General features: G+C 43.1%; 5 protein-coding genes across 6 annotated transcripts in view; 2 read left to right on the top strand and 3 right to left on the bottom strand.

Moving 5' to 3' along the window:
• Positions 1–12,799: 12,799 nt before the first annotated feature.
• Positions 12,800–17,904, bottom strand: LOC129815729 (ankyrin repeat domain-containing protein 60-like). Its single transcript, XM_055869796.1, has 4 exons — positions 17,358–17,904; positions 16,954–17,084; positions 16,299–16,464; positions 12,800–14,092 (listed from the first exon to the last, which is right to left on the bottom strand). The coding sequence occupies exons 1-4, from the start codon at positions 17,662–17,664 to the stop codon at positions 13,647–13,649; spliced, it is 1,050 nt and encodes a 349-aa protein (XP_055725771.1). The 5' UTR covers positions 17,665–17,904; the 3' UTR covers positions 12,800–13,646.
• Positions 17,905–24,206: 6,302 nt separating this feature from the next.
• On the bottom strand, positions 24,207–55,670 carry LOC129815727 (serine/threonine-protein phosphatase 4 regulatory subunit 1-like). 2 transcript variants are annotated; one of them, XM_055869795.1, is made up of 20 exons: positions 55,513–55,670; positions 50,153–50,197; positions 48,512–48,641; positions 47,811–47,917; positions 47,400–47,542; positions 46,945–47,091; positions 44,735–44,839; positions 44,184–44,249; positions 43,271–43,429; positions 42,921–43,045; positions 40,126–40,574; positions 39,511–39,812; positions 36,533–36,586; positions 35,447–35,632; positions 32,746–32,907; positions 31,504–31,604; positions 30,646–30,766; positions 28,586–28,720; positions 28,128–28,269; positions 24,207–26,641 (listed from the first exon to the last, which is right to left on the bottom strand). In XM_055869795.1, the coding sequence occupies exons 1-20, from the start codon at positions 55,517–55,519 to the stop codon at positions 26,496–26,498; spliced, it is 2,832 nt and encodes a 943-aa protein (XP_055725770.1). In that variant the 5' UTR covers positions 55,520–55,670; the 3' UTR covers positions 24,207–26,495. The 2 variants fall into 2 exon arrangements, with proteins under 2 accessions (XP_055725770.1, XP_055725769.1); XM_055869794.1 differs by having other exon boundaries at positions 36,506–36,586; positions 55,513–55,667.
• A 1,388-nt stretch (positions 55,671–57,058) lies between these two features.
• Positions 57,059–75,137, top strand: LOC129815726 (ras-related protein Rab-22A-like). Its single transcript, XM_055869793.1, has 7 exons — positions 57,059–57,384; positions 57,892–57,971; positions 60,246–60,327; positions 64,766–64,837; positions 65,429–65,535; positions 67,163–67,272; positions 67,516–75,137. Exons 1-7 carry the CDS (start codon positions 57,349–57,351, stop codon positions 67,614–67,616), a joined length of 588 nt encoding a protein of 195 aa, XP_055725768.1. The 5' UTR covers positions 57,059–57,348; the 3' UTR covers positions 67,617–75,137.
• Positions 75,138–75,971: 834 nt separating this feature from the next.
• On the top strand, positions 75,972–104,982 carry LOC129815724 (vesicle-associated membrane protein-associated protein B-like). Its single transcript, XM_055869792.1, has 6 exons — positions 75,972–76,244; positions 85,856–86,008; positions 95,821–95,924; positions 98,282–98,362; positions 100,645–100,827; positions 102,030–104,982. The coding sequence occupies exons 1-6, from the start codon at positions 76,187–76,189 to the stop codon at positions 102,186–102,188; spliced, it is 738 nt and encodes a 245-aa protein (XP_055725767.1). The 5' UTR covers positions 75,972–76,186; the 3' UTR covers positions 102,189–104,982.
• A 6,846-nt stretch (positions 104,983–111,828) lies between these two features.
• LOC129815723 (protein APCDD1-like) overlaps positions 111,829–117,941 on the bottom strand; it is a 24,801-nt gene continuing 18,688 nt past the window's right edge. Inside the window, exons 3-4 of the mRNA XM_055869791.1 lie at positions 113,895–114,414; positions 111,829–113,319 (exon numbers count right to left, since the gene is read on the bottom strand). Of these exons, the coding sequence (XP_055725766.1) occupies positions 112,537–113,319; positions 113,895–114,414 (1,303 nt within the window). The 3' untranslated portion in view covers positions 111,829–112,536. The remainder of the gene's footprint in view (positions 113,320–113,894; positions 114,415–117,941) is intronic.

The raw sequence follows: 117,941 nt of genomic DNA, 5'->3' as shown, positions 1-117,941 counted from the left end.
GGACAACCTACCTTTGTGAACAAATTTTCTCAGTGATGAATATCAATAAAACAAAAATGCGTTCAAGGCTCACAAACAAGCACTTAAATGACATTCTGAAAGTGACAGCTAGTCAGGACATGACACCTGGTGTTGATGCACTTGTACAGGCCAAAAGATGCCAAGTTTCAGGAACAAATACAAGTCCAGACTAGACTAACACCTTTAAAATGCTGCCTTAGATACTGTTTGCATTGAAAGAATACAGCTCTGTGAAGATGAATCCTTACTGTGGTGATTTAAAAAATGTGCACTTTAATGTTAGTCAGCAGCTTCAAAACAAAAGTTGTGTGATGGAATTCTACTGTTCATACAACTCCATAAATTTTCAGTATGTATTGTATGTGTATGTATGTTTCATGTATGAAGTTTACAGATTTACAGGACAGGCGAACACTTTCTTCATTACACATTTAAAATCACTCTCCTTAGTTTGTAAGGTGTACGCAGGGATTACATTTAGATTTTATATGCGTATGTGTAAGTGGTTTAAAAATTCCTTTCTTTAAAAGTCTCATTTAATCTTAAAGTGCATTACTATATTTTTCAGTACCAATTAAAGTTTTGTGCCTTTGTACAATCAGTGGGATCAGTTGCAATGCATATTTGTGAATGATAAAAGTAAATTGCACATTTGTCTAAGGAAATATGAGGTGTTTCATGAAATGTTTTGTAAAAGGATAGTTCATTAAATTTCAATATTTTCCTAATGTTCTTGTGCTTCTTTACACCAAAACAAAGGAAAGACATGATATTTTGGTTATTTATAGCAGAGTATGGTATAATTTTAATGGTCCGGCCCACTTGACATCTCCCTAGGCCGTATGTGGCCCACGATGCGAAATGAGTTTGACACCCCTGGTCTAACCACTAGGCTACCTGCCTAGGGGCTCGGCTACCTACCTAGGGGCTAAGCTACCTGCCTAGTGGCTAGGCTACCTGCCTAGTGGCTAGGCTACCTACCTAGTTGCCTCGTGGCTAGGCTACCTGCCTAGTTGCCGAGTGGCTAGGCTAGCTGCCTAGTGGCTAGAGCTAGAACATTCAAGCCCCTTTGGGTGCTGCCATAGATTTACAGTAGAAGTGCCCTTCCAAGAAGGCTGAAGGTCATTGGCCACAGATAAAATTACGTCAAATCACGTTTTTTCTACCTTAGCTTTGATTGGACTGATCATGTCAACATCATACTTTCAAAATCTTAGCAAGCAAGCTAGACAAGCAGTCGTCATCATGAATCACGTTAACAATCTACTGGCAAATCCTTTTCCATCCTTATCATATGAAGAGAAATTAGAGATAAAACGTCTCTGTGCTCATTTGCCATAAATATTACACAACAAAGCGGAACTCACAAATTCAACTATGAGTGGTTTGGAAGGAAGCAGTGGCTAACTGCAAGCATCTCAAAGTAATCACTATTTGCTTCCTTTGCCTGCTATTCAGTGGAGAGGGTGTGTGGTCCAAGTCTGGGTTTAAGGACTTAAAACATCTGTCTGAAAGGGTATCAAAATTGAATTGTGCATCACATATAGACAATACTATTAAACTCGGACTCCTGGGGAAATCAAACGTTTTGGCTCAGCTAGACACCTTATATATACGAGCCATCGACCTTTACAGCAAACAAATGGAAGAAAGTAGGTACGTGCTTGACAGAATTATAGCATGCATTAAATAGTGTGGCAATTGTGAGATACACTGCAGGGCCTGTTTTTACAACTGTTCTGACTTGGTGGTCTATGTGATCTAAGTGCCCCACACACCAAAGTAATAAGGTTGATATATATACTGAACACAAATATAAAACGCAACATGCAACAACTTAATTTTTTTTGCTAAGTTACAGTTCATATAAGGGAATCAGTCAATTGAAATAAATTCATTAGGCCCTAATCTATGGATTTCACATGACTGGGCAGGGGCGCAGCCATGGGTGGGTCTGGGAGGGCATAGGCCCACCAACTTGGGAGCCAGGCCGACCCACTAGGGAGCCAGACCCAGCCAATCAGAATTAGTTTTTCCCCACAAAAAGGCTTTATTACAAAGATAAATACTCTTCAACCCCTCTGACGATCACGCAGGTAAAGAAGCCGGATGTGGAGGTCCTGGGTTGGCGTGGTGACACGTCTGCGGATGTGAGGCCGCAGACAACATATGGTAGAGAAATGAACATGAAATGAACAGCTCTGGTTGACATTCCTGCATGGCAATTGCACGCTCCCTCAAAACTTGAGACATCTGTGGCATTCTGTTGTGTGACAAAACTGGATTAATTATCTTGAGAAAGGATAAAATGCTCACTAACAGGGATGTAAATAAAAATGTGCACAATATTTGAGAGAAATAAGCTTTTTGTGCGTATGAAACATTTCTGGAATCTTTTATTTCAGCTCATAAAACATGAGACCAGCACTTCACATGTGTTTATATTTTTGTTCAGTGTAGTAGTCTGTCGATAGTATTCAGAACACAGATTTTACTGACTATATTTCACCGCTTCACTTTACGTTTTAAACTTCAAGTATCACACAAATACGTTAAAAAAATGCAAGTAACAATTCTTCTTCATGGAAAATCACCTAGCTGAGTTTTATATTAATCAAAAATTTGTGTTGCAGGTGTTCTGAACCTTTGTGACAATGATATGAATCTCATTTGCACAATTCATTTGTTGGTTATACAAGGTAGTTTGGAGTCAGGCTACACATTACAAATGTCTTGATTTTTCTGATTTAAATTATACATTTAATTACATAAAACAAAAAATAACAATACATAAAACATATTTTAAAAGAAACCATCGAATATTACAAAGGTTGTGAATTGCCAAGTTAATTTCATAAAATGCATATATATTAACAGTTCTACCATAAAAAAACAAGATGGGGAAAATTGCTGACAGATGAGATGCATTAGGTAGTCTACAGCAGTGAACATTTCCATAAAATGGAAGACAGACTTGAGATGCACGCCACACCGCAATCAGTTTAGGATTTCAAGTCGTGTCTATGGTCAAAAATGGGTTGCCATGTGAACAGGTGAAAAAAAAAAGAGATTAAAAAGACTACAAAAGTGACTTGGTGACAGCTCCCGTTATATCCACACTCATGTCTCTACAGAAAACCCTAAATCTGGCCTTGGATCCCCTGGCTATATAGGTTAAGCTATACAACTCTCGCCAATGTTCGGAAGTTATTTATTCTCCAACATACTTATTTCACTACTAATGAGATTTAATAGTCAGAGCGTCTTGGAACACAACCATTCCTATACTGTACAATTGATTGTGGTCAGTGCAGTGGTCTGACTGACCGAAAAGCCAAAATGGGATTGGAATCCACAATGCTGAAGTGGATTTACATTTTTTTAAATGTATTTAACCTTTATTTAACTAGCCAAGTCAGTTAAGAAGGGTTGGGGGGTTGAGGGGGGGCACACAATGCAAATAGTCAGGGTAGCCATTTGATTACCTGTTCAGGAGTCTTATGGCTTGGGGGTAAAAACTGTTGAGAAGCCATTGTGTCCTAGACTTGGCACTTCGGTACCGCTTGCCATGCGGTAGTAGAGGCACCAGTGCGTGGCGGTTCTCAGAGCTGTCATGCCCTCGGCATCCTCCAGTTGGTGTGGGGCACCGCGCACCAGTAGCTCCTGGATGGACTGCAACTGGCCCTGGGCGGCTGCCGCGTGACAGGCCCCGCGCCCCAGGGGAGTCTGGCCCTTAACATTGGCCCCTACAAAGATAACAGGGTCAAGTTCGTTAGGCAGACAGAAAGAAAACGGACTGAAACAAGGAGAGACTGGCTTGACTTTTGCTTTCTTCTGCCAAACGTTTTCCGAATTAACATGACCAAATTAACATGACCGAATTAACATGACACAGATATTGCCAGCGTACCGGAAAAACTCTGTATCTACATAAAGTTACATCTTCAGGAATTAAAAATAATAAATTGTTTGAAATAATAAACCGTTCGACACAGCAGGCATGTGTCCATGGTGGGTCTTTCAGCAAGTCTGGTAAAGAAATGCAGTATTGCTATTAGGTGATGATGGTTTTTTACCTTTATTTAACGAAGCAAGTCAGTTAAGAACAAATTCTTATTTACAATGACGGCCTACCCCGGCCAAACCCCTAACCCGGATGACGCTGGGCCAATTGTGCCCCGCCCTATGGGACTCCCAATCACGGCCAGTTGTGATACAGCCTGGAATCAAACCAGGGTCTGTAGTGACATTTCTAGCACTAAGATGCAGTGCCTTAGACCGCTGCACCACTCGGAAGCCTATTTTTTTTCTACTATGATCAATAATGACCTGAGCCATAGAGAGTCTCTGTGTATGACTGCTGTAGACTATTCTAGGTTTTTCTTTCATGCCACATCACCTTGAATACATCCCCAGTAGCTGCAGCTATCACAAGCTCAGCCCATCCATCATAAGGCCAGATCATCAGGGTGTCAGTATTTCCAGGGATGATGTCATTATAGTTAATAGTGGTGTCATCACATAGGTTGGGAGGAGAGAGTACACATTAGGTCTGGTCAGAGAAGCACATCATTAGATAATTAGTCTGAATGGAAAACGCCCTCAAAAAAATGTTCACCATGATGGGCCTGTCACAGCTAGCCTACGTTTGAGATTTATAAGGGACATGATTCTAACTTAATTGAACCCAATTAAAATCAATGGATACATATCTAATCAATTAATCAACAAAAACTCCCAATTTCTCATTAAAATATGTCAAGAGTTAAACCAGCAAGTGAGATGAAAGGTATTTATTTTACCATTATCCAGGTAGCATACTCTCTGGAAGTCTGTGGGAACCCCAACCACTAATTCCATGGCGTTTTTTAGCTCTCTGATTCTCATATTGTGATGGCAGTCGGGAACAACGAACATCTCTCCCGTTTCACGCAGCCTGGCACCAAGACTGAACTTGACTTTCTTCGACTGGTCACGGTAAACTGCACTTTTGGGTCTCGGTACACTCTTCAAGTCGATGTCGCGGTAAATCATTGTACTTTTGGGTCTCGGTACCTGAAGTGAAATCCTCTTCGTTGAGGTGTTAAACTATGCCATTTGATTGCTCATAGAAACGCAATCAATATTTTTTGCAGATTGCAAAGGGTTTATAATTCGAAAATAATAATTTAAGGAATTCTCTTCAGTTTGGAATGTTGTCTATTACTGTTGCTATAGTGATATACGTTAGAGTCCTATTGTTGCGCTTTCGGTTCATGTGCGACATTTACATACACACAGTTGAACAAATCTAATGTTACTTAGTATCAGTTTAGTTATATTGACTTGGAAATACCTGGTATATTATGGTCAGAAGGTAGGCGCACTTTTTTTAATGGATTTGCGACAGCAGTCCCAGTTTAAATTCTGTCCAACTTATTTCTGACTTTGTAACGTGATTGGCTCAGCAATCACATTTGAAATAGGCTATATAGTCAGTGGTGTAGTGGTGATTTTTAGGTGAGGGAGCGCAACAGTTTGATCTCATACTTTTCTCAGCGTTACCGACCAGTGGTTTTGAGCCACACCTACTGAATAAAAAAAGAAATAATAATCTATAATATTTTTTGGTGTCACATATAAGTTTGCAAACAATGTAAAAAAATATATATATATATTGAGTTAATAAAGCCGCATACAAACATGGCCTCTTTTTGCTTTCTTGAGTAAGGCAGCTCCAAAATGCAGGTGTTTCAGCCTAGCTCAGTGCTTTCTGTGGTGGTGGGGCAGCCAGCGGAAAATACAGAATGTAGGGGTTGGTAATGTTCTCCAGTTGCTCCGTGATTGGCTCAGTGTTTTGTCACTCATGGGAACAATACGTCACCACAAAATCTTTGTATTTATTTACCTAGGCAAGTCCGTTAAGAACAAATTCTTATCTACAATTACGGCCTAGGAACAGTGGGTTAACTGCCTTGTTCAGGGGCAGAACGACAGATTTTTAACATGTCATTTTGGGGATTCGATCTAGCAACATTTCGCTTACTGGCCCAATGGTCTAACCACTAGGCTACCTGCCTAGGGGCTCGGCTACCTACCTAGGGGCTAAGCTACCTGCCTAGTGGCTAGGCTACCTGCCTAGGGGCTCGGCTACCTACCTAGGGGCTAAGCTACCTGCCTAGTGGCTAGGCTACCTGCCTAGTGGCTAGGCTACCTACCTAGTTGCCTCGTGGCTAGGCTACCTGCCTAGCTGCCTAGTGGCTAGGCTAGCTGCCTAGTGGCTAGGCTAGCTGCCTAGTGGCTAGAGCTAGAACATTCAAGCCCCTTTGGGTGCTGCCATAGATTTACAGTAGAAGTGCCCGTCCAAGAAGGCTGAAGGTCATTGGCCACAGATAAAATTACGTCAAATCACGTTTTTTCTACCGTAGCTTTGATTGGACTGATCATGTCAACATCATACTTTCAAAATCTTAGCAAGCAAGCTAGACAAGCAGTCGTCATCATGAATCACGTTAACAATCTACTGGCAAATCCTTTTCCATCCTTATCATATGAAGAGAAATTAGAGATAAAACGTCTCTGTGCTCATTTGCCATAAATATTACACAACAAAGCGGAACTCACAAATTCAACTATGAGTGGTTTGGAAGGAAGCAGTGGCTAACTGCAAGCATCTCAAAGTAATCACTATTTGCTTCCTTTGCCTGCTATTCAGTGGAGAGGGTGTGTGGTCCAAGTCTGGGTTTAAGGACTTAAAACATCTGTCTGAAAGGGTATCAAAATTGAATTGTGCATCACATATAGACAATACTATTAAACTCGGACTCCTGGGGAAATCAAACGTTTTGGCTCAGCTAGACACCTTATATATACGAGCCATCGACCTTTACAGCAAACAAATGGAAGAAAGTAGGTACGTGCTTGACAGAATTATAGCATGCATTAAATAGTGTGGCAATTGTGAGATACACTGCCGGGCCTGTTTTTACAACTGTTCTGACTTGGTGGTCTATGTGATCTAAGTGCCCCACACACCAAAGTAATAAGGTTGATATATATACTGAACACAAATATAAAACGCAACATGCAACAACTTAATTTTTTTTGCTAAGTTACAGTTCATATAAGGGAATCAGTCAATTGAAATAAATTCATTAGGCCCTAATCTATGGATTTCACATGACTGGGCAGGGGCGCAGCCATGGGTGGGTCTGGGAGGGCATAGGCCCACCCACTTGGGAGCCAGGCCGACCCACTAGGGAGCCAGACCCAGCCAATCAGAATTAGTTTTTCCCCACAAAAAGGCTTTATTACAAAGATAAATACTCTTCACCCCCTCTGAGGATCACGCAGGTAAAGAAGCCGGATGTGGAGGTCCTGGGTTGGCGTGGTGACACGTCTGCGGATGTGAGGCCGCAGACAACATATGGTAGAGAAATGAACATGAAATGAACAGCTCTGGTTGACATTCCTGCATGGCAATTGCACGCTCCCTCAAAACTTGAGACATCTGTGGCATTCTGTTGTGTGACAAAACTGGATTAATTATCTTGAGAAAGGATAAAATGCTCACTAACAGGGATGTAATTAAAAATGTGCACAATATTTGAGAGAAATAAGCTTTTTGTGCGTATGAAACATTTCTGTAACCTTTTATTTCAGCTCATAAAACATGAGACCAGCACTTCACATGTGTTTATATTTTTGTTCAGTGTAGTAGTCTGTCGATAGTATTTAGAACATAGATTTTACTGACTATATTTCACCGCTTCATTTTACGTTTTAAACTTCAAGTATCACACAAATACGTAAAAAAAATACACAATGCAAATAGTCCGGGTAGCCATTTGATTACCTGTTCAGGTTTGGAGCGAGCGGTCGCATTTGCATTCGCTCTGCAGGTAGTATAACTTTTCATTACATTTCATTATAGTACAACGGTTTAATTTGTCTAACCTTACCAATTTCTTCTTAGCTAGCTACATAGCCGTCTGTGTATCAAAGATAATTGCGTAATTATCGTATTTCGTCGTCTATCGTAGTCCACACTGCTATCTGCCCAGCAGCTAGCAAACGTCCACCGTCTACCGAATAGTAGTATAACTTTTCATTACATTTCATTATAGTACAACGGTCTGATTTTCATTTTCATTACAGTACAACGGTTTGATTTGCTTGATCTTAGCTAGCTACATAGCCGTCTTTATATCAAACATAATTGTGTAGTTATTGAGGTTCGCTAGCCAGCTATTTTCGTCCTAACGTAACGCAACGTAGCCAACACTGCTAGCTAGCCAGCTTGCCACCGAATAGCAGCATTGTAGAAACGAGTGCATTACAACGGAACGACTTGATTAGTGTAGTGTTGGCTGACTACACAGTTGTCTTTGCTATCTTTGATATGTATTTGTTTGATCTTAGCTAGCTACTTAGCTGGCTACATAGCCGTCTTTGTATCAGTGATAATTGTGTAGTTATCGAGGTTCGCCGAGGTTCGCTAGCCAGGTATTCTCGTCCTAACGTAACGTAACGTAGTCAACCCTGCTAGCTAGCCAGCTAGCCACCGATTAGCAGCACTGTAGAAACGATTACATTACAACGGAACGACTTGATTTGTGTAGTGTTAGCTAGCTACATAGTTTTCTTTGCTATCTTTGTATCTAAGATAATTGTGTAGCTTTGAGTAATTATCGGTTAGCTAGCCAGCTATTTTTCGCCTGCCGCGCTGCCGTCCTCCTACCTAGCCAACACTGCTAGCTAACACTGCTAGCTAGCCAACTTCTACCGAATAGCAGCACTGTAGAAACTTACATTACAACGGAACGACTTGATTAGCGTAGTGTTAGCTAGTTGTCTTTGCTGTCCTTGTATCCATGATAATTGTGTAGTTTAGAGAAATTGTCGAGGTTACCTAGCCAGCTTCACTTTCAACAACGTAGCCACTGCTAGCCAGGCTACTTCACCAGCCAGCAGTACTATATCATTTTAGTCAATAAGATCTTTTATTTATTTATTTTTTTTGCAACGTAAGCTTAACTTTCTGAACATTCGAGACGTGTAGCCCACTTGTCATTCTAATCTCCTTTGCATTAGCGTAGCCTCTTCTGTAGCCTGTCAACTATGTGTCTGTCTATCCCTGTTCTCTCCTCTCTGCACAGACCATACAAACGCTTCACACCGCGTGGCCGCGCCCACCCTAACCTGGTGGTCCCAGCCCGCACGACCCACGTGGAGTTCCAGGTCTCCGGTAGCCTCTGGAACTGCCGATCTGCGGCCAACAAGGCAGAGCTCATCTCAGCCTATGCGTCCCTCCAGTCCCTCGACTTCTTGGCACTGACGGAAACATGGCTCACCACAGATAACACTGCTACTCCTACTGCTCTCTCTTCGTCTGCCCACGTGTTCTCGCACACCCCGAGAGCTTCTGGTCAGCGGGGTGGTGGCACCGGGATCCTCATCTCTCCCAAGTGGTCATTCTCTCTTTCTCCCCTTACCCATCTGTCTATCGCCTCCTTTGAATTCCATGCTGTCACAGTTACCAGCCCTTTCAAGCTTAACATCCTTATCATTTATCGCCCTCCAGGTTCCCTTGGAGAGTTCATCAATGAGCTTGATGCCTTGATAAGCTCCTTTCCTGAGGACGGCTCACCTCTCACAGTTCTGGGTGACTTTAACCTCCCCATGTCTACCTTTGACTCATTCCTCTCTGCCTCCTTCTTTCCACTCCTCTCCTCTTTTGACCTCACCCTCTCACCTTCCCCCCCTACTCACAAGGCAGGCAATACGCTTGACCTCATCTTTACTAGATGCTGTTCTTCCACTAACCTCATTGCAACTCCCCTCCAAGTCTCCGACCACTACCTTGTATCCTTTTCCCTCTCGCTCTCATCCAACACTTCCCACACTGCCCCTACTCGGATGGTATCGCGCCGTCCCAACCTTCGCTCTCTCTCCCCCGCTACTCTCTCCTCTTCCATCCTATCATCTCTTACCTCTGCCCAAACCTTCTCCAACCTATCTCCTGATTCTGCCTCCTCAACCCTCCTCTCCTCCCTTTCTGCATCCTTTGACTCTCTATGTCCCCTATCCTCCAGGCCGGCTCGGTCCTCCCCTCCCGCTCCGTGGCTCGACGACTCATTGCGAGCTCACAGAACAGGGCTCCGGGCAGCCGAGCGGAAATGAGGGAAAACTCGCCTCCCTGCGGACCTGGCATCCTTTCACTCCCTCCTCTCTACATTTTCCTCTTCTGTCTCTGCTGCTAAAGCCACTTTCTACCACTCTAAATTCCAAGCATCTGCCTCTAACCCTAGGAAGCTCTTTGCCACCTTCTCCTCCCTCCTGAATCCTCCTCCCCCTCCCCCCCTCCTCCCTCTCTGCAGACGACTTCGTCAACCATTTTGAAAAGAAGGTCGACGACATCCGATCCTCGTTTGCTAAGTCAAACGACACCGCTGGTTCTGCTCACACTGCCCTACCCTGTGCTTTGACCTCTTTCTCCCCTCTCTCTCCAGATGAAATCTCGCGTCTTGTGACGGCCGGCCGCCCAACAACCTGCCCGCTTGACCCTATCCCCTCCTCTCTTCTCCAGACCATTTCCGGAGACCTTCTCCCTTACCTCACCTCGCTCATCAACTCATCCTTGACCGCTGGCTACGTCCCTTCCGTCTTCAAGAGAGCGAGAGTTGCACCCCTTCTGAAAAAACCTACACTCGATCCCTCCGATGTCAACAACTACAGACCAGTATCCCTTCTTTCTTTTCTCTCCAAAACTCTTGAACGTGCCGTCCTTGGCCAGCTCTCCTGCTATCTCTCTCAGAATGACCTTCTTGATCCAAATCAGTCAGGTTTCAAGACTAGTCACTCAACTGAGACTGCTCTTCTCTGTATCACGGAGGCGCTCCGCACTGCTAAAGCTAACTCTCTCTCCTCTGCTCTCATCCTTCTAGACCTATCGGCTGCCTTCGATACTGTGAACCATCAGATCCTCCTCTCCACCCTCTCCGAGTTGGGCATCTCCGGCGCGGCCCACGCTTGGATTGCGTCCTATCTGACAGGTCGCTCCTACCAGGTGGCGTGGCGAGAATCTGTCTCCTCACCACGCGCTCTCACCACTGGTGTCCCCCAGGGCTCTGTTTTAGGCCCTCTCCTATTCTCGCTATACACCAAGTCACTTGGCTCTGTCATAACCTCACATGGTCTCTCCTATCATTGCTATGCAGACGACACACAATTAATCTTCTCCTTTCCCCCTTCTGATGACCAGGTGGCGAATCGCATCTCTGCATGTCTGGCAGACATATCAGTGTGGATGACGGATCACCACCTCAAGCTGAACCTCGGCAAGACGGAGCTGCTCTTCCTCCCGGGGAAGGACTGCCCGTTCCATGATCTCGCCATCACGGTTGACAACTCCATTGTGTCCTCCTCCCAGAGCGCTAAGAACCTTGGCGTGATCCTGGACAACACCCTGTCGTTCTCAACTAACATCAAGGCGGTGGCCCGTTCCTGTAGGTTCATGCTCTACAACATCCGCAGAGTACGACCCTACCTCACACAGGAAGCGGCGCAGGTCCTAATCCAGGCACTTGTCATCTCCCGTCTGGATTACTGCAACTCGCTGTTGGCTGGGCTCCCTGCCTGTGCCATTAAACCCCTACAACTCATCCAGAACGCCGCAGCCCGTCTGGTGTTCAACCTTCCCAAGTTCTCTCACGTCACCCCGCTCCTCCGCTCTCTCCACTGGCTTCCAGTTGAAGCTCGCATCCGCTACAAGACCATGGTGCTTGCCTACGGAGCTGTGAGGGGAACGGCACCTCAGTACCTTCAGGCTCTGATCAGGCCCTACACCCAAACAAGGGCACTGCGTTCATCCACCTCTGGCCTGCTCGCCTCCCTACCACTGAGGAAGTACAGTTCCCGCTCAGCCCAGTCAAAACTGTTCGCTGCTCTGGCACCCCAATGGTGGAACAAACTCCCTCACGACGCCAGGACAGCGGAGTCAATCACCACCTTCCGGAGACACCTGAAACCCCACCTCTTCAAGGAATACCTAGGATAGGATAAAGCAATCCTTCTGCCCCCCCCCCCCCCCTTAAAAGATCTAGATGCACTATTGTAAAGTGGCTGTTCCACTGGATGTCATAAGGTGAATGCACCAATTTGTAAGTCGCTCTGGATAAGAGCGTCTGCTAAATGACTTAAATGTAAATGTAAATGAGTCTTATGGCTTGGGGGTAAAAACTGTTGAAAAGCCATTTTGTCCTAGACTTGGCACTTCGGTACCGCTTGCCATGCGGTAGTAGAGAGAACAGTCTATGACTGAGGTGGCTGGGGTCTTTTTAGGTCCTTCCTCTGTAACCGCCTGGTGTAGAAATGCTGGATGGCACTCTGTCAGAGTGACCATCGGGTTCTTGGTCACCTCCCTGCCCAAGGCCCTTCTACCCATATTGCTCAGTTTGGCTGGGCAGCTAGAGTCTTAGTGGTTCCAAACTTCTTCCATTTAAGAATGATGGAGGCCACCATGTTCTTGGGGACCTCCAATGCTGCAGAAATGTTTTGGTACCCTTCCCCAGATCTGTGCCTCAACACAATCCTGTCTCGGGGCTCTACGGACAACTCCTTCAACCTCATAGCTTGCTTTTTGCTCTGACATGCACTGTCAACTGTGGAACCTTATATAGTTGTGTTTGCCTTTCAAAATAATTTACAACCAATTGAATTTACAACAGGTGGACTCAAATCAAGTTGTAAAAACATATCAAGGATGATCAATGGAAACAGGATGCACCTGAGTTCAATTCCGAGTCTCATAGCAAAGGGTCTGAATACTTTTATTTGCAAAATATTCTAAAAACCTGTTTTCGCTTTGTCATGATGGGGTATTGTGTGTAGATTGATGTGAGAAAGAATTATGTAATACATTTTAGAATAAGGCCGTAAAGTAACAAAATGTGGAAAAGTCAAAGGGTCTGAATAGTTTCCAAAGGCACTGTATGCTGCCATGGTCCAACGGCAATGCATTTGTTTGATAGAACAGTTCACATGACTACAATCATTTAAACTTTAAAGTAATTTATTCCCCATTTAACAGTTTTCAACTCCCTTTGAATTGGCCTTTATCATACAGTATTTATATTGTTTTTACAATTTTGTTCTCATTTCTCTTTGGTTTCTACTTTCATTCACCAATAACCAGTTTCACATTCTGTCATCCAGGTTGCTCAAGACATCTTATTTCCCCATCTCTGACTAATGTAATTGCACCCTTTTTCTGCACATTTTTTTCCACCTGTTTTTCTTGATTATAAAAGTCAGTTCATCTACTCTTCTGTCTCTTGATGATTTCATTAAGGGAGTCGTGCTGCTCGGAACCTTTGCAAAAGCGCTTACTCAACGTCCAACGTGGGAGAGGTAGGCAAACTTCTGACTAAATGATGAAGGGGGAAACATTGTCTGTTAGCAGGTTTTTGTTCCAACCCAACACTAAAATATATGAATGTGTTCAAATGATCCGACTGCTCATGCGATTCAATCCAGAGTAGTTAGGACCTGGTGTGTTAGTGTTGGGCTGGAATAAAATCCTGCGTACATGGCTCTCCAGGACCAGGCTCTTGGCCATCCACCCTGTCCTTGACCTGCAGCTCTGGTCACGCCTCCCCCATCCACGCCCTCCTTGCCTGGGCCCTCATGGCTGTGTTCTGCGGCGGCCCCAGCTGCCTCACTTCCACCCTGCCCTCCACCCCACGGCTACAGCGCCCCAGGTGGGCCATGTATCTCTGAGCGTGGGCACCGCGGTGCCAGGTGCGTAGCTGGGAGTCATGTTTCTGGTGGGCGAACAGCTCTGTCTCGTCCAGGTGAGGCTTGAGGTGCACGCCCTGCGCACGCTCCTGCCAGTGGAAGAGGAAGAGCTGCCGGGTGCTCTTCCTCTGGCCCCAGCGCGTGGCGGTTCTCAGAGCTGTCATGCCCTCAGCGTCCTCCAGTTGGTGTGGGGCACCGCGCACCAGTAGCTCCTGGATGGACTGTAACTGGCCCTGGGCGGCTGCCGCGTGCAGGGCCCCGCGCCCCAGCGGAGTCTGGCCCTTAACGTTGGCCCCTAGATAACAGGGTCAAGTTTGTTAGGCAGACAGAAAGAAAACGGACAGAAACAAGGAGAGACTGGCTTGACTTTTGCTTTCTTCAACCAAACGTTTTCATTTCCGAATTAACATGACACAGATATTGCCAGTGTACCAGAAAAACCCTGTATCTCCCCAAAAAAATAATCTTCAGGAATTAAAAATAATAAATCATTTTTTCATTTTTATTTATTAATCGAAGTTCAGAAGTTATTTTTTTATTATTTATATTAGTCCTAGAGAAATATTTTTTTCACAGAGCATGGAGGGGGGTCACACAAAAATCTGAGGGGGAACAAAGTATGTGAGGATGGCTGGGGGGTGGTATGGTAGCATAATTACAAGGTTATGTTATAATATTGTTTATGCAATGAATGGTTGTTTTATGCAATATTTCCGAGTTTTTAGATAGTTCTCATCTGTCTGTGTGAACTGAGAGGAGCCTAAAAACCTACAGCTGGCATTCCAGAGATAAGATGTGGTCGGTGTAAGCGAGATAGCCTGGAAGAGTTTAGAACAATGCCTTATTGTTCTAATCATCCTGGCATCTGGGAAACTAAGCCAAGGTGGGGTTAAAACAACACTCTAGTGCAGATGACCACAGGTTAAACCCAAAGTGGTTTATGGTGCCCCCCAATCTGCATGGGAGGGGTGGAACCAGCCATGACTAATCATTCTTAGTGTCAGCTATATAAAGATCTCTGCATTTCTGTAAAGGTTAGGCTCCTCGGCCCAACAGTCAAGAGTGTTGGGTTGACTAGTCTCATTATTCCAATAATTAATCGATATTGAGTAAAGACGATTGTTTGAAAAAATGACAAAATCTTTCTCACTTGATTAGAATATTCCACGACAGTAGTCCGGAGGGGGGCTAGCTTCCCCATCCATAAATTGGAGAGTTTAGCTTTTTCAAACACTTGAAACAGCTTTTTTTCTGCAATCTACAGCCATAATCATTATGCCTAATTCCATGTAAAAAATAGCAAATCAATATGTTTCTGCATATCTAAGCATAACTCTTGAGCTGTCTGAATCCTCCTGACTGGTGGTTCTTTTTTTTAACCTCTCTTGGGTAGGGGACAGTATTTTGAATTTTGGATGAATGAGGTGCCCAATGTAAACTGCCTGTTACTCAGGCCCAGAAGCTAGGATATGCATATGCATGGTAGAAAACACTCAAAAGTTTCCAAAACTGTTAAAATAATGTCTGTGAGTATAACAGAACTGATATGGCAGGCGAAAACCTGAGGAAAATCCATCCAGGAAGTGGCATTCTTTTGAATTGAGTGTTTTTCCATTGAAAGCCTACCATATAAACGGATGGAACCTAGATTGCAGTTCCTATGGATTCCTTTAGATGTCAACAGTCTTTAAACATTGTTTCAGGCTTTTATTCTGAAAAAAAAACATTTTCTGAGTGGTTGGTCGAATGAACGAGCTATTTGCGCGCACGACCGGGAGCGAGCCCTCCGTTCTTTTTCCTTTGTATTGAATACGCTATTGTCCGGATGAAATATTATCGATTATAAAGACAATAGACAACCTGAGGATTAATAAAAAACATTGTTTGACATATTTCGACAAACTTTACCGGTACTATTTGGATCTATTCGTCTGCCTGTTGTGACCACCTTTGAGCCAGTGGATTACTGAACAAAACGTGCCAACAAAACGTTCTTTGGATATAAAGAGGGACTTTATCGAACAAAATGAACATTTATTGTGTAACATGGAGTCTTGTGAGTGCAACCATATGAAGATCATCAAAGGTAAGTGATTAATTTTATCGCTATTTCTGACTTTCGTGACTAATCTACTTGGCTGGAAAATGTTTGTATGCTTTTGTAAACAGGGCGCTGTCCTCAGATAATCGCATGGTATGCTTTCGCCATAAAGACATTTTGAAATCTGACACAGTTCATCTTTAAGATGATGTGTAACACTTGTATGTTTTATGAATGTCTATTATGAGTATTTCGGTATTTCACGCTCTGCAATTTCACTGGATGTTGTCGAGGTGTGACGGTAGCCCATTATGCCCTATGGGCATCATGCCTTTGAGAGGGATGTCTACATTCAATGTATGTAAAAAATAATATTTATCAAAATCACCCCAAGTGAGATACAAGGTTTTTCCAGTGTGCCGGTGATATCCAGATGTTTTGCCTCTGCGGTGGTGGGTACCTTGTTGGAGCAGGAAGCGGACAGCGGGCATGTGTCCACGGTGGGCACTGATGAACAGAGCAGAGAAGAGACGGTGAGAGAGCCAGGAGGGAGCTCCACTCATAGAACCCATAGCACTGAGATGGGAGGAACGTGGCGGTGCTGGTTTGGACATCACACTCTTGAGCTACATGAAATAAAGAGAAAATAGTCATTTTTATGTGTGAAAGGTCAATGGGAAATGTTCATCCTAAAAAAAGGGAAGAGTGAGATAAATAAGGTCTACAGGTTGTAATAGCAGCTGTCAGATGCTGTTTAGATGTGCAGTATTTACAGGCTAGCCACATTAGATCAAATAAGGAGGTGGGTCTTTCAGCAAGTCTGGTAAAGAAATGCAGTATTGCTATTAGGTGATGATGTTTTTAACCTTTATTTAACTTATTTAACAATTGTGCCCCGCCCTATGGGACTCCCAAACACAGCCGGTTGTGATACAGCCTGGAATCAAACCAGGGTCTGTAGTGACATTTCTAGCACTAAGATGCAGTGCCTTAGACCGCTGCAACACTCGGAAGCCTCTTTTTTTTTTTACTATGATCAATAATGACCTGAGCCATAGAGAGTCTCTGTGTATGACTGCTGTAGACTGTTCTAGGTTTTTCTTTCATGCCACCACCTTGAATACATCCCCAGTAGCTGCAGCTATCACAAGCTCAGCCCATCCATCATAAGGCCAGATCATCAGGGTGACAGTATTTCCAGGGACGATGTCATTACAGTGAATAGTGGTGTCATCACATAGGTCACCTGTTGGGTAGAGAGAGTATACATTAGGTCTGGTCAGAGAAGCACATCATTAGATAATTAGTCTGACTGGAAAACACCCTCAATAAAATGTTTACCATGATGTCACTGCTAGCCTACGTTTGAGATTTATAAGGGCCGTGACTCTAACTTCATTAAACCCAATAAAAATCAATGGATACATATCTAATCAATTAATCAACAACAACTCCCCATTTCTCATTAAAATATGTCAACAGTTAAACCAGCAAGTGAGATGAAAGGTATTTATTTTACCATTATCCAGGTAGCATACTCTCTGGAAGTCTGTGGGAACCCCAACCACTAATTCCATGGCGTTTTTTAGCTCTCTGATTCTCATATTGTGATGGCAGTCGGGAACAACGAACATCTCTCCCGTTTCACGCAGCCTGGCACCAAGACTGAACTTGACTTTCTTCGACTGGTCACGGTAAACTGCACTTTTGGGTCTCGGTACACTCTTCAAGTCGATGTCGCGGTAAATCATCGCACTTTTGGGTCTCGGGACCTGAAGTGAAATCCTCTTCGTTGAGGTGTAAAAAGATGCCATTGGATTGCTCATAGAAACGCAATCAATATTTTTTGCAGATTGCAAAGGGTTTATAATTCGAAAATAATTAATTAATGAATTCTCTTCCGTTTGGAATGTTGTCTATTACTGTTGCTATAGTGATGGACGTTAGAGTCCTATTGTTGCGCTTTCGGTTCATGTGCGACATTTACATACACACAGTTGAACAAATCTAATGTTACTTAGTATCAGTTTAGTTATATTGACTTGGAAATACCTGGTATATTATGGTCAGAAGGTAGGCGCACTTTTTTAATGGATTTGCAACGGCAGTCCCAGTTTAAATTCTGTACATCTTGATTCGGACTTTGTAACGTGATTGGCTCAGCAATCACATTTTTTTATTGGCTATATAGTTGGTGGTGATCTATATAGTTGGTGGTGATCTTTAGGTGAGGGAGCGCAACAGTTTGATCTCATAATTTCCTCAATCAACGTTTTAACCACTGGTTTTGAGCCTCACCTACTTAGTTAAAAAATAAATTAAGAAATATTAATAACGTTATCTATAATATGTTTTGGTGCCTGTTTTGCATGTTCATTTGTCATTAATACGCGTCACATATCAGTTGGCAAACAACGTAAAAAATATATATAATATTGAGTTTATAAAGCCACATACAAACATGGCCTCTTTTTTGCTTTAAGACAGCCCCAAAATGCAGGTGTTTCAGCCTAGCTCAGTGCTTTCTGTGGTGGTGGGGCAGCCAGCGGAAAATACAGAATGTAGGGGTTGGTAATGTTCTCCAGTTGCTCCGTGATTGGCTCAGTGTTCTGTCACTCATGGGAACAATACGTCACCACAAAATCTACAGGAAGAGGTCAAATGTTCAAGCCCCTTTGAGTGCTGCCATAGATTTACAGTAGAAGTGCCCGTCCAAGAAGCCTGAAGGTCATTGGCCACAGATAAAAATGATGTCAAATCACGTTTTTTCTACCTTAGCTTTGATTGGACTGATCATGTCAACATCATACTTTCAAAATCTTAGCAAGCAAGCTAGACAAGCAGTCGTCATCATGAATCACGTTGACAATCTACTGGCAAATCCTTTTCCATCCTTATCATATGAAAATAAATTAGAGATGAAACGTCTCGGTGCTCATTGGCCGTAAACATTACACAACATGTCGGAAAATCACAAATTCAACTATGAGTGGTTTGGAAGGAAGCAGTGGCTAACTGCAAGAATCTCAATGCAATCACTATTTGCTTCCCCTGCCTGCTATTCAGTGGAGAGGGTGTGTGGTCCAAGTCTGGGTTTAAGGACTTAAAACATCTGTCTGAATGGGTCTCAAAACATGTGAATTGTGCATCACATATAGACAACGCTGTTAAGCTCAGACTCCTGGGGAAATCAAACGTTTTGGCTCAGCTAGACACCTTATATATACGAGCCATCGACCTTTACAACCAACAAACGGAGGAAAATAGGTACGTGCTGCCAGAATTATAGCATGCATTAAATAGTGTGGCAATTGTGTGATACACTGCAGGGCCTGTTTGTACAACTGTTCTGACTTGGTAGTCCACATGTAGTCTATAGCCTGTTTTAGAGAAATACCATCAGCGAATATTGTAACAGCTGCTTACGTACCTCCGTTGTAAGAGCTTTCATTGTCTGCTTATGTGCCCACGTTATTTATCCTACGGTTCTGACTTGGTGTACGGGGAAAATACTGTAAGAATGGCCCATGTTCTGAATTATGTCGCTGTCCATTTCAAAAGTGCTGAACGAATAAGTGGTATATAGGCTACATCCGCCTCAGCTCGCTCATGTCTTAATCGAAATGACGGCTTGCCTCTTAACAGCATTATCCTTACATGTGACATAGTTTGTACATGGGCATTGTTATATTGCTTGTATAGGTGTATCTCATTAGTATGTTATTCATTATTTTAGGCAATGTTAGAATGATGCATTTAATTGTTTTTCTTATTTTGTGTTTTATAATTTGCTCTGGTGCTTTTCTCTACGAGGAGGGTGGTAAGTTACAGACCAAACAACATTATATTATAGTATCCCCTCCTCATAACCACGGTTGCCAGTGACACTCTTCCCATTCAGATATTTGTGTTCAACAGAGAGTTCAGTAATAGAGCCATGTAATTCCAGTTCTTATTGCGAGGGTTGTTTTGTTTGCTTAATGCGCTGTCAGTGGGAGTCCTCCCACAGAACTATTTTGGGCATCTAAAGCTCATTTCCTGCATTTTTTTAAATGTGTATTATTATAATTTTTGTACCCCTTTTTTCTCCCCAACTGGTAGACAAGTACCATCTTGTCCCATCGCTGCAACGAGGCGAAGGTCAAGAGCCATGTGTCTTCCGAAACACAACCCTGCTTCTTGACACACTGCTCGCTTAACCCGGAAACCAGCCGTTCCAATGTGTTCGAGGAAACACTGTACAACTGGCGACTGTGTCAGCATGCATGTGCCCAGACCACCATAGGAGTTGCTAGAGTGCGATGGGACATGGACATCCCGGCCGGCCAAACCCTCTCCTAACCCGAACGACGCTGGGCCAAACCCTCCCCTAACCCGAACGACGCTGGGCCAAACCCTCCCCTAACCCGAACGACGCTGGGCCAAACCCTCCCCCAACCCGAACGACGCTGGGCCAAACCCTCCCCTAACCCGAACGACGCTGGGCCAAACCCTCCCCCAACCCGAACGACGCTGGGCCAAACCCTCCCCTAACCCGAACGACGCTGGGACAAACCCTCCCCCAACCCGAACGACGCTGGGCCAAACCCTCCCCTAACCCGAACGACGCTGGGACAAACCCTCCCCCAACCCGAACGACGCTGGGCCAAACCCTCCTTATGAGTCTCCTGGACACAGCCTAGGATCGAACCCGGGTCTATAGTGACGCCTCAAGCCCTGAGATGCAGTGCCTTAGACCGCTGCGCCACTCGGGAGACCCATTTCCTCATTTCTACACAATCTAATATGACACTTTATGGGTAACTTTGGGGGTTACTTTGATTGTAAATAATAATATAATCTGTTTTTAAACACTTCTACGTGAATGTGGATGCTACCATGATAATGGATAATCCTGAATGAATTGTGAATAATGATGAGTGAGAAAGTTATAGAAGCACATGTTTTCAATACAGTGTACTTTTGTCGCACAGTATCCATTTAATCTTGTAATAAATCAAATCTGGTGATACATAACTTGATATTTCTGTCATCTATTGTGACATTGTAGGAGGATAACCAACCTTCCAGTTCATGGCAATGCATGTCTTAGCCGTTATAAATGCTAAGATACACAGTTTCTTCGGATAACAGTTTCCAGTATCAACATTTCCAAGCAAACAAAAACAGTGAGAAGGGATAATCTGTGGACATGCTGGGAGATTTACAGTAGAATTCTTTCCAGAATTCAGCCAGCCATCACGGTAGCATAACGTATGCAAATATGTCCCCTTTTGTGTTTTACACTTCTAGCAGAGGTATTACATTTCTGAGTGCATTATATTCAGTTTCACTGGCTTAAAGTACATTCTATTGATGATCTTAAACTGCAGTCATTTATGTCTGAGATTATATGAACATGACGGCATTCAAACATATCTGTATCCATTCATCATCAAGTGTCTCCTAGGTCTTCCTCACATTTTTGTTTTACATGTTTTGTGTCATCAGTAAAATCCTCTATCAACCCTTGATACAGTTTGGAAATCAACTTGAGAGATTTGTCAGACTGCCTTAAAAATTGTTTCAATCTTTCAAGCTTCTGGCTTGTCCAGTGTTTGCTGCACAGAGAATAAAGTGTTCACAGAATAAAGGTCACCTCAGCACTGTCACAGACTGGTCTTCCCTGGTTGCCTGATCCTGCTGAGACCACTGTCATCATCTGATACTGCTCAGATGAGGCACGACAAATAATTATCTTGGTGTACATTTATAGATTATACTATCCAAGAATAGAATCAATGGTTCAATCATTGAAATGACCAACTCAAGATGGAACTTTGTGTCCATTCACTGGCTGTTATAATATACTGTAAAATTAACCTGAGGTGTTCTTCCTTAGCTGTCTGACCCTGCTGGGACACCTGTCACCATCTAAACCTGCTAAGACATGATGAGCATAGTGTTGGTAATGACTGTGCACCATGACAGTGAAACCTGTAGAGCTGTTTATACCTTGTCAGTGTGAAAAAATAGGTTATTATCTAGGGAAAACGGACAGATCAATAACGTTACATTGCTATAATGACTCTAATAAAAACTCACATTGCGCTGTCAAAACACGTTTGGCAGCTGGTTTCATCATTTGATTCAGGTCTGGTGTGATTGAGGCAAAAATAATAGCTTTAGTCAGTGAGCTAGCTAACGTTAGCCAACTTTTGGCTAGCTCTAATGGTACATCAACTGGCGAAAATTAGCATTTACTTTACTTCATTTACTTATTTTTGAAATGGGACAAAACAAAGGCTACAAAACATTTGCATACACATAACAGCTGTTAGATAATGCTACCTAACAGATAACTGGAGCTGAACTGGCTGTGGTAGCTACTAGCTAGCTAGTTCATTCACTTCTGACAGAACTTCAGTGGAGAGGGGATGAAACATGTACTGCATTAGCTTACGTTATGCAATATCAGAATGCTTGTGTGTGTGTGTGTGTGTGTGGGAGGTCATGTTCCCCCCATCCCCAGTGAAAGTTGCACCCCTGTATAAAACAGTCACTCCCTCTACTACAATGGCTTCAATTCTTCAACACTAACAAACTTCTAAACTTCTTCCACTATGCACCATCATATTTCTCTCCCCAAATAATAGTCTGAAAGGTTTGTTATTCCTTATGAGTAAAAGTGTAGTATGATGAAATATGTGATCTAAGTGCCCCACACACCAAAGTAATAAGGGTGATATATATACTGAACACAAATATAAAACGCAACATGCAACAATTTAAAAGATTTTGCTGAGTTACAGTTTATATAAGGGAATCAGTCAATTGAAATAAATTCATTACGCCCTTTAAAAAATATATATATATTTTTTTACTTCACCTTTTTTTAACCAGGTAAGCTAGTTGAGAACATGTTCTCATTTACAACTGCAACCTGGCCAAGATAAAGCAAAGCAGTGCGACACAAACAACACAGAGTTACACATGGAATAAACAAGCGTACAGTCAATAACACAATAGAAAAAAAAGAACGTCTATGTGTGTGCAAATGGCATGAGGAGATAAGGCAATAAATAGGCCATAGTAGCGAAGTAATTACAATTTAGCAGATTAACACTGGAGTGACAGATGAGCAGATTATTATGTGCAAGTAGAGATACTGGTGTGCAAAAGAGCAGAAAACAATATGTGGATCAGGTAGTTGGTTGGGCTATTTACAGATGGGCAGTGTACAGCTGCAGCGATCGGTTAGCTGCTCAGATAGCTGATTTTTAAAGTTAGTGAGGGAAATATAAGTCTCCAGCTTCAGCGATTTTTGCAATTCATTCCAGTCACTGGCAGCAGAGAACTGGAAGGAAAGGCGGCCAAAGGAGTTGTTGGCTTTGGGGATGACCAGTGAGATATACCTGCTGGAGCGCGTGCGGGTGTTGTTATCGTGACCAGTGAGCTGAGATAAGGCGGAGATTTTCCTAGCATAGACTTATAGATGACCTGTAGCCAGTGGGTCTGGCGACGAATATGTAGCGAGGGCCAGCCGCCTAGAGCATATACGTCGCAGTGGTGGGTGGTATCAGGGGTTTGGTAACAAAACGGATGGCGCTGTGATACTCTGCATCCAGTTCGCTGAGTAGAATATTGGAATCTATTTTGAAGATGACATCGCCGAAGTCGAGGATCGGTAGGATAGTCAGTTTTACTAGGGTAAGTTTGGCGGCGTGAGTGAAGAAGGCTTTGTTTTTGCGAAATAGAAAGCTGATTCTAGATTTGATTTTGGATTGGAGATGTTTAATATGAGTCTGGAAGGAGAGTTTACAGTCTAGCCAGAAACCTAGGTATTTGTAGTTGTCCACATATTCTAAGTCAGAACCGTCCAGAGTAGTGATGCTAGTCGGGCGGGCGGGTGCAGGCAGCGAACTGTTCCATGGGTGGGCCTGGGAGGGCATAGGCCCACCCACTTGGGAGCCAGGCCGACCCACTGGGGCGCCAAGCCCAGCCAATCAAAATGAGTTTTTCCCCACAAAAAGGCTTTATTACAAAGATAAATACTCTTCACCCCCTCTGACGATCCTGCAGGTAAAGAAGCCAGATGTGGAGGACCTGGGTTGGCATGGTTACACGTGATCTGCGGATGTGAGGGTTGGACGTACTGCCAAATTCTCCAAAACGACGGCGGAGGATGAGAAATTAACATTAAATGATCAGCTCTGTTAAACATTCCTGCATGGAAATTGCACGCTCCATCAAACCTTGAGACATCAATGGCATTCTGTTGTGTGACAAAACAGGATTAATTATCTTGACAAAGGATAAAATGCTCACTAACAGGGATGTAAAACAAATGTGCACAAAATATGAGAGAAATAAGCTTTTTGTGCGTATGAAACATTTCTGGAATCTTTTATTTCAGCTCATAAAACATGAGACCAGCACTTCACATGCGTTTATATTTTTGTTCAGTGTAGTAGTCTGTCGATAGTATTCAGAACATAGATTTTACTGACTATATTTCACCGCTTCACTTTATGTTTTAAACTTCAAGTATCACACAAATACTTTAAAAAATGAAAGTAACAATTCTTCTTCATGGAAAATGACCTAGCTGAGTTTTATATTAATCAAAAATTTGTGTTGCAGGTATTCTGAACCTTTGTGACAATGACTCATTTGCAAACACTCCTTTGCACAATTAATTTGTTGGTTATACAAGGTAGTTTGTTAGATAGGCTACACATTACAAATGTCTTGATTTTTTCTGATTTATATTATAAATTTAATTACAGAATACTAAAAATAACAATACATAAAAAATATTTTAAAGAAACCATTGAATATTACAAAGGTTGTGAATTGCAAAGTTCAGATATAAAATCTTTGAACAATGGTACATAATTGAAAAGAAAAATACATTTCATAAAATGCATATATATTAACAGTTCTACCATAAAAAAACAAGATGGGGAAAATTGCTGACAGATGAGATGCGTTAGGTAGTCTACAGCAGTGAACATTTCCATAAAATGGAAGACAGACTTGAGATGCACGCCACACCGCAATCAGTTTAGGATTTCAAGTCGTGTCTATGGCCAAAAATGGGTTGCCATGTGAACAGGTGAGAAAAAAAAGAGATTAAAAAGACTACAAAAGTGACTTGGTGACAGCTCCCGTTATATCCACACTCATGTCTCTACAGAAACCCTAAATCTGGCCTTGGATCCCCTGGCTATATAGGTTAAGCTATACAACTCTTGCCAATGTTCGGAAGTTATTTATTCTCCAACATACTTATTTCACTACTAATGAGATGTAATAGTCAGAGCGTCTGGAACACAACCATTCCTATACTGTACAATTGATTGTGGTCAGTGCAGTGGTCTGACTGACCGAAAAGCCAAAATGTTGAAGTGGATTTACATTTTTTTATTTTTTATTTATTTAACCTTTATTTAACAGGCAAGTCAGTTAAGAACAAATTCTTATTTACAATGAGGGACTACACCGTGGATAAGGGGGAGTGCTTCACAGGTCTTTACCAAACCATCACTCTTTTTCTGCTTCTTCTTTTTACAGGTTTACAACAAACTCTGTCACTTTATCATAAGTCCTTGAGTCGTGATCACCCAAAATAACCCCAAAACACAATTGAAGGGCTGCATCCAATATGGCACCCTATTCCCTATAAAGTGCACTTTTTTGACCAGATTATGGGCCCTGGTCAAAAGTAGTGCACTATAAAGGGAATAGGGTGCCATTTGGATGCAAAATTGACTGTCACCAGAGGTCCCGCTGACACCAGAGGTCCCGCTGACACCAGAGGTCCCGCTGACACCAGAGGTCCCGCTGACACCAGAGGTCCCGCTGACACCAGAGGTCCCGCTGACACCAGAGGTCCCGCTGACACCAGAGGTCCCGCTGACACCAGAGGTCCCGCTGACACCAGAGGTCCCGCTGACACCAGAGGTTTATTCAGGGGAGAGCAGCGTTACAGAATGTACAGATGCATTGTATATTGAATAATCACAATTCTAGTGCGTCTATCTATACATTACATTTCTATCTGTGACATTCTAAAGAGCTGCACCTCCTTCTATAAGCTAAACGCCCCTATGGCAAAACTGACCTGAGTAATGTCCAGAGGTATTTCATTGGTCTCTGGGAGACTTGGATCACATTATTGACATAGTAAACACACAGAGGGAAGATGCCATGAGTTCATTAACATATTTTGTTTCGTTCCAAGTGGTGCGGTTGTTCCTTCTCCTAAGCAGTAGTGGTTACGGAGGTCAGTGAAGACAAGATGAAAAGAGAGAGAGAGAAACCGTGATGAAACCAGAGGACCTGGAGAACCGCCTGGATACGGATGGGTTGAGGTGACTCGACGACGGGATGCGAGCCGAGCCGCATGGTGGGTTGATTTCCACCTGGGATCCGACGCCATTTTGCGGTGGCTGGTTTAGCTTAGCTAGGTGCGGTTTTCAGATCAAGTATGTGTGTGTGTGTGTGTGTGTGTGAGTGTCTGTGTATGAGTTTGTGTATGTGTTTGAGAGAGAGAGAGCACATGACTGATTGTATGTTTATGTATCAGTGCCGTTATTTCCTGCAGGTGAGTGGTCTGGTCCGGTCTGATGCTGGTGGTAGTTATTGGCTGTGGGTCGGAGCAGGCTGGCTGGTTCTAGATTAAGGCAGAAGTGTCCATAAGCATCATGTTAGGGTCCAGGCTGGCAAAGAAGCGTACGTCTCTGTCCTTGTCCGCCTGCAGGGTCATCACCGTCTCCTCCAGCTCTTCTAAGTAGGCACTGCCCGGCTCTTTGAAGTACGCTGCAAGTACAAGTCAAGTCAGTATTTATTTAAAGTGCATTTTACATGGGTCACAACTATAGAAATATAATTACTAGAATGGGTGTCCCAATTCAAGTCAATGAGGCCCTAATGGGTGGACCGGTGAGAGGTACTTAACATAATTAAATATAAGAATGTAGGAAACTGGGGAAATATGGAGAACTATAGGGAACAATGAGGAATAGAGGGCAAAACCTTAACAACAAAATGAAGGGAGAAAATAGTCCACAGAAGAGGGAAAACAATATTCTAAGTGCTATACTCATTTGGATATTGGAACATACTGCGTAACACATTTTGGGAGGAGCAAAAACAACAACATGCAACGAGAGAGAAAATCTGTTGGAACTGGGAGACTCACTAACAGGAAGTCTCTCTGGATAAGAGCGTCTGCTAAATGACTAAAATGTAAATGTACCTGCAAGACCAGTCACCATTTATTATCATGTACTGTGCTTGACTTGCCTATTGGTATTGCTCTATTCAATATAATAGTTAGTTATGCTCTTTTCCTGCTATTCATTTCCTGCTATTCATATTCATTTCATGTGTATTGCATCATACGTCTATTTCTGTTTCTATTTAAGCAATAAGGCACGAGGTGTGGTATTAGGCCAATATACCACGGCTAAGGACTCTTCTTAAGCATGACGCAACGCGGAGTGACTGGATACAGCCCTTAGCCGTGGTATATTAGCCATATACCACAAGCCCCAGAGGTGCCTTATTATTATTATAAACTGGTTACTATTGTAATTAGAGTAGTAAAAATAGATGTTTTGTCATACCCGTGGTATATGGTCTGGTTACAGTACCACGGCTGTCAGCCAATCAGTATTCAGGGCTCGAACCACCCAGGTTATAATCTGTTTAAGAACATTCCCATACACATTATGTCAATCAAGTCCTCTGTTTGAAACACTTTGGAGGTTGCCTTGTATCACTAACAGGAGACAGCTCACACCCTATTTTAACATGCTCCATGGCGCAGGACGAAAGGCTGTTTTGGTTCAGCTCATTTGCTAAGAGGAAGTACTTTGCAGCTGTTTCTGATTAATAAACAATGCCATGCTGGTGGGTGGTAAAATTTAAATAAAACCCAGCCCTGAAAAGAAATGTAGTCTGAAAAGAATTTGCACGTTATCTCATAGGAAAAGACATGGCATTGACACAGATTTCCACAAAATGTCCCACCTTGGATTTCCCACTTCAAGGCCAAATATATCACACTTTCACTAAAATGATGACCTATTGACATAAATCATTTACAACATCATGGGTAAGCTCTGGCCATCATCTTTCATCTCGAAAAAGTGGATTTTCTGGTGTGGGCTTTTAAATGTGTGAGACATATTCCCTCTCGAAGACAAATGATGTTCTATTCCATTCTTGACTTTCTCAATAGCATAAAGCATCTACATGCATGAAACATATTCTTGGGTCGATAAGAGGGCCCAGTCTTTACCTTTCTCCATGACACTCTGCCGCAGTGCTTTGGCCACCAGCACGCGGACGTTGGCCACGGGGTCCAACGACAGGCTGAGGAGACTGGGGAGGAGGTGCTGGGCAAACTGGTCCATGGGCATACAGTCCTCCTCCACGATGGCCTGGGGAACACAGCGGAGAGTGAGTTAATAGAAAAACAGATTTAGATAGAAAAACAGATGACAAATGGTAAGCATGGTAGTGTTCATTAGGGAATGCAAAAGAAAATGTTTTATAAATCAGTTTCCCTTCTGTTTGGTGCCTAATGAACATGACCAAGCAGTCAGGCATACAATTCTCACTTCCGCCTTCTTTCAGAATAGTGCTATGGCAAGCATGGCTGATGCAATCTCACACTAAAACATTTTTTGAAGGCAGCAGTTATTGGGATTAGTGTTTGTAAGGATTTATTTTCATAAATACTATGTGTGTCCTGACCTGGCAAATGAAGGCAAAGGCCTGGCGGCCCACCCATTTTGGACAGTGGCAGAAGCGGACGATGAGCTCGTTGATGAAGTCCAGGCCCAGTTCGTGGGCTCCACACGCATACATCTTCTGTAAGAGCTCCACCACCTGGGACAGACAAGATGATATTTGATGACATTTCCACAATATGAGGTCGGAATAACAGTATAAAATTGTGTATGAGCCGTTTGAAGAAAATGCCTGGAATTTCAGCCTGTTCAGGAAGGAGGGATGTTTTGGCCCACATCATGACGTCACAATGTGATCTGATTATAATAAACCAATGACTGTTCATCTGGGTAATGGGTGGGCTGTAGACCATCCTATCAGGCCTGTGTATGTAAATACAATACATGACCAAAAGTATGTGGACACCTGCTCTTCGAACATCTCATTCCAAAATCATCAGCATTAAGATGAAGTTGGTCCCCCCTTTGCTGTCATAACAGCCTCCACTCTTCTGGGAAGGCTTTTCACTAGATGTTGGAATATTGTTGTGGAGACTTCATTGTCATGCTGAAATAGGAAAAGGCCTTCCCCAAACAGTTGTCACAAAATCATCTAGAAATTCCTTGTATGCTGTAGCGTTAAGATTTCCCTTCACTGGAACTAAGGGGCCAAGCCCAAACCATGAAACACAGCCCCAGACCATTTTTTACAGTTGGCACTATGCATTCGAGCAGGTAGCGTTCTTCTGGCATCCGTCAAACCAAGATTTGTCCGTCGGACTGCCAGATGGTGAAGCGTGATTCATCACTCCAGAGAATGCGTTTCCACTGTTCCAGAGTCCAATGGCGGCGAGCTTTACACCATTTCATCCAACGCTTGGCATTACGCATGGTGATCTTAGGCTTGTGTGCGGCCATGGAAACCCATTTCATAATGCTCCCGATTAACATTTCTTGTGTGGACGTTGCTTCCAGAGGCAGTTTGGAACTCATTAGTGAATGTTGCGACCGAGGACAGATTTTTACACGCTACAACACTCAGCGGTCCCGTTCTGTGAGCTTGTGTGGCCTACCACTTCACGGCTGAGCCGCTGTTGCACTTACAGTTGATCGGGACAAACTGACTTGAAGGAAATGTGGCATCCTATGACGGTGCCACGTTGAAAGTCACTGACCTCTTCAGTAAGGCCATTCTACTGTCAATGTTTGTCTATGGAGATCGCATGGCTGTGTGCTCTATTTTACACCTTTCAGCAATAGGTGTGGCTGAAATAGCCGAATCCACTCATTTGAAGGGGTGTCCACATACCTTTATCTATATAGTGTATGTGGGATGTTGGGATGAAGGGAGTTGTAGTTTTCATGAAGCAAATATTCAACATAGTTCAGCGCATAAACGTGGTAATTAAATACAATGACCACAATCCATTGCGCCTGTTGTTCCTGGCTCGGACAGAGCCCGCAGAACAGACTGCACGAGAGGAATGTACACAACACGACGAGAGGGATAGAGACACTTCGTGAGGTAGCTCTACCCGATTGATAGTTGTAGGAGCTGGTAATAAGCAGTCTTCAAAGTATGCCACATTTTCTTTAAAGAACTAGTCAAATGATTTTGTCAGACAGCTCTGCAGCATACTTAGGCAGCTACCAGCTAGCCACTAGCCTAGCTAAATAGGATGACTAAAAGACAGTAGAGTATGGGAGGCACAGAGATACCGTTAGATGGTTGGCTGGCTGCTACTGCCTGAGCAGAGATGATCAAATAAACACTAAGTAATATACACAACTGAAATATTTTGTTATTTCATAGTAATTTCCTATTTTTCTATTGGTGTCTACCTAATGTGGACCTGTCAGACAATGGAATATTTTCAGCCATTTGGGACACTAACAATGTTTGGGTGCTTCTCATTCTTAAGAAAGGCAGGTCACTGCATGAAGATGAGATGACTGTCACTTCCACACCTCATATCATTGAGGACAATATGAGTACTTGAGGCTGTTAAACAATAAAAAATAAAAAAAAACATTGTTACATCCTTCCACCCCCCAAACAAATTCAAGTATAAATGGCATGCCTACCAGCTGGTAAGAGATCCACCGGACCTCTGACACTTTGTCTGAGCAGAGGGTCAGTGCTATTTGTCTGAGGTAGTTATATACATCATCGTGGCTGTACAACTCCATGATCAAGATCAGCTGCCTGTGGACAAACACATGAAGACGTTCTGTTCAACACACACTGGGGTCATCTTCTAAAAAGTACATCTTCTTCTCTGCTATATTCACTCCATAAGGGAGTCCAACAACACTTCTATATGCATTGGGAGCTCAGAGTAAATAAAACCAAGAGGGCGACTGCTTTTGTGACAGCATGGAGCGCCATGTTAACCTGAGTGACAGTCTGTTTGTGCTATCATGCCAAGTCCCTGTCACTCATTGTCGTGTTTGGCTTGATGGAGTAGACAAAAGCACAAACAGATACGGGGCCAGGACCTGTATCCACAAACTGTCTCAGAGTAGGAGTGCTGATCTAGGATCTGTCCATATAATCTTATTACGATCTAAAAGGCAAAACTGATTCTAGATCAGTACTCCTACTCCGAGACACTGAGGATACGGGCCCAACGTTAGTGATTTACTGTCATATGCCGTCCTGCTCAGGAGCATAATTCATTGGCTGATCCATCCTGCTGACCTGGATGAAACCCTGTGATCCATTGGAAGGCCCATCCAAGTGGAATACTAAAAGTGTGCATGCCATCACAGTCTGGTGGCAAGTGCGCCCTCTATTGGGAGAAATCTGGAGGCCTCGATCCCAGATGAATGAGAAAGATTGGCCCTGATCTAAATGAATGGGAAACTCACCCGGCCCGCTGGTATCTAAATGAATGGGAAACTCACCCGGTCAGCTGGTATCTAAATGAATGGGAGACTCACTCGGCCAGCTGGTATCTGAACCTCCAGTTGCGGCTGTTGTCCGTCACCATGAACTCCTGAAGCTGGTACAGGTACTCTCTCCTGTTCTCCGCATGGAGCAGCTGCCACAAGACAAGACAGAAAGCTTTAACAACACAGAAACAGATCCAAGTAATGGGTCGTTCCACGAAAAGAGTGCCTTTTGTTTTGCTTTGATATTTTCAGTAGAAATTGTGCACCGATATTGCATTTTAAAAGCCTGTTCAATTAAATTAAGTGTCCCTTAATATAGACCAAATAGAGAATTCAAGAAATCAATTTTTACATAAATAAAGACTTGGAAAAATGCATAAATGTAGCACTTTAACCATGTCGCTCTGTGCACCCTCTGACTTCTAAGATTACTATTCCTTTCATGTGATTAGTGAATCATTTACATTTGTCGCTTTTTTAAAAAGGTCAACCCTTGTTACGTAAACTGAACTCTCGTTTTAATATGGTGAAAGTATTCCTTTTTAAATATTTTTCTTCAAATGAAAAATGTAACTAATAGTTAACTCAAAGTATAAAAGCAGATCAGCTAGTTCTACCCTTTTTGGCCATTTTCTGGTGTTTTGTGGTGGAAAACTGAGTGGGTCGAGCATAACACGTCAACCCTGTTACCCATAGATAGACAGGCAACAAATGTTTTAACAATAAAAATGTTTTGTGAAGCTTCCATTCAAATTGCCCCTCCCTGTTGCAACACAACAAGCTTCCATTCCCCCTGTCAAGAGGGGATTTATAGATGATTTAAGATCAAATCGTTAACCCTGTTACGGTCAACCCTGTTACGGTCAACCCTGTTACGGTCAACCCTGTTACGGTCAACCCTGTTACGGTCAACCCTGTTACTTTATTTGACACTTACTTGAGATGGGAAAATGAGTTTTTGGAAATTGGTTCTATGACAACCATATGAACCCGGTACACAGGTCAAGTCAGGCAGACATCCACATTTAAAATCCACTCTAGATGTACCATGTGACACGTAACATGGTAGCCTGAGTTCCAGTCTGTTTGTGCTCTCATGCCAACTCCTTGTCAATGTTTGGCTCGACAACGAGCAATGGAGTTGGTAAGAATAGCACAAACAGATCTGGGACCAGGCTAGTAAAACAGCACAGCAGGTGGACCAAACGTTTTCATTTGAATGTGTAGCCTATATAGACAGCCGATTTAGAATCGCTACACAGTTGCTCGTTACACGTATGGTGGTCTCACCTTGAGGAAGTCATAGAGGTGTTTGAGCACGCCGATGCGCACCTCGTCCAGGTCCTTAAGGAAGCCGTTGAAGATGGGCACCAGGTCGGCCGCCGTCAGCTGGTCCCCCAAGATCAGGGCCAGATCGTGGATGGAGAACGCCAGCGTCCGGCGCACTTTCCACTGTAGGGGTAATGAGTACAGCCAGGGGGTTAGCTTGGCTCGTCACAAAACAAGACGTTTCCATGTTAGAGAGAATTAGGAGGAGTATTAGGAGGAACAGGGCTCCGGGCAGCCGAGCGGAAATGGAGGAAAACTCGCCTCCCTGCGGACCTGGCATCCTTTCACTCCCTCCTCTCTACATTTTCCTCTTCTGTCTCTGCTGCTAAAGCCACTTTCTACCACTCTAAATTCCAAGCATCTGCCTCTAACCCTAGGAAGCTCTTTGCCACCTTCTCCTCCCTCCTGAATCCTCCTCCCCCTCCCCCCTCTCTGCGGATGACTTCGTTAACCATTTTGAAAAGAAGGTCGACGACATCCGATCCTCGTTTGCTAAGTCAAACGACACCGCTGGTTCTGCTCACACTGCCCTACCCTGTGCTTTGACCTCTTTCTCCCCTCTCTCTCCAGATGAAATCTCGCGTGTTGTGACGGCCGGCCGCCCAACAACCTGCCCGCTTGACCCTATCCTCTCCTCTCTTCTCCAGACCATTTCCGGAGACTTTCTCCCTTACCTCACCTCGCTCATCAACTCATCCTTGACCGCTGTCTACGTCCCTTCCGTCTTCAAGAGAGCGAGAGTTGCACCCCTTCTGAAAAAACCTACACTCGATCCCTCCGATGTCAACAACTACAGACCAGTATCCCTTCTTTCTTTTCTCTCCAAAACTCTTGAACGTGCCGTCCTTGGCCAGCTCTCCTGCTATCTCTCTCAGAATGACCTTCTTGATCCAAATCAGTCAGGTTTCAAGACTAGTCATTCAAATGAGACTGCTCTTCTCTGTGTCACGGAGGCGCTCGGCACTACTAAAGCTAACTCTCTCCTCTGCTCTCATCCTTCTAGACCTATCGGCTGCCTTTGATACTGTGAACCATCAGATCCTCCTCTCCACCCTCTCCGAGTTGGGCATCTCTGGCGCGGCCCACGCTTGGATTGCATCCTACCTGACAGGACGCTCCTACCAGGTGGCGTGGCGAGAATCTGTCTCCGCACCACGTGCTCTCACCACTGGTGTCCCCCAGGGCTCTGTTCTAGGCCCTCTCCTATTCTCGCTATACACCAAGTCACTTGGCTCTGTCATATCCTCACATGGTCTCTCCTATAATTGCTATGCAGACGACACACAATTAATCTTCTCCTTTCCGATAACCAGGTGGCGAATCGCATCTCTGCATGTCTGGCAGACATATCAGTGTGGATGACGGATCACCACCTCAAGCTGAACCTCGGCAAGACAGAGCTGCTCTTCCTCCCGGGGAAGGACTGCCCGTTCCATGATCTCGCCATCACGGTTGACAACTCCATTGTGTCCTCCTCCCAGAGTGCTAAGAACCTTGGCGTGATCCTGGACAACACCCTGTCGTTCTCAACTAACATCAAGGCGGTGACCCGTTCCTGTAGGTTCATGCTCTACAACATTCACAGAGTACGACCCTGCCTCACACAGGAAGCGGCGCAGGTCCTAATCCAGGCACTTGTCATCTCGTCTGGATTACTGCAACTCGCTGTTGGCTGGGCTCCCTGCCTGTGCCATTAAACCCCTACAACTCATCCAGAACGCCGCAGCCCGTCTGGTGTTCAACCTTCCCAAGTTCTCTCACGTCACTCCGCTCCTCCGCTCTCTCCACTGGCTTCCAGTTGAAGCTCGCATCCACTACAAGACCATGGTGCTTGCCTACGGAGCTGTGAGGGGAACGGCACCTCCGTACCTTCAGGCTCTGATCAGGCCCTACACCCAAACAAGGGCACTGCGTTCATCCACCTCTGGCCTGCTCGCCTCCCTACCTCTGAGGAAGTACAGTTCCCGCTCAGCCCAGTCAAAACTGTTCACTGCTCTGGCACCCCAATGGTGGAACAAACTCCCTCACGACGCCAGGTCAGCGGAGTCAATCACCATCTTCCGGAGACACCTGAAACCCCACCTCTTTAAGGAATACCTAGGATAGGATAAAGTAATCCTTCTAACCCCCCCCCCCTTAAAAGATTTAGATGCACTATTGTAAAGTGGTTGTTCCACTGGATATCATAAGGTGAATGCACCAATTTGTAAGTCGCTCTGGATAAGAGCGTCTGCTAAATGACTTAAATGTAAATGTAAATGTGAGTATAGTCAACATGACCTGTCAGGTCAGAGGTGGTAATTGAGAGTATAGCCACTGCTATTTCAGCACACTCTCTCCTCTCGACCGCTGTCCCATCTAATTCGCCCAGAAATAAGCAAAGTCAAAATGACAAGGTGTATTGCTTTTGGTTGCAAACTAACAGGTCAATATTAAGTCATGAGACCAAGCAGTCACTGGACTGTCCATTAGCATAGCAACGTGCATAGGATTTAAAACACAAATGTTTTCTGACGTATCAATCTCCAGTGATGAGATGATGTCAATACAATAGTGTGTTGTTCACTTTTCGTTCCAAACCAAGCTCTTATCAAGACCCTGAGTTTCCTCTGTCGTGTTCTTGGGCACGCAAAGGAAAACTTTTGAATCCAAAAGCACCCACCTGTACGTCGGTGGCGAGGGTCTCGTACGTGTCCTTTAGGCAGTGCCAGTTTTGTCGGCCCAAGGTGAGGGCCACGCCTGGTAGGCTGAACGCACAGTGCTTGGCAATCTCAGTGTCCACCGTCTGGGCCTGCGCCGGGTCCGTCATGGAAAGATACTGGTCCAGCAGCTGCTGGGGAATCACATTCTGGAGGAAGGAGTGGGGTGCAAGAGTGGTTCAAACTTGTTACTATCATAAACATGGCAGCAGCCCTCAGTAGAAGGGACAAAAGGGTCTGAGTTCCCCGACACGAACGAAAGCCCGATTCACATTCAACAGCTGAGACGAGAATGGACTGCTTTAAGTGTTCGTGATCAGAATGGTGTAGTTTTAGAACGTCTCATGTCGGATGCTGGAGTTTCCAAAATTCCACATGTTAAATCTTAGCTAAAGACAAGATGTGTCCGTTTAGCCAATAAGATAACAGTGCGCTGACGTTCCGTGTTTAGCCAGCCAAGCTTACAGCCAGCTTTCCATTTCTGTGGGGATAGCTGCAGTTAGCTAGCCTGGCTTGCTAATATTTCGTTGTCAAGTCACAAAGTGAGCTGGTGAGCCAGCCAGTGGCTGCATGTATTTCATGAAACTTGTTTGCTAAATACCTTGCTACAAGTAGCTAGCAACTTTGTAGCAAAGTTTCAGCACTGTACTCAACCTTTTGTATTTCAATTCCCCAGTCAGCTGTTTTACAACATAGAATTAGAATTGTATCTAGTTTTGTCTTTCCTTTTGTTGGATGCTGGATCTGTACCAGGCTTAACCCCCGTACTGGACTGAAACGCAATATCAATGGAGATTTGCATTTTAGACCAGGACTAGGCTGAATCTGGTTCTGGAACACTGGCCCTAGATCTTGTCAAATCGCAATTCCTTGGACATTGGATCATTTTACTCTTCTCAGACAAAACAACTTAAAGGTAGATGTACCCCAGACCTGACTGGATCATAAATGTCCCTTTATGTGTACAGTAAGGTTTATTAGAAATTCAGAAATACAGTGTTTGACAGAACTGACTAACTGACCTGGAACTTGGCCTTCTCCTCACACACCTGGTTGAAAGCAGAGTCCTCTTTCCCCTCCAGGCTCTCCATCAGCTCCGACTCCTGACCAACAACAGGAGTAGATACAAAGAAAAACATACCAGTCAGCTAGCACAGACAAACATACCAGTCAGCTAGCACAGACAAACATACCAGTCAGCTAGCACAGACAAACATACCAGTCAGCTAGGACAGACAAATATACCAGTCAGCTAGGACAGACAAACATACCAGTCAGCTAGCACAGACACACATACCAGTCAGCTAGCACAGACACACATACCAGTCAGCTAGCACAGACAAACATACCAGTCAGCTAGCACAGACAAACATACCAGTCAGTTAGCACAGACACACATACCAGTCAGTTAGCACAGACACACATACCAGTCAGCTAGCACAGACACACATACCAGTCAGCTAGCACAGACACACATACCAGTCAGCTAGCACAGACAAACATACCAGTCAGCTAGCACAGACAAACATACCAGTCAGCTAGCACAGACACACATACCAGTCAGCTAGCACAGACACACATACCAGTCAACTAGCACAGACACACATACCAGTCAACTAGCACAGACACACATACCAGTCAACTAGCACAGACAAACATACCAGTCAGCTAGCACAGACAAACATACCAGTCAGCTAGCACAGACAAACATACCAGTCAGCTAGCACAGACAAACATGAGGGAACTTCTGGACCGTATTTCTCTCCATCAAGAGCAGCCCCATTGTCAAAGTTCCATATAGTCTTTTTATTTAATTTATTTAACCTTTATTTAACCAGGTAGGCCAGTTGAGAACAAGTTCTCATTTACAACTGTGACCTGGCCAAGATAAAGCAAAGTAGTGCGACAAAAACAATAACACAGAGTTACACATGGGATAAACAAACGTACAGTCAATAACACAATAGAAAATCTGTATACAGTGTTTGCAAATGAAGTAAGGAGGTAAAACAATAAATAGGCCAATACTGGAGAAGTAATTACAATTCAGCAATTAACACTGGAGTGATAGATGAGGATGAGGATGTGCAAGTAGAAATACTGGTGTGCAAAAGAGAAGAAAAACGAATATGGGGATGATGTAGGTAGTTGGTTGGATGGGCTATTTACAGATAGCCTATCTGTACACAGCCTGTCTACAGCTGCAGCGATCGGTAAGCTGCTCTGACAGCCGATGCTTGAAGTCAGTGAGGGAGATAAGTCTCCAACCTCAGTGAGTTTTGCAGTCATTGGCAGCAGAGAACTGTAAGGAAAGGCGGCCAAAGAAGGTGTTGGATTTGGGGATGACGAGTGAAATATACCTGCTGGAGCACGTGCTACAGGTGGGTGTTGCTATGGTGACCAGTGAGCTGAGATAAGGCGGAGCTTTACCTAGCAAAGACTTATAGATGACCTGGAGCCAGTGGGTTTGGCAACTAATATGTAGTGAGGACCAGCTAACGAGAGCATACAGGTCGCAATGGTGGGTAGTTTTTGGGGCTTTGGTGACAAAATGGATGGCACTGTGATAGACTGCATCCAATTTGCGAAGTAGAGTGTCGAAGGCTATTTTGTAAATGACATCGCCGAAGTCAAGGATCGGCAGGATAGTCAGTTTTACGAGGGTATGTTTGGCAGCATGACTGAAGGAGGATTTGTTGCGAAATAGGAAGCTGATTCTAGATTTACTTTTGGATTGGAGATGCTTAATGTGAGTCTGGAAGGAGAGTTTACAGTCTAACCAGACACCTAGGTATTTATAGTTGTCCACATATTCTAAGTCAGAACCATCCAGAGTAGTGATGCTAGTCGGGCGGGCGGGTGCGGGCAGCTATCGGTTGAAAAGCATGCATTTAGTTTTACTAGCATTTAAGAGCAATTGGAGGCCACGGAAGGAGTGCTGTATGAAATTGAAGCTCGTCTGGAGGTTTGTTAACACAGTGTCCAAAGAAGGGGCAGATGTATAGAGAATCACCCGCAGCAAGAGCGACATCATTGATATATACAGAGAAAAGAGTCGGCCCGAGAATTTAACCCTGTGGCACCCCCATAGAGACTGCCAGAAGTCCGGACAACAGGCCCTCGGATTTGACACACTGAACTCTATCTGAGAAGTAGTTGGTGAACCAGGCGAGGCAGTCATTTGAGAAACCAAGGCTGTTGAGTTTGCCGATAAGAATACGGTGATTGGGGCCTCCCGGGTGGAGCAGTGGTCTAGGGCACTGCATCGCAGTGCTAACTGCGCCACCAGAGTCTCTGGGTTCGCGCCCAGGCTCTGTCGCAGCCGGCCGCGACCGGGAGGTCCGTGGGGCGACGCACAATTGGCATAGCGTCGTCCGGGGTAGGGAGGGTTTGGCCGGTAGGGATATCCTTGTCTCATCGCGCTCCAGCGACTCCTGTGGCGGGCCGGGCGCAGTGCGCGCCAACCAATGGGGCCAGGTACACGGTGTTTCCTCCGACACATTGGTGCGGCTGGCTTCCGGGTTGGAGGCGCGCTGTGTTAAGAAGCAGTACGGCTGGTTGGGTTGTGCTTCGGAGGACACATGGCTTTCGACCTTCGTCTCTCCCGAGCCCGTACGGGAGTTGTAGCGATGAGACAAGGTAGTAATTACTAGCGATTGGATACCACGAAAATTGGGGAGAAAATGGGATAAAAAAAAAAAAGAATAAAAAAAATAAAATAAAAAAAAGAATACGGTGATTGACAGAGTCAAAAGCCTTGGCCAGGTTGATGAAGACGGCTGCACAGTACTGTTTTTTAAAATCGATGGTAGTTATGATATCGTTTAGGACCTTGAGTGTGGCTGAGGTGCACCCGTGACCAGCTCGGAAACCGGATTGCATAGCGGAGAAGGTACGGTGGGATTCGAGATGGTCGATGATCTGTTTGTTCACTTGTCAAAGTTCAATATAGTCTCTTTAACAGTGTTAAAGTTCTACATAGTCTCTCAGTGTCAAAAAGCAATTCATCAAAGTCATTTTGACTTACCACACTGCTGTGGTCCGAGTCATCCCGTACTAGGACAGGCGAGTTGTGGGGTGACTCATGAGGCTCTGGCTCCTTCTCAGTGTCAGCTTCTGCCTCTTTCTGTTCCTCTGTGGGTGCTGGGTCCTTGGCCTGCTGGGTTGGTGGCTCAGGTGTCTGTGTCTCCTCTGTGATCACTCTGTTCTGGGAGGACTTCTCATCTGGTTCTCCATCCTCACGTGTCTGGCTCTCTGACACACCCTCCTCCTCAGACTGGCTCTCCAGCTGGGCAGCCTTTAGGGCGGCCGAGAGCACCTGTACTTGGGCTGGTAGACGCATGCGGAAAGACACACACATAGTTGTAAATGTGACATAAAAAGGTACCGGAGCTCCAAGTCTAGGACCAAAAGGCTCCTCAACAGCTTCTACCCCAAACCCATAAGACTGCTGAACAATTAATAAAATCGCCACCAATTAATAAAAATGGTGTACACTGCTGCTACTCTCTGTTTATTATCTCTGCATAGATGATATCTAGCGCATTGTGTCACCATAAAACACAACTTGTCCAAAATTATTGAACCAATTTCTTTACTTAATTAACAACATTTGACGAGACATGTTTCCCTCAATCCTCACCTTGTACATCAGGGTCGTCCATGTGGGGCTGGAGGCAGTCCAATACCTTCTGGATCTGAGAGCAGGTGGCTGGCTCCAGACTGGACATCTTCCTGTCCTCTACCACCACCTTATTTTCTCCCTCTGTCCGAGTCCGAGGACCCTGGCCCTTCAGCATCTCCAGCTCCTGGCTGATATCCGCTAATGGAGGCCTCCAGTAGAGGAAAGAGTTAAAATTCTGGTCTGTTTGTTCCGTCTTCTTGTTTTTATTATTTGTGGGAGGAAGGTTGTTGTTGTTGCACGCCTGGCCTTCCTGTTGGTTTTGGGGAGGAGTGTGTGTGGAGTCGCTGTCGCTGTCCCCCCTGGACATGGATTCTAGGGATGGGGTGGAGCGGCCATCTTGGTTAATGGGTGTGTGTGAGCGTCTCACTGTGGGGCCATTGGAGGACTCTATGCAAAGGGTGGAATTGCTGCAACAGAGAGCCAACAAATATCAGAGCCCCTTTATCTCCCTCCAACTATATGAACATAATTTATTCCAAATACATTTAAAATAAATCACAACACAACTTTAATTCAAACCCATTTAACACTAGTCATTTTGACTGCTCATGAATTGTATTAATTTAGTACATTTTTCTCTCTCATGCCATCCTCTGTCCTCGACTTTTCCAAAAGAACTCTATATAACACACTATCGTTGTTAGAATCTTAAGTATCTCTGATAAGTATCTTATCAGGTACTGGAGTTACAACCAGTTGAATGAGGTAATGTCATTCATTGAATGGTTTTCCTCCATTGTTCCTTCTCCTCCCAACAGTAGGGCCTGCTCCGCTCCTCCCAACAATAGGGCCTGCTCCGCTCCTCCCAACAATAGGGCCTGCTCCGCTCCTCCCAACAATAGGGCCTGCTCCGCTCCTCCCAACAATAGGGCCTGCTCCGCTCCTCCCAACAATAGGGCCTGCTCCGCTCCTCCCAACAATAGGGCCTGCTCCGCTCCTCCCAACAATAGGGCCTGCTCCGCTCCTCCCAACAATAGGGCCTGCTCCGCTCCTCCCAACAATAGGGCCTGCTCCGCTCCTCCCAACAATAGGGCCTGCTCCGCTCCTCCCAACAATAGGGCCTGCTCCGCTCCTCCCAACAATAGGGCCTGCTCCGCTCCTCCCAACAATAGGGCCTGCTCCGCTCCTCCCAACAATAGGGCCTGCTCCGCTCCTCCCAACAATAGGGCCTGCTCCGCTCCTCCCAACAATAGGGCCTGCTCCGCTCCTCCCAACAATAGGGCCTGCTCCGCTCCTCCCAACAATAGGGCCTGCTCCGCTCCTCCCAACAATAGGGCCTGCTCCGCTCCTCCCAACAATAGGGCCTGCTCCGCTCCTCCCAACAATAGGGCCTGCTCCGCTCCTCCCAACAATAGGGCCTGCTCCGCTCCTCCCAACAATAGGGCCTGCTCCGCTCCTCCCAACAATAGGGCCTGCTCCGCTCCTCCCAACAATAGGGCCTGCTCCGCTCCTCCCAACAATAGGGCCTGCTCCGCTCCTCCCAACAATAGGGCCTGCTCCGCTCCTCCCAACAATAGGGCCTGCTCCGCTCCTCCCAACAGTAGGGCCTGCTCCGCTCCTCCCAACAGTAGGGCCTGCTCCGCTCCTCCCAACAGTAGGGCCTGCTCCGCTCCTCCCAACAGTAGGGCCTGCTCCGCTCCTCCCAACAGTAGGGCCTGCTCCGCTCCTCCCAACAGTAGGGCCTGCTCCGCTCCTCCCAACAGTAGGGCCTGCTCCGCTCCTCCCAACAGTAGGGCCTGCTCCGCTCCTCCCAACAGTAGGGCCTGCTCCGCTCCTCCCAACAGTAGGGCCTGCTCCGCTCCTCCCAACAGTAGGGCCTGCTCCGCTCCTCCCAACAGTAGGGCCTGCTCCGCTCCTCCCAACAGTAGGGCCTGCTCCGCTCCTCCCAACAGTAGGGCCTGCTCCACTACTTCTTCCAACAGTTGAAAGTGCCGTGCCCAGCTGATAATCACCCCGATAATGAAACTGAACCAAACTACTTTCACAAATATAGCAACAGATGAAATAAATAAAGTGAAGTATGTTGGGGAGAAAGTGGGAGAATGGGTGAGTTGATGAGCGGTTTAGCAGTCTACTCTGGCCTATATGGAATAGGCCACATAGCGAGAGCGTGCGTAAATGTACATGCTGAACTGCTGTCAATATCTGGGAAGATATCCACATGAGGCAGCAGGTGAGAGAGTGTGGGAGAATGTAGTGATGAGCCTTATGGAACCTTATGCTGCCAAGGGGACAAATGTCACCATGGACAATTTCTTCACTTCACGGTCATTGGCAAATAAGTTGGCTTGTAAAGAAAACAAGTCTGGCCGGCACCATGAACAAAGTGAAACAGGAGCTCTCTCCCTCTGCACAAAATTCACCACCTACACAGCCATGGTGGACTACAACAGTGCTGAAGAATGTAGAGAAGATGGGAACATAAAGAGAACCGATTATTACGAACTACAATCAAACAAAGGTGTGCCAAAGTGTGTCAACTGTTAGGACAAGGAATAACAGCTAAATTAAATCCAACTGATAACATCGCTTGAAGACGCACACAAGATGATATTAATTGACTGATGTCATATCGACACTTACATTCATTATAATGAACAAAAATCACAACACACAAAACTCTAAATTCAAAAGTCAAAACAAGAAAAGACTATTGGTTAATTTGACTAGTATGGTACATTTCAAATAGTGTTTGAGGACCCAGAGTGGTGCGGTGACAATGTGTGTGTTTTGCTGTTGGTTTGTGTCCTAACCTGTCAGAGGGACACGTGGGGACCTCCAGCAGTGTGCCGTCCTCTTTGAAGTAGAGGCCCGTGCTGGAGGGGTTGGCAAAGGTGGAGATGAAGCGTCCCAAAGACTGGAAGGCAGCCTGGCGCACCTGGAGGGTCAGGAGAACATGTCGACCACATCATTAAATACAACAACGTAGTAAAACACATAATAATATATGCATCTCTATGATGTTCACCGTCAATCTATCATCACTGTTATTATTGTAATTCGTGGTCATTCATGTGAAAAACATCTCATACAAATACCACCAGAATAGAATGGTGTTTATACTGTGTGTGTGTGCACGCGCACGTCTGGCGAAGTCTCTTACCCAGCGAGACTGGTCACTGATGAGGCTACTGAAAAGGGGGGACAGTTTAGTGCGTCGCACCTCGGGGGAGGTGGAGTTGGAGACGATCATGAAGCAGTCGGCGCACGCCTTCCGGATGCCCCACAGGCTATCAGAGCACAGGTCAAAGAACTTGGACATCTGGGCAGCGACAGAAGACAATCATTACAAGGGATGTATTCATTAGCGGAGATCGTTGCAAACTGTAACAAAACATTTTCCAATGAAAAACGAGAATTTCTTATTAGACAAAGGTAGGTTGCACTTAAGGAAATCACAAATATCATGGATATATGGAGGCTTAAATATCCTGACCTAGTGAGATATACATAGTGGAGGCTCTATTAGGCTAGTCACCTTGACTACTTTCTTATGTCATTCTCGCTGGCACCAAAAGTTTGAAAAGTGTTGATAGGGGACAGAATGCAGTCGGACCATAAAATAATTGGCATATACATTACTCATACATAATGTCCACGTGGGCGAGGATATTGGAAACTTGTGACAGAGTGTGCAAAGGTGTCATCAAGGAAAAGGGTGGCTACTTAGAAGAATCTCAAATGTTAAATATATTTAGATTTGTTTAACAACTTTTTGGTTACTACATGATTCCATGTGTGTTATGTCATAGTTTTGATGTCTTCACTATTATTCTACAATGTAGAAATTAGTAAAAAATAAATAAAAATGAGTAGGCGTGTCCAAACTTTTGACTGGTACTGTGCTTCTACACCTGCATTGCTTGCTGTTTGGGGTTTTAGGCTGGGTTTCTGTACAGCACTTTGTGACATCAGCTGATGTAAGAAGGGCTTTATAAATACATTTGATTGATACTGTATAGCCCTGTATCTTTGACAGTGTGAGGATGAAATAAACCAACATCCTAGTGACTCACCAGTAGTTTCTCTGTGGCATCCCGGCCCACAATTGAACAGAACTCTCCGAAATTGGCTGCACACACCTGAAGGAAAACAGTGTCAAAAACAGTGTTTGTTCATGCAGCCTTTGCTCACGCCTACGACTGGAGAAAAGAAATAAAGAAAAAAAAACCATACCTTTTATCCCAAAAAGTATTTGCCCATGTCAGCCTTATAGACTTAATAAGGCTGACCAATACTATTGGTTCTGAATAATAAGGGGCAACATTGGGACACACCGAGGCGCCTTACAGTCATTACAAGCTCAGGAAAATCTAAAAAATAAATACCCCTTCCCCAACTGGCACTAAGTTCCCAACGGGATTACAATTCTAAGCAGATAGTTTAGGCCGTCATACTGAATCACAAAACACACTCCTTCAGCAACTGCATTCATTCAGTTTGTGAACATTTCGGAAGATTCAAGATGGGAAACACAATCCTTGAGCGACTACCATAAACAGTGTGTAATGTTAATTGTCAAAACAGTGCTCTAGTTGGATCCGGAGAACTGTGTGTTTGAGTTTACCTTGCGGACTTGGAAGAGCCTGGCGTCGCTGCACAGCTCACAGAAACGCTGCAACAGCTGCTCCACTGTCTCTTTGCTCAGCATGGTTACCAGCTTACACATGATCTACAGAGCAGGGAGAGAGGATCACAATCAATGGAATTCTAATGGAATTCACAGGGGCTCCAGAGTACAGATTTGGGATCAGCTTCCCCTCCCCCAATCTTAAAAAATGTTTGCGGGGGAAAATTCTAAACTGACCCAAGATCTGCATCTAAGGGCACCTTTACACCTCCACGTGGATCAGAGCACAAAGGAAGCACAGTGCTTCATTCTCAAACAGCACTATTGGACTTGGTGGAGGATTCAGCTGGTCAATCCACACAGACTTATCATTCCACAGCTAATCGTATTAGAGAAAGCATCGTCAAGGTTACAAAAATAAACCCCCTTTATTAACACAGTACTGGTAGTGACCTTGGATTTATGCTGACTTGTCTACCCACTGCAAATTCCTCTGAAGCTGCATCTCATATTGACTTCAATATTGTGGCTAGGGTCCACTAACAACCATCATCCTTCCCATCCAGGGATCAGTCTGAGCCGATATCATCTTTGTCTGACGTGTTTTTGGTATAACGCCTCAGAACCACTACTCTTGCATCTATGTCCTGTATGTCTTTATGTTCTATACAGTGCTTTCGGAAAGTATTCAGACCCCTTAACTTTTTCCCCACATTTTGTTACGTTACAGTCTTATTCTAAAAATGATTGTATTGTTTTTCCCCCCTTATAAATCGACATGCAATAGCCCATAATGACAAAGCAAAACCTGTTGGGGTTTTCCCCCGCATTTCTTGCATATTTATTCAAAATAAAAACGCATAAATAACACATTTACATAAGTATTCAGATCATTTACGGGGTACTTTGTTGAAGCACCGTTCGGAGTGATTACAGCCTCGAGTCTTCTGGGGTATGACGCTACAAGCTTGGCATACCTGTATGTGAGTTTCTCCCATTCTTCTCTGCAGATCCTCTCAAGCTCTGTCATGTTGGATGGGGAGCGTCGTTGCACCACTATTTTCAGGTCTCACCAGAGATGTTCGATCGGGTTCAAATCAGAGATCTCTCAAAGACATTCAGAGACTTGTCACGAAGCCACTTCTGCATTGTCTTGGCTGTGTGCTTAGGGTCGTTGTCCTGTTGGAAAGTGAACCTTCGCCCCAGTCTGAGGTCCTGAGCACTCTGAAACAGGTTTTTAAATCAAGGATCTCTCTGTACTTTGCTCCGTTCATCTTTCCCTCGAACCTGACTAGTCTCCCAGTCCCTGCTGCTGAAAAACATCCCCACACCATGATGCTGCCACCACCATGTTTCACTGTAGGGATGGTGCCAGGTTTCCTCCAGACATGCCGCTTGGCATTCACGCCAAAGAGTTCAATCTTGGTTTCATTAGACCAGAGAATCTTGTTTAGGTGCCTTTTGGCAAACTCCAAGCGTGCTGTCATGTGCCTTTTACTGAAGAGTGGCTTCGGTCTGGCCACTACCATAAAGGTCTGATTGGTGGAGTGCTGCAGAGATGGTTGTCCTGGAAGTTTCTCCAATCTCCACAGAGGAACTCTGGAGCTCTGTCAGAGTTACCATCGGGTTCTTGGTCACCTCCCTGATCAAGGCCCTTCTCCCGCGATTGCTCAGTTTGGCCGGGTGGCCAGCTCTAGGAAGAGTCTTGGCGGTTCCAAACTTCTTCCATTTAAGAATGATGGAGGCCATTTTGTTCTCGGGGACCTTCAATGCTGCAGGTATTTTTTGGTACCCTTCCTCAGATCTGTGCCTCGACACAATCCTGTCTTGGAGCGCTACGTACAATTCCTTCGACCTCATAGCTTGGTTTTTGATCTGACATGCACTGTCACCTGTTGGACCTTATATAGTCAGGTGTGTGCCTTTCCAAATCATGTTCAATCAATTGAATTTACCACAGGGTGGACTCCAATTAAGTTGTAGAAACATCTCAGGGATGGTTAATGGAAGCAGGATGCACCTGAGCTCAATAGAGTTAAAAAAAAGAATATTTAATACATTTGCAAAAATGTATAAAAATCTGTTTTCGCTTTGTCATTATGGTGTATAGATTGATGAGGATTTATTTTATTTTAACCATTATAGAATAAGGCTGAAACGTAACTAAATGTGAGCTTGAATCATCAACAAACCCAAAGTCATATTACCGCGACGGCCTCTATCTTGTAGTCGTCGTCGCTGCTGGGCTCGGTGAGGTCCAGTAGAACAGGACACACTTTGGTCTCCATGTCGCCTTTGCAGATGAGGCCCTGCTCTAACAGCACCAGCAGGGCCGCCTGACTGGTCTTCCTCACCTGGGGAAAAAAATACCATCTGTCAGTACTGACCGCTTTACTTCAAAATATACTTTACAATATATCGTGTTTACTTAGCCTGGAAATGCATACTGATTGTGCGCTGCACGTGTTCTGTTCAGTTCACTTTGGTCGCCTTTTTTTATAGAATTTGTTTAATGTATTACGAGCTTGTTGAATTTGCAATAACAAATTAACATTTACAATTCATAGGCACAAAACACAGGCAAGGGGTGTCAATAATCACAATTGCTTAAGATAATGTCACGGTTTTGTTGTGGTCTGTTGGGAGTTCCATGTGTTCCTACCTGGTTATTGGGGTCTGTGAGATAATGAACCACGATGGGCACCAGATATCTGGAGAAGGCTGCTGGGAAGTTGGGCTGGCTCTCGTGTAGGAACATTGCGATGTTGGGCACCTGCTCCATCAGCTCAGCGCGCACTGTGGGCTCTGAGGACACACACAAAGAGGACACAGACACACACATAGGGAGATGGTCACAAACATGCATACAAAAAAAAAGTTCTAACAAAACATTTGTATTTGTGGTTAATTGCATGTAAAAGTTAGTCAATTAATTTATACAATTTTACTCCAGTAGATCGCTAACCTTCCATGTCCAATTCAAGTGACAGCAATTAAAATGGAATTGACCCCAACCTCACAAACAATTGACAGTATTGTCAAATAATATGAGACAGATAAAAACAACATCTACCTCCATCTTCAGACATTCGGGCAACTGTCTCCATGACACTGATAAAGTCATTTTCATTGTCACTGAACTCTCGAAGCACATCAAGCAACCCGCGTGCCACGATCTGCCTAGAAAGCAACACAAGTCCCAAATTAGTGCCTGTGCCAACATCTAGCCCAAGTAGCACAGCACAGCGCTACCGGCCCGTAGCTGACGAGAAAATTACACACATGCACTTGGAAATCACCCCAATGAGGACTTGAACTCAACAAGCAGAGCATGAACTGGGGGCATTGGAGGTGTTTGGAGAGGTGATGTGCACGCTGACGTCTTTAAAACCACTGAGGGCATCAGGAAGGCTTTTATCTTTGATAGGGCAGAAAGCAAGAAGAGACCAAATCAGAAACACTTAGGTCAAACCATGCCCGTCATAACAAGCGTGGCACCTCGTGAGTTCATGTCTTGAAGCACAGGGTAAAAAGACCTGGTAGTATGGAATGCCCAGCCCATTCACTGATGCCCGACATTTGTTATATTCCAGCCATGCCATGGTGAATGTTTGGTGAATTCACAAGAACCAGAACTTTTAAATCCACAATGTGTACTGTGGTACTACATTGCAAAAACAAATGGCAGTCATCATGACCATCACATTATGTCTAAACTTTTGCTATTGCTTCCCTGTGAAGTGTTTGCAAGTGCATCATCATTTTCGTTCCTACCTGTTGAAGACATTTTCGCTGAAAGCATATTTCTCTAGTCTCCCCAGGGGGGTGAGATTGTCCTGCCCTGCATCCAGAAAAGCTGTGATCCGAATCCCGTCGCACTCTGATCCGTCATCATCAAACCCAACTATCCGGGAAGGGGAAAAAAAATCACAACTTCACAAACATGTTTGGTTCACGCTGAAGTGACTGAGTGTGGAGACGAGGTACGGTGCAGTCGGAAAGTGACTTTTTCCACTTTGTTACGTTACAGCCTTGTTCTAAAATTGATTAAATAAAATGTTTTTCTCATCAATCTACACACAATACCCCATTATGACAAAGCAAAAACAGGTTTTTAGAATTTTTTGCAAATGTATGAAATCTTATTTGCATAAGTATTCAGACCCTTTGCTGTGAGACTTGAAATTGATCTCAGGTGCATCCTGTTTTCATTGATCATCCTTGAGATGATCTGGGGGTGAAGATTCACCTTTCAACAGGTCAACGACCCTAAGCACACAGCCAAGACAACGCAGGGGTGGCTTCGGGACAAGTCTCTGAATGTCTTTTGAGTGGCCCAACCAGAACCCGGACTTGAACCCGATCAAAGATCTCTGGAGACCTGAAAATATCTGTGCAGCAACGCTCCCCATCCAACTTGACAGAGCATGAGAGGATCTGCAGTGAAAAAATGAGAGAAACTACCAAATACAGGTGTGCCAAGCTTGTAGCATCATAACCAAGAAGAATCTCAGCTGTAATCGCTGTCAAAGGTGCTTTAACAAAATATTGAGTAAAGGGTCTGAATACTTATGTAAATGTGATATTTCCAGGTAATTTTTTTTATACATTTGCAAAAATTTCTAAAAACCTGTTTTTGCTTCATTATTATGGTATTGTGTGTAGATTGATGACATACATTTAAAAAAAAAATCTATTTTAGAATAAGGCTGTAATGTAACAACATGTGGAAAAAGTCAAGGGGTCTGAATACTTTCCAAATGCACTGCAAGTAAGCACTTTCACCTGGACAAGGAACCACTGCTGTCAGATTAGGCTCAGTGTTAGAATTATAATGTTGATATAAGTGCGCTTTGGGTTGACCCTGGCGCAAGTAGTAAGACACCACATTTCACCTCAATATACATAGTTAGCAAAGTGAAAAAGTGACAGCTATTGCACTGCCTGTTTCAGTTACAAAATGAGTAGCCTATGAAAAGAGGGATAGATGGATATTGGTAATAATAGCTTGCCTGAACCCAGAGGGAGGGATCTGACACAAAGTTAGGGGGTAGCCTAGCGTTAAAGAGCATTGGGCAAGTAACCGAAAGGTCGCTGGTTCGAATCCCGAGCCGACTAAGTGAAGAAAACAATGTTGATGTGCCCTTGAGCAAGGCACTTAACCGTAACTGCTCCTGTAAGTGGCTGTGGATAACAGCATCTGCTAAATGACTAAAATGTCAATGTAAAATGTAACAGCCTTACATTTCTTGTGGACAAAGACGGTCAACCAGAAACTACAGGCTTCCCTCACCACACTTTAGAAGATGTCAGTAAAATCCTGCATTGTATGTGCCTCAGTAAATCTTTCTACATGAACTTCACAAGAATTCAACATGGCATTTGAAACATATTGGTGAGGGGGGAAATACTCACAGTCATCCAAATCATCATGGCCATCTTCAAAATATAAAGACAGACCTGCAAAATGGAATAGCGATGAGGACAGATTTTACAAACATGAAATCATTAATACCTTCAGTCAAATGCTACCTGGGGATTAGCAAATACATCAACTATGTTACATAAGAGAGAAAAGGGGCAAGCTAGCAAAAAAATTGCAGTCATTCAATCTTGTCTGTAACAGTTGATATAATGGGACAAATCGGAGTACAAAGCATTTCTGATCCCTGGATTGAGGTATGTTTTCCAAGCCATATTGTGCACCAGCTCTGCAGTGTCTTAATCCTTAAGAGTCTAAGACGGAATAAATACAAAAATAAAAACAAAAACAGATTTAAACAACAACCGTTGGTAAGTCATTTGTGATGTCATACTGAGTATGTTTTGAGATGATGGCCATACCAAGGATCATTTTGCTATTTGATTTAGAATTGTAGGATCCCTTAAGGCATGAAAAAATATATACACACCTATTCATTCAAGGGTTTCTTTGTTTGTAACATTTTCTACATTGTAGAATAATAGTGAAGACATCACAATTCTGAAATATGTTTTTCAACAGGACAAAGACCCAACACACCTCCAGGCTGTGTAAGGGCTGCATGACCAAGAAGGAGAGTGATGGAGATGACATCAGATGACCGTGCCTCCACAATCACCCGCCCTCAAACCAATTGAGATGGTTTGGGATGAGTTGGAACACAGAGTGAAGGAAAAACAGCCAACAAGTGCTCAGCATGTGTGAGAATTCCTTCAAGACTGTCGGGAAAGCATTCCAGGTGAAGCTGGTTGAGAGATTGCCAAGAATGTGCAAAGCTGTCATCAAGGCAAAGGGTGGTTACTTGGAAGAATCTAAAATATAAAGTATATTTGTTTAACAATTTTTGTTACTACATGATTCCATACGTGTTATTTCATAGTTTTGACGTCTTCACTATTATTTTACAATGTAGAAAATAGTTCAAATAAAAACTCTGGAATGAGCAGGTGTGTCCAAACTTGACTGGTACCGTATATATACACATTGGCTTCGGAAAGTATTCAGACCCCTTTACTTTTCCCACATTGTTACATTACAGACTTATTCTAAAATGTATTAAATAAATACTAATTCTCAGCAATCTACAAGCAATACCCCAAAGTGACAAAGCGAAAACAAGTATTACAATTTTTTTATTCTAAATTAAATACTTAATTTACAGAAGTATTCAGCCCCTTTGCTCTAAGACTCATAATTGAGCTAAGGTGCATCCTGTTTCCATTGATAATCCTTGAAATGTTTCTACAACTTGGAGTCCACCTGTGGTAAATTTAATTGATTGGACTTGATCTGAAAAGGCACATACCTGTCTATATAAGGTCCCACAGTTGAAAGTGCATGTTAGAGCAAAATCCAAGGCATGAGGTCGAAGGAATTGTCCATAGAGCCCCGAGAGGATTGTGTCGAGGCACAGATCTGGGGAAGGGTACCAAAACATTTCTGGAGCATTGAAGGTCCCCAAGAACACTGTGGCCTCCATCATTCTTAAATGGAAGAAGTTTGGAACCACCAAGACTCTTCCTAGAACTGGTTGCCTGGCCAAACTGAGCAATCAGGGGAGAAGGGCTTTGGTCAGGTAGGTGACCAAGAATCCGATGGTCACTCTGACAGAGCTGCAGAGTTCCTCTGTGGAGATTGGAAAACCTTCCAGAAGGACAACCATCTCTGCAGCCCTCCACCAATCAGGCCTTTGTGGTAGAGTGGCCAGACGGATGCCACTACTCAGTAAAAGGCACATGACAGCCCGCTTGGAGTTTGCCAAAAGGCACCTAAAGGACTCTCAGCTCATGAGAAACAAGATTCTCTGGTCTAATGAAACCAAGATTGAACTCTTTAGCCAGAATGCCAAGCTTCACATCTGGAGGAAACCTGGCACCATCCCTACGGTGAAGCATGATGGTGGCAGCATCATACTGTGGGGATGTTTTTCAGTGGCAGGGACTGGGAGACTAGTCAGGATCGAGGGAAAGATGAACGGATTAAAGTACAGAGAGATCCTTGATGAAAACCTGCTCCAGAGTGCTCAGGACCTCAGAATGGGGCGAAGGTTTACCTTCCAAAAGGACAACGACCCTAAGCACACAGCCAAGACAATGCAGGAGTGGCTTTGGGACAAGTCTCTGACTGTCCTTGAGTGGCCCAGCCAGAGCCCGGACTTGAACCTGATCGAACATCTCTGAAGAGACCTGAAAATCTGTGCAGCGACACTCCCCATTCAACCTGACAGAGCTGGAAAGGATCTGCAGAGAAGAATGGGAGAAACAGGTGTGCCATGCATGTAGCATCATACCCAAATCACTCCCAAAGCTGCTTCAACAAAGTACTGAGTAAAGGGTCTGAATACTTATCTACGTGTCATGAATTTTTTTTATACATTTGCAAACATTTCTAAAAACCTGTTTTTGTTTTGTCATGGGTTATTGTGTGTAGATTAGTGAGGAAAAAATAAAAAGTAATCAATTTTAGAATAAGGCTGTAATGTAAGAAAATGGGAGGGGAAAAGTCAAGGGGTCTGAATACTTCCCGAATGCACCATACTTATATATATATAAAAAAAACTGGTACCCAGCTACATTCAGACTGGTCTTGTGAGTGTGCTGGAGCTAAACAACCAATATGTACACTACCTTCCAAATGTTTGGGGTCACTTAGAAATGTTGTTGTTTAAAAAAAAAAAAAACGAACATTTTTGTCCATTAAAATAACATCAAATTGATCGGAATTAGTGTAGACATTGTTAATGTTGTAAATGTCTATTGTAGCTGGAAACGGCAACAACAAAATTCATGGAATATCTACATAGGCCCATTATCAGCAACCATCACTCCTGTGTTCCAATGGCACATTGTGTTAGCTAATCCAAGTTTATCATTTTAAAAGGCTAATTTAATCATTAGAAAACAATTTTGCAATTATGTTAGCTAAAAACTGTTGTTCTGATTAAATAAGCAATAAAACTGGCCGCCTTTAGACTAGTTGAGTATCTGGAGCATCAGCATTTGTGGGTTCGATTACAGGCTCAAAATGTCCAGAAACAAAGACCTTTCATCTGGAACTCGTCAGTCTATTCTTGTTCTGGCCTGTGTGACGTAGGATGTCAAATCTGAAACCACTTGAACCCTACGTCACAGCCACTGAGATCCCTGCAATCCTTCCATCGTAACTCAGCGGGAGAGACTGGTTTCATCACTGTAGCACATTCAGAGCTCGATTTATAGCCGTGTGTGTAAAATAATTCAGATTATAAACAAGATTAAAGGTGGGTTCCTAATGAGTTCAGGAAGCCAAACTAGAGCTCTGTGAGATGTTCACAGTGATGGGGGCAGATGTTTTGAACAAGAGAGACCTTTAGAAAATATGCACATTTTCTCTAACACTAAACATACAAATATGTATTTTACAGTTATATGGTAAAATCTAATAGTTAGTAATTTTATAACTTGATAAACAATATTTAGAAAGCATATAAGTAATTTCAAGCCTTATTCATACAGTTTTGTTGAATTGGAAATACAAAAATATTTAATGGTTTCATAATTATCATATTTGTACAGTGTACTTGAGCTTGTATCCTCAAGTGACTACACCTCAGCAATGTATAACTATTTTTACCAGAAATGGCCCTCATGAAAAATAATTACATTTGAGATTACACAGATGAACTGCTTTTAATACTACGTCACATTTGTTTTGAGCCAACTTCGCTGTCGGACAGAGCGGTGCACTTGGATCACAGCTGGGAGGCAGACAGATTCCAAATCATATATATGCAAGGGCGTGATTAATCGGACCCCCTCAATACACACAGGAATGCTGTCTGACCTTAGTGTAACAGTTTAACTCTAAACCACAGGTGTCAAACTCATTCCATGGGGGGCCGAGTGTCTGCGGGTTTTCGCTCCTCCCTTATACTTGATTGATGAATTAACATCACTAATTAGTTAGGAACTCCCCACACCTGGTTGTCTAGGGCTTTATTGAAAGGAAAAACCAAAAACCTGCAGACACTAGGCCCTCCGTGGAATGAGTTTGACACCCCTGCTCTAAACTGTTACATTGGTGCCGTGACCCGGATCACTGGTTGCTGCGGAAAAGGAGGAGGTTGAAAGGGGGGTGAATGTAACCGATGTGAAATGGCTAGCTAGGTAGTGGTGGTGCGCGCTAGCAGCCTTTCAGTCGGTGACGTCACTTGCTCTGAGACCTTGAAGTAGTGGTTCCCCTTGCTCTGCAAGGGCCGCGGCCTTTGTGGAGCGATGGGTAACGATGCTTTGTTTTACTTGTTACCACTGGATTAGGCTAAATGCCACACTAGCCAGCAGATCCGAACCGCTTGCTTACAGCTGTACTAGTGTAACCGATGTGAAATGGCTAGCTAGTTAGTGGTGGTGCGCGCTAGCAGCCTTTCAGTCGGTAAAGTCACTTGCTCTGAGACCTTGAAGCATCATTACCCATCGCTCCACAAAGGCCGCGGCCCTTGCAGAGCAAGGGGAACCACTACTTCAAGGTCTCAGAGCAGGTGACGTCACCGACTGAAAGGCTCCACCGCTAACTAGCTAGCCATTTCACATCGGTTACACTAGTACAGCTGTAAGCAAGCGGTTCGGATCTGCTGGCTAGTGGGGCATTTAGCCTAATCCAGTGGTAACAAGTAAAACAAAGAGTGCAGTGGCCAGCCAATGTTAATAAAACACAGAACTAGGAAATGTTCCTCCAACTCAAAAACAAATCTTTCCCATAACAATTTAGTGTATGCTGTTTCAGCCAATGAAAATAACGAACTAACATGAGCTACGTACCTCATTTTCGCTAGTACTGGAAAGTTATATACGGTTGCCAAATCACAAGGTAGTTTGCTTGCTGCATGTCATTGTTTTGAGCTGGATTTGGAATGCCAAGATATCGGTGTAGAGGCTAGCAAGCTAGCTAACAAGATACAGTAGTTTAGGCATGAAAGCAAGTCGACCTGACATATTTAACTAACATTACATTTTAAATTGACCTAACACACAATACATTATAGCTACCAACCCATACCTAGAAACACGTGCAGTGTTGTCAACAAGCAGATATAAATACTAGAACTTGCTAGCTAAGATATCCCTTTCGCTTGAAAACACAGCTTGCTGCCCATGTAACGTTAGCTAGCTATCCTTATTGCTTGAAAACACACAATACATCTAGAAATTGTGTGTCAATGTAGGCGACTTTACACAAGACACACTAAACGGTATTTGGACAAACACGGTTTCGTTAAAGTTTCGAATAAACGTTATTATCATTGCTAGCCACATACCTGCCATCTTGATTATATGCTCGGTGATCTATTGTTTGGGCTGTCACCATAGAGAATGATAGAGGCCTCTAGTGGCCAGAAGGTCATCGTAGCATGGGCAGTGCCAGTGAGGGCTTCCACCATTTTAACAAAGACAGTACAGATGCAGTCCAAACAACATTTTTTATCCCCTCGGCCCTCACACTAGCCACTTTGATTGCCATCTTAATTGGAGGTCCAATTCACTAACGTTGCCCCCTCAATCTCATTTTAGCTCAAGGGAGCGAGTGAAGAACTTTGATCACTTTGGGGTTGATATGACCCACAATTCAATGCAAATTGTAGTCACGAGTCATACTCCGGAGGCCGCACAGTGTCAAATTGAATCAACACGGCTGCATTTTCGGCATGTCAGACCAAATTATGATACTAGTTTGCTATTTTTTTTTTTAGATTACATAGATTTTTCCGTTGGAAAATTGGCTTAGTCTGGTAGTGAGAAGCCTATAAACCGTAGCTAGCTTCATAAACATATTTTGGGGAATTCTGAAATGTATTGGAATAAATTACCGAACTATAAAACTAGCTAGCCAGCTATGGGTAATTGTAGCTAGCTACCTGACAGGAGTGCTAGCTAGCTAGGTACATTAATAGCTTTACGTTGGTTGTTTTTAAGCTCAATTTCAAGATTTCCACCAAGGATGTTGCCTCTCCGATCATCACTCTCCCTCGCTTGGGCAAGTGACATTTAAGGTAGTTTATTTATTTATTATTTATTTAACCTTCATTTAACTAGGAAAGTCAGTTAAGAACAAATTCTTATTTACAATGACTGCCTACCGGGGAACAGTGGGTTAACTGCCTTGTTCAGGGGCAGAACAACATTTATTTTTACCTTGTCAGCTCTGGGATTTGATTGAGCAACCTTTCAATTACTGGCCCAACGCTCTAACCACTAGGGTACCTGCCGCCCCGGATGTGATGATGTAAAATGTTATTTAGGTTGAGGGTTTAGGGCCGAGGACTGTCTACTTTGAATTTGGACTGCAGAATTTGAAGATAGGCTAAAACTACTTATCCAATAGAAATCCCCAATCACACTTGTAGGCAATGTCATGGTAATATTGGCTTGCTAACAGTGCGCATGTGCAGGCTGTCAAATCAAAGTCACTCCTTCGATAGAAAGCACTTTCACAAGGTTGGAGTAATAAGCCGTTCAACTACTTATTAAGACATTGGCCAAATCTAGGTTTTGCCATTAGCCTGGTCTGTTTGGCAAGCGTTTCTGGAAATCTCGCGATGTTGCGCCTTAGGGTTTAAGAAACTCCAAAGCTGGCCTAGCCATAACAGATACAAAGACGAGTCACCTATCTATCTCTATGGCTTTACAATCAACGTAGCAAAACTACTTCCTGAAAGTACTTCCTGATTTTGTTTTTCAAGTAAAAAATATATATAATGTAAACAATAATGTAGTTAAATATGTAGGAGATATACGTTGGTATTATTGCAACGAACATAAAGAACGCGTTGGCTTCATACATTTCTAAACTAAAAATAACCATGGAGTGTCACGTGACGACATTGGACAGTAGTTCAAGATGGAGTCTGCGCCTTATTTTGTAGCTTTCCACCTACAGTAATAATATGGCAAATTATATCAGTGATTTTTAAAGTTCTGAGTTAGAGGAGTTCATTTTTCTTTGCTTCTCGTCAGTCTGTATGGGATTTGAATATAGGTCTTTGAAGAAAAGAGAGGTTATTTGCTAAACATCTGTCAACTGAAACATCTAGCTAGGTAGCAATCGGTTAAGTGTTTGGAATGTTCATAAACGTTCTATTAATTCGGAGATCGATATGACGCTGAGAGAGTTAAAGGTTTGCCTTCTTGGGGTAAGACGATCTGATTTGTATTCATATAACTATCTGTTAATTCAGATTGAAGTATGTCAATTGACAGAAGCCACAGCAATGCTGCTAAAAGTTTTGTGCACCGTACTACCTAATATGTAGCTGACTGAACTCCCCTCCATGGCGAAGCAAGTTTCTGATGAACCACCAACGGAGTGGGGCAGAGACCAGTTCGTCAGAAACTCCCTTGACCGTGGAGTTTAGTCAGTTAGCTAATATTTAAATGACATGTCTCTATTTTACTCATCAGTGGTAGATTAGTAGTCCAGGCTAACGTTGATAAACATTGCATGTTTATGTATTGCACAAGTGTTGCGAAATATTTGCATCATAGTAGTAGGACTATTTCTTCTTCTTGAACCAATGGGGTATTCTCTTTACATAATGATGTCATCCTGACGATGAGTAAAGGTCTGTGTGGTCTTGGCAGTAACCGAGTATGGATAAATTCTAACATTCACTAAACTCCTTTCCCCTGTGATTCTTCAGGACACTGGGGTTGGAAAGTCAAGCATTGTTTGGAGGTTTGTGGAGGACAACTTTGACCCAAACATTAATCCAACTATTGGGTAAGTTATATAGTCTTTCACCCACTGTAAATATTCTGGAAAGATGATTGCCTATCCTGCAAGGTCCAACTGAAATTTGACTTACACTTTTAAACCCAACCGCTCTGGAAAAAATACACACATACAGTACATACACAGGTTTTGGAGAGGTGGGGGGCTGCCACACTAGGTGCCCAGGGAGCTGTTGTGGGAAGTTAAGTGCCTTGCTTAAGGGTGCAATGGCATGTAGGATTTGAACTGGCAACCCTCCGGTTGCTGGCTCGCATCTCTAACCTGCCCCTTACTGTACTGTACTGCCTGCCAATGCATTGAGTAATACATTTAGAAAAATGCATGCACTTATTGGGAGTTGATGTATGTGGAGGAGGAGGCGTTCTGTTCATGCTACATTCTCAGTGACGTCATCCCAGTCTAATTAATTTATAGCCTGGCCCCAGATCTGTTTCTGCTATCATGTCAACTCATGACAGTGAGAGGCAAGGAGTTGACATGATCGCACAAACAGATCTGGGACCAGGCTAATCATTTCATTACAGGCTAATCAATGTATCACTTCTGTACTTTTTTTGTAATGTGGTAAAAGGGTGAGCCTTATTGTACACTCAACAAAAATATAAACACAACATGCAACAATTTCAACGATCTTACTGATTTACAGTTCATAAGGAAATCAGTCAATTCAAATAAATAAATCAGGCCCTAATCTATGGATTACACATGACTGGGAATACTCATATGCATCTGTTGGTAACAGATACCTTTTAAAAAGAAATAGGGGCGTGGATCAGAAAACCAGTCAGTATCTGGTGTGACCATCGTTTACCTCATGCAGCGTGACACATCTCCTTCGCATAGAGTTTATCAGGTTGTTGATTTTGGCCTGTGGAATGTTGTCCCACTCCTCTTCAATGGCTGTGCGAAGTTGCTGGATATTGGCGGGAAGGGGAACACGCTGTCATACACTTCGATCCAGAGCATCCCAAACATGTTCAATGGGTGACATGTCTGGTGAGTATGCAGGCCATGGAAGAAATGGGACATTTTCAGCTTCCAGGAATTGCGTACAGATCCTTGCCACATGGGGCTGTGTATTATCATGCGAAACATGAGGTGATGAATGGCGCTACAATGGGCCTCAGGATCTTGTCATGGTATCTCTGTGCATTTAAATTGCCATTGATAAAATGCAATTGTGTTTGTTGCTCATAGCTTATGCCTACCCATACCATACCGCCACCATGGGGCACTCTGTTCACAATGTTGTTATCAGCAAACTGCTCGCCCACAGGACGCCATACAAGTTGTCTGCCATCTACCCGGTACAGATGAAACCAGGATTCATCCATGAAGAGCACACTTTTCCAGCGTGCCAGTGACCATCGAAGGTGAGCATTTGCCCACTGAAGTTGGTTACGACGCAGAACTGCAGTCAGGTCAAGACCCTTGTGAGGATGATGAGTACGCAGATGAGCTTCCCTGAGACGGTTTCTGACAGTTTGTGCAGAAATTATTACATTGTGCAAACCCAAAGTTTCATCAGTTGTCCGGGTGGCTGGTCTCCGATGTGGAGGTCCTGAGCTGTCATGGTTACACGTGGTCTGCGGTTATGAGGCTGGTAGGACGTACTGCCAAATTATTTAAAATTACGTTGGAGGAGGCTTATGGTAGAGTAATTAACATTACATTATCTGGCAACATCTCTGGTGGACATTCCTGCAGTCAGCATGCCAATTGCACACTCCCTCAACTTGAGACATCTGTGGCATTGTGTTGTGTAACTTGTGCACTTGTGTAATTATCATGCTGTTTAATCAGCTTCTTAATATACCACACCTGTCAGGTGGATGGATTATCTTGACAAACGAGAAATGCTCTAACAGGGAAGTAAACAAATGTGTGCACAACATTTGCGAGAAATAAGCTTTTAGTGCATATGTACAATTTTATTTCAGCTCATGAAACATGGCATCAACACTTACATGTTGCATTTTATATTTTTGTTCAGTGTAATAAACTAGTGGTTCCCAACTCCGGTCCCCGAGTACCCCCACAGTACAAATTTTGTATGTAGCCCCGGACAAGAACTCCTGATTCAACTTGTCAACTTATCATCAAGCCCTCTTGAGTTGAATCAGGTACTGTATATTTGTCTGGGGCTACAACATGTGCTGTTAGGGGTAGTCAAGGACTGGAGTTGGGAAACACTGTTTTAAACCGTGTTAATATTATTTTGAAATGTGACTCGAATTGTATGGTTGTGTTTTTGTTTTCCAGGGCATCCTTCATGACAAAGACGGTGCAGTATCAAAATGAGCTTCACAAATTTCTCATCTGGGACACTGCAGGGCAAGAGAGAGTTAGTAATCTATCTTTTACAATATATTTTCCTCCAGATGAAGTGGTCCCTGTTAGACATAGGCCTTGTTTGAATAAAAATGCATCCTTCATTCCTCACTTCATTGAGGTAGCCTAATTACTGATCTCACATGATAGGTAAAATCAACATATTGGAAGTATTGCTCTCACTGACCTATCCAATCCGATAAGAGATTACATCAAGAAAGAAAGGAAGGAAAAAAAGAACACATTTCTAAGGAATTTGACCAGGGCCATAGAGGTCTATGTTAGGGCTCCCGAGTGGCTCATCGGTGCAATATGCAACACTACAGTCCCTGATTCGAATCCAGGCTGAATCACATCCGTCCGTGATTGAGAGTCCCGTAGGACGGTGCACAATCAGCCCAGCGTCGTCCAGGGTAGGCCGTCATTGTAAATAAGAATTTGTTCTTACCTGACTTGCCTAGTTAAATAAATACAACATATGTTGAAGGCAAATACTCGCAAGTGCAGTATGTCATTGTACCTGATAGGGGGCGATATTTAGCTTACATTTAGCTGCCCCCACCAAAACATCCCCAGCGCTCTCATGCCTGCAGTCATTTCATAAGGCCCTTTCCTGTAGTTGAGTGGTAGGTTATGCTATCATGATTTGTGCATTCTCAAGATCACTGCTCTCTGATTAATATACTAGATTATATAGAAATGTTCTAGCAACTTCTCTTTCCTCTCTCTCTCTTACCACAGCAAAAGTTTCACTTTCAGCTATTAGTGACGGGGAAACATCGATACTGTTTCATATTTCAATATTATTTTTGGAGGGTATTATATAGATATTTTGACTCCAGGTATCGATTTGTAAAGTTGCGTTTTGTAAACTAGCGCTAGTCGGCTGTACCTGTGCCAAACCTCTGGTATTTTTAATCCTCGAGCTTGTTCTCCATTTTATTTTTAAATAGTAAACCGCTAGCATATTTTTCAGTACTTTTATTTTCATGACTGATCAAAACTAATTTTCTCATGGCTCTCTCTTGTCCCTCTCCAGCAGACATATAATGAGCAATATGTTTGGAACATCAAATCGCAATATCGAGTTGCAATACATATCATATCGACACCGAAGTATCAAGATAATACCGGATCGTGAGGTCCCTGGTAATTCCCAGCTCTATCATCTCTGTGTACTGTGTCATTGGAGTGCACTCCACATTATGCTAAATCATGTCTTCCATGTGCATCGTCCTTTGAACAGTCAAGACAAGTGGCTCATCAGCAGTCATAACGTGAGAGGCGAAAGTCTAGGGGCCACTCGCAACATGATCTGCTGTGATGTTAAATCTGGAATGCCTTGTAGCCCACACAGACAGACGACTGAAATAGATTATCTTTCAAAAGATGCACCACATGAGTAATATAACACGGTGTAGAAATGTATCATACATGTACACTAATATACAACGAATGCAGATCTGGAACCAGGTTAATATACAACAACTAGTCTGGCTCTGGATGGGTTTGTGCCGTATTGCCAACTTTCTATGGTCGTTATCGTAACAAACATGACGTTTGGCATGCCGTATACGGTGGTGAGATAATGGTCTGTTCCTCTGTGTTGTGTTCTGGAGAGGGGTGGTGAGATAAAACAGCGTTTTTTTCTCCTGTTCTTTGAGCTTGTCCGGGGGCGTGGCCTTAAACGCTTAAATTAGATTTTCCCTTAAGATAGGACACTGTCTCTGCCTGCTCCCTGGTTCCAACTGATCGACAGCCACTCTCCCTGCCAGCTCTCCTGCTCTCTCTCTGCATAGGTATATTCAGGGTAGTGGTGAAGGCCACACCATATTGCTGAGGCGTTCAGATCTACTCAGAGGGTAGAGCCAAAAGGAAGGGGTAGGAAACGATTTGGGACTCTCTCGCACACACTCACTCCATCTCTCCCAGTCTACCTAGTGTTCCACGGCTGTGAGCGAGAAGATGGGAACAGTTCTGGCCTGCTTCACTGTTGTTTTCCTTCATTGTAATCTGCAGCTGCCTTGTTTCGAAGCTGATCGCCTCTGGAGAAGTTGTGGTCATCAGACCCAGTTTGTGTAATTAACAGAATTGGAGTTTGGTTGAGAGATTTAGTAGAAGCCGGTGGAATGAGAGAGAGCTGTGATTAGGCTTCTACACAACCTCTGATGGCCTGGAGGGTGCATCATCTTATCTGTGCTTGTCAACACCCCTGTCCAGAGACCTCCCATCTCACCATGCTGCTGTACAGAGAAGAAGCTGGGTTTCCCCTTTGCTCTCTGCATTCACCGGCATGGACGGGCACCTTTCATTGGGTGCCAGGCTCATAATTTCAGTAATTAATCTGCACACGTTTAGCAAAATAAGGGGCGCTTTTTTTCTCTTTTTTTTTTTTACAGCTCCGATGTCTGGGCCCGTATCCACAAAGCCTCTCGAAGTAGGAGCGCTGATTCAGGGCAGTTTCACCTTTTCTATCATAATGAAATAACATTATATGGACAGGTTGGGATCTGATCCTAGATCAGCACTCCTACTTTGAGATGCGTTGTGGATTCTAGCCGTCACTGTGAAAATGCTCTCTGGATACACTTTGGAAGGGGACCACACAAGACTGGCTGTACTGCGTCTAGCTACACATCGCTAGCCAGTCAGACAGGCAGCATCCCTTTCCGCCATCTGCCAAGTATCCCAAGTTGGACTCCCTCCGGTAGTCTCGGGGCCAGTAACAACTATAATTGCAAGGAATGTGTGCTTTTCCTGAGGTAACCGTGTCATTCCAAGCTGGGATAGTTTATTCCTTTTTATCGTAAAGGAAAATGAGAATTGGCCCAGGTCGTGCCAAGTCAATGTTTGACTGGGATCACTCCTGTTTGTTTTAAAGCTAATCTCTTTATTTCATTAGCTAATAGATGACATGCCTATTATTCCTTTCATGGTTAAATATGCTAATTATGTTAGAAGATTTGTGTGGTAGATTATCCTAAGATGTAGGAGGACCTAGCCTAAATGGTAGCCTAACTTATGACAGGTGTGTTATCTTTCACTTGTCTGTTGCAGCTTTTTTTTGCTTCATGCAGTAGATGGTCTGAATACCATTCATTGTTACTTCTCAGTATACGTGATAACAATCATACCAAATTTAACATATGCTGCATGCCCTTTCAACAATATCAAAATACTTGTGTTCACCTAATTTGAAAGAGTGAGTCTGAAATTGATTGTGAATGAAGATACTTTTCTGCAGGTAATTTAGGCTATAGCCTGCACATTTTAGAGATATGGGAATTGGATTTGGTATTTGGACAAGAATGATTTAGGTTCGCATTTGCTGACAGCAGCCAGGTAAATTAAACCAAAGTATGGATCACTGTCTCTCCTTGTCCAATAGTTAGGTGACCTATCCTTTTCAAGCTTGACAACAGGTTAAAAACAGTAATTGTCAAGACCTTTTGTATTTACCCATCCAGTGTAAGGAAAGGTCTGAAATATGCATTTGATTTAGAGTTCTATGAACACAGGCATATTCTAATTGCGTTGGCACTTTCAAGCCAGAACTCATAAGCTTTTGGAAAATATTATACCAGAAGAAATGTGGAACTGGCAAACATCAGGCAACTTCTCCCCCCCCCCCCCCCCCCCCCCCCAACAATGGAATGGGAAATGCTGTAAGCTCAGCTTGTTTTTATTATGCAGGGTTTTGTGATCTACTGGGTGAAGACCAAATGTATAGTTCTCCATTAATATTAAATGGCTAACTGCTTTTGACACATTGTGCTCCTCTTTATCCTGATGCTTACCACATGTGAGTCCTCGGTGGAAAGGCTTGCCATACTTCCATGTAACAAAAGCCACTTGGCATATAGGCTTGGAACAGAATTCCTTTTGGGGTTTTCAAAAAGGTCCATCGTTTCTCTTTGCCTAGTTTTACCCCTCCATTTTGAGTTGGTTGTTTTATCTCATAACACGTTCAGGTAAAACGGAAAGTGAAGTTATGTAACGGTGACGAAATGTAACCGTATACGGCTTAATAAAGATTGGGTAGTTTGTGACTGTGTAATGTTTTGGAAACGGGCGGTAGAACAGATTGCAATGCTATTTTGGTAGCCTTTGATTTTCTCATGGATGTTCTCTATAAACAATTACGAGTGATCTAGATACACAATCCTTGAAGATGAGCCAAAAAATGTCCGGGACTGTTTCTTTAAAGCATAGCATCTCTTAGGATACGTCATGTACTCTTACTTTAATTATGATCTACAGTACCACATGCATACATGGCCCCTTGTCCTCACTATAACAGTGCAACCGGTTTGGCTGTAGATAAATCCCTGTTGAAAGCTTTAGAAAACCAACTATCTTCTCTGTCCAGAGGGACAGCCTCTTTATCTGAAGAATGGTTGCAGTCCATTACTCACTGTGCTCTTTCTCCACTTCTCTCTGCTTTCCCATAGTTCCGTGCGTTGGCGCCAATGTACTACAGAGGCTCTGCGGCAGCCATCATTGTTTATGACATCACTAAAGAGGTAAACTATTCCCTCGTTTCCCTCTGGTAACATGCTGTGATATGACATTTGTTTAGTTCTATTTCTCCTCAAATGTTTAAAAGGACACTGCACCACTCTTTTCCATATCATTCCTGTGATGTCATTTGCAAAATAATTAAGTGATTTTCAAAAGCTACGAGTTTTGGCTCTGCATCACAGATTTATTTTTCAAGATGACCCCCGACCTTTTCTTATATTTTTTACCACAGAAAAAAAATCTCTAAATAGATTGACCTTTTGCAAAATACAGGTATCCATGCACAGAATGCTGCTGTCAACTGTAGGCAACTATTGGGGCCCACTGGTCACTGAGTCAAATGTAGGCATGTTCAGTAAACCTCTGATACTGGCCACTCTCACATTCCATGTGGAGAGAGGCACACTCATTTGTCTCCATGTCATGTTTACATCTCCTATGTTTCATAAATGTTTAAACCGCACACTCCCACACAGTCATGCGTTGCATAACATTTTCTCAAACGCAGACATCTTACAATATAAGATGTTTACTAGGCCTATATACTGTATGCTATAAAGTTAGTAAGAATGGCTCGAACCGTTGTTTCTCAGGACTCGTTCCAGACGTTGAAGAACTGGGTGAAGGAGCTTCGTCAGCACGGCCCGCCCAACATCGTGGTAGCCATCGCTGGCAACAAGTGTGACCTGTCCGATGCCAGGTAAATAAATCCCTCATGTCCCCCAGGAAGACATGGGTTACGTCCCAAATGGCACCATATTCCATATATAGTGCACTACTTTGGTCCAGATCAAAAGTAGTGCACTATATAGGGAACAGGGTGTCATTTTGGACACAGACATTGGTTTATTGTTACAAATCAGCAGCATGGCTTCCATACTCTCATTTTACCAGACGAATCGCTGAATTGTTGACACGAGATTTGCTTGTGCTACGTTTTCTAATGAAAGTTGAAGGACTCGTCCACGCTTTGTTTGGCAAGGGACGTCATCGTCCGAGCCAAGCGTATATCTTGAAACTTTCGGCTCCAACAATTTGAACGTACAGAGGAACGGTAACAAGCGGCCGATACAGCTCTCTGCTATCTAATGTCACTCAAACATGCTGGTTTTAGATGAGAGGACTTTAGCTACTAGAGTAGCTTAATTTGCATTGAAGCAATGGAGAGAACTGATGCTTGAAAATCGATGACATTTTTTCCCCGTCTACCATCCATTAATATTAGTCAGTTGTTAGAAATGACTGTGCATGGAAATGTTATACAGCACAGGTCTGGTTCAAAAATAGAAACATGGATATGCTATTGTTTGCAGTCAGGAGTGGACTCCCGTGGAAACTGCTTATGAAGCTTGTTCGCCTCCATATAGTCCATTGTACTAAGATGAGCATTAGCTGGATTGAATGACAGAACAGTAGCACTGGGGGAAGCATCATGCGACACAAGAAGTCTAGAAGAGATGAGCACTGCGATACTGGTGGGGTGGTGCCACCTTGAGTCCCTTTTCGTCTCCCTGTTGGGTTCGTCTCATGTTTGAAGGGGTGTGTCCTCGTGCCTCCTCTTCCTCATCTGCGCTGATGTGAAACAACTGGACTGGTTGACGTGAATTCTTGGCTCACGTCCACCATATTGCTCTGGCCTATCCTGCACCTCTCCCCAGTATTGAGCTGCACCCATAGAAATCCCCATAAATCCCCATTTAAAAAGCTGTCTGTTTAAGCTAGAGATATTTGTTTTTGCATTGGATGTGTCTCAAGAGTGTGCAAAGCACTGGGTGGCTACTTTGAAGAATCTCAAATATAAAATATATTTTGATTTGTTTAACACTTTTTGTTTACTACATGATGTGTTATTTCATAGTTTTGATGTCTTCACTACTATTCTACAATGTAGAAAATAGTAAAAATAAAGAAAAACCCTTGAATGAATACCGTAGGTGTCCAAACTTTTGACCGGTACTGTATATCAAACCTTTTTGAATGTACTCGGAGGACCTTTTATTAGCATATGGAGTCTGTTTTAAATGTTTCCTGGTCTTTCTTATATCTCTCAGATAAAGGACATTGGAATTTTGGGGGGGACTATCTGTTGTTCCATGTAGTGAATCTGTTATTCAATGCGTTCGAATGGGCTAATAATGGCAGCAAGACACCAAAAATATTTTGTATATTTTTTTTTGATACTTCGAGTGGTCTTAAAATTCTAAATCGAATAGCTAAATGATCCTTGTTATGATCTTCTTAAAACAATTGCACATAGCTTAGTAGAACCTCCTTCCCCGGCTTAGTCTGTTACTGGTTAAGACTTGAACACACCCGTGTCTTTATAGGGAGGTCTCGGAGAAAGATGCCAAGGACTATGCTGACTCCATCCACGCCATCTTTGTGGAGACTAGCGCCAAGAACGCCATTAACATCAATGAGGTCTTTATAGAGATAAGTAAGTGTTTTTTTTTTTTTCTTCACTAGCTTTTGGGGGCATCCAATCTTTTAGGCCAAATGTATGCTTTATGGCATACCACGTTTATTACTAGTGGTGTACAATGGCTGAAATTGTCCTTGTTTATTTAAGTGTACCAAGCAATATAGTGTGAGCTTCTGCTGATGTTCCTATTTTAACCAATGGTTTCTGGGTGTAACGTTGTTTTTTTGTCCCTCTTGCACATTTTGTTCCCGCTTGCAGGTCAACGGATCCCTGTCCTAGATGCAGGGGGAGGGGCTGCAGGGAATGGCTTCAAACTGCGCCGGCGGCCCTCAGAGACCCGGACCCGGACCTGCTGCTGATGCTGCCAGTGAACCCTGACCTTAGTCCCACATTGACCCTTGACCCCTGACCCTTCTCTGCTTGCGGCCTCCATAATCCCCCCCTAACCACAGACCTGCGTCATAGAGACCTGGGAGCTGCAAATGCCACTCCTCCATTAGGAAACCCTGATTCCTACCGCCATTGCATCCTGCATCTAATGCTACACTGTAAAGAGAGAGCAGCTGAGCAAATTACAGTTCACTGGTATATATGACCATATCTCATCGTTCTATGCGGCTAACTTTGGCTTAGTTATTGTGAAGCTGTAGTCTTGTGTTTTTAATGCCTATCTGGAGCCCAAAAGGTTAAAATGAAGTCCACAGCCTTTAAAGGCGCTTTATTTGTTTGCATTTGTCATGCAGCAGAAGTCAGGGCATGTATTATTCTTGCGCTTAACCAAGCAGCACAGAGCTGTTGTGAAGGAAGTTGTCAAGGCAGTGAGTTTGTGTTTATGCAGGACCTCGCGCCCTCACCTACCGCCAACCAATCATGTCACTGCGGAGTTATACGGAGCCCTCTGTATTGTCACACAATTTGAGATGCGCACGGCGATGTGGTATGGAGCTGAATTGCGTCACACCATCCATACGGTTTATGGATGGTGTGCCTTTAGGTTCGCCAAGTAGGTCTATGGCAGCTATCCTTTAGGTTCGCCAAGTAGGTCTATGGCAGCTATCCTTTAGGTTCGCCAAGTAGGTTTATGGCAGCTATCCTTTAGGTTCGCCACGTAGGTCTATGGCAGCTATCCTTTAGGTTCGCCACGTAGGTCTATGGCAGCTATCCTTTAGGTTCGCCACGTAGGTCTATGGCAGCTATCCTTTAGGTTCGCCACGTAGGTCTATGGCAGCTATCCTTTAGGTTCGCCAAGTAGGTCTATGGCAGCTATCCTTTAGGTTCGCCAAGTAGGTCTATGGCAGCTATCCTTTAGGTTCGCCAAGTAGGTCTATGGCAGCTATCCTTTAGGTTCGCCAAGTAGGTCTATGGCAGCTATCCTTTAGGTTCGCCAAGTAGGTCTATGGCAGCTATCCTTTAGGTTCGCCAAGTAGGTCTATGGCAGCTATCCTTTAGGTTCGCCACGTAGGTCTATGGCAGCTATCCTTTAGGTTCGCCAAGTAGGTCTATGGCAGCTATCCTTTAGGTTCGCCAAGTAGGTCTATGGCAGCTATCCTTTAGGTTCGCCAAGTAGGTCTATGGCAGCTATCCTTTAGGTTCGCCACGTAGGTCTATGGCAGCTATCCTTTAGGTTCGCCACGTAGGTCTATGGCAGCTATCCTTTAGGTTCGCCAAGTAGGTCTATGGCAGCTATCCTTTAGGTTCGCCAAGTAGGTCTATGGCAGCTATCCTTTAGGTTCGCCAAGTAGGTCTATGGCAGCTATCCTTTAGGTTCGCCAAGTAGGTCTATGGCAGCTATCCTTTAGGTTCGCCAAGTAGGTCTATGGCAGCTATCCTTTAGGTTCGCCACGTAGGTCTATGGCAGCTATCCTTTAGGTTCGCCACGTAGGTCTATGGCAGCTATCCTTTAGGTTCGCCACGTAGGTCTATGGCAGCTATCCTTTAGGTTCGCCACGTAGGTCTATGGCAGCTATCCTTTAGGTTCGCCACGTAGGTCTATGGCAGCTATCCTTTAGGTTCGCCAAGTAGGTCTATGGCAGCTATCCTTTAGGTTCGCCAAGTAGGTCTATGGCAGCTATCCTTTAGGTTCGCCAAGTAGGTCTATGGCAGTCTCACCCCCCTCCTCGCTGTGTTCACTTCATCCTCCCGTATTCCAGATCTGTGGCTCGTCCAAGCCTATGGCACCAGATTCCTATATGGCTCTGGTCAAAAGTAGTCCACCTTATACACTGAGTGTACAAAACATTAAGAACACCTTCCTAATATTGAGTTGTCTGCCTCATTTCGTTGGTGCATGGACTCTACAAGGTGTCGAAAGCGTTTCACAGGGATGCTGGCCCATGTTGACTTCAATGCTTCCCACAGTTGTGTCAAGTTGGCTGGATGTCCTCTGGGTGGTGGACCGTTCTTGATACACACGGGAAACTGTTGAGCGTGAAAAACCCAGCAGCGTTGCAGTTCTTGATACAAACAGGTGCGCCTGGCACCTACTACCATACCGTGTTCAAAGGCACTTCAATCTTTTCTCTTGCCCATTCACCCTCTGAATGGCACACCACAGGAGGTTGGTGGCACCTCAATTGGGAAGAACAGGCTCGTGGTAATGACTGGAGCGGAATCAGTGGAATGGTATCATGTACATTAAACACATGGTTTCCAGGTCTTTGATGCCATTCCATTTGCTCCATTTCAGACATTATTATGAGCCATTTTCCCCTCAGCAGCCTCCACTGGGGCACACATAGACAATCCATGTCTCAAGGCTTAGAAATCCTTCTTTAACCTGTCTCCTCCCCTTCATCTACACTGATTAAAGTGGATTTAACAGGTGACATCAATAAGGGATCATAGCTTTCACCTGGTCATTCTCTGTCATGGAAAGAGCAAGTGTTCCTAATGATTTGTCCACTCAGTATAGGGAAATGAGGTACCATCTGAGAGGAATCCTACATCTGTCCTGTCCTTGAATCTTTTCTGCATGAATTGTCCTCGAGTGGTCCAAAGCCACAGCAGTTGCTATGGTTTTCCCAAGTTGTAAGAGCTCCCCTCCCTGCCTTTTTTATATGTCTTGTAATACTTCAGAAAAGTTTACACAGATTTTATTTCCGTTCTTATCTTGTAAACCTCTACACGGGTCATGGCATCATTGGATCTGCAGCATGCAGTGCTTCTTCTCTTGCAACAACCACGTGATCTATTTTCCAACAGGAGACTAAATGAATGTTCTATATGAATGTTCTATTTGAAGAGTTAAATTGTGCTAATGTAAAAGAAGTCATTGTTTTTTATTTGATTTTTCTTCCCAAATTTAAAAAGAAACATCCCCAACTCTAACTCTTGTGAACCAGGTAGATGAGTCAGAGGTGCATGATGGGAAGTGTAGTCTGTTTCTTTTTAATGACCCTCACACAGTGCTTTGCAGCACAGGGCCAAGGCAGGTGTTTGCCAAACCGTTTGAGAAACAGTAATGAAAATCCCTAATAGGAGTAATGTGCTCTTTTTTTGTCATTGTTTCTCCATTACAATTTCAGTGCTCGTCAATATCGTTGTGTCTCTCAGTGACTGCTTTAGCCTTGACACTTTGGAGGGAAAATGGGTTTGATAAAGGGGATGGTAACTTGGCTGGTTGATGGTTACCACCGAAAAGGAGTCATTTTATTGCTGTCTTCTACATTGAGAGGCCGTGTCTCTTAGAGGGCCAGGCTGTTTGAGTGCTGACAAGCCTGGCAGTCACCAAGTGTGCGGTTATGATAACTGCTCACGTTTTTTACACTTTAATAGTTGATCAAATGAGCCAATCGCTGAAATTCTGTAAATTAATTTCCCCGGAGTGCTTGGAGTATACTGCCAGCCAGCCCTTTTACAGTGTTCATTGCGTTTCAATGTTTTTGAAATTGCATTTTAACTGTTTGTGTTAGTTGGCAACCCCGTCCGTCTGCGATCTCTCACTTTTTTTTTTTTTTTTGTTATGACCGTTTTACAGGAGAGTGATTTTGTGAGGTCCTGCCAATTCTTTAATTGTCCCATAAAAAATAAAAAAAACATCGTTCTTTTCTCATTCCTTTACAGAATAAGCACTGGCTCGCACATCCAACATAGTTTTACTACCTGGCCAGAGATAAAAAAAAAAAAGGACCATATCTGGAAACTGGACTTGTTCTAAGTCAACAATCTTTAGATCTTTCTAAAGAAAAGGTTTCCCGCAGAGAACCAGGCACAGCTTTCCATTGACATGCTGACCCGCTGATGAACTGTGCTCTCTTTTCAATTCCAAATGATGTGCTCTACTCCGGGGACCTGTTTAATTCGTTCCCCTTGCTCCTTCTTTCTGCTGCTGGCTGCCTTCACTACGCTGTGAAGCAAGCAATTAAGGAAAGCTTGAATATGGTGTGGATCTGGAACACCTTCTCCAAAAATACAAAGAGAAACGATGAAGGAACCCTGAGCAATGTGTTCACTCTGTTGTCTTACATTGCTCCTTTGGGTAGTACAGTAATGTAAAGTGTCACATTTTAGTTCCGGACCTATTGCCATTTGACAGGCAATTTAGGGATAATGCCTAGCATAGAGCACTCCATGTAGTTGTTCCCCTTTCCTTTTGATTTCCTCCTAGTGTCTTTCCCTCTTGCCGAAAACACGTCAATGGGCCACATTTAACACCAGTTGAGGACTGGCCAGCCTGCCTCCAGTTGAGGACTGGCCAGCCTGCCTCCAGTTGAGGACTGGCCAGCCTGCCTCCAGCTGAGGACTGGCCAGCCTGCCTCCAGCTGAGGACTGGCCAGCCTGCCTCTGAATTGTCTGTCCTTTCTCGTAATGTGTGCATTTGTTCACTTCCTTTCATGGATTTAAAGGAAATGACTGGTTTCAGAAATATGATGGAAAAACTCTCTCTGTATACAGTGGACACCAATCGAACCCACCGCTTTTAAATGAGCGGGGAGGAGTACACAATTGCACACTTTAAGGGATAGGAGGAATAATTGTGTTTCAGGGTGGGTCTCTTGAGGTGAAGTTGTCTTAAAGGGGCTTTTGTCCTTTCCATTATAATCAGTGCTGATGGGGAGGCGTGTTAATAGCAGGGTTGACTGTAATTTTCTTCAGGATTATTATTTTTTTAACAACCATCTCAGTGCAATAATTGTCTTTATGGCAAGAATCTTTAGGGATTGAGAAGATCTACTTTCAAGTTTTATTGTCACATGCACAAGTACAGTGAGATGCTTGACTTGCACGCTCTACCCAACAGTGCAGTAATCAATATCAAAATAGTATAACTCATTTTTTGTATGTATGTGTGTGTATATACTGAACAAAAAATATAAACGCAATGATTTTACTGAGTTACAGTTCATAAGGAAATCAGTCAATTGAAATAAATTAATTTGGCTCTAATCTATGGATTTCACATGACTGGTTAGGGACACAGCCATGGATGAGTCTGGGAGGGCATAGGCCCACCCACTTGGGAACCAGGTCCAGCCAATCGGAGTGAGTTTTTATTTTTTCCCACAAAAGTGCTTTGTTGCAGACAGAAAGGACCTGGGCTGGCGTGGTTACACGTGGTCTGTGGTTGTGAGGCCGGTTGGACGTACTGCCAAATTCACTAAAATGAAGGAGGCGGCATATGGTACTGAAATTAACATTAAATTATCTGGCAACAGCTCTGGTGGATATCCCCGCAGTTAGCATGCCAATTGCAAGCTCCCTCAATTTGAGAAATCTGTGGCATTGTGTTGTGACAAAACTGCACCTTTTAGTGGCCTTTTGACCCCAGAACAAGTTGCACTTGTGTAATGATAATGCTGTTTAATCAGCTTCTTGATATGCCACGCCTGTCAGGTGTATGGATTATCTTAGCAAATGAGAAATGCTCACTAACAGGAATGTAGACAAATTTCTGCACAAAATTTAAGATATAAACTTTTAGTGTGTATGGAAAGTCTGGGATCTTTTATTTCAGCTCATGAAACATGGGAACAATACTTTACATGTTGCGTTTATATTTTTGTTCAGTGTAATTAAGAAAACACATGGCCAGGGGTTAGAAGCTGATGCTGAGTCTGTTTGAGCCTTGATGCACCAGTATCATCTTCTGTCACCGCCTGGCATGTACTTCCTGGATGGCTGGGAGCTCACCCGCAATGATGAGCTGGAACTGTCCGTACCACCCTCTGTAGGGCCTTCCGGTTGAGGGCGGTGTAGTTGCTATATCAGACGGTGATACAACCAGTCAGGATGTTCTCGATGGAGGAACTTGAAGCTCTTGACCCTCTTCACTGCAGCCCCATTGATGGGGCCCCTCTTTCCTGAATTCTAAGATCAGCTCATTGGTCTTGCTGACATTTAGGGAGAGGTTGTCGTGCTGACCTCTTCCCTGTAGGGTTTCCCAAATGCGGTCCTCGGGACCCCAAGGGGTGCAAGTTTTTTTGTTTTTTTCCCTGATTTAGTTGATTATTTTAATAATCAAGTTTTGATCATTTCAATCAGCTGTGTAGTGTTAGGGCAAAAACCAAAACTTGCAACCCTTGGGGTCCTGAGGACCGAGTTTGGGAAGCGCTGCTGTAGGCTGTCTCATCATCATTGGTGATCAGGCAGACTACCGTTGTGTCGTTAGCAAACTTGATGATGGAGTTGGAGACGAGCAATGAGTACAGGAGGGGGCTAAGCACACACAGTTGGGGGGGGGGGGGGGCTGTGTTGAGGGTCAGCTTGTTGGGTGTGTTGTTGCCTACCCTCACCACCTGATGTCGGTCTGTCAGGAAGTTCAGGATCCAGTTGCATAGGGAGGTGTTCAGTCCCAGGGTCCTGAGCTTGGTGACGAGCTATATGCTTACATGTTACTTTTAGTGATTGATTACGTTTTGAGCTTCTGATCATCAATTATTCAAAAGGCCTTTTAAAAATACAATGTTTATGGTTGTGACGTTTTTAAGTGTTCCTCAATGATTTCCACTTGAAATGATATCGTAGTTAGCCAGGACAGTGCATTTATTAAAAAGGGAAATGTATTTCTGGTACTTTACAACTGAACTTTCAGATGAAATATTTGTGTACCTTTTAGGTATTATTGCTGATTATTTTGCCGCGATTGTAATTGCCATTTTTTCTGCAGCAAACCAATCTGAAAAAATATTAACCAGACAAGTCCCAATACATCTTGTAATGTTTGAGTAAATCAACTTCTTTCATAGCCTATGTAATGGCATTGCATCATATGCCTTTGTATTCCAGCAATCATTATTTTACAGTATGACTTTTTATTTTGCTCTCTCTTTGTAGAAGATGAGGCAGCTTCTTCTCTGACATTTAAAATGTAATTTCAATAACACACATCACAATTGCATTGCTCACATTTGTTCTAATGCTTAGCAGTTGGAAATGTAGATATTTGTAACATAAATAACAACAGTGTAATGTCTAAGTGTTACTGATTTATGTCTGGTGTGTGACAAGATAAAGTTACTGAATTTGACATATGATATGCGGCATTAGAGTGCTAAGGGCCTATCATAGAAAGACAACCAGTTGCATTAATAATTTTTGGGAAAAATACCAACAGTCTTAGGCTGGTCCTGAGAATGTGTTGCTGCAAAATCTATTTGAATTGTCTTATGTAGATGCGACCAAACATGCGCACAAATCAATGACTATTTAGCCTGTAAGGTTGAATATAATGTATGTTACATTGTCTGAGATGCTAGACCAGGCATAGATCTACACATGTATAGTAACTCCACCACTACTTTGTCATATTTAGCTTTCATACTTGTCATAATGACTGTAAACGATAACAAAAAAAGAGTCTGAAACATGTTAGCATTGTTTGTTGAATGTCTAAAAGGGAATTGTCAAGCAGTTTACTAATAAATAAAAAAATATTGAAGGAATGTGTGGTGTGTGTGTGGGATACTGTGTGCTGGGCTGGGCTGTGAATACCTCTGGTCCAGGGTGTTGGTGCACATTCCTCTTCTAAGTTAAGAGGTACAGGTACTAACGACCTGGACCAGAGGTACCTTAGAGGCTGTGTGCTTATGTGCGTCACTGAGATAAAGTGACAGTGGTGTTATGTAATTGGTCCTGTTGCACCAGTGACAGTTAGCCTTCTGGTTATTTATATATGTGTATATATATATATTTAATACATGACACTTCAGGCATGTGTATCACTGGGATAGGATTCCAAGCTGCACTTTGAATAGTGCTGAGGATGCAGAACGTTCACCTGACAACCTCTCAACACGCCAGCACTGGGGTCAATCATGTTAGTTATTTCAAGTAAACCTGTGTGTCACATGCATGTTACAAAGTGACATTGTGAAGGGTGATACATGAATATAGGTGCACCACAGGGCTGTGTATTGGAACTGGCACATTTCCCACCTTTGCAGGTATGGTTTACAGAAACATAAATGTATATCCTTTTATTGGGTAAATACTTTATCAAAGTGATTTTTTTATTGTTGTCAATTTGCACTTGCCTGAAACTACAGGATTAACAGGAATGACATTATAGGTCGTTAGAAATGCATGATGTATGGCATTAATTATAAGAGGCCATAACACTGTGATAACATGATACATAAGAAGGCCCTGAGAAAGATTGATGTCCATGAGACACCTGTCCCTCCCTCCCAGGCTTAGGTGTCCCAACTCCCAAGCTTTGCCCGGACTCGGTCTCGCATCACCTCTTCACTCCTCGTTGAGTGGCTATGCAGGGGCTGTGACGTTGCACAAAGCCTCTCTCTCACTCCTTTCTTGCTGCATCACAACCGCCGCTAGTAGCTCCCTGGCTATTTGCACTGACCGGGGGACAATATAATCGCATAGCTAATTAGCATAATAATAACTCTAAAGATAACACTAGCTAACATCACCACAACAGGAGTAATCTACGGAAACGATTTACCTTGAGCTATCCCCTTGGAACCACTGGGACATGGCCAGGCAAGATCAGGTCCTGCTCTTGGAGCCACAGCACGAACTGAAATTCCGAGGTAAGAGACTACTGAGGAGGGGAGGGCCCAACTCTGAACGGAGGGGGGGAGCCATTTTTGTGAGTGGGGTAGTTAGTAACAGGCCCATTTATTAAGGAGGGGGCACACCATATGCCCGTTAATTTGTAAAATAACAGTGAGCTAGGGAGGAGAATCATTTCAAACGACTGGTTGACATATTTTCTGGCAGCGTACACAGCCTTTCCTGAACATTAACCTGTGCTTGCTAGTTAGCTAGCTATGCATTCCTGCAGCTCCCTGACAAGTCTTTACTGCTAATAATGTCGAGTTGACCTTCTAGTAAGGTAACTAGTTAGCTGGTAGCTAGCCTAGTAACGTTAGTTAGTGCATTATGTTTCACGTGCATTGTGCAAGTCTGTTTATTATTGTGCTAACTGGGTTTCAAGCACAATGTCAAAATACAATTACTGGTTGAATCGCAGCTATTATTGTTCATGTCCGACGACAATCATGTCAGTGTAATTATGAGCTAATAATGAATAGCAGCTGATTGCCTCAACATGTATATTGCAAGCATCATGATAGGTAGCTAACGTTAACCAATTTGTCTAGTTTGCTAGTTACTGTAATTAGCTAGCTAGCGGTTAGTCTAACCGCTTCCTAGCTTGCAAGATGGAACTGGGCATTAAATACTAGCTAACGTTAGCTATATTGCTATCTAGCGGTTCTTCTCATCAGTTGGCAAGTGTTGTTCATGACCAGGTGTGGAAATCAGCAATATGGGTCAGGATACCATATGGACACGTTGTACTCGGCATCCTAAGAATTACAATGTGTCCAGTTGGTTAAAAATGCATTTATTGACCCCCCTCAATAGGCTACGTTCCCTGAAGCATTATCACAATGTTACATTAGGCCATTTTTGAGATACAAAATAATAAATAGCCTTTCATCTGTGTTTGTTGAATTATATATAGGGTCTTGCCACAGTAATTTGAGATGCCCTATTGCCTTGTCAAGCCAATATAATCCATTGCTTAAAGGTGCAATATGCAGACATTGCTCTGCCATTTCCTGGTTGCTAAAATTCTAGTACTTCGCCTAATTTCAGTTTGTGACAAAACAAGCTACGTATAGTGTAGATAATCATTGTACCATATAAACCGCTGTGAAATATATTTTCAATAACCAAAAATATTGTATTTTCAGCTGTTTTTAAAGCTGGTTTACAAAAATGAAATTAAGGATGCAAAAACTAAACTTAAGAAAGGGAAACATAAATAGAGCACAAAGAACAGATCTACCACTTCTTAGACTTGCTTTCAATGGGTGACTGATCTTTAACTCACATTTCAATGTGAATTTGGTTGGGTCCCAGAAAAAGTTAAAGCAGCTTTATTTAAACTGCACTGCTTGTTGTGAAGGTAGCCTTTTTATTTGTCTTGGCTCATTGCAAACAAACTGAGCCCACTAATTGATAACTACGAGAAATAGGTTTACCTCAAGGAAATCCCAAGCCACACAGACCAGTACAGGGGTTCCCAAACTGGGGTTCATGGGCCCCTGGGCGTCTGCATGGGGCTTTCGGGGTATTCAGCAAAGTGACAGAAATAACTAAAATGTCAAGACTTTTGTTAGGTAAAATCACAATCAGGTATTCTCTCATATAAGCCTGATATTGTTATTTTTGTTATTTACGGGACCTCAACATGAACAAGTTGGGGAACCCAGTGCTAGCATTCCTACAAAATCAATGTCAAGATAGAGCAGGAATGGGCAACTGCTGCCCCTTTTGTAGGTCCGTGGATCAATTTCCCCCAAAATGTATATTATTTGTATTTTTTAAGGGGAGATATTCAACTAGAATAGGTGCAATTCTGAAATTTGGTTCTGCATCAGCAGTTTTTCTATCATTATGTTATCTCGTTATGAGATGAGTAATGCAAGTTATGTAAACATTCAAGTGGCATTATTAAAGTGACTAGTGATCCATTTATTAAAGTGGCCAATGATTTCAAGTCTGTATGTAGGCAGCAGCCTCTCTGTGTTAGTGATGGCTGTTTAACAGTCTGATGGCCTTGAGATAGAAGCTGTTTTTCAGTCTCGGTACCAGCTTTGATGCACCTGTACTGACCTCGTCTTCTGGATGGTAGCGGGGTAAACAGGCAGTGATGCACCTGTACTGACCTCGCCTTCTGGATGGTAGCGGGGTGAACAGGCAGTGATGCACCTGTACTGACCTCGCCTTCTGGATGGTAGCGGGGTGAACAGGCAGTGATGCACCTGTACTGACCTCGCCTTCTGGATGGTAGCGGGGTGAACAGGCAGTGGCTCGGGTGGTTGTTGTGAAGATCTTTTTTTGGCTTTCCTGTGACATCGGGTGCTGTAGGTGTCCCGGAGGGCAGGTAGTTTGCCCCCGGTGATGCGTTGTGCAGGAGGGTCTTGCGGTGCAGTTGCATCAACAAAGCAGAGTGGGTGGACACCCTACAATATGTTACCAGGAAATTATGGCCATGTTTCGAGAACATTGCAACACATCTGAGCTAAACTATTGAAGCAGTTTTGAATGTCTACTAGTAGTGATATTGTACTTATAGCCAAGTGGGGAGTAGTCTGAGGTTTGTAAACCAGTCATTTTCCATTGTTTGGTAACACCTACATGACTAATTAAAGTCTTTGACTGGACAGATAATCAAATCACCTAGCCTCTTAGACTAAAATTGCCCATTGAAAGGCAGGCCTGCCTGTGTTGACAACAAATCCAGCTGTGTTCCTTTCGGGTTCTTTATAAATCTCCTTATTCTTTATTAGTATCAATTTGGAACCGCACACTCAAGGTACACAGTCTTGCTCTTTCTCAAAAACAAACCTTTCAGACGACACAACAGCATTAAATTTGCCCTTCAGAACTCTTTTTCTGGCTGTATTTTTTTCTGCCAGTTGGAAAGCATCCCAAGGCTGTTGTAGATAAGGTATAGGCTACAGTAGTTAGTTGCATGAGTCGTTTCATTGAACGATGTTCCACCAGTGGTGAGGGTTTAAAATTCGCCTCTGTCTTGGCTCAGTGTGCGAAGGGAAGTGTCAGTTGCTGTGGACATTTGCGGGCTGAAACCTTATCTTAGACTATGTGCTAATTCACACTACGAGGCAGCTCACTTCCACATTTCCACCCACAATGCACCTTTGTTTCCCTCAAACGCAAGGGCTTCCTCTATACCAGCTAGTAGGGCTGGGAATTGCCAGGGACCTCACAATACGATATTATCACAATACTTAAGTGTCAATATGATATATGTTGCGATTCTCACGATTCTATATGTAATTCAATACTGCGATTTTACTTCGATTTGATTTTCCAAACATATTTGCTCACCATATGTCTGCTGCAGAGGGTCAAGAGAGAGCCATGAGAACCCACATTTTGATCAGTCATGGAAGTGAAAGTGCCGAAAACAAATTCTCTTACTATTTATTTATTTTTGGGATGGAGAACTGAAGGAAAATAGTTTTGGTTCAGGTACAGCTGACTAGTGCCAAAAAAAATATTGCGTCAGGCCTATATCGTCAAAAAAAATGTCCCAATACGTAACTGTATAATTTTTTTTACCCTCATCATTAAAGCAAGTAGGATGGTGTGTTCTATTTTGGTAGCCTGATATGGAAACTCTCAGATTTGTATTCATTCATTTGCCCTCGATTCTCCCATGTTCTTTATCTCAGTGCAAAGTGTACACTGAGATCCTGTGGAATGTTTTAATGCCAGTTTGTAAATCCAGTACATCTATATGTTGTTCAATGTCAAGTGGCCTAGCCCTCTCCTTCCTATCAAACTAGTTTCACAAAGCCAACATTGTAGCTGACCTGAGTCATTCTTTTGAGGCTACTGTTTTGTTGTCAGCAGTTTCATGTTAAGCAATTCCACAACAGAGACGTGGATTTTCAGATGACGTGAAACAATTGGGGTGGTTTAATATCATTTAGAAATCGGATTTGATTTACACTGTGGTATGTGTTGGCATTCCATTACAAGTAGCCTAGCCTTCTCTTTGTGTGAGGTAGGCTAGGCTTGGTCAAGTTGGGTGGGTGGGAACTTGAAGTCTGTTTGTGCAGAGTGATTTTACAGAGACATTAAAGCAGGGAGCTGGGCTCGGTTTCCTGATAGTGATGGAACCTAGGCTTACGAGTGTCTTAACAATGCATCGTTCCTACAGTGGCCGAAGAGGAAGGCCGTTTCCCAAAACACCACGGCGCGCAGAGAACGTTGGCTAAGTGTGTCAGCAAGACGAAGGCGCTGAATGTGGACTACAGGAAACGGAGGGCCAAGCACGCCCCCATTCACATCGACGGGCTGTAGTGGAGCGGGTCGAGAGCTTCAAGTTTTTCGGTGTCCACATCACTAAGAATCTATCATGGTCCACACACACCAACACAGTTGTGAAGAGGACACCACAATGTTAATTTCCCCCTCGGGAGGCTGAAAAGATTTGGCATGGGCCCTCAGATCCTCAAAAAGTTATACAGGTGCACTATTGATAGCATCTTGACTAGCTGCATCATTGCTTGGTATGGAAACTGCTTGGCATCCAACCGCAAGGCGCTACAGAGGGTAGGTAGTGCGTACGGCCCAGTACATCACTGTGGCCAAGCTCCTTACCATCCAGGACCTCTATGCCAGGTGGTGTCAGAGGAAGGCCCTAAAAAGTGTTGAAGACTTCAGCCACCCAAGTCATAGAGGGTGGTACCGATGCGCCAAGTGTGGAACTAACAGGACCCTGAACAGCTTCTACCCCAAAGCCATAAGACTGCTAAATTGTTAGTCCGGGTAGCTGTTTGGTTAACTTTTTAACCACCTACATTGACCATTTTTGTACTAACTTTTTAAACTCGTCACAAACGTTGCTGCTACTGTTTATTACCTATCCTGTTGCCTAGTCACTTCATTCCTAGCTGCATGTACATACAGTGCCCATAGAAAGTATTCATAACCCTTCCACAGTTTGTTGTAAGAGCCTGAATTCAAAATGTAGGGTGTTGACACATACAATTATTTAATTCAATGTTTTATAAAAAATAAAAGTGGAAAAGGTCAAGGGGTCTGAATATGCAAACATTGCAGTATTGGCAAAATAGATTTCAATTGATTAAACATTAAATTGATTTCATTATGATTGAAATATATGGGCCCATGTAGCCTATATCTTTTAATGCAGTCATCTCAGTTTTATTTTAAAGCATATGTTTATCCTTCACGTATTTGTAACAATTGCAAACACTTTGGCGACTTTGTATTTGCAGTCAACTTCGTTCTGAAGTTATCAGCGGTCACAGAGACGATAAGATCTTCATTTTACGTTTAGCTGAGATCTTTTGTGAATAAAGTGATGCGGAAGGGCAAACAAGCCTCTAACAACGCACTTAGCTGTTCTATGAGTGATCTGAGGCAGTTGGTAAATAACGAGCGTTTTCAAGTGCAACTTCAGTAGCAATGGTTTTTGGGAAACCGCTTGGAGATGTAACGATGGTTCTAATGATTAACTTAGCCTTAAGATGCTTTTGGGAAACCAGGCCATGGTTGGTTGCAGTGACTTGAGGCTAGTAGTGTTCCTTCCATTCCCCTGGTGCCTCATGTCTTCTTGTTCTTCAAGGACAGCCATTAACCTACCTTGACTAGGCTATTTAGAGATTTTGACAATTAGAGATTATTAGAAGCAAATTGAAGGTAATTGGAGCCCTCAGTGATTCAAGGTATTCCACACAGTTTTGACCAAATTAAATAAAGCTGTAAAAATATAGGCCTACGGCCCTCCCGAGTGGCGCAGCGGTCTAAAGCACGCATCGCAGTGCTTGAGGTGTCACTACAGACCCGGGTTCGATCACAGCCGGCCGTGACCGGGAGATCTATGCGGTGGCGCACAATTGGCCCAGCGTCGTCCGGGTTAGGGGAGGTTTTGGCCGTCCAGGATGTCCCATCGTGCTCAAGCCACTCGTTGTGATGGGTCTGGGTATCTGCAAGCTGATTTCGGTCACCAGCTGGACAGTGTTTCCTCTGACACATTGGTGCGGCTGGCTTCAGGGTTATGCGAGCAGTGTGTCAAGAAGCAGTGCTGCTAGGCAGGGTCCTGTTTCAGAGAGGACGCATGGCTCTCGACCTTCGCCTCACCCAAGTCCGTATGGGAGTTGCAGCGATAGGACAAGACTGTAACTACCAATTTGGATATCACGAAATTGGGAAGAAAAAGGGTTAAAAGTTTAAATATATTATATATATATAAATTACAAAAATTATACAAATATATTTGCACCACACCTGGTTGGTTGACCCTCACAGCCAGCTACGTGCTTCCCAATTCTCCTCCCCCAACCAGTAGTTTCCTATATCCTCCTAACCCTGCTTTCCTTTAGATAGGTCTACTAGGCCCAGGCTGTTGTATACGTCTAGGCTTCTTTTCTTATTGATAGGCCTAATAGATAAAAAATACAAATTATTGTCCCTGTGGCACTGAAGTAATCCTCTAGAACAGGGTTTCCCAAACTTGGTCCTTGGGACCCCAAGGGGTGCATGTTTTGGTTTTTGCTCTAGTACTACACAGCAGATTCAAACAATAAACGAATCATCAAGTTTTGATCATTTGAATCAGCTGTGTAGTGTTCGGGCAAAAACCAAAAGTTTCACCCCTTGAGGTCACAGAGGACCGAGTTTGGGAAACGCTGCTCTAGAAGATCTATGCCTTCTCCTCTTAGATGTTTTGTGAGCTGAACCTAGTAGGCTAAACTATACGTTTACTCCAGGCTGTCAGTTTAAAGGCCACTTTTTTATAGTTCTGTAGAACGAGAGCCATTAGTGACAGTAATACTGGTAGCCAATCCTTTCTTGGAAGTTAAAGAAAACCTGCCCTCATATTAAGCCCACTCTTGTGTTTTTTTTGTGTGTTTTTTTTTTTTACAAAGACTTGATTCACTACAACCGAGCAATTAATGAAACTGCAACTGGGCATAGGGCCCAACGATATATGCTTTCATCTCATCTTCTAAATGGCATGTTATCATAATATTATTATATTTCTAAATTAGCCATGGCCTTAATTGCATCAGCTGCTCTACTTATTCAAATTGAGTAATAACATCTAGTTTTCTGGTTTCCCCTGACCACTCCCAAATTGCTATTTGCTGAGAAGGTATTTGTTTATTTTTTTTGACCATTTTAATTAAAAACAATCACAGTAAGGTACTCAATTGTTACCCAGAAATGATTTGATATTGAAATAGCAATGGACCTTTAATAAAACCATTTTTTCTTTTGCTTTTATAAACAAAAATGGAAAACTGTCATCTTCATATGTGTTGTAGCGTAGACCCTATTTTACATCATCTGAGGTGTTGTGCCCGCCATTGGTTGAGACACAGCATACTCTTGAATACAGGGTGGGTGTCATGTAAGTATATTAGTAAAATATTTTTTTCAACTTTCAAATGGTACCACAAGGATGGTTGGAGGTCCACACATCAGAGAATATTGACTTAAGTGGGAATATCCATTGTTATAAATTAAACGGTTAATCCTCCATAGGAAACCGATTGAAATAATAAATATAGATAATAGAATAGATATTCTCATTCAATTTGACATTCGACGGTGGATGGACTTGACGGCCATGTTTCTGGTAGTAATTGTAAGTTAAAGTTTCAATTAAATGTATATGTTAATGGTGTACCAGCTAAATTGCAGCGGTCTGAAAGGATAGGTCCATTCTATGAAATCTATATGATTGAAATGACAGTCACTGACAGCAATTCTGTATTCAAGAGATGGCTGGCACAACACAACACCAAAGATGATATGAAAGAGTCTAAGCTACAGTACAACATTTGTGAAAATTAGAAAAATCTGAGTTTACGAGTTTTTAGATAATTGACGTTAAAGGTTAAAAAATGACATTTTTTATGAAACTTCTTTTCAAGAAATTATAGAATAGTTTGACAACCCTGTTTGTAAGCTATAAAATGATATCAAATTCAACCGTTTGTCTTTTTCAGTGATGGTGGGTTATGCACAATGGGTCAACTTTGAGAACCTCCTGAGTGTTTTGTCATTCATGTCCAAAAAGTCCCTTTCTGACCACTTCTACCATGGGCAAAACATGTATGGAAGGTTTCGTTCAAATCAAAAAGGCTGCAGTCAAAGTGATTTAAATCAGATGGAACGGCCCTAGAGTGAGGTTAGTAGAGGCAACTGTATTATGGTTCAGGCTATAACCAAAGTCTGGGATTCTATTTTGGTGTTGGCGTCTGACCTAATGTGTCAACGTCCATACACCTCAAACGCATGTTGATGAAGCCGTGCTCCAGATAATAATCTGATGGTATCAATTAGGCCTACTGCCCTTTCAGTGACTAGGCCTACACTTCTGGATGTGGGTCATTAGCTAATACAGTTCAAAGATGTCCCCACTCAAAAGCATAGGTCCCCTATAGCTCAAAAGTAGGCCTCCTAAACCTTGGATTAGTATTCAGACTTGTTGTCCTTAGAATGTGTTCCTCTATGTTGTAACTTTCCTCGCTTCAAATCTTTTCCTCATTCTGAAATGGCGATCCGGCACGTGACGGACCTCCGCTTTTCTGCCTTTTGATGTGCTGATTCAGTAACATTCATTTGATTAGCTCACCATGTTTTCTCTACGGTTTGCACAGCTTTCACATGCATTAGTCTGTCTGCTTGTGGCAATTTCGTGCACTCTCTTTCTGTCAGCGTTACCGCCCATCAATCCCAGTGTTATAGAATGTGATAGCCTTGTGATTGGAACCCCAGGTGATATAGAATGTGATAGCTTTGTGATTGGAACCCCAGGTGATATAGAATGTGATAGCTTTGTGATTGGAACCCCAGGTGATATAGAATGTGATAGCCTTGTGATTGGAACCACAGGTGATATAGAATGTGATAGCCTTGTGATTGGAACCCCAGGTGATATAGAATGTGATAGCCTTGTGATTGGAACCACAGGGGGGTATGGAATGTGATAGCCTTGTGATTGGAACCACAAGCGGTATGGAATGTGATAGCCTTGTGATTGGTGTCTGTAACCTGCCTGGCTGTCTCAGCATAGGTTTTAGTAGACGAACTGATTTGTCGCTGAGCCCGTCATTGTCCCTCATTGTCTCAAAGCAAGGAGTTGTGACGCATGCCCCCTTTGGGAAAATCCAGATTTGTATTGTGTTGTTGTTCATTTCTTTAATGAACTGTGAACATTTCTTCCCAACTGTGGACAATGATGTCATTATTGAATCTACCTTTTTAAAGGGCCAATCGGCAATTGAAACAATAACAAAGTTCATCCCTTCCACTGGTAAACAGCTTATATTTTGGGTTCTGATGACAGTTGATCTACGCTCATGAGGCCTTAAATAATATGTTATTTTCTTCAAGAATCAATGGGTACATCATTAATTTAAGTCCAAACATTTATGTAGCAACTGCAGATTGTCCCTTTTAGGCCCACTTCTGTAAAGCCTGTTGTCTGTGAAGTCGCCTATTGTCGGTCTAAATCCCAGTATATATTTAGGTTTGATTAAAAAATGAATAATAATAAAAAGATGGAGGCTCCAGCTTCTCTAACCCTTTTCCGTTTTGGGACCTTGTTCTCCCTCCACAGGTCCCTTCTCGGATGTGGTCAACACCACCCTAAAGCTCGCCAACCCCACAGACAGGAATGTGTGCTTCAAAGTCAAGACGACGGCCCCGCGCCGTTACTGCGTCCGGCCGAACAGCGGCGTCCTCGACGCCGGCACCTCAATCAACGTCTCAGGTAGGCCTACGTATTATATTGTGGATCTCGTTGCAAAATTACAGATACTTTCCCAATGTTCCCAGGTTTTTCAGAAATCCTTGTTGGAGGAATTGTGCAACCCTAACAGGCCAGGGAAAACTAAGTGTGGATTGCAGTCGCTCCTTCTCCGTAGACTGTTTTCAATGTAATGAAACAAATATGCACCTTAGAGACTGCTGCCCCATGAGCACTGGTCACTTTAATAATGTTTACAGCGTATTCGGAAACTATTCATACCCCTCTTTCCACATTTTGTTACGTTACAGCCTTATTCTAAAATGTATTCAATAAAACATTTTCCTCAATCTACACACCATACCCCATAATGACAAAGCGAAAACAGGTTTTGCAAATGTATTTAAAAAAATTTAAACCGATACCTTATTTATATAAATATTCAGACCCTTTGCTCTGAGACTTGAAATGTAGCTGTTTCCATTGATCATCCTTGAGATGTTTCTACAACTTGGAGTCCACATGTGGTAAATTCAATTGATTGGACATGATTTGGAAAGGCACACGCTTGTCTATATAAGGTCCCACAGTTGAAAGTGCATATCAGAGCAAATACCATGTGGTCGAAGGAATTGTCCGTAGAGCTCCAAGACAGGATTCTGTCGAGGCACAGATCTGGGTAAGGGTAACAAAACATTTCAGCAGCATTGAAGGTCCCGACGAACACAGTGGCCTTCCTCATTCTTAAATGGAAGAAGTTTGGATCCACCTAGACTCTTCCTAACTGGGCTGCCCGCCCAGTAAAACTGAGCAATTGGGGGAGAAGGGCCTTGACCAAGAACCCGATGGTCACTCCGACAGCTCCAGCGTTCCTCTGTGGAGAGGACCTTCCAGGAGGACAACCACCTCTGCAGCACTCCACCAATCGGGCCTTAATGGTAGAGTGGCCAGACGGAAGCCACTGCTCAGTAAAACGCACATGACAGCCCGCTTGGAGTTTGCCAAAAGGCACCTAAAGTTCTGACCATGAGAAACAAGATTCTTTGGTCTGATGAAACCAAGATTGAACTCTTTGGCATGAATGCCAAGCGTCACATCTGGAAGAAACCGGGCAAACCTGTGGGGATGTTTTTCAGTGGCAGCGACTGGGAGACTAGTCAGGATCAAGGGAAAGATGAACGGAACAAAGTACAGAAAGATCCTTGTTGAAAACCTGCTCAAGACATCAGACTGGGGCGAAGGTTCACCTTTCAACAGGACAACGACCCTAAGTACACAGTCAAAACAATGCAGGAGTGGCTTCGGGACAAGTCTTTGAATGTCCTTGAGTGGCCCAGCCAGAGCCTGGACTTGAACCCGATCAGACATCTCTGGAGAGATCTGAAAATAGCTATGCAGCAACGCTCCCCATCCAACCTGACCGAGCTTGAGAAGATCTGCAGAGGAGAATGGGAGAAATTCCCCAAATACAGGTGTGCCAAGCTTGTAGCGTCATACCCAAGAAGACTCAAGGCTGTAATCGCTGCTTCAACAGTACTGAGTAACATGCTGACAGACCGGAAACGTCGCGTGCGCGAGCGTCGCAAAAATAAATTTAGAAATCCATGTTATTCAATTATTGCACCCACACTGCTCGCGCGTGCCAACAAGTGTCTGCGTTGCCAAGGGCTAAAATAGAACTCCTTTCTATTTCTGACGCAGATCGCGCTGCAAGTCCTGCCTCTCCCATCTCCTCATTGGTTTATAGAAGCAGGAACCCACGTGCCATCTCCTCATTGGTTATACCCATTTGGGTGATTGAAAGACTAAATGTTTTGCCGGTTGTCGTGGTAATACTATGAAAGTGTAGATGCCAATAACCATATAAATTCAAAGATGAAAAAACCTGGAAGGAGAAGAGATGACTAGAAACGATTCGGATGGCCGTTTTATGTGTGGATTAATTGTCGGTGTAGATGACCTTGTGCATTTCAGGTAAAATAACAACTCAATGTTTATATCCCAGGACAAATTAGCTAGCAACAGCAAGCTAGCTAAAAATAGGACAAATTAGCTAGAAACGGCAAGCTAACTAGCTAAATTGCAATTCCATGTTTAATGCTTTTCGACCTGTCCCCAAATGAATGTCATTGATTCAGAGTTTGTTTTGATATTTTAACCTGCGTGTCGTGATCGCGTTTGGTGTAGGGGGACAAAATAAATGTATGCACGATAGCGCACGATGGCGCACGTGCGCAGCCGGTTTGGATTCCGTGTAAAGGGTCTGAATACTTATGTAAATGTGATATTTCACTTTTTCTTTTTTCTGCAAAACATTTAAAAAATCTGTTTTTGCTTTGTCATTATGGGGTATTGTGTGTAGATTGGTGAGGGGAAGAAACTATTAAGTTCATTTTAGAATAAGGCTGTAATGTAACAAAATGTGGAAAAAGTCCAGGGGTCTGAATACTTTCCGAATGAACTGTTCATACCGTTTTACACACTTCATATGTATATACTGTACAGTCGTGACCAAAAGTTTTGAGAATGACACATTTATATTCACAAAGTCTGCTGCCTCAGTTTGTATGATGGCAATTTGCATAAACTCCAGAATGTTATGAAGAGTGATCTGATGAATTGCAATTCATTGCAAAGTCCCTCTTTGCCATGCAAATGAACTGAATCCCCAAAAAACATTTCCACTGCATTTCAGCCCTGCCACAAAAGGACCAGCTGACATCATGTCAGTGATTCTCTCGTTAACACAGGTGTAAGTGTTGACGAGGACATGGCTGGAGATCACACTGTCATGCTGATTGAGTTCGAATAACAGACTGGAAGCTTCAAAAGGAGGATGGTCCTTGGAATCATTGTTCTTCCTCTGTCAATCATGGTTACCTCGAAGGAAACACGTGTCGTCATCATTGTTTTGCACAAAAAGGGCTTCACAGGCAAGGATATTGCTGCCAGTAAGATTACACCTAAATCAACCATTTATCGGATCATCAAGAACTTCAAGGAGAGCGGTTCAATTGTTGTGAGGAAGGCTTCAGGGCGCCAAGAAAGTCTAGCAAGCGCCAGGACCATCTCCTAAAGTTGATTCAGCTGCGGGATCGGGGCACCACCAGTACAGAGCTTGCTCAGGAATAGCAGCAGGCAGGTGTGAGTGCATCTGCACGCACAGTGAGGCGAAGACTTTTGGAGGATGGCCTGGTGTCAAGAAGGGCAGCAAAGAAGCCACTTTCTCTCCAGGAAAAACATCAGGGACAGACTGATATTCTGCAAAAGGTACAGGAATTGGACTGCTGAGGACTGGAGTAAAGTCATTTTCTCTGATGAATCCCCTTTCCGATTGTTTGGGGCATCCGGAAAAAAGCTTGTCCGGAGAAGACATGGTGAGCGCTACCATCAGTCCTGTGTCATGCCAACAGTAAAGCATCCTGAGACCATTCATGTGTGGGGTTGCTTCTCAGCCAAGGGAGTGGGCTCCCTCACAATTTTGCCTAAGAACACAGCCATGAAGAAAGAGTGGTACCAACACATCCTCCGAGAGTATCTTCTCCCAACCATCCAGGAACAGTTTGGTGACAAACAATGCCTTTTCCAGTATGATGGAGCACCTTGCCATAAGGCAAAAGTTCTAAGTGGCTCGGGGAACAAAACATCGATATTTTGGGTCCATGGCCAGGAAACTCCCCAGACCTTAATCCCATTGAGAACCTGTGGTCAATCTTCAAGAGGTGGGTGGACAAACAAAAACCCACAAATTCTGACAAACTCCAAGCATTGATGTTTTGATGTCTTCACCTGTGGCACCCCCATAGACTGCCACAGGTCCGGACAACAGGCCCTCCAATTTGCCTCACTGAACTCTATCTGAGAAGTAGTTGGTGAACCAGGCGAGGCAGTCATTTGAGATACCAAGGCTGTTGAGTCTGCCGATAAGAATGCGGTGATTGACAGAGTCGAAAGCCTTGGCCAGGTTGATGAAGACGGCTGCACAGTAATGTCTCTTATCGATGGCGGTTATGATATCATTTAGGACCTTTAGCGGGGCTGAGGTGCACCCATGACCAGCTCGGAAACCAGATTGCATAGCGGAGAAGGTACGGTGGGATTCAAAATGGTCGGGGATCTGTTTGTTAACTTGGCTTTCGAAGACTTTAGAAAGGCAGGGTAGGATAGATATATAGGTCTGTAACAGTTTGTTCTGGAGTGTCTCCCACATTGATGAGAGGGATGACCGCGGCAGCTTTCCAATCTTTAGGGATCTCTGACAATACGAAAGAGAGTTTGAACAGGCTAGTAATAGGGGTTGCAACAATTGCGGCGGATAAGTTTAGAAAGAGAGTGTCCAGATTGTCTGTCTAGCCCAGCTGATTTGTAGGGGTCCAGATTTTGCAGCTCTTTTAGAACATCAGCTATCTGGATTTGGGTAAAGGAGAAATGGGGGAGGCTTGGGCAAGTTTCTGTGGGGGGTGCATAGCTGTTGACCGGGGTAGGGGTAGCCAGGTGGAAAGCATGGCCATCCGTAGAAAAATGCTTATTGAAATTCTCGATTATCATAGATTTATCGGTGGTGACAGTGTTTCCTAGCCTCAGTGCAGTGGGCAGCTGGGAGGAGGTGCTCTTATTCTCCATGGACTTTAGTGTCCCAGAACTTTTTGGAGTTTGTGCTACAGGATGGTTTCCTTTATCAAGGGATTGGGAAAGGGGGATACTTAGTAGTGGTTTCTTTGTGGCAATTCGACCATGAAGGCCTGATTCACGCAGTCTCCTGAACAGTTGATGTTAAGAAGTGTCTGTTACTTGAACTCTTTGAAGCATTTATTTGGGCTGCAATTTCTGAGGCTGGTAACTTTAATGAACTTATCCTCTGCAGCAGAGGTAACTCTGGGGGTCTTCCTTTCCTGTGGCGGTCCTCATGAGAGCCAGTTTCATCATAGCGCTTGATGGTTTTTGCGACTGCACTTGAAGAAACCTTCAAAGTTCTTGACATTTTTCAGACTGACTGACCTTCATGTCTTAAAGTAATGATGGACTGTTGTTTCTCTTTGCTTTTTTGAGCTGTTCTTGACATAATATGGACTTGGTCTTTTACCAAATAGGGCCATCTTCTGTATACCACTCCTACCTTGTCACAACACAACTGATTGTCTCAAACGCATTAAGAAGGAAAGAAATTCCACAAATTCACTTTTAACAAGGCACCCATGTTAATTGAATTGCATTCCAGGTGACTACCTCATGAAGCTTGTTGAGATAATGCCAAGAGTGTGCAAAGCTGTCATCAAGGCAAAGGGTGGCTACTTTGAAGAATCTCAAATATAAATATATTTTGATTTTATTAGTTTAACAATTTTTTGGTTACTACATGATTCAATATGTGTTATTTCATAGTTTTGATGTCTTCACTATTATTCTACAATGTAGAAAATAGTAAAAATAAAGAAAAACCCTTGAATGAGTAGGTGTGTCCAAACTTTTGACTGGTACTGTATAACTTTAACCCTTTTCAACAGAAGTCTGTCTAAGTAATGGAACTTCCTTATAGAATTATTTAAAATAAATAATAAATAAATAATTAGTTATTTAAAAAATGGGATTGAATGTTGTGGTAAGTGTGCTGGCGCATTCAAACAATGTTAAAATGAAAGGTCCTTGCCATTTTAACCAATGTCCATGTAACAGACCATTTACATTTTTGGGGGAAGTGACCACGACCTTTGGGAAAGTAAAACATTAACTGTACTTGATGGGCAAGTGCTTTTGAGAGCTTAATAGCAACCCCTGTGGTAATATACATTCTCTTCACCACATCAAGCCCACTAATAAACAGCTAGACAGTAGGAGAACATAGAAAAATGACGGACACAGAAATGCTTTTGGGCAGATTGTGACAGCGAGGCAATATAACCCATTTTCAGTGTGGCCCTCCTTTCGGTGAAGACCAAAATTGTGACATCCATGCACCTCTTAGAATCAAATCATTGGAGCAATAATGTGTACAGGATGTATTTATGTAAAGTAGTATTTTGTCAAATCAGTTGAGAAGTCCAGGCAGTTCTGCAGAATAGTATGCAGACCGTATGCTTTCTGTTGACTAGAGATGGGGTTCTCTCTCTGCCCCCCTTGGACCAACAGCTGTTTTCTCACCCCGGGACTGCTCTTTGAGGGAGACAGGACCTGGCTAGAGTTTCCTGGGTCCACTAACATGGCTATTTGCTGCTACCGGCTCCATTTTCACTGGCTGGATTCAGTATCAGGCCACACTTCGAGTCACCAAGGGAATCTGTAGTGGGCGACAAAGAACCCCAGGTTCAGACAGCCACAGCCCTTCTCCTCCAACAGAGGCTTTTCTCTCTAATTGTAAACAGAGCAGCACAAAAGGCAATATGGAAATTCACTTTGCCTAGACCGAAAGGGAACACTTTGCCAAAGGATATCTAAAATCCCTAATGTGTCATTTGCAGGCTTAGTTGGAGACACACACTGTGCTTTTTAAGCTTAGGTTAACCCCCGCAAAACGTTATATGTTAAACGCACACCACAGAGATGCTCAACTTGATTGGTATTGTGCTGCTGTTCTATGGGAAAATATTAGTGATGGGGGGATCGATACAGTTACATATTGCGACATGTTTTCAGCACTTTTTCTGTTTTCTCATGCTCTCTCTTGTCCCTCTGCAACAGACAAATAGTGAGCAATATGTTTGTAACATCAAATCGCAATACAATCGCAGTATCGCATCGCAATACATATAGAATCGTGAGAATTGCAATACATATCGTATCGGCACCTAAGTATCGTGCTAATATCGTATTGTGAAGTCCCTGGCAATTCCCAGCCCTAGAAACCATGGAGCTCTCGAAAGCACCGAGAAGGGCCTTGTGTCAACAAATTGAAGGAGTTTTAAGCCCTCAAGACATTTCAACATTCTATAGAAAAAGGTTATGCAATTCCTTTCCTTATGGCTTGCCAATGTTTTGCCAACTTTTTCCTCAGGACACATTATTGTTCCACATTATTGGTCCACATTATTATTGTGAGAGATCCAATCTCCTGATCAAGGCGGAGATCAGTATCGAGAGTGATGAAGTTGCCTCATGAATCATCTCACTCCATTTGGATGGGACATTACTTGAAGGAAGAAATATCCACAACTCTAATGCTCACCAGCGGTTTATTTTTATTTATTTTTATTTTTTATTTTACCGTTATTTTACCAGGTAAGTTGACTGAGAACACGTTCTCATTTGCAGCAACGACCTGGGGAATAGTTACAGGGGAGAGGAGGGGGATGAATGAGCCAATTGTAAACTGGGGATTATTAGGTGACCATGATGGTTTGAGGGCCAGATTGGGAATTTAGCCAGGACACCGGGGTTAACACCCCTACTCTTACGATAAGTGCCATGGGATCTTTAATGACCTCAGAGAGTCAGGACACCCGTTTAACGTCCCATCCGAAAGACGGCACCCTACACAGGGCAGTGTCCCCAATCACTGCCCGGGGGCATTGGGATATTTTTTAGACCAGAGGAAAGAGTGCCTCCTACTGGCCCTCCAACACCACTTCCAGCAGCATCTGGTCTCCCATCCAGGGACTGACCAGGACCAACCCTGCTTAGCTTCAGAAGCAAGCCAGCAGTAGTATGCAGATGGTGTGTCTCAAGAAACCACTAAGGAACATTACAGAGTTTTGGATATTTCTTCTTGAACTGCATATGAATTATTGCTATACAGTACAAATGGAAATTCAATCAATTTCTTAACTCTTGAAACCACACAATCCTTAGTTAAGCTAACAATATAATTTCTGCACAATATTTCTTCCACTTAGGGGACCCCTTTTTAGTTTAAGGGCACTTTCAGAGGCAAAAGTTTATATATATACTAATCTCTGCTAAAATGCTGGAAGTAGCCTATAGGCCTAACCATACAATCCTATCACTATAGCTTTCAGAGTGCTTGGGGCCCTTGTTCTATCAGTCGTAGCTTGTGGTATTTAGCAGTAGTCATGGCCTCCCTCGGTTTTTCCTTTGTGAATGGATCCACTAGACTTTGAGGTTGATATGGATAATAATTCCATAGTTTAGTCCCCAGGGACCCAATTATTTAAACACTCCCAACTCTCCTTCTACTAGCTCAATCAAGAACCAGTAAGGAAAAACTAGCAAATTATTGTCTAATGTTTTACTACAATTAACTTCTCTGAATATTAGGAACGTTATCCCCCATATGAAGGTGTCCATAATATATCACAGGATAAAAAGGAGCTCTGTCAGTTATGTAAGTTTAAGTCTAAGTCTGGCTTAGTTATGTCATTCAAAGCGTGTGAGTTTTTAAACATATTTTTTTACAAATTTGGGACATATTTTAGGTTATTTAATGACCCTCAAAGAACGTACATGCTTTCCTTCCCTTTGGACCCACGGTGGATGGCTGCGCAAATTGGGTCTGACTGCAACAGGATGTCAATCTGTTTCAGCCGTCTGTTTTTGGTTTGCAATATTGAACTTGCTTGATTGCCGAAATGGCATACAAGAACACTTGTGAAGTTTTTTGTACTCCGGAGAGAATTGGCATGTGCCATATACGAGAGCCGTCCTAGTTCGCCACATCTGAGAGCGCTAGCACTGGCTTTGAAATGAAGAGGTCATTTGTTTTGAAAGAAAGTTAGCCATAGCTCCCCCGAAATCACTCCCACAGTCGGCATTGATGTTAAACGCGCAGCCTTTTGAGTCCAAACGCGCTCCTCTTAAAACAGTAATGAATATGAGGAAAAAGATTACCCATCAATACCCATTTTATTCCCTGCCAGAGCAGTTGAGACGCCAACATAAGAAAGTGATCACTGTAAATCATTTGAACAGCTTGAAAATACCTTTTGGTCATTGGAATGACATCAAATAACACTTGATTGGATGATGTGACGAGACGATGGGTAAAATAATATTCAGACACACCTGTTTTTTATTAGGGCAATTTGTAATGTTAAAGTGAAAAACATTGAAGCTGTTAGAAAAATTGCCATCGGTGTGGAGTTATGTAGATCCGTCAATGTTTTGCAGTCATGGTAACATGAATATGATACATTCCAAATGGCACCCTATTCCCTTTATAGTGCACTACTTTTGGCCAGGGTACCACATCGTTTATCGTTTGAATACTTGTTAAATCTCCTTTAAATCCGAGTACTTCAACTGAAACACTGAATTAGGAGAATGTGCTGACAAAAGCACGCATTTCATTGAAGTTGAAGGTAGTTTCGCGAGTGATTGCTAACTAGCGTTAGCGCAATGAATCGGAGTCTGTGGAAGTCTGATCCCATAGACTACCAGTCATTGCGCTAACGCTAGTTAGCAACTTCAATCAAACTGCACGCAGAGACATCCAATTGCCAAAATCTCCCACTCTCCCTATAAGTAATTGACTTTGAACATGCACATTTTCAACAGTCATATTCTTTTCATCCTACCAATGAAGTTGTATGCCTGCCCCGATTCTTAATAGAATAATTGATTTATGAGTCAACAAAAATAGCTGTAATCTTGTAAACTATAGTATAATGACAGCGAGAGATGACCAAGTGACAGATAACTTTGCTATTGTCTGGAAAGGGATCATATATAAGCACTACTCCGCTATAGAGGCGCTCTGCTGTCCCAAAGCGCATAGACCTAGGGCAAACCATAGCAAAACATTTTGAAATGCAAAACGAAAATCTGGGTTTCTTAATGGACAGGTCCATCAGCAGTCCCCTCCTCTTTCAGGTTTCTTCAGTTTTGTGCCTAAGGAACACAATTCTGTATGTATATTTATGTTTCTTTCTGCTGTGCCCTTCTCCCAGTGATGCTGCAGCCTTTCGACTACGACCCCAACGAGAAAAGCAAACACAAATTCATGGTGCAGTCCATGCTGGCTCCCCCCGAAATGACAGACATGGAGGGAGTGGTGAGTGTGTCCCGTCACCATCCTCTCACTCACTCACTCTCACACACACACATACTTTGAAGAATCTCAAATATAAAATATATTTTGATTTGTTTAACACTTTTTTTGGATATTACATGATTCCATATGTGTTATTTCATAGTTATTCTACAATGTAGAAAATAGTCAAAATAAAGAAAAACCCATCAGTAGGTGTTCTAAAACTTCTGACTGCTAGTGTATATTACCACTAGTATATTACCATACGTATTTATATATTCCTTCTACCAGTCACTTTTCAGCTCTGTTGACATGTATATCCTACTACCAGTCACTTTTTATGTATAAACACACGTCAACCACTCCAGTACCCCTGCACATTGAATAAGGTACTGACACTGACCTGTATATACAACCACTCCAGTACCCCTGCACATTGAATAAGGTACTGACACTGACCTGTATATACAACCACTCTAGTACCCCTACACATTGAATAAGGTACTGACACTGACCTGTGTATACTTGCATTTGCGTGTTTCTTTACCTAACATTGTAGTTTTTTAATATATATATATTTTTTTTTATTTTTATTATCACTGCATTGTTGTAAAGAGGTCTCAAGGTAAGACTGTCACTGTACTGTTTTACACCTGTTGTATCCTGTGCACGTGGCAAATAAACGTTGGAACTTAAAACATACCTGACATTTATTTGCCGATACAGATATGACTAATATATCATGCATACCTGACAATCACCCCTAGCACACACACACACACACACACACACACACACACACACACACACACACACACACACACACACACATGCTTTGCGTACCACAAAATCCATAAAACAGTCTAGGCCAAGGGTCACACACCCTGAGGAAGATGACGAGGACAAAGAACCCGGGCTAGGCCCACAGCTTGATTGAGGACCAACAAGCCTTACAAACATTTGTTCCGCTGTCACTGCTTTCTGTTTCTCTCTCTCTCTTTCTGTTTCTCTCTGTTTCTCTCTCTTTCTGTTTCTCTCGCTTTCTTTTTCTCTCTCTCTTTCTACTTCTCTCTCGGTCTCGTTTGCGTGCGGAAGTAGGCCTAAGTGATCTCTTGTGTGCATTCCCTGCAGTGACAGGACTCTTGAGAATTTGGTTTGCTATTACAATTGAGACACACACACAGGAACACACACTTGGGATAGGTGAGAAATAGGTTTGGGTGGTATACCGCTTTCTGGGGTATTTTGAAATACCCACGGGATGATTTTCAATACCTTTAAAACTAATTTCAGTTTTTTATTTAATTGTCATATTTATTTAGATTTTGTAAGTAAATATCTGCAGTCAACTTGGGCACTCGGTTATGAAATAAAGCAGATCGCGTTCTTCAATTTATGTGTTCGATTATTTTTCATTATGAAGCTTACCAGTAGTTCCCTGAAACAGCTGAGCCATCACGCTGTTTGTTTACAAGCGCACAACGACGAGAGACCCGAGCCTCGTGAGCAGGGTTGGGGATCAATTCCATTTCAGTTCCTGTCAATTCAGGAAGTAAACCAAATTCCAATTCCAGATTTTCCTAATTGAAAGGCATTGGAATTAAAGTTTGGAATTCATTGTACTTCCTGAATTGACTGGAATTTAAATGGACTTGACCCCATCCTGTTCGTGAGCCACTCTCACTGTTGTGCAGCATGCAATGATCTGGTAACACTTCACAACTAAATATTTTCCAGACAGATATCTTAACTATTAAGTTAACTGTGTCTAAATTGCAGTTGTGCATTTGCTAACTTAGTAGCTAGTTATCCAAGTGGTAAGCTTTGTGCAAAATCAAGCTTTTCTTGATAACAGCAGAGAATTCCAACCTGGATCAAGATCCTTTCTGTGTAAGATTAGTTTTGTGCAGAAAACTGTGAGTAGCCTTTTTTTGTTACATGTATAAGTTTATGAGCTGGGATGTATGTCCTGTATAAAATGTTTGCGTGTGCTCATTAGCAATTCGCTAACAATCCCCAGTGTAATTCGTATATGTACACGTTAGCATTGCTAACCTTCGGATTACAGAGACTCAGTGGGGTCTGTTGCGTTTTTTTAAATAGCAACCTCATGTTCCTGTAATACCGCATACTCCGGGATGACACAAGGACAGTATGAAAATATGGATACCGCCCAAACCTAGTGAAAAACAAAACACTGCCGAGTCTGAAGCCTCTTGATTGTGACAGAACAGAAAGGTTTGATTGACACTTCACACAAGTGGAGGAGGAAGACAATGGGGGAACAAATCTCACTGCCGGTAAACCACTGTCCAGTTTGCTTTCCCCGGTCTTGGGCTGACAATTGTTGGCTGTTGTCTCTCCCTCTCTCTCTGCAGTGGAAGGAGGCAAAGCCAGAGGAGCTGATGGACTCCAAACTGAGGTGTGTCTTTGAGCTGCCGGCGGAGAACGAGAAAACGGTGGGTTCATAGTCTCTCTCTTATTACTTTTCTCTTGCAATATTTATATAGTTTTATATATTTATATAAAAATTGACAGCCTACTATAAAATACATAATTCAAGTACGGAGCCATATTGTATGCTCAAATAAATGGGGAATTTATGTTATTTTATACTAATACAATTTGTCAGAGAAATCGATTTTGTTAAACAAGTCATATTTTTTTTCTCTCAAAAAGGTAGGTGTCAAAATTATTGACACTACTGTTTTCAATACTTCAACCTTTGCGAGGATAACAGCACTGAGCCTTTTTCTGAAATGTTTTATTAGTTGTAGAACACATTGGGAGGGATCTGGACCATTCCAGATCCTCTGTGCTTATGGACTGCCCTCCAATACATAACTACAGGGGGGTTTGTGACCAACTTTTTATTTCGTTTTCAGAAGAGGGGTCATTGGTACAAGTGTAACATTCAAAGTCATAATCATTCAGATATGTTCATAATTCAGTCACACAACAACAACAAAAACACTCAGAGAAATGCATATAAAGATAACCCTAACACATTCTCCCCCTCAGTCTCCTTCCACCAGGGAAACCATGTTTCCCACCCCGCCTAGCCGACCTCACCGACCCGAAGAAAGCATGCCTGCCACCCATCCCACCCAGCATCTGAGGTTGCTTGTCAGTCCCCCCTCCCACCCATCCATCTCCTGAGACTCCCCCCATAACATCCAGAGATTCTAATAGTAATTGTATCCACTGGTTAAATGGGAGAAAGAGTGAGAACCAATATTTTGTCAGTAATAATTTAGAAATTAATTTAGTCCCAGAATCATTTAACTGCATGGCACTCCCACATCATATGAAGGAATGTGCCTAACTGATTTAGGGGACATAGAAAACAGTCGGGAGATGGGGGCTAATTTCAGCGTAAAATATTGAATTGCCGTTAAATACAGTCTGTGAACAAACTTAAAATGTAAAGTACCAGTAAAAAGTTTGGACTATGTTGTAGAATAATAGTGAAGACATCAAAACTATGAAATAACACAAATGGAATCATGTAGTAACCTAAAAAGTGTTAAATCAAAATATATTTTAGAAGTAGCCACCCTTTTCCCTGATGACAGCATTGCACACTCTTGCCATTCTCTCAACCAGCTTTTTTTCACTGCATATTTACCATCTTCTGTCATCCTCCCTCTTCCTTGTTTTTCTCACACACACGTATTTTTCTTTCCCTGTCGCTCCGCCTCATCCGTTACACGTCTCTAAAACTCTAGAGAAAATCCCTGTAGAGAAAACCCCTGTCATCAGGAGTAGAGGCAGAGCTCCCCTTGTCTTGCAATAACCCCAGCCTTAGCCCCAGCCTTAGCCATAACCCCAGCCTTAGACATAGCCCCAGCCATAGCCCCAGCCATAGCCCCAGCCATAGCCCCAGCAATAACCCCAGCCATAACCCCAGCCATAGCCCCAGCCATAGCCATTACCCCAGCCATAACCCCAGCCATAACCCCAGCCATAACCCCAGCCATAACCCCAGCCATAACCCCAGCCATAACCCCAGCCATAGCCCCAGCCTTAGCCATAACCCCAGCCTTAGACATAGCCCCAGCCATAACCCCAGCCATAGTCCCAGCCATAGTCCCAGCCACAGCCCCAGCCATAGCCCCAGCCATAACCCCAGCCTTAGACATAGCCCCAGCCATAACCCCAGCCTTAGACATAGCCCCAGCCATAGCCGCAGCCATAACCCCAGCCAAAGCCCCAGCCATAACCCCAACCATAACCATAGTTCCCTGGGCCACACTCTCACTTTTCACACAGTTTATTATTGTTGTGATTACTCTGCAAAGCACACACAGATGGTAGAAGATCACTTCCCCCGGGATGAGCAGAAAATATGAGCCCCATAAACAAAGCCACAGGGAAATTGGGCCGTTGTTGTTTTTGTTAATTATGATCAGCGAGATACATGGCTGAAAGCAACAGCATCGTCGTGCCACGTAGTTGGGAGCGAAAATGGAAACCAGCTTTTGCATCTCTTTTTGGAAGTATTGGGATTGGGGGAGTGTGTGTGTGTGTGTTTGAGTGCACGCGCCTGCCTCTCTCTTAGTGTACGACATGACTGCAATCACTACCAGCCAGGCCTGCAGCAGAACAAGTTACCAACATTCACTTTCTCCATATTGATTCCCTATTGTGACATTACATTTGAGGTATGTTTCTGCATATGTACCAAGAGGTTGAAATAAACCTAAGCCCTCTCTCCCTCTTCCCGCCCCTTCACCCACAGCACCAGGACCCGGATGCCAACAAGATGATGTCGTCCAACCTGCTCAAGTCCGAGTCCTCCACACTGTCCATGAAGTCCATGAGCTCCACCCTGGACGACGGCGAGGTCAAGAAGGTCATGGAGGAGTGTAAGAGGTTGCAGACGGAGGCACAGCGGCTACGGGAAGAGAACAAGCAGATCAGGGTGAGAACCAAGGAGATGTCTGGGATTCAATCAATGGCTATACACTGAGTGGACATTAAGAACACCTGCTCTTTCCATGGCATAGCCTGACCAGGTGAAAACTATAATCCCTTGTTGATGTCACTTGTTAAATCCACTTCAATAGTGTAGATGAAAGGGAGGAGACAGGTTAAATAAGGATTTTTAAGCCTTGAGACTATTGAGACATGGATTGTGTATGTGTGTCATTCAGAGGGTGAATGGGCAAGACAAAAGATTGAAGTGCCTTTGAACGGGGTATGGTAGTACAGTAGGGGCCAGGCGTACCGTTTTGTGTCAAGAACTGCAACGCTGCTGGGTTTTTCACGCTCAACAGTTTCCCTGTGTGTATCAAGAATGGTTCACCACCCAAAGGCTATTCATTATCCAGCCAACTTAACACAACTGTGGGAAGCATTGGAGTCAACATGGGCCAACATCTCTGTGGAATGCTTTCAACACCTTGTAGTGTCCATATCCTGACGATTTGAGGCTGTTCTGAAGGCAAAAGGGAGTGCAACTGAAGGTGTTCCTTATGTTTTGTACACTCAGTGTAAATCATTAATTTTAAATTCAAAAAATGGATGTAGCAGCCCCAGATTTCCCCTTTTAAAGGGGAAAGACGATGAATCAGACTCAGGAGCAGCACGCCACCCGCTGGCCTGCCACCTCCCCTTTAAGTAGTGCCAGAGGCGGAATTGCTTTTGGCCACTCCCGTCCCAGGCTCCAGATTACACTAACAGAGCCCCCCCCACCTGCTGTTGGGAAATGAAGTGTGTTAAAAGCTGGCGCCTGGTGGAGTCCTGGGGGGGTTTAGATGATTTACACATCCCCTTTGAATGAATTGACGACATTACCTATATTTGACTGAGTGGACGACATTACCTATCTTTGACTGAATGGACGACATTACCTATCTTTGACTGAGGGATGTAGATAATACTGATGGTAATTTTCCCCCCTCTTTCTCTCTATTTCACCATATCTATCCCTCTCCCCCCTCTTTCTCTTTTTCCTTCCCTCTCTCTCATATCTATCCCTCTCTCTTTCTCCTCTCTCCATATCTATCCCTCTCCCCTCTCTATCCCCCTCTTTTTCTCTCTGTCTCCATATCTATCTCTTCACCCTCTCTCTGTTCCTATTTCATCTTTCTCCCTCTCTTTTGGTTTCACCACCCCCTCCAGGAAGACGATGGCCTGCGGATGAGGAAGAGCAACGTGTTGTCCTCCTCCCAGCACTCCTCCCACTCCATGGTGAAGGAGGAGGGGCTGAGCCTGCGCACGGTGGCCCTCATCGTGCTCTTCTTCGTGGTCGGAGTCATCATCGGCAAGTTGGTCTTGTAAGAGCAAGCGGCGAGCGAGAGACGGCCAACCGCATGCTTTCAGGGGATTGAAACAAACGGATTTGGGATTTTTTTTAAATTCAGAAATGCCATATCAATGGGGTAGTTTTGAATCGTTCATTTATGTACAAATAAAAAAATATACAAATCAAAAATCCATGTTATGAACAAACCAACGAGAGAAAAAACAACAACTTGTTTCAAGATCTCTTTAATCATAACATAATCATTCTGGCCTACGCCACAGATACAGTAGGAGCAGTAGGAGGGGGTAAAATGCAGATCATTGATAGTCATTGAAGCAAAGGATTTTCTAAACACCGTGGGGGGGGGGGGGGGGCTTGCGATTGAGTCAGTTTGCGTTGTGTGAATGAATGTTTTCACGGATTGTAATTTCTTTTCACAAGTGGCCAGAGGCCGTGGGCATACTCTGTGTAAAGAATCCATAGTAACCCTGGAGTAAAGTAATGCCAGGTGGGCAGCACTCTGTGTAAAGAATCCATAGTAACCCTGGAGTAAAGTCATGCCAGGTGGGCAGCACTCTGTGTAAAGAATCCATAGTAACCCTGGAGTAAAGTCATGCCAGGTGGGCAGCACTCTGTGTAAAGAATCCATAGTAACCCTGGAGTAAAGTCATGCCAGGTGGGCAGCACTCTGTGTAAAGAATCCATAGTAACCCTGGAGTAAAGTCATGCCAGGTGGGTAGCACTCTGTGTAAAGAATCCATAGTAACCCTGGAGTAAAGTCATGCCAGGTGGGCAGCACTCTCTGTAAAGAATCCATAGTAACCCTGGAGTAAAGTCATGCCAGGTGTGCAGCACTCTGTAAAGAATCCATAGTAACCCTGGAGTAAAGTCATGCCAGGTGGGCAGCACTCTGTGTAAAGAATCCATAGTAACCCTGGAGTAAAGTAATGCCAGGTGTGCAGCACTCTTTTTATCTCACCTCCTTTACAACATGATTGACAGAGAGGCTTCAGGAAGTAGATGGGGTTATGCACAGGGATACTGTCAACCAAACTGACTCTTCCAATCAGAGGCCTTGTATAGACCGTCTCCTCTGTGATTGGGGAACATCCTTAATCAACACAACAACGCCCCCCCCCCCCCCCCCCCCGTCTCCCCATTCTATGTTTTTGCAAGCTAGAATATTTTCCCCCCTCACCTTTTGATCATAAATACCTAAGTTGGCAGTATATTCTTGATTGCATGCATCCACTAAAGAGCATTGCATTTTTTGGGACATTTTAAATTAACTTTAATTGCTTTCATCATTGTCATGTTTCTTTTCAGCCTTAGGTTTTCTCAACTCAATCTTCAGATTTTTTTTTCCCCCTTTCATTTTATTTTATTTTTTCATTTTTGTGATTAAGTTCTTTTGGTTTTTAGGGTTTGAGGTATTATTAAAAAATGTATGCAGCTAAATGAACTCCGGATGGGTTGGGACTGAGTCACTGAATAAACTACTTACCTTGTGACTGTTATTAGCAAGTTACTCTGGAAGGAAAGAAGGGAGAGAGGGAATGAGGAAAGGTACATGTAGAAGTGAGTTTTGCTGAGGTTTACCTCAACAATAATACTGCTGTCGGTATTGTCTGTTTTCTTTTTTCTTCTCCAAGCCGTACATTTGTTGATCTGTCAGGCAGAACTGTTATTTAAATGGTTTATGCTGTCCGTTCACTATGCTGTGACTGTCCACGTAACTCTTAAAGAACCTTTCTCCAACTGTATGGTCATGGTCATTGGCTTCATTCACCCCACTACGGTCAGCATCGATAGGTTTGGATCTTTGTCTGTTTGTTTCACCGTTATAGCCATCACTGCACTCATGTTCATTTTAATGCACTATATTCTCAATAATGTTTTTTCCCAGTATCTATCAATGTAACTGTTTTGTTAGTTGACGTGTCTCTGCATTTAACTCACAAGAAAACTAAAACATACTGAACTATATCCTGAAGGGACCATTCTGCCTTTTGTGTTTGTCCCTACTGTTTTTGATTGCTTTGTCCTTAATGGGATTCATGTCAAAAATGCAATACACTCAATTTCTTTCATCTCACTGTCGCAGATTATGGATTATTACTTGCCGATGGAAGTATGGATTTGAGGAAAGAGCGAGGGAGAGCGTAACCTACTGTAGCTACGTGTGACTGAGCGTAACCTACTGTATCTACATGTGACTGAGAGTAACCTAATGTATCTACGTGTGACTGAGCGTAACCTACTGTATCTACGTGTGACTGAGAGTAACCTACTGTATCTACGTGTGACTGAGCGTAACCTACTGTATCTACGTGTGACTGAGCGTAACCTACTGTATCTACGTGTGACTGAGCGTAACCTACTGTATCTACGTGTGACTGAGAGTAACCTACTGTATCTACGTGTGACTGAGCGTAACCTACTGTATCTACGTGTGACTGAGCGTAACCTACTGTATCTACGTGTGACTGAGAGTAACCTACTGTATCTACGTGTGACTGAGCGTAACCTACTGTATCTACGTGTGACTGAGCGTAAACTACTGTATCTACTTGTGCGTGAAGCATAATTCTGCTTAGAGGGAGGGCAGAACAGGTCTGAGCTGAGCTACGCTGTCCCAATGGTTGTGAAAACACTAAAATTGACCTGTCTACCATCGTGATCCATGTAAGCAGTCGGCAACTGTTTTGTATGTATATAAATAAGTCTAAGAAAAATTCCTATTCCTAGTCATGTAGTCAGTCTATGGTGTTAAACCTTGATGGACTATGTAGCGTCTTAATAAATTAAATGAATAAAGACCCTACCTAATTTTGTGTGAAGTAATTTCCTCTTTGTTCAACATACCGGTCCGGTAAACAATTACATTTTTCATCCTCTGGCTGAGGAAGCTGTAAAAAGCTCATCACAGTGTCCAAGCTCATCACCGTGTCCGAGGGAAGAGGGACTTAGTTGGATGTCGCTACTTTAGATTAAATATTGGAGAGGGAAATGTCAGCATCTGAAATTAGCATTCCCCTCACAGCCAATATATCTCCACTGACATCTGCTGCTACATTAGCTATAGATGGTATGCTTTATTTGGCTGTGGTTCTTGCAATGTTTTTTTTTTTACGTTGAAAACGATGTTTCCTTCTGGTAATTGGCTTTCAATGTGTGGTGGTGTTAAATGAGAAGTTGTTTTATTCATGTTATTGTATCTTTAACACCCTTTAAACGTTCTGTCAGCACTTCAGGTTTTGGTGTGACCTCCTGAGGTGCACCTGAAGTCAGTAGGAACTGTGGTGTTTAAGTTGGTGGGGCCTAGATACTGTATATCTAGAGACACTGTTGTGGAAATGACCCCATATTCATTTACATTTTTCGATTCAGCTTGGGAATTGTCATTTCCAAGAAAAATAGCGGTGGAATGTTCTCAAAACTGTGATAAGGATAATCGACCCTATTCGACGCACCTGAAAACGGGTCAACTCAGAAATACCCTATGCATTGACACCGTGTGTTGACGTGTGCCAATTTTCCATCGGGAATGTTTATATACACTTAAGGAGGAATTTACACCAGAAGACTTGTCATAAAGATTTATGAGGAAATGGATGGTTTCCAATAATTCTCTTCACAGACGTTACAGACCTATAGTCTGGTGGATGAAACACTACAGATGTTTTTTACTCCACAGTGACCACAGGAAAACCACATTAGATGTTTGAGTTTTGGCCCTTGACTGGATTGGTTCCAATTGTGCCTGTAGTGTACATACAAGGCCTTCAGAAAGTATTCATACCCCTTGACTTATTCCACATTTTGTTGTGTTACAGACTAAATTCACAATAGAGTCAATATATTTTTTATATCTCACCCATCTACAGACAATACCCCATATTGACAAAGTCAAGTCAAAACAAGGTTTGGGAATTTTTTTAGCAAATGTATTGAAAATGAAATGGATAAATATCTAATTTACATAAGTATTTACACCCCTTTGCTATGACACTCCAAATTGAGCTCAGGTGTTTCCAATTTCCTTTGATCATCCTTGATGTTGCTACAACGTGATTGGAGTCCACCTGTGGCTAATTAAATTATTTGGACATGATTTAAAAAGAAACACACCTGTCTATATAAGGTCCCACAGTTGGTGTGCATGTTAGAGCAGAAACTATACCATGAAGTCCAATCTGTAGATTGCTGAGAATTGTGATGAGGCATATATCTGGGGATAGTTATAAAAAAAATTCTAGAGTGTGGAAATGGTAAAAATATGGAACTACCGAGACTCTACCTAGAGCTTGCGTCCGACCAAATTGAGCAACCGGGAAAGAAGGATAATGGTCAGGGAGGTGACCAAGAACCCAATGACCACTCTGACAGACCTTCCTTGGCCGAGAACCTACCTGATGGACAACAGTCTCTACAGCACTTCACCAATCTGGGTTTTATGGGAGAGTGGCCAGACAGTAGACACTCCTGAGAAAAAGGTACATGACAGCACGCCTGGAGTTTGCAAAAAGGCACGTGGACGATTCGGAGCATAAGGCAAAAGACTGTGGTCTGATAAGACAAAAGGGTAGCTCTTTGGCCTAAATGCAAAGCGCCATGTCTGTAGGAAACCAGGTGCAGCTCATCACCCATCTAACAATCCCTACCGTGAAGCATGGTGGTGGCACCATCATCATGCTATGGGGATGCTTTTCAGCAGCAGGAACTGGGAGATAAGTAAAGATAGAGGGACCAATGAATGAAACCAAAAATAGGCAAATCCTTGATGAGAACCTGCTTCAAAGTGTAAATAACCTTAAACTGTGGTGACAATTTACCTTCCTACAGGACAATGACCCCAACCATACATCCAAAGCAATGCTGGAATGGCTTCAGAATAAGAATGTGAAAGCCTTTGAGTGGCCTGGGCAAAGCCCAGACTTGAATCCAATTGAAAATCTGTGGAAGGACTTGAAGATTGCTGTTCACCACCACTCCCCATCTAATTTAATCTACAGGGAAGAACGGAAGAAAATCCCCAAAGCAAAGCTGATACAGACCTACCCAAGACAACACAAAGCTGTAATCGCTGCCAAAGGTGCTTCTATAAAGCATTGATTCGGGTATTTTAATATTTATGCAAATTACATCTTTCTGTATTTAATTTTAAATTTATGTGCAAACATTTCTAAAAACATGTTTTCACTTTGTCATTATGGGGTATTGGCGAAAAAATAAATATTGAATCAAATTTGAATTCAGGCTGTAACACAACAAAATGTGTAATAAGTCAAGGGGTATGACTGAAGACACTGTAGCTATTTGAATGCTGGCAGACTCTGACAAAGTGAGTCCCAGAAGGTGCCGGTCTATGGCTACATTGCCTTTTAGGCCTGAATTAATTCAATCCTAAATTAGGTTGTGCTGATGTTTGAGCCCATATCAGCAAATGTCACTCTATGTAGCTAGCCGACTCAATTTCTATTCAAATCAATGTCTGTCACAGGAGAGATAGTGCAGATGTAACTGTCCTCCTAGAAACAGAATCCGCTGCAGGATGAGACATTGTGAAGGTTTCACAGGTCAGGACTGTGGTCACTTGTGCTCCAGTTTAAATGTTTTCCTCCCCCTTTTGATTGAGGGTTGTGACTTTAATCCAACAACTGTCAAGTCAAATCAAATTTGATTGGTCACATACACGTGTTTAGCAGATGTTATTGCGGGTGTAGTGAAATGCTTGTGCTTCTAGCTCCGACAGTGCAGTAATATCTAACAAGTAATATCTAACAATTACACAACATATACCCAACACACATAAATCTAGTAAAGAAATGTAATTAAGAATATAAAAATATATGGATGAGCAATGTCAGAGCGGCATAGAATAAGATACAGTAGAATAGTATAGGATTCAGTATATTCATATGAGATGGGTAATGCAAGATATGTAAACATTATTAAAGTGACTAGTGTTCCATTTATTAAAGTGGCCAGTGATTTCAAGTCTTAATATAGGCAGCAGCCTCTAATGTGCTAGTGTCTAGCTCAATCACCTCTTTATTTTAATGAATCTGGTACTCATTGAGGTTTTTTCAATAAAACTGAGGTCTGGCTGTGTTTCCAAGTTAAAAAACATATAAAACATTAACTGTCCAAGTGCACTACATTAAACTATGCATCAAGCACACTTATTCACCATCAAATAGGCTTCTTGGTGTTAACTGTATGTCATAATTAGTATTGGCAATGTGCGGACCATTGTTTGTAACTTGTTCAAGTACATGGGGGAAAAAAACACCTTCCTGCTTCTAACAGTTTGAGCAACAAGTAAACCAGCGTATGTTTAGATTTTATTTGTTGTCCTTTGCAGACATAGTGGGGCAAAAGAGTATTTAGTCAGCCACCAATTGTGCAAGTTCTCCCACTTAAAAAGATGAGAGAGGCCTGTAATTTTCATCATAGGTACACTTCAACTATGACAGACAAAATGAGAAAAAAGAATCCAGAAAATCACATTGTAAGATTTTTTATGAATTTATTTGCAAATTATGGTGGAAAATGACTTTACTCCAGTCCTCAGCAGTCCAATCCCTGTACCTTTTGCAGAATATCAGTCTGTCCCTGATGTTTTTCCTGGAGAGAAGTGGCTTCTTTGCTGCCCTTCTTGACACCAGGCCATCCTCCAAAAGCCTTCGCCTCACTGTGCGTGCAGATGCACTCACACCTGCCTGTTGCCATTCCTGAGCAAGCTCTGTACTGGTGGTGCCCCGATCCCGCAGCTGAATCAACTTTAGGAGACGGTCCTGGCGCTTGCTGGGCGTTCTTGGGCGCCCTGAAGCATTCTTCACAACAATTGAACCGCTCTCCTTGAAGTTCTTGATGATCCGATAAATGGTTGATTTAGGTGTAATCTTACTGGCAGCAATATCCTTGCCTGTGAAGCCCTTTTTGTGCATAGCAATGATGACAGCACGTGTTTCCTTGCAGGTAACCATGTTTGACAGAGGAAGAACAATGATTCCAAGCACCATCCTCCTTTTGAAGCTTCCAGTCTGTTATTCGAACTCAATCAGCATGACAGTGTGATCTCCAGCCTTGTCCTCGTCAACACTCACACCTGTGTTAACGAGAGAATCACTGACATGATGTCAGCTGGTCCTTTTGTGGCAGGGCTGAAATGCAGTGGAAATGTTTTTTGGGGATTCAGTTCATTTGCATGGCAAAGAGGGACTTTGCAATGAATTGCAATTCATCAGATCACTCTTCATAACATTCTGGAGTATATGCAAATTGCCATCATACAAACTGAGGCAGCAGACTTTGTGAAAATTAATATTTGTGTCATTCTCAAAACTTTTGGCCAAGACTGTACATTCTAAAGACTGGATCAAGTGTTCTCTCACAGGGCATTAGTAAAACAAACCCACCGAAATGTCTGAGGTTTGGAAACCCTGTTTCGCTGAAAGGAAACCTTTCTCAGCATGTTTGGCTTGCCTTCTTTCTACTTATTTTACGGAGCGTTCTTTTCCTGCAGGAAGTGTGACACTTTTCGGAGACCCCACTTCAGAATCCAGACTTTCCCACAGTTGGTGAAGCTGTCCAGATAATTGGTTGTCTGAGCACATATTTAGATTAGCATTGTGCATCAGGTACAATGGCACTACAATGGTTTTGGTTCTGATTTTGCTAACAGAACTCACTGGCTTAACGTTCGTCCAAAGTCAACTGCTCAACGAACAGCCTATTCAATTAACTCCGCAGCCAAGTTGGCACACAACGACGCATGTCCCTGGAAAAAGTTGCTTTCACCAAATAGGGAGCAGTTAAAAGCACTTTTATAATTTATTTTTAACGGATGCCTTTAACGAGCCACTGGCTTGATTGCAAACAGGTTAGCCCGTAATTCGCCCTTGCCTGACGCTCAGCTTTTATGGCGCGCAACAGAAACCGCAAACAGACTATAAAAAGCGGTCGTTCCCCGGCCTTCCTCAGTCATCACCACCCTCCTCCTAGCCATCCTGGAACATAACCATGGTGGATCCATGTGTTGTTATTGGCCCAGTTGTGGAACATGGATTTAGGAGGCTTTAGAGTCCATTAAATGACAATCCTGTACATTAGTGTTCTGATAAATGCCAGTCATCTTCCGTCTTTTTTTCTCTCCTTCTTGGTTTTTCGTTAGATTTTCAATCCAAGCCTGGAGTACACTTGCTCAAACCCGAAAGATGACCTCATGGGTCTAGCAGCCACCATCACTATTATGAGAGGAGTTAATCTGAACAGTATGTTGCCTTTGAAAGTGACTCATATGGATCTTCTCCTCTTGGGCTTTTTCTGACTGCACCACCGGAGCCAGCTACAATCTTTCGTCCGTTCTTTCACAGAACAACCGCAGTCTTTTCCTATTTTATTACGCCAATGCAGACTTAAAAATAATAGAAATGGTCAACTACCAATCCAAAATGATCATCATCACTGTAACATGCTGACCAGATTGCTCGCGTGCACGTGGTCTGCGGTTCTGAGGCCAGTTGGGCATACTGCCATATTCTCTAAAATGACATTGGAGGCGGCTTACGGTAGAGAAATTAATATTAAATTCTCTGGCAACTGCTCTGATGGACATTCCTGCAGTCAGCATGCCAATTGCACGCTCCCTCAAAACATGAGACATCTGTGGCATTGTGTTGTGTGACAAAACTGCACATTTTAGAGTGGCCTTTTATAGGTGTACCTGTGTAATGATCATGCTTTTTAATCAGCTTCTTGATATGTCGAACCTGTCAGAGAGATGGATTATCTTGGCAAAGGAGAAATGCTCACTAACAGGGATCTAAACAAATTTGTGCACAACATTTGAGTGAAATAAACTTTTTGTGCGTATGGAAAATTTCTGGTACGTTTTATTTCAGATCATGAAACAAGGGACCAACACTTTACATGTTGTGTTTATATTTTTGTTCAGTATAAGTCATACATTTGTAATGCTTATAATTGTTAATAAGGTTTTACAAATAATGAAATACTTTATTGTTTATACATGATTTATTGTTAATTCATGACAGTTATTATAGTGTTACCCAAGTTTCCTGTCTATTACAAAGGATCTTCTAGCTAAAAAAGTATCTACAATATTTAAAAATCGCAATAATTGTCATTTTGCTGAGTATGGTAAATTGTGTTATAGGCTGGCTTAACTGTGAGCATTCTAATCAAATGCATCCAACCAGATATTACTCTGTGTTTTACTCAGGGAGTTATGCTCCAGAAATTGCAGCTGGATAGCAATGCTTCATGTGTGAGCCATATGCCAGTTAGTTCTCACATGGCAGCACTCATGTCCAGCATCTGGGCTTTCAAACTTGGACCACTGTTTGGAAAGCCTGTTAGATTGAAGAATCCAGCATTTACTGTAGTACTGAAGTGACTATTTGCCTTAAGGATGAATATTTCACACTCAGTTCTTAAATATTCTTAATTATTCTTATGATTCATTATTATTCATGTCAAAATCATAATTATCAATTTTACAGCCAATGATAGAATAATGATAGAAATTATTTCTCAAGCAGCTGGTTAGTAAATCAAGATGATAGATTTTGTGAAGATATTTGCAAGATGAGAAAGAAGCAGGACAGACTGTACATAACATATAAAAACACACAGACAATGCAATAATTGCAGCATACCTTCCCTTTTAATATACCAATTAATTTAACAATGACAATAAGTATGGTTTGTAGGATAGCATTGTAAACTAGTGTCCAATTAGTGCACTTTTCAGGTGGGGTTTTTCCTCCAATCACAAAATGAACACATTAGATTAGGACCTGTTGATGAGACACACAATTACGTTTCCTCTTTGGTATCCAGTTCCTGATTTTACACAATCTGAAGTACATTTGAATGTCGGTTGCTTGAGCATTGAATTTATTGGTCAGTATTGTCCTTTGTTTTACTCGAAAATATACTGCCTCGTGTAATTTGAAGGGAAAATAAATCTTTAGAGAAAGGAGCTCTTATGGGTCTTAAGCATTTGCCAAAAGGCATCTCTGGTTTAAAAGAAAACAAAGTGGTACACGTACTGTATATAATATGATAGATATGCAACTTTTATACACAGTCAGTGTGTGTACAGTTTTCTTGTACATTTTGTTCACTGGAATACCATTGAAATGACAGTTGTTGACACTTGTTGAACGTTCGTCAGTTTCCTTTTGCACAATGTCAAGGGCATCAACAATGCTGATGTCATTGTCATATGATTGACTTATTCAGGTTGCTGAACATAGAGTACCATCCTTTACAAATCATTCTCTCCTGAAAAGCAATCTTTTATTTGGTCTGCCGTTATCTTGATATTGAGGAGGAGTACATGGAGCTTCCTCATACACTGTGAGCAGTTCCGCCATCGTACCAAAGCAACAGTAAAGAGACCAGGACTAGGACAAAGCTTGGTTGCCATGGTAGGTTCTTGGCTCCACTAGCTGCTAGCTTGAGCTGGTTGGTGTGGTGATACGACGTGGGGGCATCCTCCTCGCCACAATGCACCATGGGGGCCTGGTAAGACGTGGGCCTCTTCTGGGGACGGTCGGGGCTGGAGCCATCCGTCGGCCTCTCCCCGATGAATAGCAGAGGGCGCCGTCGATGGTCTATCTCTGTCTTGAACAGCTCGTACTCCTTGTGGGGCAGCTTAATCCCCAAGACGGTACACCCATCCGTGGGGGTCACGTCTTGCTCCACCCCCACCTCCCAACCCCCCACCTTCCCGCAGCTTCCCGGCCGGGTCTCGTTGAGCACCCTGGCCGTGGCCCCCTCAAGGATGGTGACACTGACCCGGGTCACCTTGAAGACGAACTCGGTGCCTCCCGCCACTTTGGCCGAGGGGTCTCCCTGAGCGTAGTGGCCCGAGGCCTGCAGGGTGAAGGTGGGCTGGCTGCAAGAGGGGTCCGAGTAGTGGTGGTAGAAGCCTTCCCAGGAGTGCTCATCTGGGCGGAAGGTGAAGTCTCGGGTGAGGAAGAGGACGGCAGGCCGGGCTTCACAGCGTTGGCTCACCCAGCGGCCGTGCAGAGATGGAGGGGCCGACGCAGGGACACGGAGCAACACCGGGGGGTGTTGTTCCGAGCCCCGGAAGACCAGGGCGCACGCCGGGCAGGGGTGGATGTGGTGCTGGTGGAAATAGATATGGAATGGTAATGGTTAGGATTATACAATATAACTGTCATCCAAAATGGCACGCTACTTAATATGAAGCCATGTATTGACCAGACATACTAAATAGTATGAAGCCATGTATTGACCAGACATACTAAATAGTATGCTCGTTTGGAATTTGGGACACAGTTTAATGCTTGAGTTAGTTAGTTAATCACCATGGAATGCATTCAGCATCAGATGAAGAATGGATGGAGAGAGAATGACTACATTTCTTTATAATGTCCTGAGACACCATTTAATTAAAATCCCTGCCTTGATCTACATGTACAGGATACTTAGATACTTAGATACGTAGATCAGCTTTAATATTACAGATAAATTGATTAAATCTACAATGTAATTGTCTGCATCATTTCCATATTTTTTTGTAAAAACATATCTATCCAAACACATTATATATATATATATATATATATATTTTTTTTATGTATTTATATTTTCCTTTATTATTATTTCCTAACCCTACCACCCCCTCCCCTAATTGGAGTAAACTTTACAGTATCTTAATGGAGTGTTCATATTTTCACCATAGCGTTCTGCAATGGTTGCTGGTAACCCGTTGGTCGATAGTACGTCCTCTTTGTCCAGTCCGTGTGCACGTCCCCAAGGAAGAGCTCCTGAACCAGACCTCCATGGGGCTTATGCTGGGTCTCCATTCTCACCAAGCCCAGTTCCATCATCGAGAACCCCAGGGCACCCAGGCATTCCCTCCCTGCCTGGGCGTTGTACAGCTCATACAGGCGCCCGGGCACCATGCCGCCCAGGGTGAGGCCCACACACACAGGGGGTAGACGGGCGGCCGGCCTGTGCATGGTGCCTTGGCTGTGGATGACGATGCCGACTTTGTGAAGGTGGTGCTCTGTCTCGGTGGCACCCCGGGTGATCCAGGACGCTTGGCGCAGACGGAGCTTGCCCCGGACCACCAGAGAGTAGGTGGGCTCCTCACACCCGCTGTCAGTGTAATAGTGCTGCAGTGCCTTGAACAGGTGGCTCGGGTAGAAGGTATAGGACCGGGTCAGAAACTCAGGACCAGGCCGAACTTCACATCTACACAGGATGAAGAGATTGAAGACAGATGGCTGAAATGAAATTATTGAATGAAACGATGGATGTATGGGTGAATAAAATGATGGCTGGATGGATGGATGAATGAATTACTAAATGATGGAAGGATGCATGGATTAATTAATTACTAAAATGATGGATGGATGAATGAATTACCAAAATGATGGATGAATGAATTACTAAAATGACAGATGGATGAATTAATTACTAAAATGATAGATGGATGGATACATGATTGATATATCAAGTCACTATATGGAATTGTTGCGCAAACAATGATGTCTGAATCACCTGGGAGGACACCAAGACCGAGCAGCACCTTCACAAATCCAAAGAAGGCCTATAGAAGAGCTTCCCTATGTATCATTACATTAGGTTAACCACTTACTTGAAGACAGTGTTAGGGACTAGTGAACTACATGTAGTTCAACTAGTAATTTGAAATGTTGCAGTAGCTTGGTGGTATTTGAACTAAATTCAACTCTTGATAGTGTTTTCGGTAGATAATTACTGTTTTACCATGTAGCGGTGTAGCTAACTTCTTGAACTAAACACTACTGTTTTACCATGTAGCGGTGTAGATAACTACTGGAACTACACACTACTGTTTTACCATGTAGCTGTGTAGCTAACTACTAGAACTACACACTACTGTTTTACCATGTAGCGGTGTAGCTAACTACTAGAACTACACACTACTGTTTTACCATGTAGCGGTGTAGCTAACTACTGGAACTACACATTACTGTTTTACCATGTAGCGGTGTAGCTAACTACTAGAACTACACACTACTGTTTTACCATGTAGCGGTGTAGATAACTACTGGAACTACACATTACTGTTTTACCATGTAGCGGTGTAGCTAACTACTGGAACTACACACTACTGTTTTACCATGTAGCGGTGTAGCTAACTACTGGAACTACACACTACTGTTTTACCATGTAGCTAACTACTGTAACTACACACTACTGTTTTACCATGTAGCTAACTACTGTAACTACACACTACTGTTTTACCATGTAGCGGTGTAGCTAACTACTGGTACTACACACTGCTGTTTTACCATGTAGCGGTGTAGATAACTACTGGAACTACACACTGCTGTTTTACCATGTAGCGGTGTAGCTAACTACTAGAACTACACACTACTGTTTTACCATGTAGCGGTGTAGCTAACTACTGGAACTACACACTACTGTTTTACCATGTAGCGGTGTAGATAACTACTGGAACTACACACTGCTGTTTTACCATGTAGCGGTGTAGCTAACTACTGGTACTACACACTACTGTTTTACCATGTAGCGGTGTAGCTAACTACTGGAACTACACACTACTGTTTTACCATGTAGCGGTGTAGCTAGCTACTGGAACTACACACTACTGTTTTACCATGTAGCGGTGTAGCTAACTACTGGTACTACACACTACTGTTTTACCATGTAGCGGTGTAGCTAACTACTGGAACTACACACTACTGTTTTACCATGTAGCGGTGTAGATAACTACTGGAACTACACACTACTGTCTTACCATGTAGCGGTGTAGCTAACTACTGTAACTACACACTACTGTTTTACCATGTAGCTAACTACTGGAACTACACACTACTGTTTTACCATGTAGCGGTGTAGCTAACTACTGTAACTACACACTACTGTTTTACCATGTAGCTAACTACTAGAACTACACACTACTGTTTTACCATGTAGCTAACTACTAGAACTACACACTACTGTTTTACCATGTAGCGGTGTAGCTAACTACTGGAACTACACACTGCTGTTTTACCATGTAGATAACTACTGGAACTACACACTGCTGTTTTACCATGTAGCGGTGTAGCTAACTACTGGAACTACACACTACTGTTTTACCATGTAGCTAACTACTGGAACTACACACTACTGTTTTACCATGTAGCTAACTACTGGTACTACACACTGCTGTTTTACCATGTAGCGGTGTAGCTAACCACTGGTACTACACACTACTGTTTTACCATGTAGCGGTGTAGCTAACTACTGGAACTACACACTACTGTTTTACCATGTAGCGGTGTAGATAACTACTGGAACTACACACTACTGTCTTACCATGTAGCGGTGTAGCTAACTACTGTAACTACACACTACTGTTTTACCATGTAGCGGTGTAGCTAACTACTAGAACTACACACTACTGTTTTACCTTGTAGCGGTGTAGCTAACTACTGTAACTACACACTACTGTTTTACCATGTAGCTAACTACTAGAACTACACACTACTGTTTTACCATGTAGCGGTGTAGATAACTACTGTAACTACACACTACTGTTTTACCATGTAGCGGTGTAGCTAACTACTGTAACTACACACTACTGTTTTACCATGTAGCTAACTACTAGAACTACACACTACTGTTTTACCATGTAGCTAACTACTAGAACTACACACTACTGTTTTACCATGTAGCGGTGTAGATAACTACTGTAACTACACACTACTGTTTTACCATGTAGCGGTGTAGCTAACTACTGTAACTACACACTACTGTTTTACCATGTAGCGGTGTAGCTAACTACTAGAACTACACACTACTGTTTTACCATGTAGCGGTGTAGCTAACTACTAGAACTACACACTACTGTTTTACCATGTAGCGGTGTAGCTAACTACTAGAACTACACACTACTGTTTTACCATGTAGCGGTGTAGCTAACTACTAGAACTACACACTACTGTTTTACCATGTAGCGGTGTAGCTAACTACTAGAACTACACACTACTGTCTTACCATGTAGCGGTGTAGCTAACTACTGTAACTACACACTACTGTTTTACCATGTAGCGGTGTAGCTAACTACTAGAACTACACACTACTGTTTTACCATGTAGCGGTGTAGCTAACTACTGTAACTACACACTACTGTTTTACCATGTAGCTAACTACTAGAACTACACACTACTGTTTTACCATGTAGCTAACTACTAGAACTACACACTACTGTTTTACCATGTAGCTAACTACTAGAACTACACACTACTGTTTTACCATGTAGCTAACTACTAGAACTACACACTACTGTTTTACCATGTAGCTAACTACTGGAACTATACACTGTTTTACCATGTAGCTAACTACTGGAACTACACACTACTGTTTTACCATGTAGCGGTGTAGATAACTACTGGAACTACACATTACTGTTTTACCATGTAGCGGTGTAGATAACTACTGGAGCTACACACTACTGTTTTACCATGTAGCTAACTACTCGAACTACACATTACTGTTTTACCATGTAGCGGTGTAGCTAACTACTGGAACTACACACTACTGTTTTACCATGTAGCGGTGTAGATAACTACTAGAACTACACACTACTGTTTTACCATGTAGCGGTGTAGCTAACTTCTTGAACTAAACACTACTGTTTTACCATGTAGCGATGTAGCTAGTTACTGGAACTACACACTACTGTTTTACCATGTAGCGGTGTAGCTAACTACTGGAACTACACA

The sequence above is a fragment of the Salvelinus fontinalis genome, chromosome 18 (genome assembly GCF_029448725.1).
Source record: "Salvelinus fontinalis isolate EN_2023a chromosome 18, ASM2944872v1, whole genome shotgun sequence".
Classification (NCBI taxonomy): Eukaryota; Metazoa; Chordata; class Actinopteri; order Salmoniformes; family Salmonidae; genus Salvelinus; species Salvelinus fontinalis.
The sequence above is the reverse complement of the archived record's forward strand: the minus strand, read 5'-3'. Positions and strand labels throughout refer to the sequence as shown.

Coding starts and splice junctions, on each gene's coding strand:
- LOC129815729 (XM_055869796.1), bottom strand. CDS start 17,664: ATGAGCAATCCAATGGCATCTTTTTACACCTCAACGAAGAGGATTTCA. Junction 17,085..17,357: donor AGTATGCTACCTGGATAATG/GTAAAATAAATA, acceptor TCTACCCAACAG/GTGACCTATGTGATGACACC. Junction 16,465..16,953: donor CTACTGGGGATGTATTCAAG/GTGGTGGCATGA, acceptor TATTTCATGTAG/CTCAAGAGTGTGATGTCCAA.
- LOC129815727 (XM_055869794.1), bottom strand. Junction 47,918..48,511: donor AGCGAAAATGTCTTCAACAG/GTAGGAACGAAA, acceptor GTTGCTTTCTAG/GCAGATCGTGGCACGCGGGT. Junction 39,813..40,125: donor GGACGACCCTGATGTACAAG/GTGAGGATTGAG, acceptor TGCGTCTACCAG/CCCAAGTACAGGTGCTCTCG.
- LOC129815726 (XM_055869793.1), top strand. CDS start 57,349: ATGACGCTGAGAGAGTTAAAGGTTTGCCTTCTTGGG. Junction 64,838..65,428: donor TTTATGACATCACTAAAGAG/GTAAACTATTCC, acceptor GTTGTTTCTCAG/GACTCGTTCCAGACGTTGAA. Junction 67,273..67,515: donor TGAGGTCTTTATAGAGATAA/GTAAGTGTTTTT, acceptor TCCCGCTTGCAG/GTCAACGGATCCCTGTCCTA.
- LOC129815724 (XM_055869792.1), top strand. CDS start 76,187: ATGGCCAGGCAAGATCAGGTCCTGCTCTTGGAGCCACAGCACGAACTG. Junction 95,925..98,281: donor TGACAGACATGGAGGGAGTG/GTGAGTGTGTCC, acceptor CTCTCTCTGCAG/TGGAAGGAGGCAAAGCCAGA. Junction 100,828..102,029: donor AAGAGAACAAGCAGATCAGG/GTGAGAACCAAG, acceptor CACCCCCTCCAG/GAAGACGATGGCCTGCGGAT.